This window comes from Eupeodes corollae, chromosome 1 (assembly GCF_945859685.1).
Source record: "Eupeodes corollae chromosome 1, idEupCoro1.1, whole genome shotgun sequence".
Taxonomy (NCBI): domain Eukaryota; kingdom Metazoa; phylum Arthropoda; class Insecta; order Diptera; family Syrphidae; genus Eupeodes; species Eupeodes corollae.
This window is the reverse complement of record NC_079147.1, coordinates 45451507-45595685: the sequence shown is the minus strand read 5'-3', so window position 1 is coordinate 45595685 and position 144179 is coordinate 45451507. Positions and strand designations below refer to the sequence as shown.

Here is a 144179-nt window from a genome sequence, read left to right as displayed (position 1 = left end):
CTCCTTATCAATGAATAACAATTTGAATAACATTTAAATTTGTTAATAAAAGTGTTTTGGCGGTGGCAATGCCGTCTGCCAGATTGACTATGTGTTTTCAAATTGTGTACAAAGAAAATGTTTACTATTTAACAAAATGGAAATGAACAATTGCAGAAATTATATAAATATGCAAATAGGGCTTTCAGTTTAGCTAAAACAAAAATAAATTACTTAATAGATAATACATAATTTGTTGGACATATGGATTAACAACTTTTAGTTTGGCACAAACAAAAATAAACATAAAATTGAGTAAAACTTGGTTTCAAGATTACAAAAAAAGAGCTTTTAGTTTGGCAAAAACAAAAATACGGGTTTTTGAACCCATTAATTTAAGCATTATATACAGACTTTTAGTTTAGTTAAAACAAAATTTTAGTTATTTAAAATAATAATAAAAAAAAATAGATAATATACAACAATAATATACTAGTAATTATAAAACATGATATATAATTGTACTGTTTTTAATTTACGTATTATGAAAATTCTGTTATAATCATTTCTCTGTAACAGATTGATTGATTTATTGATTTTCAAGATAAATGGTTAGGTTTTTCCAATTTTCACCGTTTAAAATTGTTAACGTTTGCTCCATAGTTAGAGTTGGTTTCCCGAAGTAGAGGACTCTAAGTTCTTTATAGACTGGGCAAATTGATAAAAAATGAAAAGTATCCTCTTTTGAATTCAAATTACAAAGGGTGCAATGTGTAGTGGGTGAACCCTTATAGGGTGAGCCATTTAAATTAAGTTGCTCACTTCTTGCTTTACAGATTAAAGAAATTTCCCTTGTACTGTATTCATCACTAAAATAGTTATTTAAAATATTATGATTTAAATCGGGGTAAATGACTCTGTTGATTGAAGATGACATTTTTTGTAAATTTTCATTACGCTGGTAGATGTCGACAGCCTGTAATAACCCGTAGAGTTGTTCTTTTAGCAAGATTATGTTAGTATATTGGAAATTTAGCTCAATTTCACACTTCGTTGCCCATTCTCTCCATTCTCCTATCCACTCCACTTTGTTATCGATGATGTACTTTGCTATTGACAATTGAATTCTATTTGGTGTATATGCCAGTACTTTCAAGATGTAGTCAAAGTGGAGTTTTAGAGTATGAATAAAAAGAGCAGGAAGGCCGGTTTCAAGTGTAAGAACATAGTTTGGAATATTGGATGGTAAGAAGAAAAGCCGTTTGAAAAAGTAACGTTGAAGTTTTTATACTTCTTCGTGTGACTGATATCCCCATGTTTGACATCCGTAGCACATAACGGAACACATTAGAACATAAAATACCTTGTACTTGGCTGAGGTTGGTACATCTTTGTGCTCATAACATCTTTTCATGACGCGTTAATCATAATTTTTGATGCAATCAGTTTTTTTTCGAGATGTGGGGTTAGCTTCATAATAGATTTTAAAAGTATTCCAAGGTATTTGTATTCTATCACTATTTCAATGGCTTCACCATTAAAGAACCACTTTTCATTCGATTTAAGTTTTGATTGTATATTTCTTATTATCATTACTTTGGATTTTGCAACTAGCTTATTTATCATAAGTTGTAAACTTTGAGGCGATTCTGCTAAAAGTACAATGTCATCTGCGTACATGAGAACCTTAACGTTTAGACCTGCAAAACTTATTCCAGCGGGCAGATACATTGATATATCATCAATGAATATAGCAAAGAGAACTGCACTTAAAAGACAACCTTGTTTGACACCAGATGTAGTCTCAAACCATTCAGACATATCTTTCCCATCCCAAACCGCTGAGCGAGTATTTTTGTACATATTTTTCAGGACCAAAAGAAGTTTCGTCGACAGTCCTTTTTGTGATAGCTTATAAAATAATGCTTGTCGGTCTATCGAATCGAAAGCAGCTTTAAAGTCCACGAAAAATATGTACAAACTTCTTTTTTGCCGAAGGAAATACTGCGAAATTGAGTTTAATGTAAAAATGTTATCAACTGTGGAGCAGCCTTTACGAAAACCTGATTGGTATTCACTAAGCACTTCATTATTTGCTAACCAAATGTTGATGCGACTAAGGAGTACAGATGCAAATAGCTTCGCAATAGAATTCATAAACGATATCCCTCTATAATTATTTGCTAGGTTAACATCGCCTTTTTTTAAAAATTGGATAGACCAGAGAATCTTGAAAAGCTTGTGGAACCTTTCCGGTATTGAAAATATTATTAAAAAGAAGAAGAATTTCATATACAAAATCAACAGGCGCATTTTTGTAAAACTCATTGCTTATTCTATCCGGACCTGGGGCTTTGTTGTTCGCTGCGTAATGGAATGCAGTTTGGATTTCAATTATTGAAATTTGACAATCGAGAGTTTGATCTAAAATTAAAGGTTCCGCAAAAGAAAAATGATTCGAGACTGGATCAGGATTGAGTAAATTTTTGAAATAATCGGCTAGACAACTTGCTCTCAAGTTTGTTCCGCAAATAAGCTTAGAACCTTTCAATTCTTTTATTCCAGAAACTTTTACTATCTTTGATCATTGAAAGTTCGCGTGCTACTAATGTATAATATTCCTGGCGTTTTGATCTGCACAAATCCTTGTAAGCTTTATTTGCTGAAATATACTGTTTGGTGGCTGTTTCATTTAAATTTTGTTTTCTTGATTTCTTTAAAAGTTCGAAGGAATTATTTCTTGCATTCAAACAGTGTTTATCAAACCATTTTTGTTTGAAGTTGACAATTTTTCTGTTGTTTCTTATATTGGTAGCAACTTTTATACATTTACAAAGAGAGTCTAGTCTTGAACTTGTATCGGAAACTAAAGAAGTATCAGTTAGTTTCTGAAGTTCATGCAAAATTTTTGTTTGGTAGTTTTCGTTTTTACTTTCTTTCCAAATAATTTTGGGTGGTAGGGTGATTTCTGAGTAATTTGAGTTTGGGATTTTATTTAGTGTAAATTGGACAACCAAGGGCATGTGATCAGAGAAAATCTGTGACTCAACTTTAAAAGACAAAATACGATTTCTCTATTCCGCTGATGCAGCACAAAAGTCAATCACTGATTTCCCCGCTCCCCCTATAAAAGTAAACTCCCCATTACTATCATGATTGGAGCATCCGTTAAGGATAAACAGATCATGTGTTTGGCATAAATCTAAAAATAGACGTCCGTTTTTGTTAATTGTTTTATCTTTAGAAGATCGGGTTTGAAGAAACTCGGAAGGTATTAAATTCGGATGGAAATTTGCTGGAATAATTTGGTTTGAACCTATTCGGGCGTTACCGTCTCCTATAAGCAAAACATTTTGGAAAAGCGAAGAATTTAATACGTCTTCTAACGCAAAAAAGTCATTTTCCCAATTATTACAATTAAGGTACGTGGGTAATACATAAAAAGTTAAGTTTGTGCATAGTATTTTAACACAAGGTATGTTGTTGACATCTACAAAAACAGCGTTAATTTTTTCTTTTTTAAAACCGTATAAAAGTCCACCACTAGCTCTTCCAAATTTAGTAGACTGTACTGCTGATACCCAACGCAATTCAAATCCCGAGAAATATTTAGAGTATTGTTCAAATTTTTCATTTGTTATAAATGTTTCGAACAGAAAAAATATATCATGTTTTTTTACAAAATTGAAAAAATCTACAAATAATAATAGGTCCTTATCAGTGGTGCTTCAGACCAGGAAAGTCCACTATCGACAAAATATTCACAAATCGATACTCATCATCTCTGTCAAACTTATCTGTTTGTGCAGAATGATGATTTAGAATGCACGCTACTCTGTCAATGTCGGAAAAGACATGCATTTGATGTCAAAAAAGGTTTAAGACAAGGCGATGCGCTGTCATGCGACTTCTTCAATATCCTTCTGGAAAGAATTGTGCAAAACTCAACCGTCAACACCAGAGGCACAAAGGTGCATCCAATTGCTCGGATACGCAGATTATAATTGGAAGATCAAAGCTTGATGTCAATGGAGCAATTTTGAGCATTGTCATCATAAAAGGACATTGAATGACAATGTCTTGGGCAATTCGTCACCATGGACAGCTATAACTTTGAGATAGTTAATACTTTATCTACCTAGGCACCGCTATTTACACAGACAACGACACCAGCGCTGAAATCAAACGAAGAATAACTATTGCAAATTGCTGCTTCTCTGGACTTAGAAAATGGAGAATAAAGGAGAAGATATAAAGACAAACTGTTCGAGCTGCGACACTGACCTGGTTAACAGAATTAAAGTCCAACGACTTAAATAGCTGGGTCATGTTAAGCCATCCTATTCCGAGGGACCGCGCGGTAGAGGAAGACCGCGACTCAGGTGGCACAGGCAATTTTGTGAAGACCTCAACCAACTTGGCGTGCGAAACTGGAGACAGCTAGCTAGGACCGAGCTGATAGGAGCGTCTCCTGATTTAGGCCAAGGTCTTTCGGACTGTATCTTGCGTATATACAAAACTCATTCCAAAAAAATTTCCGCCTTGAGTTATTATTTCAAGTTTAAGCATTTTTTTTAGCAAAATTGTATCTGGCTCACTCTATAGAATTTAAAATATCAATTAAGTTGATTGTTTTGCATTTTCAACTCTGAGGTCGAAATAATATAATTGTTCATGTCTTTTGAGTGTTCCAAATCTCAAAATCTTAAACACGTTAAATGCTTTAAATAATAAAATCAACTTTTAACTGTCAAGTTTTGGTATGACATGAATTCCTAAAATTGACTTTAAATTGTTTATGTATTATTTCGTAAAAGGGTTTATCTCTCTAAATCTGATTTGAAAGAAAGATTCGCAATCTCCTAAAGAAGTTAAAACGCAAAAGTAATCCTTTGAATACCTTACCTTTTGACCAAGCTATATCAAGTAGGTATGTTCCTTTATAGTACCTTCTTAAGTTTAAACAGAAAAACCCTAAAAAATTCAATATTTAGTCTTTAAGAAAATGAGTATGTTTTTACTTTTTTTTTGAGCTTGTTTACTTTGCTACAAACTTAATACACACTTATTTTATATTTTTTAGTTTTTTTTTGCGAAAACGAAAAGGGATACAAAATAGAAATCAACAACAACAACGACAAAAATAAAATAAAACGAATGTCCCACAAACTTCAACAACTGTCGACTCTATTCAAAAAGTCCCGCTTTTTGTTGGGCTCAAAAGAAAAGTATTTCGAATGAATTTCCCTTTGAATTTCCACAGCTCTGCGTGCGAATTTTTTATGAGACTTTCTATTTCCTGGTTAAGGTAGAACCTACGAGTAGAAAATGGGTAAAATAGCAAAATGGGGGAATAGGTAGTAGAGGGTGCTTCTAGAGTGTGGTATACCCTACCCACCTTCTTCTATAGTGCAAGAAATTATTATTATATTTTTTTTTAATTTGATTTCCCTTCCAGTCACTTTGAAGGATTTGCTTCTTCATGGAAGTGTTTTTCGTCGTCGTTGTCGTCCTCCAACGTGGAGCGATGTTGTCGTCGTCCTTTAGTTAATTAGAAGCATTAATCAAAATATGTTCTCGATTTGCATAAAACAGAAATACACTCTACACACGGATGAGGTCTGATTCCTGATGGCAGGTATACTGCGGGACTCCTTTCCATACCCTGAGTGTAGGTTCTATACGGAGATGGGGACCAGGTTTCTGCTGCTGTTGGCCGGGTTAGGTGCGGTTCCGATTTTTATATAAACTGGCATTCGTTAGGTACCTTACCTACATACCTTTAGATTCAGACATCATAGAGAAGAGTTGAATAATAATTTACAAAAATGTGAATTTTATTCATAGATGAAGTTGGCTCTGGTTGAACAACTTTTCAATTGTCGAAGTTCGGTTAAGTTCCATTCATTCATGCAGGAGGTTGCGCAAAAATAAATAAACAGAGGTACTAGGATATAGAATATATGATATCTATAGATGCTGGATGATGTGTTGTATGCATTTGGAGGATTAAGCATGCATAGAAAAGAGAGAAGATTAAATCGGGATATTCCATTTGACTGGAAGAAAGTGTAAAACTTTGTGAATGCGCGACGACGAACAAAGGTGAAAAACGGATCGCGAGACAAGATGTCACCGACCCGTATTCTGATATTTGTGTCAACAGCTTTTTTCATATGCACGAAGGATTTCACAGATAGATTTTTAAATCAAAACAAAATCATCACACCATTTGCAATGGAGCAAGAATTTATAAAGGATGTAGGGCTATAGGTATCATGTCAAACACATAAGGCTAAGTACTTTAGATGATATACATCTTTAATATAGAAGCAGCTCATTACCTTGAAAGATTTATGAAAGTTTATGTAAATGGAGTTTGTAACTGTCAGTATAGACTACTGCTTGAATTGGGTTCTTAAAAATGATTCTAAGGATTATGATGAAATTTCTAGAAAATGTTTCAACTCATATAATTTTTTGGGAAATGAGCATTCGTCTAGATAAATCAATCAGAAGGTTGATAACTCACGTGCTAATAAGCAGCAGAATAATCATCTCGAACCTATGACTTTACTGCTCGAAGATCTGTCAGTACACCCCAAGCAAAGTCCAAAGTCGTTGGACGTTTAGCCTTCTGGCTAAGTCTACGTCGCTGTACAGCCCGTACAGCTCGTCATTCTATCCACTCCAATTTGATGCATACGGGACCGCAGAGCACACGAAGAATTTTCCTTTCGAACTGACCAAAGGTGCTTTCATCCGCATTTGTCATAGTCTATGCTTCTGCTCCATATAGCAGCATGGGGATGATAAGGGTCTTATAGCGACACTTTGGTCCTTTAAGAGAGGACTTTACCACTCAATTGTTACCATGAGTTATTCTTCGTTTGACCTCAGCGCTGGTGCTCTTTTCTGCGTTTATAGTGGAGCCTAGGTAGACGAAGTCCTTGGCTACCTCAAAGTTACGTCTGTCGTAAGTGACGTTTTGACCAAGACGTCGGTGTTGTAAGTCCTTTCTTGACGACATCATGTACTTCGTTCTGCCCTCTGCTTCAATACTCACAAAAGCCCCATTGACATCACGCTGAGTTCTTCCGATTATGTCAATGTCATCAGTATATGTAGTAATTGGACAGAATTTTGAAATATTGAAATATACTGCCTCTAGTGCTCACCTGTAAGCACTGCACTTTTCTTTCCAGAACGATGTTAAGAAAATCACATGACAGCGCATCATCTTGTCAAAGTCTTTTTTTGACATCAAAAGGTTCTGTTAAGCTGTTTCCAACCTTTATTCTTTAACCTTTATTTATTTATCATCCCGCACAAACGGACGAGTTTGGCAGGGATGCCAAAACTAAACATGGCTCTATACAGCTCTCGATGAAAAGATGGTGGTTGTCGATTTGGTGTTCTTCATTTCTTTCCAGGATCTGCCGTAATGTGAATATTTGATCAACTGTGGACTTTCCTGGTCTAAAACCACACTTATAAAGGCCTATCAGGTTGTTGACGATGGGCCTTATATGTTCACATATTACGGCAGAGAAGATTTTATAGGCGATGTTAAGTATACTGATTCCTCTATAGTTCGTGCAGTTTAGAGGGTCTCCTTTTAAAACAATACTGAGGTTCCATTCATCGGGCATGCTTTTTTCCGACTATATCTTATAGATAAGTTGGTGCTAGCTCCTAATCAACTAATCTCCAGCTGCTTTAAAGAGCTTGGCATTCCAGCCATTCGCTCCAGCGGCTTTGTTAGACTTCAGCTTAGATATGGCAATCTTTTGTTCGTCTAAGTCGGGAGGACGGGATTGTTGGCTTTCGTCGTCTATGTTGAATGGATCATCCTGCCTGGCAGCGGAATTTTGTTCGTCGTTGCCGTTATACAGTCTGCAGAAGTGGTAATTCCATATCCTCAGCATTGACTGCGGTTCCACTATGATGTTTCCACTTTCGTCTTTGCAGCCTTCGGTCCTAGGTGTACCTGTGAATTTCGTTTCAAGTGTTCATAAAACTTTTGAACTTCATTCTTGCTTTTAAACCTCTCAACATCTTCGACCGCACGTTTCTCATGCCCTCTCTTTTTCCTTCTGACAAGTCGGTGTTCCGCTCACCTCTTCTGCTCAAAGAGCTCATGAGCAGCTCTTTTCCTTTTATGCAGCGCCGTTTTGCGTGCCTATTGTTTGGCTGCATATGCCTGCCGTATTTAATCATCAAATCAGTGGTTCCTTGTTGGTGGCTGTTTGGAACCCAGCACATCAGAGGCGGCTTCTCTGATTGCATCTTGGCCATGTTGCCACTGGTTTTCGATACATTGTGTTGGCGGCAGAGAGCTTCGAGAGAGGTTACTTGTAACTCGGTCGGAAAAACGAAGTAGTGGTCCGACTCGATGTTAGTTCTTCGGTAAGTTCAGACATCCATGATGCTTGAAGCTTGTCTGGCGTCGATCGCAATAAGGTCAATCTGGTTGACCTTATTGATTGACCTGGAGAACTCCAAGTTCCTTTGTGGATGTTGAGGTGTGGAAAACGCGTACTGGCTATACCATGACGTTTCGCCCCTCAACAAAATCTATAAGCCTAAATTCGTTGCCGGAAGTGTTTTCATGCAGGCTGTTTTTCCGATTATTCCACCAAAGATGTCTTCCCTTTCTAGCCTGGATTTAAAATCTCCGAGGACAATTTTACTACCGTAGCTAGGACACTGCTCATATGTTTTGTCTAAGAGCTCGAAGAACATATCCTTATGTTGGCATCCTTCTTTTCTGTGGGGGCAGGTGCGCATATTAGGCTTCTGAGGAGCTCGTGGATGCACATATTGCTCAATACTTCTTGTCTAAGTCTGGATCCAATGACAAAGCCGCATCCAAATAAGCGCTGTTGGTTTTCTCGGTAGCAGTCATCATATTAAATGTCGCAGTTTTTCATCTTCTTGCCCTTCAACCTTCAACCTGGAATGCCAGATCCTTAGTATAACTCCAAAAACGGCAAGCCGGATTAACCGCTTCTTATTGGCCTGTGCTCCGAATTAGTCTTAGAAGCACTATAAGGTGTTCACTTAGTAATTCAACCTTATACTAGAACTGTAGACGCCACTGTTGATTCCATCTTGAAAATTCCTCCGCTGCCGTCTGGATAAGGAGAGGTGCCTTAGTGGAAACGGCCAAAATCTATGTCTCTCATTTCGTCTTCCCAATCAAAATCCGAGCTGAAATGGACCTCGTTAATATAAATGATTTTCGTTGAAACTCCAGATTAATTTGTGTAAGGTTATCACAGAACTTTTAAGGCCTTAAAACCCAAGTATTTATGCGAAATGAGGTGAAACGCCTTATTTGAAAGACCGATAAGGAATTGACAAACCTAGATTTTCTGCAATACTACTGGTTATGGCGGCTATATTCTCAGTTGTTCTTGGGTGACACACAGTTTATATCCTTCACATCAATAAATTGTCAAATCACTTCCACCAGTTTTACTTTTGACTGCTGGGAAGGTGCTTCACCATGATGTCAGACTTCGTATCGTTAAAACCTACGTTTAAAAACGGACAACTTTAAAAATAAAAGTGAAAAGATTTAAAACTAAACCTCTTTCCGAAAACAATAACTTCTTTGACCTATCAAGCCATGGACCACTCAATATATGAATGAACTTTAATTATGTTAAGCATTTAAGCAAGACTATTATATACTCGTAAATGCTAACTTAAATTGTAATTTTGTAAGAATTAGTTCATAAGGTAATCAATCTATTCCTTAATTTGCCTTTTTACTGTTTGTTTTCAATTTCTAAAAGAGCTATATAGACTTTAAACTTTAAATGCCGAATAAATGGCTCTCTCGTCCAAATATTCAAGTTGGCTAATCACGTACACTCAAGCCCATGTATAGTTCAGGATAGTTAATTACGCTATCATACAAGCCTTAAATACCTCTCAATTGAACTTTAGTGCAAATTCAATAGAAAATTATCTACTTAACGCATGAAATCACAATATACCTCCCCATAATACACCCTAATGCGTTGCGTTCGTAAAGCCTGAAACCATCAAAGCACCCAAATTCCAGTGAAATCTCAAATGGTATACCAGGTTCGAGTAAAGTAATGTAGTAATGGCAGAATCAGCTATAGGTATTCGTTTTTGTTACCTTCTCTTGATGAGGTAAAACTTTTTAAACCCAATTTTACCTCGTGATGCATTTCAGGATAAAATAGCATTTCAGCATTTAAACTCATTTAATTTAATTCACAACGGACTTTCGCCAACGTTAATTCCTAATCATTCATTAAGTTGTTCTTCCGCCAAAAACTTTCTTTGACCACCTTTCTTGCCTGCCAAGAATAATCTGGGCAAAAACAATGAAAGTTTAGGTATATCCCTACCCTACCCTACCCTACCTTACCCTTACCCTACCCTATTCTATCAAACGCAGTATTAACACATCCTGTGCCAGAAATAACAAGAAGAAGAAAAAGAAAAAAAAAACAGAAGCCCTCCCGGAACAAGAAATTCTGGATTATTTCCTCTGATATATGTATAGGTACTTGGCGGGCAAACATTAGCGATGTTAAGTACTATACACCCAAACCCCGCCCTCTTCCGGCTCTTCTACAGCGTACTCTAATAATGTGTACTACATATACAACCGTTATACGAGCAACGAAGAACACAAAAATCAGATTTCTGCACTTGGAATTCCAAAATACTCATACCTCCTCCTGTTATAGCTAATAGTACCTACAATTGGAAAGGAAAGTCCTGATGCGCAACTCATGTGCCATTTTCCACGCGCTTTTTTGCTATTTCATTCTATTCCTCCATCAGCGGCAGCTGAGGCAGTAGTAGTCGAAAGCATAGCGCAGAGAGTTTGAGAGAAAAAAAATTGCTTAATGAAGTAAAAACGGGAATAAATCTCGTTTGTTGGGACTCCTTCAGGTCCTTTGAGCCGGAAGAATTCCCTCAAGCAAATTAATTCTATTTGAATTGCTATAAGACAAAAATGTCCAATAATGTTGCATGAACTTGTTCTAATGAATCAAATTAGGGATGTGATTATTTTTGTTAACTAAAATATTTGCATCCTTAAACTAGAGTCCTTATTTCCTCTATTACTTTATTTTTACCAAACCAATACTTGATTCCTAAGTGAGACCATAAGAAACGTTAGTATAAAAATAGTAGAAGTAGCAAATTCGGTAAAGAACTGCTGGGTGAAAAATGTAAAAAAAAAGAACAACGTTTTCTTCGGTTCAGAGAAAACAAGAAAGAAGAACATGAGGCATAAGCCATGAAATCTTAAGTAAGCTGATAGAAACAAGGGCGGAAAAAAGAAATTAAAAAACAATTCAAAGACTTGGAGCATTTCGATTAGCCTTTAAGAAGCTGCAAGTTAAAAGAAACGGCTAAAAGAAATATTATAAATTCGTAGTTGAACTTGATTTAGTTGCGTTTTTTTTTTCCTCCTCAAACAAATAAACCTATTTATAACCTTATTGTTGAGTTTTGGGTTCTTTAAAGTAAGTTTAAGGTCTCCCGACAAGAAGACAAGAAGTGAAATTGCGTTCATTTTCGTTTAAAAAGAACTTTGAATATTTTGACTGCACTTATAACGTTAAAACTTTCAGCCATTTTTATACTAAAGTATAACATAAAGCAGCTGGAGATAATTTGAGGAGCATGCACCAACTTATCTGTAAGATATGGTCAAAAGAGAGCATGCTGGATGAATGGAACCTCAGCATTGTTTGCCCGATCCTGAAAAAGGAGATCCTCTAAACTGCACCAATTATAGAGGAATCAGTCTACTTAATGGTGCATACAAAATCTTCTCTGTCGTAATATGTGAACGTCTAAAGCCCATCGTCAAAAACCTGATAGGTCCTTTTCAGTGTGGTTTTAGACCAGGAAAGTCCACAGTCGATCAAATATTTACATTACGGCAGATCCTGGAAAAAACCCAAGAACACCAAATCGACACCCACCATCTTTTCATCGGTTTCAAGGCCGCATATGACAGCATCTACATGGACGAGCTGTATCGTCCGTTTGTGAAGGATGACCGTGGAGAATTCACACTAATCCATGAAGGTTGGAAACAACTTAGCAGAAATTTTCGATGTAAAAAAGGTTTCTTTAACATCGTACTCGAAAGAATAGTGCAGAGCTCCCTCTTCAACACTAGAGGCACTTTCTTTTAAAAGTCTGTCCAATAACTAGTATATGCTGATGACATTGACATAATTGGAAGCACTCAGCATGATGTCAATGGGGCTTTTGTGAATATTGAGGCAGAAGTGGCAAAAATAAAGAACGTCACCATCGACACACATAATTTTGAGTTAGTTAAGAACTTCGTCTACCAAGGCGCTGTTATTATTAACACCAGCGCTGAGATCAAACGAAAAATAACTCTTGCTAACCGCTGTTTCTTTGGGCTAAGAAAGCAATTTAGTAGCCAAGCCCTCTTCGAGGGACCAAAGTGTCGCTGTATAAGACCCTCATCATCCCCGTCCTGCTTTACGGTGCAGAAGCATGGACTATGGCTTAAGCGGATGAAAGCATCTTGGGTCGTTTCGAGAGAAAAGTTCTCCGTGTGATCTTCGTTCCCGTATGCATCGAAGGGGAGTGCTCCGGCCCGGATAGTATCTAATCCACACCCACATGCACGGAGATAGATAGAGAAGTTTGTTGGGTGAGGCCCTAGATTACACAGGACTATAGCACCCCCATAAGTAAGTAAGTATAAGATAAAAAAAGGTTCTTATAACTGAGAGTTTATAGTTTTTCTTAGGGATATAAATCTTTGAAATGGTAAAGTGTGTCCCAAAATTAACGCAAGATTTGAATTAAATAGAAAACACCGTTTTTAGTCTTTTGATATTTATATTTTTATTGACTCGTAAAGTACATAGGATAGGGTTATATATGGAATAACACATCGGACAAATGGCCTCCACGGCTTTGCATGCACATGCGCACTCTTTTGTTGAAATTTTCCATGACCATTCTGCGTAAATGAGGCTGAATTTCGTTGATGCAGCGTTGAATCTCCTCCTTTAATGCACGGGTGGTTGTGGGCTTGTTGACATAGACTTTTGATTTCAAATAACCCCATAAAAAGAAGTCTAATGGTGTTAAATCACGCGATCTAGGAGGCCAATTTTGATCACCAAAACGAGAGAGTACACGACCTGGAAATGTCTCATGCAGTAATTGAATTGTTTCACGGGCTGTATGATATGTGGCACCGTTTTGTTGAAACCGCATATTGGACACATCAATATCATCCAATTTTGGCAGAAAGAACTGTGTAATCATGTAGCGATATCGAGCACCAGTAACAGTCACTGCTTGACCAACATCATTTTCAAATATGGCCCAATTATGCCTCCAGCCCAAAATCCACACCATACAGTCACGCGTTGTGGATGCATTTGTTTTTCGACAATCACATGTGGGTTCTCCGAACCCCAAATGCGGCAATTTTGGCGATTGACAAATCCATCAAGATGAAATTGTGCTTCATCGCTTAGGATGATTTTGCTCGAAAAATCAGGGTCCATTTGTTGATGTTCAATAATCCATTCAACGAACTCTCTTCTTGTGTTAATTGAATTTTGTAAGCATGAAGACACAGATCTTTGGTGAGTATACGCTGTAGAGAAGTTCTTGAAATTTGCAATTCTTGTCCACGACGTCGAATTGAGGTTCCTGGATTGTCAGCAACACTCTCACGCACTGCTTCGACGTTCACATTTGAACGGCTTGTTTTTTTTCGAATTTCGATTTCTTGAAATTGACATGTAATAAATCACAGCTTCGATAGGACTGAGGATCCATTGCAAATCTTCAGCAACATTATTTTTTTCGACTAAATAACACATTTGTACAGATATTATCTCTTCATGTGGCTTAAGTTAACTATACTATACTCGATCTGGTATTTTTCTCACAAACCATATGCTCTGAAGCAGCTGAGATTTCTGCTTTGAAAATTGTGGACGAAGATCCCATCATCCTGCATTAGATATAGCATTTAATTTAAACATGGCTTCACCTCATATGCTTTCTAGAAACAACAAACTAGAATTCAACTTAAGTAGGTGATATTTTGAAAACCTTTTTAACTTATTATGTACGATCAATTTTGATCTCTTATTTTGTAACTTAAATAAAGAGCTGTATGTTCATCGTTCATTGCTTTTTTCCAATCAGACATATGTTCGCTCTTCATTGCCTCAGCGACTGTCTTTGGATCTTTATCATTGTTGCTGGCCAGGTACAATAGATACCGTATCTTTCAGGTGGATTTCTTATTCTGGTAGATTGTCTTATTCCTCTCTCAGATATGATTCCTTCTGAAGATTCTTCAACAATGAAATCATCTTGGACATCCAAAAAACTGTTTTCACTTGCCGTTTCGTCACTTATTTCGATTGGTATTTCATTGCTTGAATTCACTGATGGAATTTCGTCTTCATTCCCGACTGAATCATATCAGAATAAGATCTATCGTTTGTCTCACCATCTTTTGAAAAAATTTGCTCATGGAAAACTGCGTTTCGACTTATTATGACTTCTTTTTTCTTAACGTCATAGAAGCGATATGATTTTGAGTATGTGCAGTATCCGATAAAAATTACTTCTTTACCTTTGGCATGGAGTTTCTTTTGCTATTCTTTTGGAATGTGAATAATTGCTTGACAACCGAAAACTTTAAGATGCTGCAGATTCACTCTTCTTCCACTCCAGATTTCTTCAGGTGTTTTTTCTTTTGTACCTTTGCAAGGTGTTCTGTTCGTTAAATAAACTGCCATATTTGCAGCCCAAAAACGTTTGTGTAAACCAGACTCGATAAGAAGACAACGCGTTTTTTCGATTATGGTTCTATTCATTCTTTCTGCCAACCCGTTTCGTTGTGGAGAATATGGAACCGTTGTTTGATGTTGAATGCCTGCATCTGCTAGAATCTTCTTCATCTTAAAATTGCATTATTACTTTCCATTGTCGCTTCTAATGGCCTTTATTTTGTTACCAGTCTGATTTTCTACAAAATTTTTGAACTGAAGGAACTTTCTCTGTACCTCATTCTTGCTTTTAATGAAAAACGCAGACTTTTCTTGAAAAATCATTAATGAATAGAAGCATGTACTTTGAACCTAGACCACTGTTCTAGTACCAATTGAGTTAAACGGCAGGCGTTCCATTTTACCTTTGATACATATGATGCACTTGATTTTTGAACTATCGCAATACATATTCTGCACCACTTTCGAAATCATAGCTTGTGTGGTTTCAATACTTGGATGTCCAACACGCTTGTGCCAGAGTTCAAAGTGTGAAGCTACATTTTTTGTAACATATGCACTTTGGTTGGGTGGTCTGTTGTGTCGGAACATGTTGTTCACCAAGCTTGCAGTTGCAACAACATTACCCCTTTAGTCTTTTTTTTATTAAGCATCCATTCTTGGAAAAAATCATTGAAAACAATTTTCGAGACAGTTAAAAGATTAATGCATAAGTCAGGAACCGTAGTACCCGTGGCATGATGGTTAGTGCGTTGGACTGTCATGCAAGGGGTCTTGGGTTCAATCCCTGCCTGTGCCACCTTAATTTTAAAAAATTAATTTTCGCGGGTACTGCCTCTTGCGAGGAATTGACAAATTCTCCAAGAGTAATTCTTGTCATGAAAAAGTGCTTTCTCAAACTAGCCGTTCGCATTCGGCCTTAAATTGTAGGTCCCTTCCATTCCTGACAACAGAAATCGCACAAAGGAATGGTTGAGAGTTGTAAGTCACTAGGCCCTGGTTAACAACGGAACGGACTGTTGCGCCACCCCATTTGATTTGATAAGTCAGGAACGTGAAGGACTTCTAAAAATTCAACCTCACTTTCTTTGAATTTTCCAATAGATACCTTCACATCGACTTTACCTATACCTTGGACTTGCATTTTGGAATTATTTGCAACAATTACCTAAGAGTTAAGATTTTTCATCTTACTTGAAAAGCATGCACTATTTGAGCACATGTGAGCTGACGCTCACCTGTAATAAGAATCCCAGAGCTTTGGATTCCCATTATCATTGGCTTGTATTCTTCGGGAAGACTAGCCAAAAGCATTGATCCTATCCATTCTTCATTTAGGTAAAGACCAACAGACCTGAGCTTGTACGATGTATTTAAAACATCGTTAACGTACGCATCTACGGTAGAGAAATTTTTCAATTTTGTAGAACAAAACTTTTGGATGAGCCCAACTCTCCTCGCAAGACCAGAATCTTGAAAAAATTTCTAAAGAGAATCCGAAATCTCCTTAGCGCTTTAGCATTGTCTTATATGAGCATAAAAGGATCTTTCGACAAGCAATATAAGCTCCGACTTTGCGTTTAAGAGCTTCATTGCATCCTTCTCCGTCTCACTACCATTAGAAACAGCCTTCCTAAGTCCTTTCATTTGGGAATAATCTTCAACGGAAAATGTCCAGTCTTCAAAGTTTTCGCTTTCCCGAAGCTTTTCAATACTGAATTTCGACATCTTTTCTCAATACAAATTTCCTTATTATTTTGTATTTAGACCGTGATAAGGCCCATAACCTGATGTTATAATATTTATTTTCAATTCATCAAACATATAAAAATTAGACAATTTGATAACGATAAAATAAACTAAGTATTTAAAAACAAAGTCTCAAATTTCAACTTTCAACACAACATATATATATGATCATTTTCCAAAAACAAAACTCGAAAAATTTATAAAATTCATTCAAATTTCTAGTTACACATTCTGAGGGCTCTTAAGTATTAAGCGTTTTAAAATAAAGAACTTCAAACAACATAACGAACTATTATGGTTTTCAAGCCATTTTGGAATTTTTTGTAATCATTTAACTTAAAATTACACTAGTTATGATATAAAAAGTGGTCTTATTTTGAATTCAATTGCTTTTGTATTCCAGAGGTTAAGGATTGCTAACAATACTAAAAACTTACATTTATTACACAGCTGTAGCCACTTTATGCATTGAAAAACTGTAAGGCTCATTTAAAAGGGTTGAAAAGGATCGTTAGGGTATACCTAGTGAAATAAAATTGAAATTAAATTTCGTCCATAGGTTTGGTATACCTTGATACTACCCAAAGAAACATTGAAAACCTTTTTAAAGTATTCATCTTGGGTTGTGCTTAAGAAAACAGTATCCGTTTCCGTTAACAAGTAACCAAAAATCTCTATGGCCCTATTTTAGTGTCCCCATAGAACTCAGCATGTTAATTAATAGAATAACAAATATATACAAGGACTATGACGACGAAAACGATGACAACAACAACAAAAACAACAACGACGACGATGATACAACCTTTGATTTGCATAGAACATGAAAACCAATCGTTATGCATATTCTATATCAAGCCATATACCTACCTACTTGTAGATCTATAAATATATACGAAGAGCTACAGGACACGTGTTCTTCTCTATAAAATGGTCTCGAAAGGTATATGGTTGACAAATATATTTATACCACAAACAATGTAACGTATATCTACGAGTATTTCCTTTATTGCTCCCAGAAAACAAGCAACCATGGTCTATGCGACTTAACATGAAAGGGAATAATAAATTGCATTACAAAATAATATTGACCATGCTGTTGAACTTGGGCTATTAAAGCTTAAATTATGTAGCCATATCTTCACTTGAGTAAAATAGCATCAGAGGTTTGGTTTCGTTTAATAAGCAAGGAGAGCAAAAGGAAGTTAGGAAATCTATATTAAGGTTATATTTATTTATGAACGTTTGCAAAATCTTGGATAAAATGCGAAATTCAAGTGGAAGAGTTGAGTTCGGAGGGAAAAGTATCTATCTTTCCGGTGCATAGAAAGTAGAAGATACTTACTGCATGGACCTTTTAAAGAATGATCCCGCTTGATGATTTATTAAGTTTTTATTATATAATATTCGACACTCACGCTTATTTTGGGATTCGTTTTCGATCGAAAGTTTTTCGAATTCGAGAAGATTTTATTTTGATCGATTCGAAAGTTTGCTGATTCAATCGGAAGTTCATACAAAAAAAAATAAGTAATCTTGACTTTGGAATGATTCCAATCAAATGTTATTTTGTGTCCTTCAGATATTTTCTGGTAAATAGCTAAAGAAACATGTAAGTTTCAACAATCGAAATTGGTTATATTGACGAGTTTTTGCTTATAATTTTATAAAGGGCACTTTTATTTGACCAATAGATAGCAAAATGAAGACCTGATAAGGTTGATGGAGGAGAATCCGAAAGTAGCAAAGGGTTTTTCTGTAAACCGTGTAGATGCTGACCGTGAAGCTCAATAGCCATGGGCGGTTTTTTAGCGGTTAAGAAAAGCATCTCTATGCTTGAAAATAACTTCGAAATTGAGCATAAGGTTAAACTGGTGAGCATAACGGCTGAATTATTTGAAGGGGAATGCAACTGCCTTATTCGACATAAGACTGTTTGTAAAAAATACCGGTAGAACAACGAAAGGCATTAAATATTGTGCCAGTTTTTGAGTGACGTAATTGTTTCAGTTTAAGTTCTATCGCCTATATCATTTTCAAAACTTTTTTTGGATCCTATCCAAAAGACTTTAACTTGTTTTAGGCGAACCTGCCCAAATATACGAGTTATGTTAAAGTTTTGGGCGAATGAAGGCTTTGTAAATTACAGCCAGATCAGAACGGGTGAAAAATTTCTTGCACCGTCGGGGATATCCTAAGCACCTAACAGCATTTTTGGCAATATAGAACATGTCGCTCACCGCCTGCAATAATGGCACAACTCAAAAAAATTGAAATTTGAACTGTGAACGCCATTATGGTTAAAATTTAACGCCTTACATTTCTGTAAAATCGGCACATTGATACTTCCTCTCAATTCCAAAAGATGGAGATAGTGCCATCAAACTTTCAAAGCTTTTGTGCTTTCTCTTTATATCAATACTGGCACTTCTCTCAGTATTCTCTTGATCGTGAGTGTGTTCGCGTCTCCTTCTTAAAGCAAATTTGGCACATTACAGTTGTGCCAGGATCGAGGTAAGTAAATTGTTTAGTTTTTAAAGCAATAATGGCATATATCGAGTTGTGCCACTATTACGCCGCTTATCGAGGTAAGTAAATTGTTTAGTTTTTAAAGCAATAATGGCATATATCGAGTTGTGCCACTATTACGCCGCTTATGGTAACGAATTTAATATTTACATCTGGAAAGAACGGCACATTTTGATTTGTGCCACTATTGCATCAAAGTGCTTTATGAAAACATTATGGTTATAATTATTTGTGCCATTACGTATTTTGAAAATACACTCAAAATTAATTTTAAGTTTATAAGAAAGAAATTTATTTAACTTTTTATTTTAAAGTATATATGAATAAGAAATGAATTTTGTATTGGCTGAATAAAAAACATTATTTGGAGAGCTAACGTGATTTAGTTTTTTTCGACTTTTTCAATTATTACATCAAGTTTTTGGTAAATAGTTGAGGAATTTTGTAATATGCCGTTATTCTTTGAAATGGCACTTGAAGACTTTCGATATACTCTGCTCAATGCAATAATGACACTTTCCCAAAATAGGGCGGTTGCCGCCCACTTTTTAATCTCGAATAAATGTTATTATGAAGGTAATGATTCTAACGTCAAAATAGCAAATCCGTATCAGGATAGCCTAATTTATAAGAACAGAAATCTTAATTGAAAAAAGGTATTATTTAAAATCTCTTATATTTCAAAAGTGAAAAAAATGAGTTGTGCCATTATTGCAGGCGGTGAGCGATGTGATCATAACCATAACAGAAGATGTGTGATACACATACCGAATGCTGAAAGTTGATAAGTTACCTGAATGCTAGTGCCTGCAATGGATTGTGGTATTGGGAGTCGGTTATACGCTTTAACGATAGGAGACATTCCGTATTTTACAATGCTGTCGAGATCGGAATGTAATGAGCTTATTATACGCTGCCGTTAAAGTTCCACACCAGAAGTACAAGGATGTGAATCAAGAAAATTCGGCCACAAATGCTGGAAAAGGTCACGGATTACACTAGGTTTGAGGTAGATTAGGAACTTATATGACAGAAATCACATTTAAATTATAATTTTAGAAGATTATCAATCGAGTAGAGTAAATTTCTTGTCAATTTATACAAATCATATAAATTTTATTTCTCAGTTTTCTTTCTATCAAAAAAACACCTTTTACAAAAATTAATTTTCTACTCCAATATCTGGAAAACAAATTAAGTTGTTGACTTGAATCTTATTTCATATAAAAATTTATTGTTATCTTTTGGTAAAGTCTCAAAACTGAACGATTTCAATTTTGCCTTATCTTTCGAAATTTTTGGATGATTTTCTTCACTTTCGAATATCTGCCTTTTGGAAAACAAAAAAATCCTGGTTTAGCCCTCAAAATAGTTGTATTTCAACGTTGTTAAAATAACAATATATAAGTTAATGTATTTGACCGCAAATGAAAGATCACCCTTTTTGATGTATTAAGTGGAGTTCCTCAAGGGTCCATTTTAGGGCCACTTCATTTCACAATTTTTATAAGTTATTTAATAAATGTCTCAGTAAGGTTAGGTTAGGTTAGGTAACGTGGCTGCGGATTTAGAATCCACACACTTAGGCCAAGAGAAAGGCCCGTTGTGATACCACATGAATCTAGAGAATTACTTCAAACTAAAGATATTTGATATCCTTTTTAGCTAGTTCGCTGGGGTTATCAAAAGAGTAGTCCCCCAGATGAAGTTTGCGTCTGAGTGAAAGAGCAGGGCAAATGCATAAGAGATGAGAGATTGTTTCCTCTTCTTCTTCGTCCATGCAGCTCCTACAAAAGTCATTTGAGGCTACGCCAAGTCGTATTGCGTGTCTGCCTATAAGACAGTGTCCTGTAAGGACACCTATAAGGGAGCTAATATGAAGTCTGCTTTGAGATAACAAGTCTTTAGAGCGCTTTAGGTCCAGTGAAGGCCATATGAGTTTTGCTGGCTGCGCATGTTGGTAAGCTGTGCCACCTAGAATTTGTTATCGCAAAAGCTGTTTCTTTTAGCATAAGTTTACATGTAGCTATCGGTATACCTATCTTCTCCCTTTCAGGTGAAATAGGTATGACGGTTCCATTTTTAGCGAGTTCATCGGCTCTACAATTACCTGTGATGTTGCTGTGAGCTGCGCCATCTCCATAGGAGACGATCGACAATCGAGGGCCGTTAAAGATTTGGTCGAGACACCGTCAAGGGATTTGATAGCAGCTTGACTGTCAGAGAAGATGCGGATATCAGAAGTTGATATCACGTTTTCTCTTAGCCAGGAGAGAACCTCTTTGATCGCTTAAATTTCCGCTTGAAAGACGCTGCAATGATTAGGGAGGCGGAATGAGATGCTTAGATTAAGCTTTTTTGAGTACACACCACTACCAACTCGAGGGGTGTCAGATGGAGGAGAGTGTCTAACGCTGCTGAGGGTGTGGTTCTCAATGCCCGCTTATGCAGAGACATGCAGTGCGCTGAACTCTGCTGAGTATGTCCAGTGCTGTCCACCATACTGCAACAACCCCGTACATAAGTATTGGTCGGATGACCGATGTGTATAGCCAGTAGGTTATGCGAGGTTGAAAACCCCATTTGCTTCCTATAGCTTTCTTGCAAACGAAAAGAGCTACTGTAGCTTTTTTAACTCTTTTCTGTATATTGGATTTCCAACTTAATTTTTTGTCCAATATCAGACCAAGATATTTGGCTTCATTGGTAAAAATTAGTGGTATATCTTTTATTGAAGGAGGTACAATTACTGGGATCTTGCATTTCCGTGTGAAAAGGACGAGGTCTGTTTTTTGAGGATTAATACTAAGTCCGCAATTATCAGCCCATCTAGTGAGCATATTGAGTGCATTTTGGAGAAGTCTCTCAGTGTATTAGGATGTTCCCCTGTGACAGCGATAGCAACATCATCGGCATACGCAACCACTCTGTAGCCATCCTCTCAAGGGATATTAGTAGTTGGTTAACCACTATGTTCCACAGGAGAGGGAACAGAACACCACCTTGCGGAGTGCCTAGAGTTGATGATCCTGCTTTTTAGCATTAGATTAATCAACTCACAGTTTGAGTATTCGACGTTTAAGGTCGTCATAGCAGAAGTTATAGCGGATGTGTCAACGTTGTTGAAAGCGCCCTCAATATCGAAGAAGGCCACCATAGTGTATTCCTTTTTCTCTCAGAGTGTGCAAGGCTGTTTCTACCGATTTCCCTCTGCAGTAAGCATGCTGAGACATTGATAGTCTCTTCTCAATGTTGTTACGTATATGGATATCAATCAATCGTTCCAGAGTTTTGAGAATGAAAGATGATAGGCTAATAGGGCGAGCATTTGCCCGCCTTGGGAATGAAAACTATCTTTACATCTCTCCATCGCTGAGGTATATAGACCTGATTTATACAACTTTTAAAGATCATCTCAATGATGGGCGAAGTTATATCAATGGTATATTGTAGCTCAGCTGGTATGATTTGATCTGGACCTGGAGATTTGTAAGGTTTGAAACTATTCAGAGCCCATGTCAATTTTTCTTTTGTACCCAGACCTTGAGGAAAATTAAGTTAATACCCGACCCAGGACTGTATGTTGTATTAACGGATTGGGAGCTATCTGGGAAGTGGGTGTCTAATAGCAGGTTTAGCGTTTCTTCGCAAGAGTTAGTCCATGTACCATCTGAGTTTTTAAGACAACTAGGCATGGTTGGATTTGTCGAGAGAATCTTCCTTATCCTTGATGCCTCCGCGGATTCTTCTATTGAGTTACAGAAGGATTTCCATGAGGATCTTTTGGCTATTCTCAATTCTAGTTTATACTTTTTGAGGGATTCTTTATAGGAATCCCAATCTTGGGGATGTCTAATCTTTTTTGCTCGATTGAAAAGCCTTCTACAACCTCTCCTGAGTATATCTAGTTCAGCAGCCCACCAATATGGTTTCTTCTTTCCCCGCACTGTGGTGAGGGGGCAGGCAGTTTCCATGTCTTTATTGAGGGCTGCTGTAAGTTCATCGACCTTTTGATCGAGTTCAAGAGCGCACAAGGGCGGATCCGAAAGTTTTTGTCAGGCGGAGAAGAAGGGAGGCCGAAGCCGTTTTAGAGTGTTGGAGGTTAATCTGTAGTATTTGCAGCATTTTGGCTACAAATAGGCAGATCAACCTCCACCACTGTTAAATCCAGATCAGACGAAGAGGAACCTAATAGTTCATCTTCGTCCTCACTAGGAAGAGCTTTGTCGATTGAGTCATCGGTCTCCATTAGGGATAAACCTTTGACGTTTTTGGGAGAAGACTGTGCTGCGACAGAAGAGGGGCCCGCCACATTCTTATCCACATCCAAGGATGGGAGGGTGATGATAGCACTGGGACCCCCTACGTCTTGCTGCACAGCTTCGGAAGAAGACTGTACTGCGACAGAAAAGGGCCCAGGTAGATCATCAACAACATCTAAGGATGGGAAGGTGATAGCAGCAATGGGACTCACTACGTCTTGCGACACAGCCTTCGAAGGAGGTTGTGGAGGCTCGCATGAAGCGTCTGCCTCTTCTTTTTTATATACGCGGAGCGTGACTGACTCGAAGCCGTATCTTATCACGCCCTTATCTCGCGCCAGAGAAGCCAGTAAAGAAAAAATGAATTATGTATGCAGGCGATGTGTTGTTCAACTGTATCTTTCCTGCAAACTTGAATTAATTGAATGTGGTGTTGCTAGGCTGAGCTGCGAGTTTCAAAATATAATGGATATAGGGTAGGAAAAGACGTCCGTACGTTCGCGACGTTTTTTTCGTCTTCCATAGCTCAAGAACCAGAAGAGATATCGACTTCAAATAAATTTTGTTATACAGATAATAAGGCAGAAAGATGCAGAAAGGGCTCTCAATAAAATTGATACTAGTACATATAGACAAACTTTTAAGCAAGACAAATCGACAGACGGGATGGGAAGTTATCAGTGTGGGTCGCATCCCAGCCTCTTTTTAAATATCAAATTAAATTTGTATACCCAAGGTTTTTTGAACCTACAACTGTGTGATTTATTTTTTCATTTTACCTTTTTTATTGTTAATAAATCAATTATTTAATTACAACTTTAAATTAATTTTGCAAATGATGTCCATTTGAAAAGAACAAGAGAGCGATCAATTCACTATGATATAGCCTTTGTAATTTTCTGTGGTATTACATTGAAACCCATTAAAATTCCTTCCATTTGAAATCCATTTTCAACAACTGGCCACAATTTTCATTTTTCCTTTTTCTCTGGTCGTCATTATTTTCGAAGGTATCTTAATTGAAGTAGCATAACTCTTCAACAAAGTAGTAGATTAACTATAAAGGTAGAAGGTATCTCCATCTAACAAACTTATTGTCCTTAGACCCATTTGTTCTTCTTATTATTACGCTCCTCAACATTAAATGACAAATTGCTGGACTAAGATAGGTATACTGATGACAGCATGATGCCACAGAATCCGTTCTGGCTGGTGCTGGGTAGCTGGCTGGACCTAGTTCCATAACAAAGGTTTTAGACGACCAATGCGATGAAGAAGAAGAAAACTTACGTAAACTTGACGACTAATTGTAGCAATTAGGATTCGACTTTGGATTAAACCGAAATTAAATTATTTAAATCTTCCACATTATGGGTTCAGAACAGAACGTTCGCTCCTTCGCTCTTTGTGTTAGATCCTGGATTCGTTAATTATGAAATAAGTGAAATGGAAACCTAATGCAACCACACCAATGGCAATGGTCATTAATTGCCAAGTACTCCGCATTCATTAACTTAATCATCTTGCTCTTCCTTGTTTTTGAGAAAAGGGAAAGTGATGAAACCAACAACGAACACAAAGTCGTCTTATTCTGTCATTTTAATAAAAATCAAGCTGATAGATTATGGGGATGAAGACGCAATAAGCCAAGATAGAATTAATTTTATTCTCACATTGATGCGATGGCATTGCCGCATCACATGCGGATTGCGGCAAAGGAAACTTCTTATTTCATATTCAAAGAGGATTAAAGGATAGACACCGCAACTTAAACGGTTCTTATGCGAATTACTAAAATTATTTATACATAGAGAAACCGAAGCAAGCTGAAAGCCTTTTCGGATTGATTGTGGCCGCAAACTAAAGGACTTTATGGCAATGATAATTGAGTTCTAAAATTCAGAGGAATTCAAAATTAATTCAAGACTGCGGTTGACTATATCGTAATATATCTGCTTTACAATATGGTTGAAGCTTTAATTAGGTTCAGGGAACATTTCAAAGGTACAAATCGGTTTTGAAACTGATGTGAAACTAGCAAAACTACTTACGAGTTGCAATTATTTAGTTGAAAACATGTTATGATAACGAACCACGTATTATCTCTTTCATTCCAAATTGAGTGATATCAGTCGTCCTCAAAATTTCGAAGATTTAGCGGTATTTACATACTTGTTAAGTGTTGAAGCAACAATTCATTTCTTTGAAGGTTCTTCCAATGGGAACGTCTAAATTAACACATTTAAAAAAGACCATACTGTTGAAGCTTCTTCTGTCCATTGTTAGTCAATTTATTTGTTTTGAAGGAGTTAATACGGTAGCCATTGCGGTCGTATCCATATAATACGATACATAACATCTGCAGTTATGATCCACTTGTCAATTTTGTACGTAAACCATTAACTCAACCATCAACTAAACAAGGAAAAAGATTTCAGCTTTTTTTGTCTTCCAACATAAAAACTAAGGAAAATTGGGAAAGGTTTAAGCACGCCAGGAACACCCTTATTGCGTCACCAAAAATTACGGCAATAATTTGTAGAAGGTAGTTCATTATAGATTTTGCCTTATTTGTAATTGCCATTGTTTCCCTAGTTCTTGAGTGAATTAATGGCTCTATGTGATCAATCTTTTTTCGTAATCTTATTGTGGTGAGAGTTTTAAAAGATCTCAACATCCAGATGGTGTTCCCAGCATTATACTGAAGAGGTGATTTTTCAGCCTAGCAAAACAACTTCGTAAGCTTTTTCATTGATCCTATTCTTCTGTGAAGGCAAATCTTGTTCTCCCTTCTTTTCAAGGTCATGGAAATGCTGATTAATAAACGGCTTAAGAAAATGCTTGAAGAACGAACGAAAAAGTTTAATTTATATTAGAAGTGGCAGACAAGAGATCGTTGTTTGAATATAAGAAAGAGAGGAGACAAAAAGTAGCCCTGAGGGACACCAGCATTTATTTAATGGATTTCAGACTTGAAACCATCCAATACAACTTGTATTGAACGGTTAGAAAGTTAATTTCTAATATAACGAAGAAGAGATTTATCAATACCAAAAGCACGCATCTTCGATAAGAGAGCCTGATGCCAAACCCTATAAAATGCCTTTGAAATATCAAGTGCAATAATCATACTTTCTCCAAAACGATGTGAAGATTTGTTCCACTGTTGAGTTAAATGAACCATGAGATCAGCAGTGGACCTTTTGTTTCGAAAGCCGTACTGCAGGTCATTAAGAAACTTCCGTTCTTTGAAAAATTTCTTATGCTGATGATAATGAAGAATACTCTTCAGAACAATAGGGTGAATACTATCCGGGCGAGCTGATTTGTGTATGTCAAAGTCTTTCAGTTCTCTTGCAAATGTACGTGAAAGAAGATTTGTCCCATAAAATCGTTACGCTCTCAAGAACAGGAGGACTAAATACACTCTCTGGTAGCGTCGAATTAACAGAAAACTGTGGTCCAAGCAAGTTGGCGTTATTAATGGAGCTAACATAGGGAATGCCATTATGGACGAGCGTTGGAACCGAAGATGACGTGGTGTTTCGTACGTTTTTTTAAAATGACCAGAAATGATATATATATACAGAAATCCAAGAAGTTTGATGGGATGGACCGGGCATATGCAAACTAAAAGACTGCGACATCTACTGCGGCGACTGCTACCGAGAACAAAGACAGCGTCTATTTGGGTGTGGATTTGTTGTTGCAACTACACTCAGGCAAAAATTCTTGAGTTTCAACAGTGTGAGGGAGCGCATCACGACAATCCGCATCAATGCTAAATTCGCCAACATAAGCCTAATTTGCGCGCATGCCCCAACAGAGGAGAAAGATGAAGACACCAAAGGCATATTCTCCGAGCTCTTGGACAAGACATATGAGCAGTGCCCTCGCTATGATATTAAAATTGTCTTAGGAGATTTTAAAGCCAAGCTAGGAAGAGAAGACATCTTTGGTGGCATAATCGGGAGATACAGCCTGCACGACACTACCTCCGATAACAGATTCTGGCTGGTCGATTTCGCTGCGGGGCGAGACGTTCTGGTAGCTATAGTACGCAGTTCACGCATCTTAATATCCACAAGGGGACATGGAAAGCTCCTGATCAATCAACCGCCAACCAGATTGACCACATTGCGATCGACGCACGACACTTCTCCAGTATCCAGGATATATCCGAACATTCCGAGAGGCCAACATTGACTCGGACCACTACCATGTGGTAGCCAAGGTACGGTTACGGATATCCCGATCCAAGCCAAAACAAGGAAGTACTGTGAGAAGATTCGACGTTAGACGGCTACAATCGCAAGAGTCTGCCATGTCCTTTTCCGATCGAGTCTCTAATAACCTCTTAAGGAGTCCTATGCTTCCTGCATTAAGCATTGAAAACCAGTGGCAAAATTGCCTTGCAGCCATCAGAGATGCCGCCTTTGAAGTGCTAGGTTTCACACGGCCACCACAGCGAAACCCCTGGTTTGACGACGAATGCCGGCAAGAGCACGCAGCGAAACAAAAGGCATACAAAACGGCGGCGCTGCACAAAAGGACTAGAGCTGCTCGCGAGCTCTACGAACCTCAGTCGATGCTGAGAATATGGAAAGATCACTTCTCCAAATTATATTACGGCGATGACGAACCGAATTCCGCTGTAAGGGAGATAGAACCACTCAACCTCGGCGACGCAGATCAACAATTCCGCCTACCCGACCTTGACGAAGTGAAGATAGCTATATCTAAACTTAAGTCAAACAAAGCTACTGGAGCTGACGGCATCGCTGCCATAATATTCAAAGCAGCAAGCGATGACTTGGTACGGAGCATGCATCAACTCATCTGCAAAATATGGTTGGAGGAAAGCATGCCCCATGAGTGGAATCTCAGCATATTGTGCCCGATACATAAGAAAGGAGATCCTCTAAACTGCGCCAACTACAGAGGCATCAGTCTCCTTAATATTGCGTATAAGATCCTGTCTCCCGTATTATGTGAACGTCTGAAGCCATTCGTCAACAACCTGATTGGTCCTTATCAATGTGGTTTTAGACCAGGAAAGTCCACTATCGACCAAATATTCACACTACGCCAGATCTTGGGAAAAACCCAGGAACTTCAGTATCTATAGGGAAGAGCTCTACCGAGCAATGTCTAGTTTTGGCATCAATGTCAAACTTATCCGTTTGTGCAAAATGACGATGGAGAATGCACGCTGCTCTATCAAGGTCAGAAAAGATCTTACCGATGCATTTGATGTCAAAAAAGGTTTTAGACAAGGCGATGCACTGTCATTCGACTTATTCAACATCTTTCTGGAAAGAATTGTGCAAAACTCAACCGTCAGCACTAGAGGCACAATCCTCCAAAGATTTGAGAGTTGTAAGTCACTAGGCCCTGGTTCACAACGGACTGTTGCGCCACCCCATTTGATTTTTTTTTTTTGATTGACATAATTGGAAGATCAAAGCGTGATGTCAGTGGAGCGGTTTTGAGCTTTGCGACGGAAGTGAAGAAGATGGGTATAGTGGTCAATGAGGGCAAGACCAAGTATATGCTGTCATCAAAAAAGGACACTGAACGACGACACCTTGGACAAAACGTCACCATGGACAGCTATAACTTTGAGGTAGTTAAGGACTTTGTCTACCTAGGCACCGCTATTAATACAGACAACGACACCAGCGCTGAAATCAAACGAAGAATAACTCTTGCAAATCGCTGCTTCTTTGGACTTAGAAGGCAATTGAGAAGTAAAGTCCTTCCTCGAGCATCTAAAATCACCATCTATAAGACACTCATCATCCCGGTTCTCATTTATGGCGCTGAGGCCTGGACCCTGTCAAAGAAAGATGAGAGCGTCTTAGGATGCTTCAAGAGAAAAATGCTTCGGGTGATTTTTGGTCCCGTACGCATAGATGGAGAATGGAGGAGAAGATATAACGACGAACTATACGGGCTGTACAGCGACACTGACCTAGTTAGCAGAATTAAAGTCCAACAGCTTAGATGGCTAGGTCAAGTAGAGCGGATGGACATCAACGCTCCAGCCCGGAATGTCTTCGAATCTAATCTCGAGGGACGGCGCAATAGAGGAAGAGCGCGACTCAGGTGGCGCACCCAGGTGGGAGTGGACCTCAACCAACTTGGCGTGCGAAACTGCAGACAGCTAGCTAGGGACCGAGCTGGCTGGAGACGCATGTTGGTTGAGGCCCAGGTCCGCCACGGACTGTAGTGCCACCTTAAGTAAGTAAGTAAGTATGAAATGTTTCTGATCCTCATTTCCTCTTTACAGCTCGAATCAAACGATAAAGTTTCTCATTCCGAAAATAATTAAATTTGTAACCATATCTGCGCTGAAGTCCACGTCACTATCAAGGAAGTATAGTGACCAGTTGAAGTTAATGAGGGATTCATTATAATCAGTCGTTCTTTGGCTTTCAAAGTGAAAACAAGTGTTAGATAATTTTTAATTTCATTTAAAAAGAAAGTGCATTTGTAGTGTTTGGCAATTAAGTAGACAGTTTGCCACTGTTTAAAACAACAAATCGATAGCCTAGTGGAGCTGGCGTCCGAAGATAGCTCCAAGGGTCGTGGGTTCGATTCCCAGGCGGAGTCGACAAGAAATATTGTCGCTTTTTTTCATAATAGAGAAATAGTCGATTTTATTAACTGGGAAGAAAGGAAAATGGAAAAGGGGAAGAAAGCAGGGGTATCGAAAGATACCTCTGCCAATTCATCAGGTGATGCCAATGTGGTGCCATCAGCGGTACACAAAATCACCGCAACATCATCAGGCCATCAGTCTGATAGTCAATTTACAACAACAAATGTTAAGAGGAAGCTCAAGCCTAACCTTGTGGAAAGGAACAATGCTGCTAAGCGCGGAGCGATGCGACAAGGCGTGCAGCAAAAAAAACAACAAGAGGTGACGTCACAAAGCGAGTCGTCAGACGGTGACATCGACTACGTCTCCGAAGGTGGAGAGGGGCACTATAGGTCACCTAAAAATAAAAATAAAAATAGGTTCTCAAGCCTAGCGCCGCCAGAGCAGCCTAAAGAAAGGGAGATGGAGGTGACTGAAGCCCCCAACGACAACGAAGCCGATGAAGCGGAGCTGGCACAAGTGCTGCAGGCAAAAAAGCAGCAAATAGATGCCTATGAGGACCAGCTAAAAAAACTGAAGGAAGAGATGGAGCCCCTTCTCAGTGCACTGAAAGCCAAAATCGAAGCGCGCCGACAAAAAGAGGCAGCTGAGAAGGAGGAAAAAGCAACACAACGGCTGCAACAACAACAACAGCAGCAACAGGCGAAACAAAAAAAGCCAGAAACAAAGCAACAAAAACAACAACCACAGCAGCAACAACAAAAGCCCGCTACCAAAATCACTGGGGCGGAGCAAAAAATGAAGGCTTTACCAGCAGGGACAGGCCCAATGCCTGAGGGCCCATCCACCTCGAGTAAGGCCAAGCAGCAGCAACAACAAGAGCTACAAGCAAGGCAGCAGCAGCAGCAGAAACAGCAACAGAAGCAGCAGCAACAGCAGCAGCAACACCAGAAACAACCACAGGCTGGAAAAGAAAAAATACCACCTATTAGGACCCATAAGGTTGACATACAGGACATTAAACAGGTATGTAAGTCGGCCACTAAGGGCAAATTTTTAATTAAAATTCTTAACGAAAAAGAAAAGAATTATTCGGTCCAGTGCTTCTCACTGGCCGAATACAAGCTAGTGAAAGAATTGTTAAAAGAGGCCACAGCTGAGTTCTTCAGTTACACGCCAAAATGTGAAAAGTTTAAGACAGTCCTTCTGAAGGGCATAAGTTCCTGCACGGAACCGGAGGAGCTCTTAGCTGAGCTCCGCCAAAAAGCCAGTGACGATCTCGATTTTATCGGGGTCAAGCCTTTCACTACGGTGAAGTCAAGACGAGGGGGTTATAGGCTGCCAATGTTCCTCGTAACATTATCGCCCCAAAGCAGTTTGAATAGTGTCGAGAGAATCGTATCTCTCGACAATCAAGCTGTACGCTGGGAGACATTAAAAAGGCACGACGACATTCTACAATGTACGAAGTGCCAGAGGTTTGGCCATGCCAATGCCAACTGCAATATGCAGTTGCGTTGTGTGAGGTGCGGAGAAACCCACAAAGAAGGAGAGTGCAAGCTGGGGAATGAGCGGGTTGAGGATTTGACCCTGCTCAAGTGTGTCCTTTGTGGAAACCAAGGGCACCCCGCTAACTATAGGGGTTGCCCTAAGGTCCAACAAATGAAACAGAAACAGGCCAGCCAAAAAGCCGAAAAAAGTCAAACAGTTAGTCGACAGGCTCCAACACAAAAATTCGTAGATCCCAAATTTTCCTACGCCCAAATGGTGTCAGGGAATGGGAACACGAGACAGACTCCACCAACGGTTGCCCCAAAGGCCCCTGTGCCTAAGGCACCAGAGGTGCAGCCTGACATTGTAGCCTTGTTGTTGAGCATTCAAGGTCAACTAACAGGACTGCAAAGTCAGATAAAGGAGCAAGGCAAAAGGGTAGATCATCTCTACTCTTTGTTGCCTGGCCTGGCGCAATTTAGATCATAATGGGCGCGCTGCCGGAGACGCGCCTTAAAGTCCTAGCTGTGAATGTAAATTCACTGATTAGGATTGAACGAAGAGCCAATATGTTCCAATTGTTGACAGACTACAGTCCCGATGTGTTTATGGCTAGCGAAACTAAGCTAAACCACAAACACAAATTGACTCATAAAAATTACAATATCGTAAGAAGAGACCGGCCCGACTCCACTCAAGGGGGCGGTGTCGCTCTCTTTATACGAAAAGGCATTAATTATAAAGTCATATACAACAATGAATTGCGAAAGCTCAAGACGCTAGAAGTTTGCGTTGTATGCATCTCTCTCACTCAAGGGAAGCGGATGTATATGATTGCGGCTTATGCGGCTGGAGCTCCGCAGGTTACTTACTTTGCTTCAGAGCTCGAGATTCTTTTTAGGGAACTGAAACTGAGCTTGGAAGAAAACTATTTCATCTTGGCCGGTGATTTGAACGCAAAACATGAAGATTGGGGAAATCAACATAGTAATCCCAGAGGTAATCATCTTTTTAATTTGATGAATCTTTACAGCGTTGAATATGGCGTCGACCTGCTGGCTACCGAAAAGCCATCGTATCCAAGAAGCGGCTCCTTTCTGGATCTTTTGCTGTACGACACTAGACTGACAGTAACAGACAAAGTGGGTAATCACCCTCGAAACTGCTTACAGACAGTCGAGTACGACAGTGATCACTGCGGACTGGCGGCTGTAATGCAGATTCCGAACGAACGCGTGGAGTTGGAGGAATACGTTGCAACGCACTCTTACAATTACAGTAAGATGCGTTGGCCTCGTTTCACCAACGCCTTAGCGAGAGAACTTCGTTCGAGTGACATAGCCCCACCAAACAACAGAAACATGACAAATACAGAAATTGACCAACATTTACAACAGATGGACGAAACAATAAAACGAACGATGGAACGGACAATCCCAAAGTACAGAGAACGGGACCAAATGGACGCTTACAGAAACGCGACAATCGACGCACTGCGAAAGCACAAGAGTGGCTTACTGACAAGACTCAAAAACTTGTACAGACGACTTACAGACCCACACGACTTGGAGGTTAGGACACTGAAGTCGTCAATAAAAAATGTCAATCTGTTGATTAAGGAGAACTACAGGCTATCAATTAACAAGTACTGGGACCGCAAGATCCGGTCAGTTAATTCGAGCGACCCTAGTATGTTCCCTAAAATCAACAAGATATTCAGAAAAAAGAACGACAATGACCTTCCGAGTCTGAAACTCCAACGAACCGAAGAGAACAGAGACGTACTCAGGACAGCTCAAATAGATCCAGAAGAAGCCATCTTTGACGATGACTTTTATATAATTGAAGATCCGAAGGAAAAAGTGGAGGCGGTGGGAGCTGCTTTCCAGCAAGTGTACAAGGTGAATGTAAGCATTCGCCCCAACCACGACCTGGAAAACAGAGCCCTACTTAATCACTTTTACCTTCGAAATGATATGACACAATGGCGATCTGAGAACCGCGGTTTCATGCGGTTCAATGACGATTCCTTGGCAAATGCCATAATCGCCGAGCAAACGGGACCAAGTCCCTTGTTAGTGACGAAGGTTGAGCTTCAGCTCATCTTCAATTCAATAAAAAACAAAAAGTCAGCAGGTGTCGATGGTATATCCAACGTTGTACTAAGACATTTACCGATGGAAGCAATTGACATATACACCACGCTCTTCAATAATGCACTGAATAATGCATATTATCCAGCGCATTGGAAGACCGCTGTGGTTCATCCTCTCCCGAAAAAGGGAAAGGACAACTCCAACCCGTCAAATCTTCGGTCGATAAGTCTTCTTCCGAGCATCAGCAAAGTTTTCGAAAAGATCATTAATAGGGCTCTGACTAAGTGGGCTGCGGACAACAAAATAATTCCGGATAAACAGTTCGGGTTCAAGGCGGGTCATGACACAATTCATGCTGCGTCTAAACTCGTTTCTGATATCCAATGGAATAAATCAAAACAACAATGCACAGGTGCTGTTCTGGTTGATTTGGAAAAGGCCTTTGACACCGTATGGTTGGAGGGTCTTTACCTAAAACTGAGCAGGCTTGGAATAAACAAGCCATTGTTGTATATACTTTATGATATGCTTAACGGTAGAAAGTTTGTTGTCAAGAGTGGCAATGTAACTTCTACCACAACATTCTCAATTAAAAATGGTCTTCAACAGGGAGCGGTGAATTCGCCGATTCTCTTCAGCATTTACACCAGCGATCTGATAGGTAGTCTTATAAAGGCAATTGCGTACGCCGACGATCTAATTGCGTACAGAACGGCCCGAAAGGTTGAGGTTATTAGAATTCTCTTGCAGCGTGATTTCGACAAGATTCAGCGATATTGCGACGACTGGAAACTGAAAATAAATGTCCAGAAGTCAGAGACAATTCTGTTCCGGACTCCGTTGGCTGGGGCCACGAGGGATACGTGTAAGAATTGGCGCAAGATGGTCATCGTTGATCTTCACGGGCAGCCATTGGCGAGCAGAAGTGTAGTGAAGTACCTCGGTATCTGGTTAGATCAGTATTTATATTTCGACAGACATATAAATGCTGCTCTGACCAGGGCCAGAGGAGCCTTCGCTCTGACGAAACGACTGTTTTTTAGCAGTCGGCTTGACCCCAGAGTGAAGGTAATTTGCTACATGGCCCTCATACGGCCAATGATCGTGTATGGTTGTCCTGTGTGGTTCAACGTTGCCCCTTCCCAGATGGAGAAGTTTCGGGTGTTCGAGCGGCAGTGTTTACGACGCTGTACCGGCTTATATCGAACAGCCGAGTCTTCTTATGTGCATTACTATTCCAACGAGGTCCTATACAACGGGGCTCGAATCAACAGAATTGACAATTTCGTGATAAAACTCGTTCGAGGTCACATTGCAAGAGCTATGTCTTCGACCAACAATTTAATTTTCGGGGCGTTCTATCCGAACGACGAGTATTTTGAAAGTGCACGCTTGAGCGGGTTCATTCCACCAGAGGCATTCCTCTTTTTAGACAAATGCGGTCTGATACAGGATAGATTGGCAGTTCCGTTAATCTACCACGTCAGACGAAGAACCGTGGATAGGCGACTCCTGTACAATCGGGACGTCATGGCACAAGGTGGAGCAGAGCTCCTTCGGTTCAGTAGGGCTGTGTCCGAACGGGACCGAACTGATAGGGTGAAGCAGGAGAACCAGTTTTGGTGGCTTCAATCGGCACTTGATAGTGGGTAGTCGGGATGGGGTTTTAAGCCTTGGCCGGCTTACATACTTGTTTAATAGTATTAGGGTTTAGTTTTAAGTAGAATAGGCATGGTGGCACGAAAAGAAATAGAAAAAAAAAATACAAAAAATACAAAAAAAAAAAAAAAAAAAAAATTAAAAAAGAACATTAAAAAAAAAAAAAAAACATGGATTAAAAAAAAAAAAAAAAAAATAAAAAAAATAGACAACAAAATATGAAAAACAAAAATGTTAGATAGTTAGATTTGCTGCTGTGGTTGTTCTAGTTTTAAGTAGTTTATAGGTAGAATAGGTAGTTTAAGTTAGTTTTTAAGTTTTATTTAAGGACCTTATTTTAAGTAGTTTGTAAGTAAAAATAAATAAAAAAAGGTTATTGATATTAGTTTTTTCAAAATTTTCTAATAAAAACAAAACAAATAAAATTTAAATTGAAGTAAAATAGATCTTAAGGCCGAAAGGCATTAGTCATTAGTGTTATAGTTTAGCTTAGAGTGTCCGTATGGGACCATTAAGTTAGTTGTAAGTTATGGATAATTAGGCTAGTTTTATGAATTTTTGTCTAGCTTTAAGATAGGTTTAAGATGGAATAAATAAAAATGAATTTAAAAAAAAAAAAAAAAAAAAAAAAGGGATTCATTAAGACCGTCCCTTTCTCATATATGCAAACGGTTCTCAAAGGAGTTTGTTCTTTAACTGGGTTTTTTACACATGAGAAATTTGCAGAAACGATACAATGGTATGATGTGCCTCGAGAAGGTATTACACCAATTGTGTATTTATTAGGATCAGAAGTAAGAAACAAGTTTAGGGTGTTGGATTCACCTGCTACGTCAGGGATTATTAAAATATCTTAACGTTCCTTTCAACCGTTCAATTCCAGTTGTTTAGGGTGGCTTCAAGTCTGAATCTCACAATATAATTTCCGGTGTCCGCCAGGGCTACGTCTTGTCTCCAATCCTTGTTATCGTTTATACAAATAATCTTCAGTGTAGCACTTCTAAATCAATTTATTGTTTCAATAAGGATATCACTCTTAGCTTTTCGAATTCGAGTGTGCATCAACCACCTCTTGAGTGCGATGTCGCCAAAAAAAAGCATTAAAAGTTTGGATTTTCCAAGATGACAAAACTTAAACACACCCAAACCATCATTTTGGAAAATCATCTGCACTGATGGTGCCCATTCCTGGAAGAATGAACCTAATGTTACCAAGTAAATATTTTGAATTTAAATCGACACCAACCCACAGAAAAGTCACGGTTAGGAATGGAATGCATTCTAACAACTACTTCGGTCCATATTTGCCTTGAACATCACCGGCATCACGGAAGCGCTATAGGCCATTGATTCCTCAATACTACGTTGACTAAGTTGAAATTCAATATGTCCAGAAGTTAAAGCATATTGAATAAGGGCCTACATTGCTTTACCTTACCTATGACGAAAAATCCGCTCAAAGTTTTGATAAAATAGTTCTAAAATCGTCCATTCAACACTTTAAACAGTTCTTGTTACTTGTTTTGCAGTAATACTTATTTCACTGCACTTAACAAAATGTCATCCAAAAACATGTTTTAAGAATGATATTTTAGACATTTAAAAGTAATAATTACAATTATATTACTGACACTTAAAAAAGGTCTGTTGGAATAGTTCTTAAAGAGTTTTGTTCTGTTACTTTTTGAATTATATGCTTTTAAAAGGCGTTCATTGAAGGGAAGAACTCATGAAAGAGCACCAAAAACAGGAAACATTACTTGACGCTGAACAAACAGGGTTCCGAACTCCAGGCTCCTGCATTAATCACATCAATACTTCAAAAATCATTATCAAATAGTACATGAAACTACTTCAATGATCTTGAGAAGGCTTTTGACAGCGTTAACAGTGGTTATATGTGTATTGATTTGAGGAGGAGTATCTTGTGATAGGTCCGAATGTCACGTTTACACGTAGCTAGAACTTCAGAAGCATCGGGCAGCCTTGACAGGAAAAGAAGGTATTAGTTACATTTTGAAAACTTATCTCGTACATCTAAACAACACAGGCGATGTATACTTGCTCTCTAATAGAATACATAAACAATACTTGACAAACTAAGATGTTCAGCCTCGAAACCTCAAAGTCATCATCTTTAGTAAATATTGCTTAACAATTAGTAGACAAAGAAAAAAGTTTTCAGTATCTTGGAAGTATTCTTCCTACTGAAGGCGGAATCAAAAAAGATATCGCCAACCGTATTAGAAAATCAATAGCTGCGTTTGGAATGTTGTCCAATACTTGGAGGAATAACTCTTTTAAGGCTGAGCTTAGATAGTTATACTTAATCGTCGAATCAGTACTTTTTTACGGATGCAGTACCTGGAAAAAAATGACAGCAATTAGTAAACTGAAAACCTTCTTTTAGAAAACGGGTCAGGAACTTAAAATAAAATTAGGTAGTGCAACAGTCTTTGAGAACTAGGGCCTAGTGACTACCAAACTCAACCATTCCTGTCTGAAGTTTCGCGCTCCAAGTTGGGTGAGGTCACTTTCCACTTGTGTGCTTTACATGATCCGCGGTCTTCCTCTACTGCGCTGTGCGCGACCTAGCCATCTTAGTCGTTGGACTTTTACCCTTCTGGCTAAGTCTACATCGCTCTACAGCCCGTTTAGCTCGTTGTTCCATCTTCTCCTCCACTCCCCTTCTATGCACACGGGACCGTAGATCACACGGAGAACTGTTCTCTCGAAACGATCCCAGGTGCTTTCATTAACTTTTGTCATAGTTCATGATTCTCCACCGTACAGTAGGACGGTGATGATGAAGGTCTTCTATTTCGACACTTTGGTCCTTCGAGAGAGGGCTTTGCCACTCAATTGCTTTCTTAGCCCAAAGAAACAGCGGTTAACAAGAGTTATTCTTCGTTTGATCTCATGGCTGGTTTTTTTTCCTTCGTTAATAACGGAGCCTAGGTAGACGAAGTTCTTAACTACCTCGAAATTACGTCTGTCGATGTCGATTACGAATTTAAATTTGTTGGTCCTTACGACGCTATTAATCTGTGCGCTAAATCTTAAGACAATACGAGGTCTAACGTTCATAGAAAAAGCGAAATTCTGTCTGCAAGAAAGTTGAATTTTCAGAGATAAAGTTAGACTTACAATGAGAAATAAAGACTCCATAAACTATGAAACAGATTTTTTTTCAAGAATTTCAAGATATAAACTTGGATTAAATTAAAATTGGTTCTATACAATACCTTTAAATAAAAAGCCACAACAATGTGCTACCGCCTTAATGTAATTTCTATAGAAAAGCTACATTTTAATCACTTAAGAAAAGTCAGTGCAAATTAAGTTATTTATGCATTTATATCCGAATCAAAATAAGAACGAAAAAAAAGAAACCAAATAGATAAATATAATTTTATCAACAAAAAGTTCAAGTCCATTAATTCGTATTGACAAAGTTAATCAGAATATACAGTCAACATCCCTGGAAACCACTTTCCAGCTCCAACTTGCATTGGATTCATAGCAAAGTTTTGTTCTTCTTCTAAATGGGAAAACATAATTTTATAAACAAAGTTGTTGCCATCGTCTTCGTCACCGTTTCCAACACTGCTACCGTCATCATCAATACCACCTCCAACGCTTACCCCAGAAAAAAGTTTCGATTCCACAATTTTCGCAACTTTTTCATCAACAAATGCAATATTACTGCGGGGCAAGTTTTTATTGACAGACATTGTTATACCACAGATCTCATCGATTTCCATTGGACTTAAGCAGCTATTAACTTTTGAAATTGGCAAAGGCCAAATAACTTCCAATTCCTTGTTTTTATTTTGTCTCAATTTAACCAAAGGATCTTGTGAGTCAATTATTTTATTGGTGTAGTCTTTGGGGTTGGATTGTAAGGAATTTCCATTTTTGGTTTCAGTCATTATGCGATAAATTTGATCGGCTTTAAGAATATTATTTGTCTCCATTATAATATTAATAATTCTTGTTTCCTGTAGGCAATTGTTTTGGAATTTTTTTGAATTTTTTCAATTTAAATTTAAGAAAAATACAAACAGATATATTTTTTGTCGAATCCGATTACGACGTTTCCTGGAAATTATTTATTTGCCTTCATAGTGGAGAGTGTGGGATCGAAGTACGTGCAGGTGGGTTTTTGAGTGATTTAAAGGCTTTTTCTCATCGTCACAAAAGTGTTTTAACGTCTTAAGATAATGCAATTTTATAAACATCTTAACTTGACTTGACATGGTTTGCTTTTGTAAATAAACCTTGCCATTTTAGAGCCATACAGTTACGTAGGTTTCATTCGTTTTGTTCTTTCTGACTTCTCTTCCATTTAATATTGATATTACCTTAAATTCTTTCAATGTACAGGGTGTCCTGTAAACGCTGGTCCAAACAACATATTAACACAGCTCAGGTTCAGGCTTGTAAAAGAATAGCAACTTTTGGGCATATTATCCTCCAATTGGCTCAAACAAAAAGATGTTAATAGGAATACTAACACGCTTTGGAGGAACATTAACAATTACACTTTAAGTCCAGAAGTTGAAAAACCGACGTTAATAGCTGTTCGGATACACTCTTGTAGAAAAACTCAGTTTTCAAGAAGATCTGTCCGCCTGTGATGGAGATGTCATTTGTTGGAATGTAAGAGGACACACAACAACGGATTGGGTTTCGATGACGAGGGCGAAAGTCAATGAACCACCGCCCATAGCTGGGGACATGCGACACGCTCTAACACATCACCGGTTTAAGCTTCACGACCTCGGGGACGACGCAGCAAAAGGGACATTTAAGGGTACGCCACAGAGATTCAACAACAATAATCTTATTGTTGTTGAATCTTTTAAGTTACAAGAAATCTTAAGTTTTGAAGCAACACAGAAATTATATAAATCAATTACTAACTACACAGTAATGTCTTCTTATACCAAGGGATAGAGAATTTGATAGTGGTATGGTACCCACCAAAAATGTTTAGAAGATGAAGAATTGAAATATGCTGTAGAACAATAATAGAGTAATGTCTCTTCGTTAGTTGTAATTATTAAGTGCAATAGCTTTAGACAACGAGTACCCGTGGCATGATGGTTAGTGCGTCGGACTGTCATGCAATAAGGGGTCTAGGGTTCAATCCCTGCCTGTGCCACCTTAATTAAAAAAAAATAATTTTCGCGGGTACTGCCTCTTGCGAGGAATTGACAAATCCTTCAAGAGTAATTCTTGTCATGAAAAAGTGCTTTCTCAAACTAGCCGTTCGGATTCGGCCTTAAATTGTAGGTCCCTTCCATTCCTGACAACAGTACTCGCACACAGGAATGGTTGAGAGTTGTAAGTCACTAGGCCCTGGTTCACAACGGACTGTTGCGCCACCCCATTTGAGCTTTAGACAACATTCTATATATGCTTCTTAGTTACAACCATGTTCTCTAAGGACATAAACGCCACGGCAAATATTGCTAATTGCAATTTTAAATTTTCTGTTTGCATTTGCAAAGCTGAAATGAATAATTTAGCAACAATCTTATATATATAAAAGAAAGTCGTGTTTGTTACAATACTTATAACTTATAACCATGGCTGGATTACCATGGTTTTTGATTTGTTGGATTTGTTCCGTCCCGAATAGCAGAATACATCTTAAAAACAATGAAAACTCGATATGTGTAGTGAAAACTTAATCATTTCAATAGATGCTGATTTGTTTATTACATGTCAAACATTTGTTGTCCAATCCTGTCAAATAGTGTAATAACTATTTTTTTTTTTTGGAGCTTATGGCCTGGTTGCTGACACCTTTAAGCCACAACTTTATTTTTTTCTGAAGACATCATGTGTGCGTTCATTTTTTTGTAAAATGTCTAAAAAGTTCAGGTACTGTTATATTTGTTTGTTTAAGACTTTAATTTCGAAAATTATTTATTAATTATTTAATTTTTAATTCCCGAAAATTGTCTCTTTATAGGTTGTCAATGCCGCGTCCTAGAAGATCTAATCTTTCTCAGCGAAGCCGTAATGCAATTAGGCAACGAAATAACGCGAATCAATTATCTAATGGAGATCGACAAGAACAGCGCCGCGTTGCAAAGAAGGGCATTAATTCGTGTTTCTCAAACACAAGAGCAAAGAGAGGTAGCCCGTGAAACGGCTAGGTTAGAAACGAAAAATCGTCGAGCTTATCGTACAGATGAACAGAGGAATAATCTTCGAAGTGCAAGAAGAAATGGTTCAAGTATTGATTTGAATCGAGCAGCGTTTCTGTATGATTCCACCATCGACTACAGCTTGCATCGTTTAATTTGCATTGGTCTAATGGGAGTTGTTTGCCAGCATTGTGGAGCATTGAAGTTTGCTGGTGAAATGCCTGGTTTGTGCTGCCTTAGTGGTTAAGTGAAATTGCAATTATTGGTCCCACCACCAGAGCCATCGTACTCCCTGCTTTATGGCGAAACACTAGAATCACGACATTTTCCAGCGAACGCACAAAAATACAATGTCTGTTTCCAAATAACATCATTTGGGGCGGAAATTATCGAAGAACACGGATATAATCCGACATTTTAGGTAATTTAGGTTAAAAACTTTATTTTCTATTATTGTAAGAAAATCTGGATTGTAGTTTGTTAGATTTCTGTATTTGTCTCTGAAATAAAAATGGCATGTTATTATTTGAAAAAAAAAAAACTGTTTGTACATCTAACTATAACTATGGTTTTGACTTTACAGATTCAAGGCCAGTTTTGCCATCGCATTGGATCATTGCAACCTATAGAAGATGCATAGCATAAATTCTTGAAAATGTACTTCATGGGCAATATGTAAGGACAACTTGACCGGCGCGGCGTCAAGGGATCAACACAGCTACGAAAAGAGCAATTCTCCAAGATCTGCAGCAAATGGTTCATGAACATCATGCATTGGTCAGGCTGTTCAAGACTGCTTTAGAGCGCATGCCAAGTCATGACTATAACGTTGTGATCAGAGCATATAAAAGACCAGCTGGAACACATGAACGCACATTTATTGCTCCAACAATCGATTAAGTGGCAATCCTGATTGTTGGTGAAAACTTGGAAACACGTTATATTGTACTTACACGACGCAATACTGGGCAACTACAAAGAATATATGAAACACACCGTTCATATCACGCGTTACAATACCCGCTGATATTTTGGCAAGGAGACGATGGATATCACTTTAAAATCAAAATGATTAATCCATTGAATGGAAAGATCAATATTGTTGTTTGCATTTTAACTTGATATACATTTTATACTGTTTACTTTTAGTACTCAAAAAAAGTTGTAATTTCATGAATATGCGCAAGATGCAATGACATATGTTCGTCATGATGGTCGGCCAGATCTATTCATTACATTTACATGCAATCCGAAATGGATAGAAATTATTCAATTGCTGCTTCCCGGACACCATTACAGGCAACGATGGTTATCCATTGTATCGGCATCGATAGCCCGATGATAATGGTAGAATTATCACAACTAAAGTGAAAGAAAACGATTTCGTAGTTGACAACAGTTGGATTGTTCCATATTCGCCACTTCTTTCCAAAACATTCAAAGCACATTGTAATGTTGAGTATTGTGCAATTCGGTCAAGTCAATTAAATACATTTGCAAGTATGACAAGAAAGGGAGCGACATGGCGGTTTTTGGTATCCAAACATCCAATACCAACGATGAAATCACGCGCTATCAAGTTGGTAGATATGTTAACTGCAATGTAGCAATTTGGCGTATGTTCATTCCCTATTCACGAAGGTCATCCCACTGTTTTACATTTTGGGGTGCATCTAGAGAACGGTCAGAGAGTATATTTTACAGCGTCGAATGCTGCTCAACGTGCCGAAACACCCCCAGCGATACACTGACCAGTTTCTTTGCGATTTGTCAAAGCGATCCGTTCGCATGAACTTTGCTTAAAAATTTCAAAGTCGGGAGCAAGGCGATGCAGTTCCTGGTCATCCAGATATGTGTTCTACTGATGCTCTTGGTCGTATTTACACAGTTAATCCGAAAAATGATGAATGTTTCTATTTGCGGTTGTTGCTGGTACATGTTCGAGGGCCAACATCATTTGAATCACTACGAACTGTTAATGGTATCGTGTGCCCCACATTTAATGCAGCATGTCAAGAGCTAAATTTGCTTGAGAACGATATTCATTGGGACACGGCAATCGCTTAAGCAATTATTTCTGAATCTCCAAGTCAGATACGCAATTTATTTGCTATCATCATTTCATGATGCTTCCCATCGAACCCATGTGACCTGTGGAACAAATACAAAGATAACATGTCAGAAGATATTTTACATCGAATTCGCGTCAGCTTAAAAAATTCCGATCTTAAGGTGGATGAGGAGATCCATAACCAGACTTTGCTCTTGATCGAAGATATGTGTTACGTCATGTGTGGCAGTTTGTTAGTTAGGTAAGGAATGCTAGCGCCAGATCGCGCAATGAATGACGCATTTAATAGAGAATTGGAACATGAACGTAAATATGATCCGCATGAACTAATCCAATCAGTTCAAACGAATGTACCTCTGTTGAATCCGAAGTAGAAGGAAGTCTATGATACACTGATTAATGCAATTGATGATGGAAATGGCGGCTTATTTTTTTTTGGATGCCCCCGGCCCCGTGGAACTGGGAAGACATTCCTCATTTCATTGATTTTGGCCACTGTACGTGCGAGATCCGAAATTGCGATAGCAATTGCTTGTTCTGGAATAGCGGCCACATTGTTAGACGGATGCCGTACGGCTCGCTCAGCGTTAAAATTAAACCTTCAAACTACTGAACAACCGACTTGTAACATTTCAAAACACTCCGCAATGGCCAAAGTTTTAGTACCATGAAAAATCATCATATGATGCACAATGACGCACAAACGCGCATTGGAAGCACTAGACCGAACATTAAAAGATCTCCAAAATTACTCGAGATGTTTTGGTGGTGCAATGATTTTATTAACTGGCGATTTCCGACAAACACTACCAGTCATTCAAAGATCTACTGCTGCCGACGAAATAAACGCTTGCCTCAAAGCATCAAATCTGTGGCGATATGTAAAGAAACTTTAATTGCCTGTAAATATGAGAGTTGCATTGTTGAACGATCTATCTGCTGATGATTTCTCGAAGCAATTGCTGACTATCGGTAGATAATGGCCGTGTTCCTGTTGACAAATCGAGCGGTTTGATTTCATTTCCTCCAACTGTTTGCAATTTCGTATCATCAAAAGACGAGATTATCAACAAAGTATTCCCGGATATCATTCTAACTAACTAAAATACTAAATTGCTAAGTGATTTCTCATGGTAAATTGTACGTGGCATGCTCACGTGTCGGCAAACCATCCAACTTATTTGTTCTTGCGCCTGACCAAAAAACAAAGAATGTCGTTTACCACAAAGTGCTTCAATGAAAATCCTATTAATGAATTAATCCCAGTTTTATTTTTTTTTCCCAATCTGCACAACATAGTTTGCAATCATTTTTTTCTGACATAAGTTTGAAGTACTATATATAATATAGTATGTATATACTATTTTTTTTTGTTTTTTTTTCTGTATGTATGTTTTGATCATTATTCATCATATTAAAATACTTTTTTGTTTCTATCTATATAAATAAATTATTTTGTATCATTGTTTTACGTTCATCAAAGCCTTAATTAGTTCAGCTAAAAAGTAACACGACATTCATTGAATGTTAGGCGGTACGAAGTTCGCCGGGTCAGCTAGTAGAAGCGTCATGTTAAACTAGATCCCTATGTTCATTGTTCTAAAGACTAGGAGCCTAAATCTAATTTATTGGTATAAACACCTTAACATTTTGATTTTGTTGGGTTTAACAGTAAACTATGCATTTCTTTCAGCTCATTCTACTATGCTTTGCAGATAAGAGTTAAGCCTAAAAGAAAAGCTGCACATTATCAGCATACATGTGCAAATTAGCTTTTTTAATACTTTGAGGTACATCATTTATAAATATTGTAAAAAGCAGTGGATCCCTGAGGAACTCCTCCCAATATATCGATCAGAATCTACATTCAAAAGCACTTATTGCTTTATCGTATACAACGATAGTACCAAACAACACGAACCTGCTGATAGACGTTCTTATATAATCTAATAGTGGTATCAACGAAGTTTTTGCATGATTTTTTAAATATATGCCAAAATTGAAATAGGTCATAGCGTACTTGACCCTGTCACCAATGATCAATTCGCGCTGACCACAACTGAGGAGTACTAATGAATGGAAATGGCCTTAATACTAGTCTGCATAGGTGGCGCAGATACAATTGGAATGATACCAAAATCCTTGTTGGCTTATCCTAGGTGTTGAATGTTAGTTTACCATCAATATTCCACCATCTCCTTGGCTTGAATTTTGTTCAAGCCTTAGACATAAGCAATACCATCACCAATACACAATACGAGGCCAGTTCTTTTCCAAATCGCCTTAGAGGTGAATTTCAAGATCCTTTCTTCCACGATGGAAGAGATCTCGGCGCTGTACACCTGTGGTGAACTGTGGTGCAGCTTTTGGAAGGCTGCCGGCTACAGAAGATGCCAAACGTCAACATGCGGATAACTTCAAATTTTTCGTAATTCAAAGATGGATGCTCAAAAAAAATCAACTTAAAAACGAAATTCTTTCTTTATTTCTTTTTTTTTTTCTTACAATTAAATAGTTAACTTTATATAAAAACATATAAATAAAATTATTTAATTCCAATTGATTGAAATGCATTTAACAAACAAACATAAAATAATAAGATAAAACCTTAAACTTAGAGTTATTTTTGACATTGATCTATTTTGTCGTCATTACTTATTTGTTCTACAATTTCTTGTGACACTTGGGGATTTTCACGTGATGCATAAAATTTGATCATTCGAATTCTTAGTGATTTCCGATGATGACCGATTTTTTGTTTTATATTCGCAAATGGAGACGTGTGTTCCGAAGGAGGTTTGACTGATTTTTTCCTATTTCGAGCCATTTCAAAAAGGGTGTCAATGTTAAGGCGTGAAATGTATTTCCAAACAACATTTCGATGTTTATGATCTCTAAATGGAGGATCTGGAATGTTTATCTGAAATAAAATAAAAATATTACATTTAGTCTATAGATTTTAATAAAATATAATTTAATTTATATACAAACCGGTTCATAAATATTTTCATCATCATAACAATGTCTAATGTAGTTATTGTCCTCCAATGCTTCATGAGGAAAGTCGAAAACCTTTAATTAAGAAAAAAATTGAAAAAAAGAATAAATAAATTCTCATTTGTATGTCAAAAAAGATACATGAAGTTGAAGTGCTCATTTTTCTTTAAAAACTTTTTTTATATTAACAAAAATATAAAAATACTTTATAAAAAATAAGATATAATTCAAATTAATTATATGTATGTATACGTTAATATATTAAACAAAAAATAATTATACTAGCTGACCGGCAGACGTTTCTTATTTAATTATTTGATTAATTTAATTATTCTGCTATGTTTTCAAAAAATATATGTTTAAATGTCAATAATTTAAGTTTTTTTTAATTCAAGAACAGCTTTAAACAAAACTGACTTTTATACCAAGTTCACTTCATTAAGGACCTTATAAATGTCCTTATCCTGAATCTGTGCAGAGTTACCTTTCAAAAACGTTTAAAAAGTAAGTATTATTTTAAACTTAAACAAATATTGTTTTTAAAATTAATCTACCAGAAACTACTTTGGCTATGGAGCTGAAATAAAGTGCATGTCATTGACTAGATACTAAGTATCTGGATTTCAGAAGTTAAAGAGGCATGTAAAACCCACTGGAGTTTGATTCTGTAACTACCGTGTCCTTTGATTTTTTATTAAATTTTTAACTTAAGTCAAATGTATTAATAGATCATAAGTTAAACATTTTTTTTACGATTTGCCGAATTAAACATTTTGACACTTTTCAACGATTCAGTTGCCTATACGGCTGAATCTGCAGTTGCCGACAAAAGTGTACGGAATCACTTTCAAACAGAAAAAAAATAATCAATTTTTTTAAGAACTTCAACTTCAAGGAAACTAAATTTTCGACTTATGCAGAAGTAATTTCTGTTATAGCCTTATTTTTAGTATAGGGGTACAACAAATATGACTTTTTCGAATCTTGCACTGTAAATTCTTCCATTCGTGTGCAATACCATTTAAGTGTGTAGACTAAGCTTGATATTGAAGATAACCAAAGATGGGCTTAATATGAGCCCTTTGCTTTGGATCCTTATTTTGCTGAAAAATCCAACTTTGAACAAGATTTTAAGCATCGATTGATGCTTTCAAATTTTGTTTCAAAACAGATTTATACTTAAATCGATTCAAAATACCTTTAATTTATTCTTTTAACATAGTTCCGGAAGAGTAAAAGTGTGGGGTGGTGACAGAACCTCTGTAATATATATCAAGAATGTTGATACCATCTAGAAGATATTTTTGTGGTCTTTTTATTTGGTACCAATATCATTTTAATTTGGTCTATTAATAGTAAGCTCATATATGTAGCAAAAACAGCGATTTTCTTGATTTTTACTGCTTAAACTTTAAGTTCAAGTATCTCGAAATATTCCAAACCGATTTTAAACATATTAATAAAATATAATAAAAAAATATAATTTGTTACCAATTTAATTGGCACAAAAATGGCCATTGTCTTTTATTTTATACTTTCTGAACTTTGATAATAACTCCAAAATAATTTCTTGGCTACAGAATTACGTTTTTGACATCTGAAAAAATGTTTAAAAACTACATCATCAAAATCTGTCCAAAGGGAGCCATGTTGAAAAATACTATCAAGGCAAGCACTTTGACGCTATTAGGCAACGTGTCCCAATAGCGTCAACTTGCCTCGTTTTTGGGAAGTTCGGTCATTGCAATTTGACCGATTTGTCAAATTCAAAATTTTGACATTTCCCGACGTTTCAAGGTTCCTAGAGTCGAAATAAAAGATTTTTAGAAAGATGTCTGTGCGTGCGTGTGTACGTACGTTCGTACGTCCGTACGTTCGCGACGTTTTTTTCGTCCTCCATAGCTCAAGAACCAGAAGAGATATCAACTTCAAATATATTTTCTTATACAGATAATAAGGCAGAAAGATGCAGAAAGGGCTCTCAAAAAAATTGCGTGGGTGGTTTTTTTACCATAGCAGTTTGAAAAAAAGGTGAACATTTTGGTTAACCCTAAATATCTTACGAACCAAAAACGCTAGAGACTTGAATTAAATTTTATATAATATATTGTAACGTGATATCAAAGAAGTATATTTTTTGAAAAAAAAAAATCAATATAACGGTTTTTTTTATAAATCAATAAAACTGAAAAAAAAAATTTGTCACGTCCAAAATTTTACGACTTAAATATGATTTCATCTCCAAAACAATTTTGTACAACGAAGAATAATGATTTTGAAATCTGATAAAATTTTGAGAAAAATCTCATTGACAGTTTTTTTACAAAAAATAAAAACCTAAAAGAAAATGTATAAAAGTTGGTAAACATTGATTTTCGACTCAAATATCTTTTCAAAACTTTAAGATATTGGCTTTAATTAATTTTTGTGTTTCAAAAAATCTTATTGTCAACATTCAGTTAAAGTTTGAAAAAAATCGAATTGACAGTTTTTTTACAAAAAATTAAAACCCGAAAAAAATTAACAAAAGTTGGTAAAAAATGATTTTCAACTCAAATATCTTTTAAAAAATTTTAAATATTGGCTTCGAACTAATTTTATCTTATAAGATATATTGTTTTCAACATTTGGTAAAATTTTTAAAAAATTCGAATTGACATTTTTTTACAAAAAATAAAACTAAAAAAAAACAATACTAAAACTTGGTAAAAATTTACTTTCGGCTTAAATAGCTTTTCAAAAATTAAAAATATTGGCTTCAAACTTATTTTATTTCACAGAAAATATTGTTTTGAGATATTCAGTAATTTTTATATAAAAATCCAACAGTCCGTTTTTTCATTAAAAAAATAGCAAATTTGGTAAAAATTAATACGAGTACATATAGACAAACTTTTAAGCAAGACTAATCAACAGACGGGATGGGAAGTTATCAGTGTGGGTCGCATCCCAGTCTCTTTTTCTTTTTTGTTGCCATTTCTATTAATGCAAAACACGCCACAAAAATTCAAAAACCCAGAAAATAAGAAAGAAGCTTATATTACGATTTTTTTGGCTTTTTTGACGTAGTGTTTTCTTACTCAATTTTCGGGAGTATATTATTACTATCGCTATCAGTCTGCTTACTCGAAGATTGGAGCTGATGCTAGAAAATATTTTGATCTTAAAGGAGTCAACGAAACTTAACAATTGTAGAGAGAAAAATGTTTGGTTCTTGAATTTAAGGAAATAGGTGCATTTAAGTACATAATTTCACTGATATAAAATAAAAACAAATTAAGGTAAACAAATAAGTTAGAAGGAAACTTTTGTGTTGCAGCCACAAACTACACGTTTCAGAATCTTTTATTTTACTTCAGGTCTAAAGAGATCTCAAAGCTTTTACATTACTAGATATGAAACGTATGTTGTGTTTTTCAATTAGCCCTTATTTTAACACAAGCGTTTTTTTATTTCCCAAAAAACCTAGATTAACTTAACTTTTTTTCGAAAATCATTAGAGTGGGTTTTTTAAATTAATTTTTATATACATAAATATATAATTTTTAAATTTTGTCTCTAAAATATTTTTGGTATGCAGTTATTAAGTGCTTATAAATATAAATTTTACATTTAAATTTCGTAAAAAAAGTTCATCCCTTTTTAAATTGAGAATATTATTGAAATTGGTTGATTAGTTCTTGAGAAAACTTAAAAAGAAAATAACAGTTTTATGGGGAGTACCCTTCTGGAGCAATTCTAGAAAAAAGCCGAATTAAGACAAACAAAAATTAGAGAAAGTATTAAAAAAATCTATCAGTTCATTTTTGAAAAAAAAAATCGTTTTTTAACCAAAACATTTGTATTGAGACTGCTTATATTTTTCGTATTAGAAAAAGGGAAAAAAACGCCTTAAAATAATCGTTTGAAAACCTTAATTACCATTTGAATTGTAGTTTAGGGTGTAGGGGCCAGGACAGAAAGAGAAACGGACGGAATTGGGGCCCCACTTTTTCGACTTTTCTATCATCGTATTGTAATGTTTGATTGGAAACTTTTTACGCATGCAATACTTGCCATAAAGTTCATATATGTCGCAGGTGAGAATCACTTCAATGTTTACTATTTATGTGCATCACAAAAATAAGATTTAATTTAAGGCTAGTTTCAGGAATTTAAAGGCAACTTTATATAAAATTGACGATCTCTTATTCAAGGTTTATTCTTATTATAATAAAAATTTGTATGAAAATAATTTAAAGTATAACTAAAGAACTTAAATTAAGAAAGACCCTGTATTGAAAAATGCATAAACCTTCAAATCAAGTGTTTGTCAAGTGGAGATGTTTTATTAAACAAAAATGAATGTTCAGTATTTTGTATTCAAATTAATATATTTGCGAAGAGGGTTGTCAAAGCTCGTTCAAAAAGACCGATGGCTTTTATTCAAATATTTCTACGAAAAAAAGTGCAGTAAAAAAAGACCAAACATCTCTATAAATTATGATCACAAATAACTTATCACCTCGCACATCTTAAAAATACCTAAGTAGTAAGAATATTACAAAATAATCGTTTTTATTTCAATTCCATTTAATTTCATAAATTATTATTAAACTAGGTCAAAAATAATGGTTCGTTTGTAAAAATATATTAAAACTAGGTCACAAACTGCCACGTCTAACCCATTCCATCAATTGAGTACTTTTTGATTTAATATTTTTTTTATATAATTATCGTATCGACATTTAATGACCATGAACAACTTTTTTTTTCAAAATATTATCTACAAAAAGTCTTACCTCTTCATAATCAGTTGTGACCTCATCCAAGTCATTCATTTGCCCTAAACGACTTTTTCGTTTTTCTTCCATTTCGTGTCGTTGGCGTATCCTCGCTCGATGTTCGTATTTATTTTTTAGGTCAACTACAGCATAAATAGGTTCATTCTTCTTAGCAATATCCTCACTTATTTCACTTCCATTATTATCTTTATCATTGTGATGCGATAATGATTCGATTGTCCTTCCCGACGACGAGGACGATGACAATGTTGATGATGAACATCCAGAACCAGAACCAGAGCCAGATCCAGCTGACGATGATGAGCATCCGGCTTCAGGCCTTTTCCCATGGTGGCGATGATGATGCCTTGAAAATGGACTTCTTCTTTCTTCTTCTTCTTTTTCTTCTCTTTGTTTTTCTTGTTCTTCTTCTTCCTTTCGTATTGTCGAACTCAAACGAAGGCAATTAACTTCCTCATCCATGGATATATTCTTTTTGTCATCAATTTTAAATGCACTTGACCCTTGTAAACTCAACCGTTGAACTTGATCCTCAATCCGTGTGTTCCTGTTAAAAGATTATACAAGAAAAAAAGACCAAAATAAGAACTCATTAAGGAACTCTATTTATAAAGCTTCCTATCTAAATATGTTCATATAAGACGGATGGTATTATATACAATTATTTGATAAATCCTTGTTAACTGTGTGTACTTATATTTTTTTTTTAATAATTATTTACTTAAACACGTGATTAGTCCTGTGGACGTAGAGAAGTAACAAAAAGTCCTTTCTATGTAATTCCATGATTGTTGCAAGTACACCAAAAACATCTAGAAAAATATTTCCCAGAAACTCAAGACTAAAAAGACTTAGAACAAAGTACCCCAACAAGTGAAGTGGACTATGCAATACTGAAGAATCTAGAAATGGAGTCTACACGCTGCTGCTGCTGCTGCCTCAGCCTCAGCCACCGCCTGCATTCTTTGCGTCATAAAAAAGTATCTTTCCTAAGTTTTATAACAAAAGGGAAACGTTTCGAAAATAGATTTAATTACTTCCAGCTTCTTCAATGGGAATGAGAATGGGAACTATGATGGGAGGAAGAAGCAGTCTGTTTTGTTAATGATTTGTTAGTATTTTATAGTGTTGGTGTTTCTCCGGGCTTAGGAAGGTATACTATTTATTTTCTATTTTTATATATCAAACACTGTGAGGGGATATAACAAAAGTCATCTGCTATGAGTTGAGTTCCTTCATCAAACCACATTAAAACTATAGAAACATACAAAAAACCAAAAACAACAACAACTGAATTAAAAAATAAAACCTTGGGTTTGTTCTGCTTCTGGAGAAGTGTGGCACCGAAGTTAGATAGCTATGAGTAGTCAGAGTCAGAGTCAGTGTGGATTTTGTATCAGTTTCAATTTCAACTCGAAGAATTTTTAAGGAGCACGAGCAAGGTATTTCGTCTGAGAATTTGTATCTGATTTATACGTGATGTACACAGATACACGTCCTTTTAGAAATTGTAGATAGATAGGTATAGTGATGTATTTATGGTCATAAGAGGTATTGTACTGCTGCTGTGTTGTGAATTGAAACTATTTTTAGAATAAAATAAATTCAATTGACTGGTGATGAGGATGACAATGACAATAATACGTGGAAAAGAGCACGTGGCGCTCGAGTTTTGAAAGGTATACCTTACCTATACACGAGATAAGAGAAAAATATATCATTCTTATTGTTGATTGAGACCTATAAATATTTTAGTTTATTTTTTACCTGATTTTTGTTTGTTTTTCTTTTTTTTACGAATAGAGCCATAGCTACATTGTATTAGTCTTTTACAAATCTCCTTAGATTTATGTAAATGGCTTGACTATTCATCCTTAAAGTTGGTACATACTAAAAAAAAAACTGTCAATTCGATTTGTCTCACAATTTGAAATAATGTTGACAACAATATTTTTAACAGATAAAAGTAGTTAAAAACCAATATCTTAAGTTTTTGAAAAGAAATTTAATTTTTACCAACTTTGAATAATGTTGTCTAGGTTTTTATTTCTTATAAAAAAAACTTTCAATTCATTTGTTCACAAAATTTTACCAGATCTTAAAAACGTTATTATTCGTTGCAGAAAATTGTTTGGTGATGAAATCATTTTTTATTCCTAAGATTTTCAAGGTGACAAATTTTGTTTCCAGTTTTTTTTTATTTAAAAGAAAAAACCGTTAGTTGGATTTTTTTTTCGAAATATTTGATTTGGTATCACGTTACAACTGCTATGGTAAAAAAAACCAACGCAATTTTCTTGAAAGCCCTTTCTGCATCTTTCTGCATTATTATCTGTTTAAAAAATGTTGCGAACGTACGAACGTACGTACACATCCACGCAGAGACATCTTTCTAAAAATCTTTTTATTCCGGCTCTAGGGACCTTAAACTCCGAGAAATGTCAAAATTTTCAACTCGACAAGGAAAGTTAAAAAAAATTAAAACAAATATCTGTCACCCCTGATGTTTTAAGAAGAAAAAATGATTATTTCTCCAAAATAATTTCATGCAACGAAGAATACGTTTTTGGCATACAAAGAAATGTTGAGAAAAACGTAGTGATAGTTTTTTTTATTACAAAAACATCCTTAAAGTTGGTACATACTAATTTTCGGCTCAAATATATTAAAAATATCTCAAATAACTTCTCTAAAATCTTCACAAAATTCTAGTCAATATTGGTAAAAATTGATTCTCAATTCCCACTTCTCAATATCTCGTAAATAAATGAATATATTGACTTCAAATGATTTCATTTTGTGTTAAATATTGTTATTAATAAGATAATGTTAATAGAAGAATCCAATCTGTGTTTTTTTAAACAAAATGAAAATTGTTGAAAAATGTTATTAAAATTGGTAAAAACGTTTTTTATTATATACAAAACATTTTTGCAAACTTTTAGTTATTTTTTTAGAAAAATTCAATTGACAACTCTTTTTACAAAACTTAAAAATCTACAAGAACAACAAGAATCCGATAAAAAGGGTATTCGAGTCAAGTATAAGGAGAAAAAATTATTGTTTTCAAATACTTTTCAATTTGCAACAATTAAAACTTTCCAATTATTTCGTATTTGGAAAAGTTGCAAAGCAAATCTTATATTGGGTTTACTGAGATATGTTAAATATTTTTTTAAGGTTATATCTAAAAAATTGTTTGTGGCCAGCAAATGGTGAGAAATTCATCATCGATTAACTACATTGCAGAAGGTTTCTTTGCTTATTCCGCGAATGCAACACCATGATATATCACCCCATTACCAGATCAATGTTTTGTACAAAAAAGTTCTTGAATAGGATTTAAACACGTATTCGTTTGGCTATTGAATTGTAGTTTATTTCCAATATTAAAAAACACAATTTCAAAGGTACTTTTCGTTCATTGAAAACTCCCTTTTGTCGAAAAAGCATTTCCGATATCGTTGTTGATTCTTAGTTTCTATTCTATTTCTTTTAAATATTCTTCTATTTTTTTTAAATATTCTTCAGAACCATTCGTTTTTTATAAAATAATTTAGGACAGCTTTTCAAAAGAAACGTTTTTGTTGCTATACACTGTCAAATTACATCGAAGGATGCCTACGGTGAAGATGAATTAAAACATCCTGCAAAATCAAACATTTCACAAATTAAGAGGAATCAAAATTCATGTTCTTTAGTAAATTCTTCAATATTGAAAAATTAGCCTATATATGTCCATTGTCTAGATAACTATTTTTGTCGTCTTAATTTTCAAAACGGTTTTTTTTTTTTTATAAAACTTTTTTGCATATTTTTCAAAAGTTTTTCAAAATTCAAATGACGAAACTTTTCACTTTTCAGAAAAGACATTGCATTTTGCATATTTGAGTTTGATGAAACGTATTTTACTTTTTCAATTTAATATTTTTCTCTTTCCTGGTTAAATGGGCCCTATAGTACTTAATCGTTACTTGGCTTTCATCGAGACACTTCTGTTATTCTGCAACCTAGATATCGGGTATAAGTTTGGCTTCTTTTTGTCATATTGAAGGTTTTTTTGTACTTTCCTTCAATTATTCATACAACTATACAGTTCCTAATTTTAATAATATAAATAATTATTTATTAGAAAGATGTAATGAATTTATCATATATTAAATCTCTGTAACTTTGCGATAGCTTATCAAATGTAATTCAAATTCACATACGAAAATAAAAATCTATCCGTCTCTAAGTTGGCAGGCCATTCAATAACTTTAAGTTTGTTATCCATACACATTAATTGGCTAGTGTTTTTGCATGCTTCGGGTCATTTTACTGTTGGAAGACCCACATCAACCGGCATCACTAAAGTTGCATAAGGCAACATCTCTACCTCCAATATCTTAACAGTAAGATGTCCTACACCGTTATATGAAAAATGTCCTTAAATTATTAAACTATGTCTTATATCTTTAAATGTGTATTGAGCACGAAATTTTGTCGCATTCTAGTTTTGCTTTCATCGTTAACCAAAACATTTATTACAGACAAAATTGACTCGTTAAAAATATTTTAGATTACATTTCAGTGCCACAAAATTGATCTTGTACCTATCGCTTGAATACCTTTACTTAGATAATAAGTAATTTTTAATTTATAAATAAATAAATGTATCTGCCCTTAAGTTGTTATTTTAAAACATTACAAAACCCTATCATAATGACGCTTTTAAGTTTATGCGGTGTTTTCTAAATATATTCAATGGAAATTCAGGTTTCCTGACATTTATTTAATTTTTTTGATGAAATCAAAACAATAATAATTTTTCATTGGCTTAACATTTTTCTGAATATTACTACAGAAAATTGTGCAAGATTGGTGAACTTCGGGGTGAAAACGTAGCAGCATCTCGCGAAATGACAAATTTAAAAGTATTCGCTTTTAGTGCAACATTCGATTTGCTATTCACAGTGACGCCTAAACTTAAGTTGTTGATTTTATTGTTTTCGAATTATAAAAAAATTGTTACAAATTTTAAAAATTCTAATACAAATCTAGATCCTATCCTTTTACTAACTTCCCATAGGAAGTTATTCTAATGGGTGCGATTTGTCAAAATGAAAGTTTTGACATTTCTCGACGTTTCAAGGTCAAGGTGCGTGCGTGTGTACGTACGTTCGCGACGTTTTTTTCGTCGTTCACAGCTCAAGAACCAGAAGAGATATCGACTTCAAATAAATTTTATTATACAGATAATAAGGCAGAAAGATGCAGAAAGGGCTCTCAAGACAATTGCGTGGCTGGTTTTTTTTACCATAGCAGTTTAAAAAAAGGTGAAAATTTTGGTTAACCCCAAATATCTTACGAACCAAAAACTCTAGAGACTTCAATTAAATTTAATATAGTAAAATATAACGTGATTCAAAAAAACTGAAAAAAAAAAATGTGTCGCCTCCAAAATTTTACGATTCAAATATGATTTCATCTAAAAAACAATTTTGTGCAACGAAGAATAATGTTTTTGATATCTGATAAAATTTAGAGAAAAATCAAATTGACACTTTTTTATAAAAAAAAAAAATATCGAAAAAAACATTACTCAAAGTTTGTAAAGATTCAAATATCTTTTTAAAAACTTATTTTATCTTATATCTTTCACAAAATATTGTTGTCGGCATTCAGTAAAATTTTGAAATAAAAGTGAATTTGCAATTTTTTACAAAAAATTAAAAACCGAAAAAAAATGAACAAAAGTTGGTAAAAAATGATTTTCGACTTAAATATCTTTTCAAAAATTTGAGATATAGGTTTTAATTTACTTTTATCTTTCAAAAAAATATTGTTGTTCAAATTCAGTAAAATTTTTAAATAGTCTAATTGACAGTTTTTGTAAGAAAAAATTAAAAACCAAAAAAATTAAACAAAACTTGCTAAAAATTTACTTTCGACTCAAATAGCTTTTCAAAAATTTAAAATATTGGATTCAAACTTATTTTATTTTACAGAAAATATTGTTTTCGATATTCAGTAATTTTTATATAAAAATCCAATAGCCCGTTTTTTCATAAAAAATAAAATCTACAAAAAATAGTACGGAAATTTGGTAAAAATTGATACGAGTACTTATAGACAAACTTTTAAGCAAGACAAATCCACAGACGGGATTTGAAGTTATCAGTGTGGGTCTCATCCCAGCCTCTTTTTAATTATTTCTTGCTGTTCCTCTATCCTAGGAATTGATTTCGAAATGTTAAAACTTCCTTGAATGGGGATGTATTTCATTTTTTGATTGGCAATGGAGAGCTGTAACCGGGAGCATATAAGAAAGAACACAAGGAAACATTCCGCAATCTCAAAACTTCTCAGTAAAGCGAAATGTATTTCTAATTAAATTAAATGCTCTAGAGATGCATTTAAGAAAAAGAGTTCACCGTGGTAAATAACAAGATCTTGGTGGCCAATTGTGGATCTTCGAAAAAATAACTGCTACTTTTTGTATATTTTCATTTTTAGTAATAACATAGTGTTTACTTGTCAACTATCAAAAGTACACAACCTCTTATTGAAAAACCATATTATGTTATTAAATAAAATTACAGTTTTTCAAAAGCTGTTATATGTTTTTAATAAATACAAAAATAAAATAATGGAAATATTTGTGTTTTTTAAACATGTTTTTAAAATCTTCTACAAAGAGTTAAAAAAAAATATCTAGTATTCACCATTATTGGTCTCAAAAGTCAAGAATATAAGGAATTTATCTACCTTCGAGAAAATGTTTTTTAGGAAAGAAAAAATTGAAAAGTTACCTTTATATATCCAAAACTTAAAATGGTTGCTGAACAAAACGTTATTTTTTTACCTAAATATTTTATTTAGACATAATAAAAATTACGCATTCAAAAACTAAACAATTCTTGATTATTTCAGTTTTGGAAATTAAAAAAGAAACAATCTATTATTGCATTAAAATTTTGTTAATATTTCTTTTAAAATGAGCAAAATTTTGTATAAACAACAATCACTTTAAAAAAAAAAGAAAACAAAAAGTTTCTGGAAAAATCATAAATTTTTTTAATTTGCAAGGAATTATTGTTTTTATTAATAAATTTTAAAATGATTTTTACAATATTAGAAAACTGAATACGAATTTCATATTTCCTAAATTCGAAGAGTGTCAAAAATCTTTGTGCATATAGTAACTCTTCAACGTTTTAAGGCCTTATTTAACTGTTAAACAAAGATACAACAATTATTTTGGATAGATTTAAAAATCGTACAACATTTATTGTAAGGTTTTTGTTAAAATTTGTTTTCAAAACAAAACTAAATTGTTGCATTTAAAATGCAAAAAGGGTAAAATATAAACATTTAGGTGTTCAATCACAATTTCTAAACTGAATTGCCTAAGCATTTTTTTCAATGGCAATAAGCTTCTCTATGAGGAGTTGAAAAGTTCTCTAAAAAAATACCATTTGACATAAGCACTGCATCTCATTTTATTGTTTCAACCAAACTTGTATATTATTAATAGTTTTAAAAACTTCTAGCACAGTATTTAAAAATAAATATTTTGTAAACAAAACTTCTCAAAAATACTCACCTTCGACCATTGATAGCTGCTGCTATAGCAGTATTGTCACTGTGATTCTTTTTCTTCCTTTCATTATCCATTAATACCCTTTTCAAATCACATCGTCTATTTGCATTGATGTCACTGGCAAAGTCACTTTCACTTAATTTATCCTCAATCATTGTAAAATTATCCGTTTTAATATAATTTAACAAATCATGTATTTTTCTATTGATAACACTTTTCTGATTCACTTCACCACTTTCACTCTCAAACTGCCGATGGTTTCCTTTTAAGCCCGACAACTTTGCCTTCATTGTTGTAGATTTTTTTAACGGCTGATGTGTCAGCGATTGTTGAGCAAATCCTTTATCACTACTTCCGGCGATGGCGGGGTATATTGTTAAACTTGTATCCACCTCAGATGATGCACTGCCACAAAACATTCGATTTATCCGAGATACTTCATTGGACTGGTTCTGGAGAAGGAATTGAGTCTCATGTAAACAGAAGTGATTCGACGACGACGACGACGTAGTCGACCTATAAAAATAGAAATAATGGAAAAAATGTTAAGGGAACGGTCGGTAATTAGATGTCTGCATTCATTGTGGTTTTATTTTTTAAATCTACAATATTGTTCATGTGTTTCTAAATGTTTACTTCATTCGTAATGGAAAAGGTATGTTTTGATTCTAAAAATAGAATCATCTATAGACGGAATGCAATCGTTTTAGTGTTCAAGGCTATCCTATAAGGGAACTCTTGTTGTGTTGTTGTTGTGACGCAGACAGTATTTTTTTCTTTTATTGAAATATCTTTATTTGAAAGTCAAATAAGTGCATTTTGAAATATCAATTCAATTAATCCAAGGCACAATAACAGAAAACAAAATTGAATTTTGTATCAATGAGGCTAGGATCAGTAGTTGCAAAATATTTGGTAATGTTTCTTCTTTAAAATCAGAAAGCTTTAAAAATTGGCAACACAGTTCTGTGACAGTTTATTTGATAGCTGTCAGAAGGGGATTGTTTTTCACAATTCCTCATTAACAGAAATATGAAGAGTGATATTAAGAAACGTACTTTATGAGTTAAACATAGAAAGCACTACTGAGTCACACGAACTTGCCCCTGTTTCCAAAGAGTCCGGTGGAAAATTGATATATATAAGGTACTACCTTTATACTTAATAACACATACAACTTTTGTTCTGCTTCTACCCATCGCTGGAATAAATTGAATGAATGTTTAGGATCACATAGATTTCTTTAAAGCCTTTCTGAAACAAGATGGTCTGCACGAGCTGGTGCAATTAACGCGATCTATCATGGTTAAAAACAAACTACTGAAGCCTTGACATCTATCTCTAGAGATCCAGAGCAATATCCAGACACAGCCAGTCTAAGAAAATGTCAAAACTGGAGTTCCTCATTAATTAATAATAATTAATAGACATTTGGAGCACAATATTAGAAAGAATTCATAAAACCAGCAAGAGCCTTCAAAGAGAAAAAATAACGATTGATGTTGATGCCAATTTGCTTTGTTCACTATGTTCTTTCATAAATGATCTAAGGGAGAAATTTGATAAATTTGAAGCGTGTGCCAAAATTCAGAATCCAGATGCATATTATCAAGACTTAATGCAACCACAAATAGTACGAAGTTAGCGTGCCACATATTTTGATCGTCCTGCATCATCCGTCCACCTGATCGGAGAAAGAAAAGTTTAAAATTATTAGTACTATTACTTTGCTTTACTGCAGTAGAAAGCGTTCATTTTCGAAATTGAACCGGATAAAAAATTAACTTCGAACACATGCTACAACTAAACAGCTTGTCAATCACTGCAGGAAATTGAATTTGATGACTCCCAAAAGTCTAAAGACGCCCCTGCACTGTAGGAAACTGCACCGCAATATATATATATATACAAAAAAAAAATCTTAAAACAATTAATACCCAATTGAATAACTTAGCAACCCTACCCATAAGAATAAATAAAAAGTAACTAACATAATAATACCTTAATATAATAATCTCTAATAATATTTAAAATATTAATAATAATAATAATAATAATAATAATAATAATAATAATAATAATAATAATAATAATAATAATAATAATAATAATAATAATAATAATAATAATAATAATAATAATAATAATAATAATAATAATAATAATAATAATAATAATAATAATAATAATAATAATAATAATAATAATAATAATAATAATAATAATACACACATAACAAAATAATGAACTTTATAGCCCAGACTATAATAATAGATAGCAAATATAATAACGCAATGATAATATTGCACACCTAAACTCATTATATAACTAAGTCTATTTTTTGTCTCTATACCAAACCTCCGTTTAACTGAGAAAATACATTATGAATACGATACATATTAGCTAGTACATAACTCAGTCTAACTGTTAGAATTGATGTTAGAATTGATGGCATGATTTATATACCACGACCTCGAACTGTAGGAATTGACCGCTACGTAGGTGGGATGATTATCCCGCAAGAGTGAGAGTGAAGAAAATTAGAACCTGCAGTTACTATAATTAGTTAAGAGTCAGACAGTTGATCTTGAAATATAAAGCAGTGCGGTTCGGTCTCTGGGTGATCCTTTTCTTATAAGAGGATTACGTGATTCTTGTTGGTAATAAAAGTAGAACAAAAAAAAAAGAAATAAAGACAAACTAGTGAACAAATTTTAAAGAACAAAAAAAAAAAGAGAAAATAAAATTAGTTCTAGTTTTAGTACCCAACCTAGTGAATAATATATAAATACCTACCCGAAACGAAAATTAAGTATAGAAAAAATAAAAGTACAAAATTATAAACCAGTGTACTTACCTGCAAAAAAATTTAATACTTACCTGCTGAAAAAATATGAATACTTCCCTGTTGAAAAAAATTGATACTTACCTGCCTAAAGAAAATTTAAAGTAAAAAAAATATATAGAGAAAAAAAAAACCCAGTGATATTCCCCTGCCGAAAGAAAAATTAAACCCTTGTACTTACCTGCAAAAAAAAATTAATAAAAAACATAGAAAAAAACCCAGTGTACTTACCTGCTAAAAAAATTAATAAAAAACATAAAAAAAAACCCAGTGTACTTACCTGCTGAAAAATTGAATACTTACCTGTTAAAAAAATTATTACTTACCTGCCTAAAGAAAATTTAAACCCTTTTACCTACCTGCTGAAAAATTAAAAAAAAACATAGAAAAATTAAACAGTGTGCTTACCTGCTGAAAATTTAATTACAAATATAAAAAGAAACCAGTGATACTTACCTGCTGAAAACCATTTAAAATAAATAAAAGGATACTTACCTACAAAAAAAAGATAATCGGAAATTACCAATTAGGAAATAACTACCAATACCTACCTACCTACTTACCTGTGATCATCGTACTCCCCTGGAGGATCATCAACCGGAACAACCCCGTGAAATTTCTCCCTTGTGATACTCACCTCCCTACCTTTCGATTTTCTGCGTACCTTCCCCCCCTTTTCCCTAATTGTATTATGTATCTTGCTTGTACGACGTGGTGTATATGTGTAAATTATAGAATTTGTATATATAATAATTAATCAAACAAAAAAAATTTAATCTGAAAAAAAAATGGGAGAAAAAATATGCATAGCTATAAACTGTACTTACCTGAAAGAATTTTAAAATTAATCGAAAAAAAAAAGAATTTAATAATAGAGTAAACAAAAAAAAGTGTCATCAAAACATATTAAAATATTTCTTTGCTTTTGTTGAATTAGTTTCTTTCCCAGTGAAAAATAAAAGGAGGAAACCAAGGTGGTGCACTACATTGGCGGCAACAAATCCAAGTAAGTCAATTAAGTACATATATGTATATATCATCAGAATATTTTAAATTGTTTTGTTGGAACACTTGCATATATAGAAAAAAATATAATTAAATAAATAGTAGCTAAATACAAAAAAGTAAATCTCATTTAAATAACAACATTTAAAAAGAGATGCTTTAAGAAGAAAAGAAACAAATTTCAATACACCAACGACGACAAAATATTAAAAGTTTTTTTTAAATTCTTTCATGGTTGCCAACGATTGTTCGAATATTACAAGTTTTTTTAGGAAAGTTAATAAAAATAGAATAAAATCAAAAGACTTTTAATATAGAATACATCACATGGTTGCCAACTGACTAAAATAAATATTATTAATATTTTTTTATAAAGTTAATAGTTTTTTTTTTATTGTTTTCCATCGACATTTAAATATCTAGTTTAACATTACCATTTTTTTTTTTGAATTTCATTGTTATTTTTTTCGCCCATAATAAAAAAAGTATCTTAAATTGATCTTCCCTCTTTTTATCGTCCATTGAGCGGTATGGATTGAGTGAAATCGAGTTATGTCCTTGGGAAGTGGATTTCTTTTTTTATTTGCTTTTGTTTTCATTTAGGATAGCATGGAGCACTAAACCCGAAGTCAGAGGTGGAGTGACACGTTGAAGGATGACGATGGTGAAGATTAGAATCTGGTAAGCTGGAAACTCTATCCGGTTAGGGGCTACTGCATAATACGGAGGAAGCAGTAGCCAAGGTATGGTGTCCTAGGTCACATAGGGTGGGATAAAACCTCCAAAAAGGGGTTATTAACAACTTTAACCCTCCCCCTATCTGAATCACACACCCCTGGTTCCCACATTGAAGAATTCGGGCTCAACGATTTTTTTTTATTGTTGAACCACCGATACTACGTTTATACTCTCTCCGGCATGAAGTTGCGTAACAACGGTTCAGTGTTACGGTAGCAAGAACCCCGACCACCGACGAGCTAGATCGTGCTAAAGCAAGCATGCCAAGCTACCGTAGCCTGAACACCCTCTCCTTCCTGCTGCCCGGATCAGCCTCTTGCATCTGTAGGCCTGGGGTTGTAACGGTGGTATAGGACGGAGAGGTCGGATTCTCTTGGGAATCCAACCGATTTCACCAGCGGTTCGTTACAGATGGCGCCCAACGTGGGGCCCGAATTCTTCAAAAATTTTAACACCTTGTGGGAACTTTGGTTTGGAATTCATAAGCGTTGACTATGCTGCAGATACATGTTGTATTTCGGACTTGTGTTTGTTTAGTGTTAGACTTTTTTTTTACAATCCAAGATTTTTTTTTTTCTCTTGTAGATTATTAATTTGTTTTTGCGGACGTCCGCTTAATGGGTTTACCCACCCGCATTAAGGCTGTAGCGTTCCGTGATAATGAATTAAAACAGAATACCTGTTTTCAGTATACATTAAAGCCTTAGTTTGGAGGGATATTTCATTCTGCTACAGTTGTTTAATTTCATGTTGTAAACAGTTAATTATTTTAAAAAGAACTATCTGCACAGTGTTTCAGATGCTTGACTGTCAGCTTGGCAGATAAGCTAGTTGAACATAGCAAGCGCAGCCTGTCGTAGCGTAACAAATCAAGTCTGGGATACAATGTTGTGGATGTAGTATGGTTGAGCTTTCCGAATCAAACTTTTGTGGTTCTATAGGGGGTTCTAGAACTGGTCTTCATACGTCGTCAGTATTTGCCTCTCAGTAAGTCACTTCACCTCGACTATATGAAATATTTGGATTACCTTTTTATAAAATTTAATTTTTCTCTGGCAAACAATTTTGTTCTTCTATTGATAATTTTTGGTTTTAGTTTATAAACAAATTTTATTTTAATTATATACATATATAACAAAGAAATATTTTTGAATTTTAATTTGAATTTTTACTTATTTTGTTTAGGCTTCTTTAAAGATATTTCTCTTTTTATTTCTCTACGTTTTGGATTCCATTCTTTCATATAATACGGTTAATTTAGTTCTCTTTTCTCGTACTATATTCCTAATTTTAAAATCTTTCTTTTAAATACCTAACGGGTAACGTCTGTTTTAACTTTTTCTTTTCTTCTCCGCCTAACTTCAATTGAGTTGCATTTTTTTTTATTCTTCATTTAACTTTTAATTTCAACCCATTGAACATGCCAAGTCGTATAACTCGAGGAAGAGGTAAGGGTATAATGAAAAGCCGAGATTTACGTTCGCGGCTCCTCACAGATTCCTTTGCGGATCTTGCTCCTCCTATTGGACCACCAATTCCACATCCACGATCTTCACTGGATGGAGCTAAAAACGACCAAGGGGCTGTGGGCGGATGTCTTTCACCGGACGGAGCTAAGAGTAACGAAGGAGCTGTGGGCGGAGTCTCTCCGAATAGGCTTCCGCAACCTACTCCTAGAAATCGCGATTCCTTAAGAGGGAATGAAGAATACCTTACTGGCTACATACATGAGGTAGTCACAGCAGCTGTTGGAGCGAGTAGAGCTGAGGATTTGCGTTTCTTCGCTGGAGAGATGGAGCGGACGAGAGCGGCCCTCCGGGATGAAGTTGCCAACGTGATGCGTGATACACTTGCGGCCCCAACGCCAGTTGTTCAACGAACGGCCCCAGAGAGGAGATCGAGCCTGCATGAAGCGTTTTTACGGGGCCGTACTACTACTACACATGCCCGATCATCACCAGTCCAATCACCACTAAGGAACGTAACTCCTTCGCGAACTCGATCACCTCCACGTCGTGGTGCTGCTGTTGATACCTCCAATGTGGAAGAATTTCTGCGACGGTTAAACGATCTGACTTTGAGTGATCCCGTCAATAACACTCAATCGGTCCCGCGTCCATCAAGCCATACAAGGAGGTACCAGAACTTCCACAAATGGGGGCTGAAGTTCGACAACCGAGATAAATCCGTGGATGACTTCCTGTTCCAGCTGGACCATATCAGGGAAAGCCATAAGGCCTCGTGGGAAGAAGTCGTCATCAACTTCCACCATTTTGTCACAGACCGAGTAGCGGAATGGTATTGGACCTACTTGAAGGCGAATCCAAATGTAACCTGGCCAGTATTGAAGAACGCTCTGATTGAACAGTTCAGGAGTCTGGAGTCGGATTCGGAACTGTCGAGAAGGTTGTACGATAGACATCAAGGCCCGAACGAAACCTTTGATGACTTCTACGCAGCAATCCAGAAGTTGAATGGAAGGTTGAGGATTCGAAAACCAGATGTTGAAATCATCGATATACTGAAAAACAACGTCCGAAGGCAGATGGGATTGTTGCTTATCACTTTCGATACCAGCACCCTGGCGCAGATGGTCCATGTCTGTCGGAAGGTTGAAAAATACATCCTCGACCGTGAAGCCGCCGTACAAAAATCAAGATTTGGACCAACACCACCTCCTCGTAGAAGTGCTGTCTCCGAGCTTGTTGCTGAGAAAGGGGAGGGAGAGGATTTCGTGCCCGAGTTAGAGGCATTCCACCCAAAAAAAGAACGGGACACTCGCAACTTTACTTGTTGGAATTGCAAGGGTAAGGGTCATTCGTTTTTCGAATGCCCTGACCCTCAGAGGTCCCTGTTCTGTTTTAAGTGTGGCTGGGACAATATCACCACTCCGCAATGTCCTCGATGCTCGGGAAACGATCCGAAGAGCAGTTTAAAGCCCCGGGGGAATTGCTCTCTGGAGAAGAACCCGGAGTCACAATAAGATCAACTGACCTTTCCCTTATCAGTAATTCTGAATCCGTTTCCAGCTCGAACTCAAACTACAACAACACTTCTCCCACAGACCCGCCAATACCCGCCATCAGAATGCTGAAACGACCTTGCGTTACTAGTCACGCCGATGTTCATTCACCCCCTGTTCCACCAAGACTTAGACCCCTCATACCATTGCACGAAAGACTACAAAACTACCTTGATGTGAGAAAACGAATTTTCGGAAACCAGAACACCATTGTGTCCGAAAAGGTCGCTAAGCTAAGGGAGAAATTCAGAGAGAAGAAGAAAGCGTACAAAGCCATTGAATCAACAACATTATGCAGCGCAGATGATCCACGCCCCTATACAACGGTCCATATCTTCGGAGAACCTCTTCTAGGTCTTCTAGATAGTGGGGCCAGCATTAGTTGCTTGGGAGCAGATGGTTTTGATTTTCTAAGAAAACACGACCAACATTTCTTGAAAATCTCTTCCAACGTCAAGACCGCAGATGGGAAACACCAAGCCATAGTGGGAAAGATCTATGTGGAGATCACCTATAAAGGGAAGACGAAAACCATCCCCCTTTACCTGGTTCCGTCTTTGAAGCAGAGACTGTACCTGGGTATTGACTTCTGGAGGGAGTTTGATATCGCTCCTCAGCTGATCTCCGAGATCTCTTTAGGACCTAGTCCAAATGATATTAAACACAATGAAACAGACCCGAATGCTCATCCACTTAACGAGGAACAGTCCAAGCGGTTAAAAGATGCCATTAGCTTGTTTCCATCCTCTGCTGTACAAGGCTTAGGAAAAACTACGCTAGAGGTACATACCATCGACACAGGAGATGCTGAGCCCATTAAGCAGCGTCATTACCCGATTTCTCCAGCGGTACAGAAACTGCTATATGAGGAATTGGAACGTATGCTTAAACTCGGAGTGATCGAGGAAAGCACCAGTGCGTGGAGCTCTCCTGTAGTCTTAGTGCGAAAGCCCGGCAAAAATCGCTTATGCCTAGACTACAGGAAAGTTAATGCCAAAACTAAGAAAGATGCGTATCCACTTTCTCATATAGAAGGATTGCTATCGCGTCTTCCTGATACACATTTCATTTCGAGTGTAGATCTGAAAGATGCGTTTTGGCAGATTCCGCTTGAGAAATCGTCACGGGAAAAAACTGCGTTTACTGTGCCTGGCATGCCCCTGTTGCAGTTTACGGTTATGCCCTTTGGCCTCTGCAATGCGCCTCAACGCATGGTAAGGTTAATGGACAAAGTGGTACCTCATCAACTGCGAGAGAAAATCTTCCCGTATCTGGATGACCTGTTGGTGGTGTCGAGTACGTTCGATGAGCATATTGAACTATTAGAGATTTTGGCCGGTCGACTGAAGGAAGCGGGATTAACGATGAATGTGCAGAAGTCAAAATTCTGCTTCAAAGAATTAAAATATCTTGGATACATTGTCGGAGATGGCTGTTTAAAGACGGATCCAGACAAGGTGATCGCCATATCTGAATTTCCCACTCCCACTACACCCAAACAAGTTCGACGCTTCTTGGGACTAGCGGGGTGGTACCGTCGGTTCGTGAAAGACTTCTCATCACTAGCAGCTCCAATAACGGACACCTTGAGAAAAGGGAAGAAGTTTATGTTTACGGATGAAGCAAACGAAGCCTTCAAAGAGCTGAAGAAAGCCTTGACCTCCGCACCTCTGCTTGTGAACCCTGATTTCACAAAGGAATTTATCATACAATGCGATGCGTCTAACACCGGCATCGGATGCGTATTGAGCCAGGTGGGCGAAAGTGGAAGTGAACGTCCGATATGCTACCACTCTCAAAAACTCAACTCGGCCCAGCGCAATTACAATGTGACCGAACGTGAATGCCTGGCTGCTGTCATGGGAGTTCAGAAGTTTCGCGCCTATGTCGAGGGACATGCATTTAAAATAGTGACAGATCATGCGAGTTTAAGGTGGTTGATGAACCAGAAGGATCTCAGCGGTCGATTGGCGAGATGGAGCTTAAAGCTTCAGGGATTTGATTTCACCATCGAACATCGCAAAGGCACACAGAACGTTGTACCTGATGCACTTTCACGAGTGTATGGAGTCGACGCTCTGCATTGCGATGTTTCGATTTTGAATGATCCCTCCGATGTGTTGCATATTGATCTTGCGGATCCTAGTTTCAAATCTATGGACTACTGCAAGCTCATAGACAGCATCGAAGAACAAAAAGATAAGCTACCTGACCTTCAAGTGTCGAACAATTTCGTCTATAAGAAGGTCAAACATTGCACAGGGAATCCCATAGAGGATGACCTAGTATGGAAGCTTTGGGTCCCGGAACCGCTAACCGAACGTCTGATTGCTTTGGCTCATCAGCCGCCTCGAGCTTCGCATGGAGGAATTGCAAAAACATTGTACCGGCTCCAGCGTCAATTCTTCTGGCCTCACATGGCAGCCCAGGTCAAAACGTTTATTGGAAGGTGTGACATCTGTAAGGCGTCTAAAGCCTCAAATGCAACCCTGAGACCTCCAATGGGTAAAGCATTTTTGGCTGAAAGACCCTTTCAGATGTTATACATCGACTTTCTAGGTCCATACCCTAGATCAAGAGATGGGAATACTCATATTGTGATTGCGCTGGACCAGTTGACAAAGTTTGTAGTGGTAAAGGCACTCCGGAAGGCAACAACGGACGCTGTGGTGAAGTTCCTGCAGGAGCAAGTCTTCTGTATCTTTGGAGTACCAGAGACGATCCTCTCCGATAATGGCAAACAATTTACCAGTCGAGAATTCGAAAAATATTTAAAGTCTTTTGGTGTAACCCACGTCAAAACCGCATTTTACTCTCCGCAAGCGAATGCTAGCGAGAGGGTAAATCGATCCATACTCGCTGCGATACGCTCCTACATCGAACCTGACCAGAGGAACTGGGATACCCACTTGCAGTCCATAGCCAGTGCTCTTCGCACCACCGTACACTCGGCGATAAACGTATCACCTTACGAAGCGCTCTTTGGGCAAAGTTGTGTGGAACATGGATCCGATTACCAACTGCTTCGTAAGCTTGATGGTCTTAACAACGCGAACGTGGACATTGTGTCTAAGGCGGCACAAATGAATGTTATGCATTCTTACATAAAAAATTCCCTGGCAAAAGCACATACTCAGTATGAAAATACATATAACCTGCGTAGCAAGGCAATAAAGTTTGAAGTTGGTGACATAGTCTTTCGAAGAAATTTTGCCCTCAGTGATGCTTCGAAGAGGTTCTGTGCGAAACTTAGTCCAAAGTTCGTACAAATGAAAGTATGCAAAGTTATTGGAAATAACCTATATGAGCTTGAAGACTTAAATGGCAGGAAAGCGGGAGTTTACCATTGCAAAGATTTGAAAAAGTAAAATCACACGATACCCGGCTTTCAGTGTGTGCATGAGAACTCGGCTCAGGGAGAATAAATAGTTAAGTATCGGTTCGATCTCATTCTGTAATCTAATGTCACCTAATATTGTCAGTGGTTTGTTTCTTTCCTTCTCCTTTTCACTTGAACAAATTCTCTTGAAAAGGACAAGTTTTGTAGGAAACTGCACCGCAATATATATATATATACAAAAAAAAAATCTTAAAACAATTAATACCCAATTGAATAACTTAGCAACCCTACCCATAAGAATAAATAAAAAGTAACTAACATAATAATACCTTAATATAATAATCTCTAATAATATTTAAAATATTAATAATAATAATAATAATAATAATAATAATAATAATAATAATAATAATAATAATAATAATAATAATAATAATAATAATAATAATAATAGTAATAATAATAATAATAATAATAATAATAATAATAATAATAATAATAATAATAATAATAATAATAATAATAATAATAATAATAATAATAATAATAATAATAATAATAATAATAATAATAATAATAATAATAATAATAATAATAATAATAATAATAATAATAATAATAATAATAATAATAATAATAATAATAATAATAATACACACATAACAAAATAATGAACTTTATAGCCCAGACTATAATAATAGATAGCAAATATAATAACGCAATGATAATATTGCACACCTAAACTCATTATATAACTAAGTCTATTTTTTGTCTCTATACCAAACCTCCGTTTAACTGAGAAAATACATTATGAATACGATACATATTAGCTAGTACATAACTCAGTCTAACTGTTAGAATTGATGTTAGAATTGATGGCATGATTTATATACCACGACCTCGAACTGTAGGAATTGACCGCTACGTAGGTGGGATGATTATCCCGCAAGAGTGAGAGTGAAGAAAATTAGAACCTGCAGTTACTATAATTAGTTAAGAGTCAGACAGTTGATCTTGAAATATAAAGCAGTGCGGTTCGGTCTCTGGGTGATCCTTTTCTTATAAGAGGATTACGTGATTCTTGTTGGTAATAAAAGTAGAACAAAAAAAAAAGAAATAAAGACAAACTAGTGAACAAATTTTAAAGAACAAAAAAAAAAAGAGAAAATAAAATTAGTTCTAGTTTTAGTACCCAACCTAGTGAATAATATATAAATACCTACCCGAAACGAAAATTAAGTATAGAAAAAATAAAAGTACAAAATTATAAACCAGTGTACTTACCTGCAAAAAAATTTAATACTTACCTGCTGAAAAAATATGAATACTTCCCTGTTGAAAAAAATTGATACTTACCTGCCTAAAGAAAATTTAAAGTAAAAAAAATATATAGAGAAAAAAAAAACCCAGTGATATTCCCCTGCCGAAAGAAAAATTAAACCCTTGTACTTACCTGCAAAAAAAAATTAATAAAAAACATAGAAAAAAACCCAGTGTACTTACCTGCTAAAAAAATTAATAAAAAACATAAAAAAAAACCCAGTGTACTTACCTGCTGAAAAATTGAATACTTACCTGTTAAAAAAATTATTACTTACCTGCCTAAAGAAAATTTAATCCCTTTTACCTACCTGCTGAAAAATTAAAAAAAAACATAGAAAAATTAAACAGTGTGCTTACCTGCTGAAAATTTAATTACAAATATAAAAAGAAACCAGTGATACTTACCTGCTGAAAACCATTTAAAATAAATAAAAGGATACTTACCTACAAAAAAAAGATAATCGGAAATTACCAATTAGGAAATAACTACCAATACCTACCTACCTACTTACCTGTGATCATCGTACTCCCCTGGAGGATCATCAACCGGAACAACCCCGTGAAATTTCTCCCTTGTGATACTCACCTCCCTACCTTTCGATTTTCTGCGTACCTTCCCCCCCTTTTCCCTAATTGTATTATGTATCTTGCTTGTACGACGTGGTGTATATGTGTAAATTATAGAATTTGTATATATAATAATTAATCAAACAAAAAAAATTTAATCTGAAAAAAAAATGGGAGAAAAAATATGCATAGCTATAAACTGTACTTACCTGAAAGAATTTTAAAATTAATCGAAAAAAAAAAGAATTTAATAATAGAGTAAACAAAAAAAAGTGTCATCAAAACATATTAAAATATTTCTTTGCTTTTGTTGAATTAGTTTCTTTCCCAGTGAAAAATAAAAGGAGGAAACCAAGGTGGTGCACTACATTGGCGGCAACAAATCCAAGTAAGTCAATTAAGTACATATATGTATATATCATCAGAATATTTTAAATTGTTTTGTTGGAACACTTGCATATATAGAAAAAAATATAATTAAATAAATAGTAGCTAAATACAAAAAAGTAAATCTCATTTAAATAACAACATTTAAAAAGAGATGCTTTAAGAAGAAAAGAAACAAATTTCAATACACCAACGACGACAAAATATTAAAAGTTTTTTTTAAATTCTTTCATGGTTGCCAACGATTGTTCGAATATTACAAGTTTTTTTAGGAAAGTTAATAAAAATAGAATAAAATCAAAAGACTTTTAATATAGAATACATCACATGGTTGCCAACTGACTAAAATAAATATTATTAATATTTTTTTATAAAGTTAATAGTTTTTTTTTTATTGTTTTCCATCGACATTTAAATATCTAGTTTAACATTACCATTTTTTTTTTTGAATTTCATTGTTATTTTTTTCGCCCATAATAAAAAAAGTATCTTAAATTGATCTTCCCTCTTTTTATCGTCCATTGAGCGGTATGGATTGAGTGAAATCGAGTTATGTCCTTGGGAAGTGGATTTCTTTTTTTATTTGCTTTTGTTTTCATTTAGGATAGCATGGAGCACTAAACCCGAAGTCAGAGGTGGAGTGACACGTTGAAGGATGACGATGGTGAAGATTAGAATCTGGTAAGCTGGAAACTCTATCCGGTTAGGGGCTACTGCATAATACGGAGGAAGCAGTAGCCAAGGTATGGTGTCCTAGGTCACATAGGGTGGGATAAAACCTCCAAAAAGGGGTTATTAACAACTTTAACCCTCCCCCTATCTGAATCACACACCCCTGGTTCCCACATTGAAGAATTCGGGCTCAACGATTTTTTTTTATTGTTGAACCACCGATACTACGTTTATACTCTCTCCGGCATGAAGTTGCGTAACAACGGTTCAGTGTTACGGTAGCAAGAACCCCGACCACCGACGAGCTAGATCGTGCTAAAGCAAGCATGCCAAGCTACCGTAGCCTGAACACCCTCTCCTTCCTGCTGCCCGGATCAGCCTCTTGCATCTGTAGGCCTGGGGTTGTAACGGTGGTATAGGACGGAGAGGTCGGATTCTCTTGGGAATCCAACCGATTTCACCAGCGGTTCGTTACAGCACATAGGTCGATCGAAAGCGGACAAAGTGATATAGAAATTGAAGTATCATCATCTATAGGAACGTCTGAAGGTGGTGTACTTTCACCGTTCCCTAGTTCCTGAAATAAATCCTTCCCAACTTGAACACAGCAGAGTAAAACAAGTAGCATACGCAGATGATGTAGCGTTACTAGCAACAGCAAAATTCGTAACCACTATTAGCGAACAATTAAACCAAATCTTATCTAGCATTTGCAATGTAATATTTGCATTATAATTAAGAGGCACTCAAGGGGTTATTAGTACCCTTTATATGTTTATGTTTAACCACGAGTGTTAGGAAAATTGGGAACGATTTATGGGGAGATACCACATGGGTCTTAAAGTTGTGAACATCAAAATGGTAGGAAAAAACAGAGTTGGCCAAAGCAATCCACATTCTCTAAGTGCGATTTAATAAATAATCTCCATACTTGAAAGTAAGCCCGAAATTGAGCTCAAGAGTAAACTGATGAGCATTCCTGGAAGTGCGAGTATTACGGCTAAATCGTTTTAGGGGTGGAATACAACTGGCTAGTTGTAAAAATATCGATAAAATAACGAAAGGCATGAAACATTTCGGCAGTGTTCTTGTAATGTGAATGTTTCGATTATAGTTCTATAGCGTATCATTTTTAAAGCCCTTTTTTGTATTCTATCCAAGAGATTTAAACTTGTTTTAGTGGCACCTGTCCAGATATGTGAATTATATTCAAGCTTTGGACGGATGAAGGCTTTGTAAATTTCAGCCATATCAGAAGGGGTGACAAATTTCTTGCACTTTCGGAGAAATCCTAAGCACCAGGCAGCATTTTTGGCAATATCAAATATGTGATTATTCCCTAAAAGGTGATCTGTGATACACATACCAAGTATGGACAGCTGATTAGCTTCTTAGATGCAAGTGCCACTCATAGATAGCGGCATCTGAGATGTGTTACGCTTTAACGACAGGAGACAGCATTGAGTTTTCGGAGCATTAAATTCTACAGGTTTTTGATTCCCCATTGAACAATGATGTCACGATCAGAATTTAATGAGCTTATCATATCAATCAAATCAAATGGGGTGGCGCAACAGTCCGTTGTGAACCAGGGCCTAGTGACTTACAACTCTCAACCATTCCTGTGTGCGAGTACTGTTGTCAGGAATGGAAGGGACCTACAATTTTAGGCCGAATCCGAACGGCTAATTTGAGAAAGCACTTTTTCATGACAAGATTTACTCTTGAAGGATTTGTCAATTCCTCGCAAGAGGCAGTACCCGCGAAAATTATTTTTTTTTAAATTAAGGTGGCACAGGCAGGGATTGAACCCAAGACCCCTTGCATGACAGTCCAACGCACTAACCATCATGCCACGGGTACTACTCATATCAATATCAAGTTCAATAATCTAACATTCTCCAAAACAATGTAAAGATTTGTTCCTCTGTTTGGTGAGATAAATCATGAGATCAACAGTGGACCTATTGCAACGAAAGCCATACTGTCGGTCATTAAGAAGCTTCCGTTCTTCAAGATATTTCTTAAGCTGATAATAAATCAACGTTTTCATGAACTTTGAAAGTAGGGACGTGCTATTGGACGTAAGTTTAAGGAAGAGAAGGATTCTCCTTTTTTAGGGACAGGCTGGAGAAATGCTATTTTCCATCCGCTGGAAGGAGACCTGTAGAGTAGGAATGGTTTTGTCAGCGTTGAAGAACACCTTTTCAGAACAATCAGGGCCACAGCAGGAATAAAAGTAATACTCAATATTTTTATTCTGCAATTACATGTAAGGAAACTGCTGCAAATAGGGCTTTATGGCTGATCCAGAAACATAGGGCGCGGGCAGAATACATAAGGAACAATGTAAGCACAGACTACATAATATCCTATCTTGACTTCAACAGAATCTTTAACTCCATCTTTCCTGACAGCAAACGAATGGGTAGAAAATGTTCAATACATGACTGAGTCATCAATATCCATTTATACTGACGGCTTGAAAACGGATGATAAACTTTCTTTTCGCCTTGCTAACTTTCTTATATTTCACGATCTGAGCAGCGTCTTGCAAGTCAATGTGTTGTAAAAAAACATAAGCTGCAAAACAGGTCTCAGTGATGGCGCTATCACAAGCTGATATCACCATATTCATTGATAGTCAAGCAGCATTTAAATTGATTCTTTCCACAACAATTAAATCGAACCTTGTAAATTACTGTCGCCAAGAACTAACGGTTCTTAGCTCTAAGTATTACATTAGTCTCTGCTGGGTAGCAGGGATGGTAAAATACTGAAACAATCCAGTATAGACTCTTTTGGAAGTTCAATATATCAGGTTCTATGTATATTGATCAAAGTGTAGCAATAACGTGATCAGTCGCCAGGCCATCAACCCAACCCAACCTAAGATAACGAGTTTGAAAAGAAAAAAAGTTGAGTTTTCAAAATCGAAACAAAAAATAGAAATGTTTGATTATCAAATATTTAAAAGATGCTTCTGGAGCAGTTCAAATATATATTTTTAATATTAAATGACGAAAAGTTGAGAAAAAAGTTTTAGAGGAAATTTCTTAAAATCTATACAGCTATTGATGACCAAACAAATTGTCTCGTTGTGTTTGATCTTATATTAATTAAAACGCCTGCTTGAAACCTTAATTTCAAAGTCCGAAACAATCGACCCAGTATTTGAAGATGTAGCAACGAGGACAACAGGACTTCCCTTAAATTACTAGAAAAGATATCGTACATTCGGTTGCGGTACGTTGCAGATACTTTTTTTCGTTCGACTTATCTCAATAATGAACTGACACATCGATTTTAAATATTTTATGCAATGACATTTATTGTAATTTTTACCAAAATGAAATTGGAATTGGTAACAATATTTTATGCAAGAGTTTGTTTTGTGCAGTTTTGATTACAGAATTTTCATTACAGGACTATTTAAAAAAATATTCTAAACTTTTTAGGGAAATAGACACAAACAAAAAGGGTAGTAATAATAGGAAACCCTAAAACCCTACATTTAGACATTACTTTTTTTTAAGCAATTTCTTAAAATTATAAAGGAATGTGGCCTGCGGTTGAAATGCAGTTCCAATTGTTTTAAATAAATTGTTTTTAAAATTAAAATTGTTTTTTTTTAAACTTCAGAAAATCAAATATTTTGTCTAAACATTTAATAGGTAAAGAAAATGAAACAATTAAATCCCCCAACTTTCCCTACAAGATTAAATAACGCCCTGAGGTCATTTTAAATAATTTCTTCATTGTTCCTTACTTTCCTTACAATACCAAGAACCTTAACCTCTCTATACCTATCTATCCACAAAAGTTTCTTACCTTTCATTAGTATCACGAAGAGAAAATGCTCGAAGGTCATTTTCAGAAAGTCCAGTCCTGTTGAGAATCCTTGCTGTTCCATGAACAATAGGAATATGAACTGCTTTATTCTTTTTAGAACGGACAAGTGAGCTGCAGCTATGACTACCCTGCAGCGGCCTTTTAACCATTCCCCCTGCCCCATACCCATCCTTGTTTTGCTGTTTTACAGCTTTTGAACCTATGGACAAACTATCCACTAGAGCTGTGATCCATTCCATGTATGTTTTATTATCATCACATCGCTAAGAAAGAACATAAAAAAAACACCTTAGGTCCATCATATAAAGGCTTAGATTCACATTATATCCTTACAAATATAAAAACACTTTCTGATGTTGTTTGTATTGCAAAACGATATCCTCCTAATGGACGTACAACAGTTCCTGGAACTAAATTCAAAACATCTTTGAATGAAACCAATTTCTTGTCGTAATCCTCTTTAGATGGATATGAAAGTAAAAGTTGGTTTTGTAGAACAAACCACATTTTACGCCAGCCTCCTACTTTCTATATGAAAAATATGAGTAGAAAAAAGTTAGTTTATATATTTTCTTTTTACCTTAAGGTAAAATTTAAAAAAGAAAAACTTACAGTTCTCTTTTTCTTCAAGTATCCAACTAATTTTACTTTACTTGCATGTAGACTCGTACTACTTGTTTGTTCTTCTTCAACATTATTTGGTTCGTGGTTATTCAGCTTAATGAATTTCTGCATGTTGATCCAATTTCGGGTTTTTTAACTTTAAGGATAAGATGAAAATGATAAAGTTTTTTAAAGTTAATAATAATTTAGGTTAAAAGTAGTTAATCTTCATCTAATGAATATAAAACATAACAAAATACTTTTCAGTTGCCCTAAAAATTAATTTTTAAAATTTGTTCAAATATTTTTAAGATCTTTTTATTTTCAACGAACTCTTATTTCTGATTCAAATATTTTTAAATGCATAAAAGCATTCGGAATAAAATTATTTCTTAGAACAACTTCACTTATAAAAATTGATTTCAAATAAATCTCCATCCTTCACAAATTTCAGACGAAATAGGTTCTTTTCAAAAAATCAAACTTCTGAACTGTGGCGTTCACTTAAAACTTAAAAAAAAAACAACTTTGATTTATTTACGAACCCTATTAAACTTCTGATCACAACACGGGTGCTCTAAAACCCCAGGTTTTTTTATTTCAAATGTTATCTTGATTTGTCTTAACAAATGTCTGCCGTTCTATGTATTTATCGTTTAATATCTCACATCTTTGAATACGAGGGCAAAAGGTATGTATTGGGGTTGTATATCACCCCATGTTGTGTTCCATGTATATGAACTTTTTTAGGAATATTTTCTCTCTATTATTTAGGTAAATAAATGACATCAATAAAAGGAGACCCTTTAAACTGCACCAAATACTTAAAACAGTCTAGTTAACATGCATCGGTTACAAAATATTCTCTGCCGTAATATTAGAACGCCTATCAGTATGGTTTTAGACCAGGAAAGTCACAGTCGATCAAAAACCCAAGAACAACAAATCGACACCCACCATCTTTTCATCGATTTCAAGTCCGCACATGACAGCACATACAGGGATGAGCTGTATAGAGCCATTAGTTTTGGCATCCCTGCCAAACTCGTCCGTTTGTGAGGATGACCATCATAAATTCATGCTCCTCCATAAAGGTTAGAAAGAACTTAACAACTTTCGATGTTAAAAAAGGCTTTAGAAAAGGTGATGCGCAGTCATGCGATTTTTTTAACACCGTACAGAGTGCAGAGTTCGCACGTCAACACTGGAGGCATTATTTTTCAAAAGTCTACCCAAATACTAGACATTGACATAACGGGAAGAACTCAGCGTGATATTTTTGGAATATCTGTCAATAATTTTGTACTAATGCAGTTGTACTCTTAAAAGTATAGCCCGGCAAAAATACTCCTTTCAAACCCTCCTAGTGGGTGCCGGGAGGTAATGATCACCACAGTTGTCTTGCACGTTGTCAAGGTAGGGGTCAGCTAAGGTCAGGTGGAATTGCTGAAGTTTCCTACTCCTTAATAGTAGCAAGCCTTAGCAATGCAATTTGACCATAGATACGGAGTCCCTAATTTCAGTGGTGGTGTGGGCGTCTTACATAATCCGTGCCGAAGAATGAAAGGCTGGGGGGCAAACCAGTCGCTAACGAGCTCACTCGGATGCCGTGGCAGGGTCCGCCTTATTTTCTGCCTTACCCCGGTATATCGTCTCTGCTGGGGCTGACCTCTTTTTTCTGACCTACTCGTGGGAACCAAAAAAACTATCGGAGGGCGCTCTTCTCAGGAACCGCTTCAAAACGGCCTCTCACATTCTTGCCAAGATTGCCAAAAATGAAGAAACCGGAGTGATTCATGAGTCGGACGTCAAAGATAAAATAAAGTACCAGAAGGTTATTGATGAGTACAACAACCTTCTGGCCAGCCGAGAAAAGGCCGTTAAGCGTAACAGATCTCAGGTAGAGATCTGCCCGTCTCAGAAAAAGAGCAAGCTTGACTACCGGACAAAGCCAGTGAAAGCACCATCTTCTGGAGCAGCGCAACTGCGTACTCTTAGTGAGGTTGTCAGGGATGACCTCCACGTAGCAGTTGTAGATGAGCTCTCCACAAACAGCAAATGTCGTGTGGAACTCTATCGAGGGCAAGCTCTTTGAGATGGTGTTTTCATACACTATATCAAAAAGTGAGGGCCCCTACCCTAGTTTTGACTCTAGCGAGATGCTCAAGGGGTATAGGGTAATCAAGTTTGCGGACAGGTTTTCTAGGGATTTCCTTAGTGAAAGCATTGCTAAGGTTAGCAATGACTGGGAGGGGTTGAAGCTCAAGCTTATCCCAGCAAAGGATATCCCAAGACAACCGAAGGCTTGCATTTGGTTGCCGCTCATGAACATAAAGCCAAGCGGACAGGATCTGATCCGCGGTCTTCAGGGGCAAAATCTGCTGGACCCCATGAACGATTGGGCTGTAGTTAAGGCAAAAGAACAGCAGAAGACTAGCGTCTCTTACCTTCTGAGGAGGAGAGTCTAGGGGATCTCGAAAAGGCCGAGTACCAACTCAGTTTTGGCATAAGGAATGCCAAAATTCAAATTCTGCAGAGTCGGGTAACAGACACCGACTAAGCTAATGACAACGTCGAGGTTGACGATGTTACAAGCGGAGTCGGAGTCCCCAGCGAGTTGCCGGGCCCCAGCTCTGCAGCTAAAAATAATTAAAAAACGAAGGTCATCCAGATTAATCTGAAGCACTCTAAGTGTGCTTCAGACAATCTGAGAGAGGAAAACTTCGACATTAGCGTTATCCAAGAACCGTGGATAAACGGCCTCAAGATGCGATCAAGACCAAGGTAATCCCAGAACTTGTATTTTAGCTAAGAAACATTTAAAAGGTTTTTTATGTCCAAATTTTAGCATCTCGATCCGACACTTGTCAGATTTTAATATAAGAATACACATGGTTTGCTGTTGGCCTCTGTTTACTCTGCCCATAATGCACCATCACGTCCGGAGGAGGTGTGCAAAATCATAACCGAATCTAAAATCAAAAAGGGAAACCTTCGGATCGGAGGCGACGCAAATGCTCGGCATACCCTTTGGGTATACTCCCACTTTCGTCTTTCCGAGCTCGGAAAATTATGATGGATGTGCTTGATGTTACTTTAGTAAACAACCGTAATTTATTAGTGGAGAATTGAAGACTTTTACCTTTGAATTCGTTTTCGGATCACAAGTGGATTCTTTTTCAAATTAATTTCGAGTCGAAAAACCCTCTGCCTTATAGAAATCCCAAAAGAACTGATTGGACGAAATTCAGTCAAATTGCTAATTCCAAACTAAACAACTTACCGAATCTCACTGAATCGATAGGAGACCTTGAATCAAAGGTGAAAACATTTTAAACTTCTATGAGTAAAGCTTTTAGAGTCTCTTGCCCAGTTAAATATAGGCGTAAAACCGTTCCTTCTTGGTAAAATGCAGAACTGTCCAGTCTTAGGAAAATGACGAGGACAATTTTCAATATCTGCCACAAACATAAGTTTTACCAACCGTATAAGAACTCTCTTAAAATTTACAAGCAAGCCCTGTCATCAGCCAAAAGACAGGGCTAGAGAGAATACTGTCAATCAATCGAAGACATAAAGGACTCCGCAAGGCTCAGCAAAGTTTTATCGAAGGAACATTGTAATCCTTCATTTCTATATACCAATAAGCCTAACATCTTTTGTGCTTAAAACCTTGGAGCGCATTCTTGATTACCATATTAAAGAAATCCTAGTTGGAAGACCTCTCGAAAGCACTCAGCATGCTTATCTTAAGGGCAAATCTACGAAGACTGCCGTCCATGAGGTAGTGCGTACTGTAGAACAAACAATCCATTATAAAGAATTTACTCTTGCCACCTTTCTAGACATAGAAGGTGCTTTTAACAACGTCCTTACCGAGTCCATAGAAGAATCGCTCGTTAAGTTCGGTGTAGAAGACTTCATTCGAGAATGGATTATTTCCATGCTCAGTGGTAGGAAGGTTCGAGCCACTCTAGGCAATACAATCGCAACAAAACACGTAAGTAGGGGAACACCCCAGGGTGGTGTCCTTTCGGCTCTTCTATGGCTTCTGGTCATGGATACAATTCTCGTTAAATTAGAGAGATGTGGAGTGAAGGCGGTAGCCTACGCGGATGATTTGGTGCTATTGGTGTCAGGAAAGAACACCTCTGTGATTAGTGAAATCACGGAGTCAGCTTTGAAGAAAGTTAGCAGCTGGGCCTCGAGTTGTGGACTAGGAGTTAACCAAAGTAAAACTGAACTGTTGCTCTTTACCACCAAAACTAAAGTACCGCCCTTCACGCTACCTCGACTCAAGGGTCAAATCCTTTCATTGTCTTCCAGTGCAAAGTATTTGCGAGTTATACTCGCAAATAAACTAAACTGGAAACTAAATATTGAAGTACGGGTTCAGAAGGCATGTGTTGCCTTCTACACCTGCAGCAAAACTTTCGGAAAAAAGTGGGGACTTCAGTCGAAGATGATTTTATGGACGAAATATTTTGGAGAAGCATTCTTTTACGAACTTTATGAGCTATCTGAGACAAAGATTAGAAACCTATTCTTTTTTCTCAATGCGACAAAATGGCTCTAACATAATCGCTATGAAGCTTCTCTATAAATCTGTCCCTTTCAATCACAGTTCAAACGAGTTTTTGGTATCAAAACGGTGCACTACAGCGCTAATTGGATCTCAGGCTAGGTTGCCTTGAGATCGCCATTTCTACCTACCTATAGTGGTTAAGATTGAACACACACCTGTTGGCTTCTGATAGACCATCATTCCCAAGGAGTGGTGTCTATCTATATCTTTTGCTAATGGACTCAAGGCTGACAATAACTGACACTGTGGGTCAAAGGCCAAGAAACTGTTCACGGATGATCGAGTACGACAGTAATCTCTGCGGACCCGCCGCCGTTAAACGGCTCCCAACGATCTTGTGGAGTCAGAGGAGTGTATACCAGTGTACATTTACAATTATATTAGACATACGATCCATGCATTAACGGGCCGTTAATTCTAGTGACCAAAGTTTGTTTTCTCAAATTAACCACAAACCCCTAGGAGGAATTATCAGGAAGATCGAAGACAGAGACCGGAGACATACTTCAACAACAGAGAAAAGAGCATTGTAGAACTACTTCTACCTGCGTAACGACATAACGCAGTGATGATCAATCTGTTGGAAGACAGTTATGGTACATACTTTCCCGAAAAAAGGAAAGGACAACTCCAATCCGGTGAATCTCCGGTCGATAAGTTTTTTGCCGAGTATCAGTAAGGTATTCGAGAAGTCGAAGTGAGCTGAGAACAACAAATTAATTCCGGGAAATCAGTTTGCCTTTAAAGCGGGACATGACACTATTCATGCTGCGTCTAAGCTTCTTTTTGATATCCAGCAGAACAAATCTAAAAGGCAATGTACGGGTGCTTGTGCTGCTCTGGCCAAAACTCGGGAAGCCTTTGCCCTGATTGTTTTTTAGCAGCCGCCTTGACAGCAGGGTGAAATTTCCTTTTTTCGGCCGGTGATTGCCTATGGGTGAACGGTATGGTTCAACATTGCCCCATCTCAAATGGAAAAGATTCGGATGTTTGAGAAACAATGTTTGCGTCGTTGCCTTGGACTACACAGAACACCAGAGTCGGAGTACAAACAAAGTAGGGGTGGCGTTGCGAGAGCGATGTCATCGACTAACAGTTTATTTTTGCACTTTTAAGCGGGTTCATTTCACTCGAAGCTTTCCTCTATTTAGACAATCTAGGGCTCATACAGGATAGCGAGGCGGTTTCGCTGATCCAGAGAGCCTTCGATTCAGTAGGACGGTTTAAATTAAAATGTTTTTTTTTGTAATTTTTAATTTTCTCAAGAACTAGAAGACATAAAATCATCTAGTTTTCAGTTCTTGATCAAAAACAAATAAGAGCAATAAATTCTAAAATAAAAAAAATAATAACTAATCTTGAAGTATTGAAAAATTACACTTTAAACCTTTTTTATTCAAGTTTTTAGTTTGAAATTATTTTTTTTTTTTTTCAAAAACTACACATTGTTTTGACTTGATTTAAAAACTGGCTAATAGAACAAAATGTTGGCTTAAAAAAAATGTATATAACTTAATAGTAGGTATAACCGTTATTTTTTAACTATTTTTTTCCATTTTTTTTTAAATTGCCCTCCCGACTAAACGGGGAAATGAACCACCGTCCCTCCTATAGTAAAATTGTTTGTTTTTAACTGTTCTTAAAAAATCCGTTATAATATCTTGTCCCTTATTACTCTTTTTTTAATAATAAGTTTCTTTAAAATAGTTTGAAGATTTTGATACAATAACTGATAACTTCCCTTCCCGTCTGTCGATTTGTCTTGCTTAAAAGTTTGTCTATATGTACTCGTATCAATTTTTACCAAATTTGCGTACTATTTTTTGTAGATTTTATTTTTTATGAAAAAACGGAATGTTGGATTTTTATATAAAAATTACTGAATATCGAAAACAATATTTTCTGTGAAATAAAATAAGTTTGAAGCCAATATTTTTAATTTTTGAAAAGCTATTTGAGTCGAAAATCAATTTATAATTTTTTTGTACAAAAACTGTCAATTAGATTTTTTTCAAACTTTGTCCTAGTGCTGAAAACAATATTTCTTATAAGTAAAAATTAATAAGAAGCTATTATCTCAAATTTTTGAGAAGATATTTGAGTCGAAAATCATATTTGAGATGAAATCATACTTTAATCTTAAAATTTTTGAAGGTGACAAATTTTTTTTTCAGTTTTTTTGATTTATAAAAAAACCGTTAAATGGAATTTTTCAAAAAAATATACTTGTTTGGAATCACGTTACAGTTTATTATATAAAGTTTAATTCAAGTCTCTAGCGTTTTTGGTTCGTAAGATATTTAGGGTTAACCAAAATTTGCACTTTTTTTTTAAACTGCTATGGTAAAAAAAACACCCACGCAATATTCTTGAGAGCCCTTTCTGCATCTTTCTGCCTTATTATCTGTATAACAAAATTTCTTTTTCTTGAGCTATGGACAACGAAAAAAAAGCTGATCAGACTTGGCAAAAGTAAACCACTGTTGTATATGCTTTAAGACATGCTTAATTAAAGACGGTTTATTGTCAAATTTTGGAATGCAACATCTACCAAAATCTTTATTATTAAAAATGGTCTTCAACACGGAGCGGTTAAGACGCCGATCTTGTTCAGTATTTACACCAGTGATCTGAGAGCAAGTCTGACTCAGGCATAAGCCTACGCCTACGACCTAATTGCGTACAGAACGGCCACTAAAATTTAGGTTATCAAGCACTTTTGCAGGGTGACTTCGTCAAGATTCGGCAATATTGCAATGACTGGAAGTTGAAAATCAATATTCAGAAATGCGACCCTGCTGTATGGAGCCTCAAGGGATCCGAAAAAGAACTGGGAAAGTGTAGTAAAGTACCTTGGCATCTGGTTGGTTCAGTACTTGTATTTCGACAGACATATGAGTGCTGCTCTGGACAGAGCTGGGGGAGCCTTTGACCTGACGTAATGGTTGTTTTTTAGCAGCCGTATTGACATCAGGGTGAAGGTGATTAGCCACATGGCCCTTATCCGGCCGATGCATCGCGATGATGGCCTTTTTGTGGCCGGTATGGTTCAACGATGCCCCATCTCGAATGGAAAAGATTCGGGTGTCTTTCAAGACAATGTTTTGCAACGTTGCTTTGGACTACACAGAACACCAAAGTCGGAGTACAAACATTACCATTCCAACCAGGATACAACAGAGCCAACATAAACAAAATAGATAATTTTTTGCGGAAGCTTGGTAGGGGTCGCATTGCGAGAGCGATGTGGTTGACTTACAGCTCAATTTTTGGGGCTTACTACCCCAACAATAAGTACTACGAAAGAGCACGTTTAAGCGGCAACATTCCACCCAAAGGTTTCCTCTATTTATACTATCCAGGGCTAATACATGATAGAGAGGCGGTTCCGCTAATCTATAACTTCAGCCCTAAGACCGTAGTTAGGCGACTCCTTTACAGTCGAGACGTCCTCGCACTGGGCTCAGTCCAGAAAAAACTATGATAAAGATACCAAGTTTTTTTTTAATTTTTTGGTTTAGTAATTGATATTAACTTCCCGTAGGAAGTTATTGTAATGGGTCAGAATTGAAAATTGAAAATTTTTACATTTCTCGACGTTTAAAGGTCCCTAGAGTCGAAATAAAAGATTTTTTAGAAAGATGTCTGTGCGTGTGTGTGTACATACATTCGTACATCCGTACGTCCGAATGTTCGCACGTTCGCGACGTTTTTTTCGTCGTCCATAGCTCAAGAAATAAATTAAGTTATACATATAATAAGGCAGAGAGATGCAGAAAAGGCTCTCAAGGTTTTTTAACCATAGCAGTTTAAAAAAAGGGAAAAATTTTGGTTAATCCTGAACTTAAATTAAATTATATATAATATATTGTATCGTGATACCAAACAAGTTTATTTTTGGAAAAAATCAAATTAACGGTATTTGTTATAAATCAAAAAACTGAAAAAATGGTGTCACCTTGAAAATTTGACGAGTACAAAATGATTTTATCTCCAAAACAATTCTGTACAACAAAAATAACGTTTTTAAGATCGGGTAAAATTTTGGGAAAAACCTAATTGATTTTTTTTTATAAGAAATAACAACCTAAGAAAAACATTACTTAAAGTTGGTAAAACTTGAATTTCGACTCAAATATCTTTTCAACAATTTTGAGCTTATGGCTTTGAACTCATTTTAACTTACAAGAAATATTATTTTCAAAATTCAGTAAATTTTTGAGAAAAATCGATGAACAGTTTAATATAAAAAATACAAACCTAAACAAAAAAATTAATAAAAGTTGTTAAAAATTGATTTTCGGCTCAAATTGAAAAAATGAAAATATTGTCTTCAAACTCTTTTTATTTTACAGAAAATATTTTTCTTCAATTCGTTTTTACATAAAAAAAATAAAATCTATAAGAAATAGTACGCAAAATTGGTAAGAACTGATGTTCGGTTATTGATATGTCTTAAATTAATTTTATTCATCCAATTTGTAAAAATTTTAGAAATGCTACTAAAATTGGTAAAAAAATTTGTTCGACTAAACCTATTAAACAAACCTATGAAACAAAACTTGATTTTCTAACCTAAACTATTTCTTTATATGTAAAATATTTTTGGTAATTTAAATTTTTTTAAGAATAATTTAACTATCAACTTTTAAAATAAAACACGAAGACCTACAACTTGTAAGTAAGACAAATCGACAGACGGGATGGGAAGTTATCAGTGTGGGTCATAGCCAGCCTCTTTTTTAGTATTAAAATTGTTTTCTTAACATTATTCTTTCCAAAGAATCCTCAGACCACCAATAAAGAAGTTCAAAGTACTCTGAATACTTTTTTTCCGTTTTTATATTCAGTTGTCCATTTCCCACCGCCTAATTGGCTTTGAAATTGTTGTATTCATTTAACAATTTTGTTAACTTTTCTAACTGAAAAACTAAGTATACTAACTACAAACTATCTATTTCTTTTTTTAGATTGTCACCAACAAAGACATCAATTATTTAAAATGCAAGTAAAAGTACATGGACTAATTAAAGAAACATTTCTCTTTAATTCCCAGTTTCCGATTCCATGAGAAACTATACGAATATAGTATAATTAATTTTTTTCTCCATTTCGACCAAAATTTAATTTATCTAACAATACAAAAATATAATAATAAACAAGTACATTTTGTTTTTGATTATCCATATAATAGGTAGGTACCAGAGGTATGAAAATTCTCAAAATTAAAAGACAAAAGAGTCACCACAATATAAATTCACAACTCGAGATAAAAATCATCATTTAATTAGGTACTCGTATAAATGTATATATGTATGTACCTACCTACTTTAAAATAGGTTTGGTGTCAGAAAATGTTCACACGTATCCGAAATTTTAAATAAACTTGATTATAAAACTAGCAAACAGCCGGCAGCAGCGGCAACGGCGGTAACGATGCCGCGGCGGCAATGATGGCAAATGGCAACTGGAAACTGTCAACGACGACGGACGGAAAACGGTCGCGCGCGGGAAAATAATAATAATTATTATGATTGTGTTTATATTTTTATTTGAAGATATTATAATTCCCGTCACTATGACAGCTTTTTAATGTTTAAATGCGCACTAGTTGAAGTATAGGTACCACAATGCTTGTGAGTGATGATGCTTTGTTATGTTGGTGAAACCCAAACCAACATTTCGCTGCCGCACGTTTCGCATGAGTCGTTTTGGTTCGTTTTGTAAAGGCTTTTTTGTAGGCTGTATCTATATAGTATAGTAGATACACTACACAAAACAACTAAATAAATATAAATACAATACCTTAAAAAATTTAAAAAACAGTGACGCTATTTCAATTTAAAACCACTGCAACGATCCACAGCACAAGTGTGATGGTTCGCGACGCGACGCGATGCGGTGGCGGTGGAGTACGGTGCGGTATACAAAATTTAATAAATCTACCTACGAAATTAGCATGGAAAGTGAATTTGATATGCAATAAGCGAACAGGAAAAACTTCAACATTACACAAAACACTTTCTTTCGAAACTGGAATTTCATAAATTTTTAAGAGAGTTTTTTTTTTATTGTTGGGTTTCCGGGATTTAGGCGCCCGCGGCCCGACAGTTGTTACACAAGGGCAATTAAAAATTTAATTATACCCTTTCACAGAGGTTATAATCACCATAGACAAAAGAAATCTTGAATCTTCTAAACGAAACCATAAGTTTTGAACTACCAATTCACTGGGATTCAAATTCTTCAACACTCTATTTAATAGATCACAATTTCACCAAACATTACCGTTAATTTGTTCAATCGATTGAATTTTCAAAAAATAATATCGAATCGGAAAAGGAAGTCCGCACGTACGATCATTGAAATTATGTTCCTATACGGATCGCCAAACGACTCAGACCGACCGAACGACCGAATAGAGCTACTTTGTGTGTTCACCTGTTGGATCTTGGATGTGAGGCTTGCGAATGGCGTCAACAAGAGCCGAGGGCACATCTGAAAGTATCTAAAGAGGTAGGTACTTGAAACTCTTGTAACCGTATCCGTATCATCATAACAAAATACAAAAATGCATGAGGAACGATGACGACACGTAACGAGCGGTGGTGGTGGTGGATGTTGGTTGATGGTGGCCTGAAAGTTTGCTAGCTGTCGGTTGTCGTCTTTTTCCCATGTTTATGTATTCTTTAATCGTACAAAGCATTAGGGGGAAGTATTTGTTTTAAGATATGATTTTTATTTTAAGCCGTGTGAAAGTTTATGGTCTAGAGACGAATGTTGGAGAAACAAATTTCGAGAGAGCTAAAAATGAATTTCGTTCGGAACCAGAGCAATAAGTATCGGTACCGGTAAAAGTACCAGATATGACAGTTGTTATTTTAAATAACAATTGTTCTCTTACTTAGATATTTGCTACTCTTGAATACCGCCGCAAGGTCTCTCATGGTGCATTGGTATTTTAAACTTCCCTTAAAAAGTTTTTGTAAACGGTCCGATTTGTCGAATTGAGAATGTTGACATTTCTCGACGATTCAAGGTCCCTAGAGTCGAAATAGATTTTTAGAAAGATGTCTGTGCGTGCGTGTGTACGTACGTTTGTACGTCCGAATTTTGGGAAAAATCGAATTGACAGTTTAATTTTACAAACAATCAAAACCTAAAAAAAAAAAGAGGCTGGGATGCGACCCACACTGATAACTTCCCATCCCGTCTGTCGATTTGTCTTGCTTAAAAGTTTGTCTATATGTACTCGTATCAATTTTTACCAAATTTGCGTACTATTTTTTGTAGATTTTATTTTTTATGAAAAAACGGACTGTTGGATTTTTATATAAAAATTACTGAATATCGAAAACAATATTTTCTGTGAAATAAAATAAGTTTCAAGCCAATATTTTTAAGTTTTGAAAAGCTATTTGAGTCGAAAGTAAATTTTTACCAACTTTTATACATTTTTTTTTAGGTTTTTATTTTTTGTAAAAAAACTGTCAATTCGATTTTTTTCAAACTTTAACTGAATGTTGACAACAAGATTTTTTGAAAGATAAAAGTAAATTAAAGCCAATATCTCAAAGTTTTGAAAAGATATTCGAGTCGAAAATCAATTTTTACCAACTTTTATAAATTTTTTTTTAGGTTTTTATTTTTTGTAAAAAAACTGTCAATTCGATTTTATTCAAACTTTAACTGAATGTTGACAACAAGATGTTTTAAAAGATAAAAGTAAATTAAAGCCAATATCTCAAAGTTTTGAAAAGATATTTGAGTCGAAAATCAATTTTTACCAACTTTTATAATTTTTTTTTTTAGGTTTTTTTTTTGGAAAAAACTGTCAATTCGATTTTTCTCAACATTCTTCAAAATGTTGAAAACAATATTTCTTATAAGATAAAATAAAATTGAAGCCTAAATTTCAAGTGTTTGATAAGATATTTGAATCGATATTCAATTTTTACCAACTTTGAGTAATGTTTTTTTTTAGATTTTTATTTTTTATAAAAAAAACTGTCAATTAGATTTTTCTCAAAATTTTATCAGATGCCAAAAACATTATTCTTCGTTGCACAAAATTGTTTTAGAGATGAAATCATATTTCAGTCGTAAAATTTTGGAGGTGACAAATTTTTTTTTCAGTTTTATTGATTTAAAAAAAAAAACCGTTATATTGATTTTTTTCAAAAAATATACCTGTTTGGTATCACGTTATAATCTATTATATAAAATTTAATTCAAGTCTCTAGCGTTTTTCGTTCGTAAGATATTTAGGGTTAACCAAAATTTCCACCTTTTTTCAAACTGTTATGGTAAAAAAAACCACCCACGCAATTTTATTGAGAGCCCTTTATGCATCTTTCTGCCTTATTATCTGTATAACAAAATTTGTTTGAAGTCGCTATCTCTTCTGGTTCTTGAGCTATGGACGACGAAAAAAACGTCGCGAACGTACGGACGTACGGACGTACAAACGTACGTACACACGCACGCACAGACATCTTTCTAAAAATCTTTTATTTCGACTCTAGGAACTCTTGAAACGTCGAGAAATGTCAAAATTTTCAATTTGACAAATCGGACCCATTACAATAACTTCCTATGGGAAGTTAATAATAAAAGTTGTTTAAATGCATTTTTGACTCAAATGTCTTTTCAAGACCTTAAAATATTGGCTTTCAATTAATTTTATCTTTTAAAAAATATTGTTATTTAGTTTCATTTTGAGAAAAACGAATTGTCAGTTTTTTTTTACAAAAAATAAAAACTTAAGAGAAAATTTAACAAAAATTGGTAAAAATTGATTTTCGACACAAATATCTTTTCAAAACTTGGAGATAATGGCTTCCAACTAATTTTTATTTATAAGAAATATTGTTTTCAACATTTTGAAAAATTTTGAAAATAATCGAATTGACAGTTTTTTTACAAAAAATGAAAACCTTAATTATTAAAAGCTTTTAAAAATTGATTTTCGACTCAAATATCTTATCAAAAAATTGAGATATAGGCTTCAAACTATTTGTTTACTTATAAGAAATATTGTTTTAAACATTCGGGCAAATTTTTTGAGAAAAATCGAATTGATAATTTTCGTAAAAAAACTTGGTAAAAATTTACTTTCTACTCAAATATCTTTTCAAAAATTAAAAATATTGGCTTCATTTTATCTCACATTAAAAATTGTTTTCGACATTCTGTAAATTTTGATAAAAATCCAACTGCTACTAAAATGGGTAAATAAAAATAGATTCTGAAAGTATTTCATCGTATGCAAAATATTATTGGTAGTTTTGAAAATTTCAAGAATAATTCAACTGACAAATTTTTTAACAAAACAAAAACACCAACAAACTTTTAAGGAAGAAAAATCGACAGACGGGATATGAAGTTATCAGCTTGGGTCGCATACCAAGGCATCCCACCTTTTTGTATAAGCAATGATCTAGTGAAACAGCCTTTTGAATCCATCCTATCAAAGAATTGAACCGTGATGCCCGTATTTTAAAGTTTAAGATTTAACGGCCCATAAACGTCAAATTTTTGTGTGCATTCCATTTGACATATCTCATTGTAAGACTAATTCAATTTTAACCATGGAAAGAAAAGCAATCGACCAAGTTAAAGTTATTCAGGTTAATTACGAAAATGGGTGTTCAAATCAAAATGCATGAATCAAAATGTATGAGATTTTGCACTACGAACGGATTTCATGATACAGTTTTTCGGGATTCGTTAAAATTTCCGATTACGATGGAATTCATGAAACGCAAAAATTTGAGCAAACTGGGTCTGATTGAAAACACTAGTGCATGCTCGTACTCCAGAAAATATTGCTGCTGTTCGCGAAAGGTGGCTGGAAGCTGAAATAATTTAAGCGTTGTCAATGGTCAGAATAGTTGAAAGAAATGGCAGTAGTGAATGATCAAATTTCGAAAAAAATCATCATCGTCAAAAAGCATAATTGCTAAATCTGGGCGAATGCTTATTGGGGAACCGTGAGATTAAGAACATTTTATGGCTCGACTTCGAACATATGGATGTGGACGATATGTGGTTTCAACAGGGCGGTGCCACTTGTCACCCAGCTAGCGAAACAATGGCTCTTTTGAGCGACAGGTTCAATGGTCGTGTTCTCCCACGTGTTGGCAATGTCAATTGGCCAGCAAAAATTCAAGAGCTAAAGCATGAAATAATTCAGCCCATTAATGGTCATCGCTGCCTAGGTTACGGTGGCCATTTGGCCGATATTTTGTTCCATAAATAATTAAACCTTACCAAAATAATTATAATTTCCTAAATAGTTTGTGTTGTATTTAAAATCAACATCTTACCTTGAAATTTAACCAGCCTTTATAAACATTTGCGGTAATTTTACTTAAAAAACATTTTTGACGCTTATTTAATTCAAATTCGACAGCACTGCCCTTAAAAAATGAATTCTTCTTAGTTTTGATATTTTGTCAAGAAAGGTTGGAAGTTCAATACGAACTAAAAGGTGATTTTTTAGCTATTATATCTATTTGGCAACATTGGTTTAAACAGCTGCACTGTCAAATATCTTCAGTTTGGTCTATAATTTAACCATAAATCGTCTTACAAACGAACAACGCTTGAAAATTATTATCAAAATTTAATCAACCCACTGAAGCTGCTATTTGAACTATTTTGACTAAATATCGCACCAAATTTACATTGTTGGACATTACGTTCTCGTAGATTGCGAACTGAAAAAAATATCGCTTCGTCTCCGTTCAAAGCAATTGGGCCTCTGTTACTCAACAACGTGGACAATTTTGCGGAAGGATTTAGGTGTGATGCTTTTCAAAATACAGATGGTGCAAAAATTAAAGCCGAACGACCTACTGCAACGTAAAATTTTTGGTGAATGGGCTCTTGGATAGTTGGCCGAAGATCCACTTTTTACCGACAAATTGTGTTTAGCGACGAAGCTCATTTTTATCTCAATGGCTACGTAAATAAGCAGAATTGTCGATTTTGGACTAAATATCAGCCAGAAGCATTCAAGAGCTACTAATGCATCCAGAACAAGTCACAATTTGTTGCGGTTTATGGGCTGGTGGCATCATCGGACCGTACTTCTTCAATAATCTTCAAGATGATGCGAATCGTAACGTAACTGTGAAGAGCTACCGTGAAATGATATCCAACTTTTTTTTGCCCAATATGCAAGAGCTCTACTTGAATGACATGTGGTTTCAACAAAGCGGTGCAACATGCCACAAAGCACGCGCAGCAATGGAGTTGAGAGGCGAGTTCGGTGAACATTTTATTTCAAGTTCGCGACCGGTCAATTGGCCGCCTAGATCGTGCGATTTAACGCCTATTTTTTGTGGGGCTATATTAAAGCTCATGTCTATACAGACAATACCGTTTCAATTGACGCATTGAAAGACAACATTGAAGAATTTATTCGTGAGATACCGGCCGAAATGTTGAAAAGAGTATGCGAAAATTTGACTAAGCGGATAGACCATTTGAGGCGACCTCAAGGTCAACATTTACATGAAATAATCTTCAAACATTTAGACATATTTTTTTTTAAACTTTTGTAAATCACCCTTTGTGTGCATATTTTACTGGTAAAATTAAGTTTAAAAAATTTAAATTCAAAAACTTGTTTTAAGTGCTTAAAGAGGGCTGTAAGTACTACAATTTTCTTTACAACACGTTGTTTGGCTGTGGTTGCACTTTCTTAACTTTCTTATTTGATTCCGAATTTTTCAATCCAGAGCTTTAAAGAAAAGGCTGTGGATTTAAGACCACGTGTCTGTTCTTCGAGCCCAAAATAAATCGTTTTTTGAGATTTCATTAAGTGTAAATAAATACTTTGAAATTCAAATTTATTTATTTATTTATTTATTTCGATATGGCTATACACATTAGGATATAATATCTTATAAACTAGTGATAACCTATTAAGTTTAACAATGAAAGCAGTGAAATAAAAAAAGAAGAGAAAAGAAAGATAAAGTTGTAGGCAAAAATTATACAATATTTATAGTAAAATTTAATGATTGTTTAGATATAAAATAATACAAAATTGGCGCTCAGATGTTAGGGAGGCATATCGGGGTTGAATCAACTGGTCAGACCTAACTGAAGAAGCCCTTCTTATTCTCTCAAAAAGGTACGGTGGTTGGTGTGTAAGCAGGACATCGGAAAACAATGATAAGGTACGAAACTGAAAATAGTTCTCTAGTGGCATGTGAAGTAAACTATTTGTAAAATGAGATACTCTGTCGTATCTACGAAGCCCATAAATGTATCTGATGATGCTGTTGAAAATGACGTTAAGCTTACTTTTGCATGCAAAGTTACAACTCGAAAAAATTTCGCAGCCATAGGCCAAAATGGGAAGAATTAAACTTTTTGCAAGCATTGCACGTGTCTTCATAGGTGTATAGGCCTGGGAGACCCCAAGCATGCGTAATACTCCGTATGATTTCCCAATTATAGCGTTAATATGCTTATCCCATGTCAAATTACGAGTAAAAATGACTCCAAGATTCCGAGCAGAGTCCACATATTCAATAGTTGCATTTTTTAAAATAATTTGTGGAAAGTATAACAAATCCAGAACTCTTTTAGATATAACTAAACACTTAGATTTAGATGGATTTAATGTCAATCCGTTAAACTGTGCCCAACCTGATAGTTTTTCAAGGTCCTCGTTTAAGCGGTAAGCACCATCTTCAATAAGACGAAGATCGCAGCCGAGATACATCTGTACATTGTCAGCATACATATGTACTGTGCAGTTATGAATTACGGAGGGAATGTCGTTTACATATAAAGAAAAAAGTAATGGTCCGAGAAGTGATCCCTGTGGAACTCCACTAGTGGTTGGAAGAAAGTCAGACAATCTGTTACCTACTTCAAATGCTTGCATTCTTCCGGATAAATAGGAATAAATAAGTTTAACTGCATCAGAGGAGAAGTTATAATGGTGGCGAAGTTTATTTGCGAGTTTGCTGTGAACCGCAGTATCAAATGCCTTCGAAAAATCAAGAAGGACTAAAAAATTAACTTTATCGCAATCCAATGCTTAACGGAAGTAATCTATGACATCAAGCAGAGCCGTAACACAGCTATGTTTCTGTCGAAAGCCACTCTGTTTTGGAGTTAAAAGATTGTTCTCCTTAAGGAACTCACCTATTTGATTTTTCAGGATCCTTTCAAAAACTTTTGAAAGAAAAGCTAAAATAGAAATTGGCCTATATTCGCTACACTTAGCATTTTTGGGTATAGGTATAACTTTTGCCAATTTCCAGTCAGAAGGAAACTCTCCTGTAGAAAGGATAGTATTGAAGATATGAGTGATATACGGTAAAAAAAACGGGAAGTATAATTTTTAAAAAGGAAGAGTGCATTTCATCGAGGCCTATGGCATTTGACTTTACTGAAAGTAGGCTTTCAACAACTTCAATACTGCTAACACCTGTGAAGCCAAAGTTGGAGGAAGTATTTTGCGCTGATAAAATTTGAACTGGAAGCACAGAGTTAGATGAAATGAACGAATTTCCATCACAACTCTATTGCGAAGTGACTTATATATTTGTCTAAGTTCAGGTAAACGATAAATTTTCCACGAGTTGTACGCTCGATCACGTTGCTGCATTAAGATACGTATTTCACTGGTGAACCAGTTGGGATCTTTTGATTTGTTTTGTAAAGTTTTTAAGGCAACGTGTCTATTAAAAAGTTGAGCAACATTATTATTAAAAAACTGCACCTGCGCAGTGAACGAAGACAAGTTAGAAATATTGTGCCAGTCTATATTTCGGGTATCTGCTTCGAGTTGGGAGTAATCAATGTTTTTGAAATCTCGATATTTGTATGTGATTACTACTGGGTTGAAGATAAAACTATTGGTAAGAAAAATTAGATCATGTTTGGAGAAACCAGGTGCAGAAAGCTGATCATATAGCAAAACTTTATTCTCATCATCCACCAGAAATAAATTAAGAAGAGTTGGTTCTCCGCCAAAAAAGTGAGTGGTGATGTTTGTATTAACTGATGTAAGATCAAGTCTACTCATCTGCTCCAAAAAAACATTTTCGCACAACAAATTGCAATTAAAGTCACCACACAAAATAATGTTGGGACAATCCAAAGTAATTTCCTCCAATAGTTCATATAGAGGCGATAGATCTATTATTATTAGGCCTCTAAATTTCACCTAAGAGTAATTTATCATTGTTCCCAATAACATCAACGATTATTGTTTGAATCTTTGTCTTTTGATATTTTGTATTTTAAAATCTTGCAGCTTAGACTGAAAAATATACCTTTAGCTTAGCTAGAAAAATATACCTTTACTTCAATTCATAATAGCCTGGATATCCTCCTTAAGGTTATTTATAGAGCAAAACAAAGGTTACTTCCATAATAAAAGAAACCATAGAAACCAACCATCGATTAAATCATTATTTTTTAATTTTGTCTAAGCCAAATAAGGACTAAAACCTTATATCCTTCAAAAGTTCTCCATTTCGTCCTGGTTTAAGAATTATACCAACAACTTTGAAAAGCAAAGGAGGCGACGGGTACTGACACTAAATTATTCAAATAACTCGTTCACCTAACTGCGCCTATCTTCTCATCATGTATCGGTTTTATTTAAAAAAAATTTAAGCAGCTTCATGCGACAAGTGGGTTATTTATAATTCAAAATTGACGAATTATGGGACACAAACAAAAAAAGAACAATGCCCAACTAAAGCATCAAGCACAGAAGCGATCACTCTCCAGGGAATCACGGTCTACTACTTTCGTTTGTGGCACTTTGAATTGCTCACCCAAGCGTAGGTTGTGGCTTTCGATGGTAAGTAGCAGTAAAGCTAAGGTATAGACGAAACTATAGTCTTTGCGGTATTTTTAAAAAACCTTCTTTTATTTTTTTTGGCTCAATATCATGATGAGTAAATCACCAGAAGCAGGTATTCCTCTAAATTTAGTCTATTTATAAAAAAACAAAATAATGATGTCTCTTGTGACTTTGATATTGAAGGCCTATTCGAAAACTTATTTTTTATTAACTTGCGGTAAGCGTAATCGTCGGGCAATAAAAATCATAAGAAGATTTTTAGCTTAAAGTGAAATTATTTATATTCGAAAAAAATGTATATCAATCTTTTGTGCTCATGGCGCGTATGCATAGATAATGGCATGCAATAGGAACACGACGATGCGTATCCAATATTTAATGTTATAGTACCTATACGAGTAGCCGTAAGTCGGACCAAAAAAAGATGTGAATGTGAAATAAATACCAATTAAAGAAAATAAATTTCTATAAACAGTTTCTATGAATGATAGAGCTCAATGATTTCAAATATCAAAATGTTTTCTTTTGAAAAGCATGTTTTGGGATTCCCAACTTTATGTAGGAGGTAAGCAAGAAACAAGATGTTGGCATGCACGCCAACATTAGAAATCCTATTTAAGTCAATTTCTAATGTCGAATTTATCATGTTGAAAGATTGATGGATCTTTCGGCAATAAGCCAAGCTGCGCTTAATTTGTTTTTTAAATTTGATTTTTCTCTCAGAGCTTCATTATATTTTACAGTTTTGCTAAACTTGTTGTTCAAAAATTACTTCAATACATTTCATCTTTTTGTACACACCCTGTGATGTGCATTATCTACATCAATGAAATATCCACATCACGGAACTTATTTTTCTGAGATGCGATGGAAATAATCGGTTGAAAATTGCAATGAGTAATTAAAAGGAATTATTTTTATTGCGTGCCTAGCCTACGCTTCTTTATGGCCATGACCATACAGTACAAAATTTAAAACATTCAATTACTGTAGGTATTACATATTTACATCTTTATGAGAAGAAGAATTTAAATGCGGTAATTAACTTAAGATTTCATGGAAACAGTCTCGACTGGGTTGTACAATCTAGCTATAATCTGTGTTGCACTTGCAATTTGTCATCAGACCGATTTTTTCAACAGAAAATTGTAACAAATCTTGAGGTTTCAAGCACCTCAGAATTTTAATCTATCTTTTTTTTAGAATACCTTAGATGGGAAAAAAAAGTAAATATTTCAATTAGTCTCCCGTCTGTCGATTTGTCTTGCTTAAAAGTTTGTCTATATATACTCGTATCAATTTTTACCAAATTTGCGTACTATTTTTTGAAGATTTTATTTTTATGAAAAAACGGACACTTGGATTTTTATATAAAATCTACTGAATATAGAAAACAATATTTTCTGTGAAATAAAATAAGTTTGAAGCCAATGTTTTTAATTTGAGTCGAAAGTAAATTTTTACCAAGTTTTATTATTTTTTTTTCTTACAGTTTTATTTTATGTAAAAAAAACTGTCAATTCGGTTTTTTTTTTCAAAATGTGTCTTAATGTTGAAAACAATATTTTCAATAAGTAAAAATTAGTTAGAAGCTATTATCTCAAATTTTTGAAAAGATATTTGAGTCGGAAATCATTTTTTACCAACTTTTGTTAATTTTTATTCTGTTTTTAGTTTTTTGTAAAAAAACCGATACATGATGAGAAGATATAGGCGCAGTTAGGTGAACGAGTTATTTGAATAATTTAGTGTCAGTACTCATCGCCTCCTTTGCTTCTTACATAAATTCTTAAACCAGGACGAAATGGAGAACTTTTGAAGGATATAAGGTTTTAGTCCTTGTTTGTAATCTTTTTTTGCCCTATAAATAACTTTAAGGAGGATATCCAGCTATCTATTATGAATTGGATTAAAGGTATATTTTTCTTCAGTGTTTAAAAACTGTTGTTGTACTTGATTTATTAATTTCAGTCTAAGCTAGAAAAATTCTGCAGGGTTTTAAAATACAAAAGATCAAAAGACAAAGATTCAAACAATAAATTTGAATTTCAAAGTATTTATTTACACTTAATGCAAGCTATTGAAATCTCAAAAAACGATTTATTTTGGACACGTGGTCTTAAAACCACAGCCTTTGCTTTAATACTCTTGATTGACACATTTTAAATCAATTAAGAATGTTAAGAAAGTGCAACCACAGCCAAATCAAGTATTGTAAAGAAAATTGTAGTACTTACAGCCATGTTTAAGCTTTTGAAAATAAGTTTATGAATTTAATTTTTTTAAACTTAATTCTAAGACTAGTAAAATATGCATGTAAAGGGTGATTTTTTAAAAGCTATAGAAAAGTTTTTATAAAAAAACACATACAATTCGGAAAAATTCATGAAATCTTTTTTTGAATCGATAGCACGGTCTATGTAATTTAATGTTTGAAGATTATTTCATGTAAATGTTGACCTTGAGTTCGCCTCAAATGGTCTATCCGCTTAGTCAAATTTGGACATACTCTTTTCAACATTTCGGCCGGTATCTCACGAATAAATTCTTCAATGTTGTATTCCAATGCGTCAATTGAAACGGGCTTGTCTGTATAGACATGAGCTTTAATATAGCCCCACAAAAAATAGGCGTTAAATCGCACGATCTAGGCGGCCAATTGACCGGTCGCGAACTTGAAATAAAATGTTCACCGAACTCGCCTCTCAACTCCATTGTTGCGAGTGCTTTGTGGCATGTTGCACCGCCTTGTTGAAACCACATGTCATTCAAGTAGAGTTCTTGCATATTGGGCAAAAAAAAAGTTGAATATCATCTCACGTTAGCGCTTCACAATTACGTTACGATTCGCATCATCTTGAAGATCATTGAAGAAGTACGGTCCGATGATGCCATCAGCCCATAAACCGTACCAAATTGGGACTTGTTCTGGATGTACTAGTAACTCTGCAACGCTTCTGGCTGAGGAGTGAATACTCCAAATGTAGCCATTGAGACAAAAATGAGCTTCGTCGCTAAACACAATTTGTCGGTAAAAAGTGGATCTTCGGCCAACTATCCAAGAGCCCATTCACCAAAAATTTTGCGTTGCAGTAGGTCGTTCGGCTTCAATTCTTGCACCAGCTGTATTTTGAAAGGCATCACACTTAAATCCTTCCTCAAAATTGTCCACGTTGTTGAGTAACAGATTCCTAATTGCTGCGAACGGCGAATCGATAAATTGATGGTCATCATTAACACAAGCCGATACAGCTGCGATATTTTCTTCAGTTCGCAATCTAGTTAATGTCCAATAATGTAAATTTGGTGCGATATTAAGTCAAAAAAAGTAGTACCCGTGGCATGATGGTTAGTGCGTTGGACTGTCATGCAAGGGGTCTTGGGTTCAATCTCTGCCTGTGTCACCTTCATTTAAAAAAAAATAATTTTCACGGGTACTGCCTCTTGCGAGGAATTGACAAATCCTTCAAGAGTAATTCTTGTCATGAAAAAGTGCTTTCTCAAAAAATTAGCCGTTCGGATTCGGCCTAAAATTGTAGGTCCCTTCCATTCCTGATAACAGTACTCGCACACAGGAATGGTTGAGAGTTGTAAGTCACTAGACAATGGTTCAAAACGGACTGTCGCGCCACCCAATTTTATTTAAAAAGATACCTTGAAACGTCGAGAATTGTCAAAATTTTCAATTTAATTTCCTATGGGAAGTTAAAAATAAGGCCAACCAAAACGGTGTGAGATATTTATGCTTTCCCCAGCAACTACCCTACTTGGGCACAATTTATTCATAGTTGAAATTAAACCCTCAAAAATATTTAAAGGAGTTTGCTTGAGTTTCAATTTTTGACAGCATACTTTGTTCTTACTTTAATAATTGACAATAATTCAACTTATTATAAGGGATACGAAGAGAACGTTATCAGTTTGAGTCGAATTCTAGTATTTTTTTAAATTTGATCTGTTGGAAATGTTATAAGTTTGACTTCAATCGAATAGCATTCAGTTTTTTAATTCAATGATTTGTTTTGGTTAATTTTTTTTTTAAATCATTGTAAGTTTAAGAGTAGATTATTGCAATATTCGTGAGCTTATGTCAAATTTATTTCGACGAAAATCCATAGTGCTTTAAACTGGCCAGCTGTTTTTTTTTTCACTCAGTGAAACCCAAGTAGGTAAGGCTTCCGATCCTTTCAAATTTAATATTCATGGATATATCTTAGTGCTTTTATCAGCTTATACCTCAACAAAGTACAAGCTCTCGAGCAACCAAATCCAAAAGTCATCACCTGATCTACGGTCTCCTATGCATACAAATTGAATGAAGGAGAAGATGGAATAAAGAGCTCTACGGGATGTTCAGTAGCGTAGACATAGCCAGAAGGATAAGAATCCAACGACAAAAATGGCTAAATCACGTATAGAGCACATGAATACCAATGCTCCGGAGTCTTCAAATAAACTCCCACGTGACAGCGCAGTAAAGGAAAACCGCGGATCAGTTGAAAGTAATCTCACCCAACTTGGAGTGCGCAACTGGTAAAATTTATCTAGGGACCGAGCTAGATGGAGAAGTTTGTGGGTAAGACCCTAGTTCACACAGGACTTTAGCGCTTCCTTAAGAAAGTAGTAAGTACTTCAATATTGTTCCTGTTCTAATTCTTTTTTACATTTTCTTTGGTTTAAATTCACGATAAAAAAGAACATCATTCACATTTGCTTTTTGTACAGAAGTCCATATCTTGGTAGAGGATTAACTTCTTGTGAATTCGATACTCTGCCAGATTCGATCCAAATGAATTGTAACTTCATATCCTCATATTAAAAGCGATTCCTATTCTTCTTCTTCTTGACTTTTACATTCATGTCGGACAACACTGAGAACTTTCTCAGGTTAACTACCTTACTTGGCTGGCCAACACGCTAAGCACTCGAATATCGGACGCAATTGTTCGATCAGAAAACACTCTTGGCTTTTTTCTTACTTCTGATCCTGATAAGTTAACTATCAGTATTCTATTTGTCTTAGGCACATCTGATCATTGTGTTATATCTTTTTATTTCTCGTGCCAAGACACTCCTGTTAAACAAAGAGATCCTAAGAGATTCGTTTGGCAATTCCAGAAAGCCAACTAGGACGTCCTCAACAATCAGGATCTTTTACTGGTCACTATGCTTCCTCGATTTAGTGACGTTAACTCTAACAGATATGATTAAAATAAAAAAGCTTCAGTTCAGACTGCAAAGATGTTATTTTATGTTAAAGATGTAAATTTCCTTTCTTAGAAAGCTAACCCAACTGAGTTAATTCGGAAAAAGTTCAAGCAACCCTGATTATCTGCAGCCCCTGTAGACCTACAACTCCTTTGTTCGACGGATCAAATTTGTGAATAATCCAAAAGCAGAACAAATTTTTAATCATTCATAAAAAACATGAGGAATTCTTCCTCTTAATCGGTTCCTACACTCGTAGTCAATGATACTCCAATTGTTAGCTTTATTGAGAAAGCTAATCTCTTTGCTAGGTAGTTCACCTACAATTCAACGTTGCCTTGAGAGTGTTATTATTACACCTGTACTTGAGAGCTTAAATGATTCTATAGAACTTGTTCACCTGTTCAGATGTTCTGAATAGGTTTTAACGTTCGCAAAATTACTGCATAAGCTTCATTGAATTACCGATCGATCGCACTGACATCTCTTATTTCCAAGGTCAATTCAATGCTGATTATCTACCACCTCAAGAAATATTTTTAAAACGGATGGCTTCTTAATGACCAGCAGTATGATTTTCGAAGCCACAGCTCCACTGTTGAACTGATCTCACCGAATAGTGGAAGAAATTTTTACTTCGTTTGATTTCACTTGATAATTTTAAAGCATTTGATAGAATTTGGCATGAAAATAGTTTCTTCGTCGAATTAAAAATCACGTTTGAGCCGTTTGATAGAAGTATTATTGGATGGGTTAAAGCCTGAGAAACACAAAATGAATGGTGGTGTGCCCCAGGGCTCTGTTATGTATCCAACACTCTTTATCATTTTAATTAATGATCTCCTGTCTGAAACTTCTAATCCAAGTTCCTGCTTCGCTGTCGATGGCTCAGCTTGTGTTCTAGGAAAAAATCGGTTGCATTCATCTTCTTAAGCAGTTCAACCCTAATACTCGCTCCTCCAGGAATTTTCATCAGTATACCCTCGAGATCAACTTTGGTCTACCTGTGAAGTGCAGCGGTTCGCTCCTTAGCCGTACTGCGCTAATGTGGAATCCTTTACTGCACTCTGTCTTTCCGAGTAGTCAGTCGTTGCAATATGCATAGGAATTCAAAACCAATTTGCACTGACATCTCCTTTCAAATCCTCTCTGCGTTTTCTAATGCAAACACTATGTCTGGCATAATAAGAGTATCAAAAATCCCCCTGGGTGTTTGCTTTTATCAGTCGAAGCAATATTTATGTAAATTTTCGAACTGATCTTTCATACCGTTTTTTTATAATAAATGAGCAAAGTCTCCAAGAATTTAGCAAAGTAACAAATTTAGGTATGTTTTTATAAACATTCGCAAAAGTTAATTTTTAAAAAATGAAACATAGTTGTATCTCCCAATAACTTTGACTATTGATGTATAAAATCCCAGTTCAATTTTCTAAATTATAATCCTTTCATTCAACTATTGCGAATGTTAGAAATTATAACTCTATTTAAATGGATAAAATCTAGCATACATACAAACTCGTGTGTAGATAAATTTCCAGAAAACCGATTTTAATATCGCCGGCAATATTTCCGCCATAACTTTTAACCTTAAAACTATCATCCTGCGATTGTGCATCGTACAAAAATATAAAACAAACAAACATAAAACAGCAGCTCTTTTCAAATCAGCCAAACAAACTGCTAAAACGATTAAAGCAACAACTCAATATATATTTAGTATGTATGATGGTAGGTATGTAGGTATGTATGTTTGTGCAAACGACTAATCAATATCCAATCCATAAAAAAATATTGACCATCCCATAACGAATGCAATTAAAATATGCAGCTTAATGTTTGGAACAAAATTTCAGCTATACGGATGAAATCACTTTTTAGGGATTTGGAATTATTTTTTATCGCTCAACACAAAACCCTGATGTGACTCCAGCTCTGACTCTCCGACTCTCAGACTCTAACTCCTGCTCGTGATGCTTCGATTCGAAAACGCCAAAACGCTGCAGTTCTAACTCCAGCTAACCTTTGGTGGTGATTCTAAATGGTGAATGGTGACTGGCGAAGGTGATTTCTTTTTTAGTTTTGATGTGAGTTTGAGTTCAGTCATAGGTTGGCAATATCCGATTTTTTTTTCCTAACTCCCAACTAACCCTCCTCTCCTGAGTTTATGCAATTGAAAGTCGCAAAACTTGTTAAAAATAAAAACAAAAATTTCGCAAACAAATTTCCACTCGAAAAAACGATGAACAAAAAATATTTTCTAACGCTGAAAACTATGAATCTGCGAATACTAGTTAGGATTGGGATTGGGATCTAAAATGGTCGCTGGCAAAGACATGAATAAATGTTGACGGCGCGGTGACGCCCGGTGCGGGTCCCGACGACCGACGACGACGAAGGGATTAATATTTTGTTCATATCTTTCTTTTTTTTTGTTTTCAAAACTCTTGATTGTATTTTCTATTTGCAGTTCCTCGTGTATGGTAATCGATTTTTATGATTTTTTTCTTTCTGAAAAATTCGTTCATTTGAATATGTAAGGTGAAGGGGGTGAATGGATGGATGCGGAATTACGGATGGAGGAAGATAGGAGAGGCTGGTTTGACGCTGTAGCTGTAGCTGATGTACAGTGTACACGGAAGTGCAACCGATCATTGAAGCGGAATTTTTTGAATTTCTGCGTTTCCCCAATGAATGACGACGACGACGACGACGGACGACGCCAACGCTAACGCAGCACAACTCTAGCAGCGGTATTCGTATTGGCATTAAGCATGGTGTCATAGTGCGGCTATAACAATTGCTTAGGATTGAGGCATATTCCGCTTGGCATGTTGTACACTGGCATATTGAACTGAATGACAAGTAGCAGCACATATGCATTGACGTGGAGAACTTGAATTCGTAATCTCCTCTATTTGCAGAACTGCATATAGCTTCAATAAAGTGCATATACCATAGATGCTTCGAGTAGCTATATAACGTATAACCTACTATAAGGTATACCTTATGCCTATCCTATAGTGGTGGTATAGGAAAAGCATCAAAAGAAGAGTGGTGGGTATAATGTGCAGTGCTGAAGCTGAAGCTGATACTCGTATATATGTATGTTGTGCATCACGAAGCTATGGTACAGTGAGTTGGGTTCGATGCAATTAGATGATTCGCTGTGTGCATAGTGTATTAATTAGACTGGAACTGGCAAGTGAGTTCATTTATAGGAACCTCAACCGGGTAAATAGTTGAAAATTTGTACCTATCTGTACATAATGAGAGTGCTTTCGAAGTTTTACAAAGGGATTTTTACGATTTTTACAAAGTTTGCATGATGGCGAAGAATATGCTCATAGATACTTTATTCAGGTTATGTCATTTTAAAAACTGTTAATTTTCTTTTTCCTCATTTTCTTCTTGTCAACATATTGTTGTGATTATGTGGGTTTTAATTTAACAATAATTGCAATTCAATAGCGCTGCAATTGAACCTTTTGGATTTGCTATAACTAATGTTTGTCTTAACAAATTAGATGAGAGATCATGGGAGGGGGTGTAGGGTGTCTGGGGTTTCCACCCACCACTGACTTTTCATAATATTTTAATTTATTTTTGAATGTTGTTATAAAAATTCAGTTGGATTGTCTTATTGGGTCTACGTGTAACATCTTCAGATAACTTGAAGACAAATTGGTAGGGAAGTAACCTGTAAAACCTTTTAAAGTAAGAAAGGTAGATTTTTGTAAGACTTTTCGATTGAAAAGTTAAATCTTTTTAAGTCGAATTGTTACATAAATATTGTAACATATAGATTGTGCCTCTAGTGTTCACGGTTGCGTTTTGCACATTTCTTTTCAAAACTATATTGAAGAAGTCACATGACAGTGCATCGCCTTGTCTAAAACCTTTTTTGACATCAAATGCATCGGTGAGATCTTTTCCGACCTTGAGCAGCGTGCATTCTCCATCGTCATTCTGCAAAAACGGATAAGTTTGACATCAGGGATGCCAAAACTAGACATTGGTCAGTAGAGCTCTTTCCTATAGATGCTGCAATACGTAGATTTTCAGCCGATAACAGCGGTAGTCAATAGAATAATTTTCGGTTGTCAATTTTGGGATCCGAATCTTTTTTACAATATGGTAGTCCATACGACAACTGCGGTAGTCAATGTGTTTTTTTTCTGTGTGGTAGGTATCGATTTGAAGCTTCTGGGTTTTTCCAAGATCTGCCGTAGTGTGAATATTTGGTCGATAGTGGACTTTCCTGGTCTGACGTCACACCGATAAGGACGATCGGCTTGAGACGTTTACATAATACGGCAGAGAGGATCTTATATGTAATGTTGAGAAGACTGATGCCTCTTTAGTAGGCGTAATTTAGAGGGTTTCCTTTTTTATGTATCGAGCAAAATATGCTGAGATTCCACTCATCGGGTATGCTTTCTTCAGACTTTTTTTTTGCATATGATTTGTTGTATGCTCCCTACCAAGTCATCACCTGCTGCTTTCAATAGTTCGGCAGCATTAGGTCATGCGCGCATATTATGTTTATATTGGGGAATTTAGCCTTGATGCGTCTTGTCACACTTATTGAAACTCAAGACTTTTTGTCTGAGTCTAGTTCCAATAACAAATCCACACCCACTGTCTTTGTTCTACGTAGCAGTCGCCGTATTATACATCGCATTCTTTTAGTTTGCGTCTGCCCGGTCCCTCTCATCGCACTTCTTAAGTGGATGTAATATCTGCCTTGCAGACGTTTAGGGCTTCCACTAATTTTTTGTCTGCACATGGTCTATTAAGGGAAAGTTACCTGACATTCCACCTACAGATGCGAATTTCGATGTCCTTATTTAGTTTGCTAGGCTTGTCAACAGCAAATCCGTCCGTATCCGAGGCTTGTTGGTGCTTCGCAACTATGATGTTTTTACGTGGTCAGGAAGTCAACCCGAGGGCACAACCCCCAACCTGGAGGGCCAGATCCTTAGAATAACTCCAAGGACGCCAAAACCGCTCCTCATAGGCCTTTGCTCCGAATAAGTCGTAGAAGCTCTATAAGGTGTTCACTAAGTAGTTCAACCTTACTGGAACTTTAGACGCCACAGTTGATTTCATCTCGGTAATTTCTCTCCCCCCTCTCTCGTTTGCTGCCCTCAACAACTTTCCACTGGGGTTAGCACCCAATCTCCAGTTGAGGTACTAGGCACCCGATGTTCACCGCGGGGAGGTGAGAGTAGGAGTTGATAGACATTGGTGGGTTTTGAGAAAAACCTGTGGACGCTTGTGTCCTCTTAAATGCATATGTCTACCATTTGACCATCTATTGTTTTTAACATTCAGTCATTTTTTTTAAACTTTCTTTAAACTAATTTTATCTAACAGAAAATATTGATTTTTGACATTCAGTAAATTTTTTATGAAATTCCAATATTCTACTACGCAGAATTGGTACAATTTGATGTTCTGTTTTCGATATCTCGTGAATAATAAAGGATTTTAACTTCGATTTAATTTTAATGATCCAATTTGTATTTGTTTATAGAAGAAATAAAAACGTTTAAGAGATGCTACCAAAAATTGGTTTTCGACTGAAAATTCCTTTAAAAAAAATGGATTTTGAAATTAAACTATTTCATTGTATGCAAAATATTGTTAGTAGTTTTTAAATTTTTAAGAATAATTCAACTGACAGCTTTTTTAATACAATACGAAAACCTACAAACTTTTAAGCAAGACAAATCGACAAACTTTCAATTCCATTTTTCATAAAATTTTACCAGATATCAAAAACGTTATTCTTTGTTGCAAGAAATTATTTTGGAGATAAAATTATTTCGTAAAATTTTCAGCTTTCTGTTTTTTTGGGTCCGTAAAGCTGGAAACACCACAATCGAATTTCGAGATTCTCATGATGGGGTGATTTAGGGCTCTTTTTGTGCTAATTAAGTGCTCTAATCCCGACTTGCTTCAAAAATACCTTCCCCCTCAAACATGTGGTGTTCCCAGCTTGACGTCAAGCTGGAAACACCACACCTTTAGGTTCATAATTTCAAAAAACTGAAGATGATCGAATTTAGGGCTCTTCTTATGCTCCTAAATTAGCGAAACTCCAAATTAGTATCTATTTTTGCTATTTTTGGGCTTTTTAGTTCGCGGAACTCCAAATTGTTTTTTTAAGCCCATATCTCCAAACTTAAGTCTGAAAGCTTAAACTTTTAAAGACTTTCTTAACCAAACACAATTTTACAAATCTAGTGATGGGGTAATTTAGGGCTCTTTTTGTGCTAATTTAGTGCTCTTATCCCGAGTTGGTTCAAAAATTCCTTCACCCTAAAAATTAATTTCAAAAGTTCAAACATTTTTTTTTTTGCATTACCCTGACGAAATTTGAACAATTTTAAAATTTGAAACTCAAAATAAAATTTCTGTGGAGAAATTCTGTACCCAACGTTTTGAAAAACAAAATACAAAATAATACCATTCCATTAAAAAAATACCAGTTTCGAGATTTTATACCCACTGGTTTGTGTTATACATATGAAAAATCAATTTGTGATGACGTGACTCCCAGCAAACTGAACTCCACAGGCTTAACACATTTATATTTACTCTTATTTTATTTTGGAGATTTGTATATCAACCAATTGTATTTAAACAAAGCCTTTTAACCAATCAGATCAAGAATTTCTTTTTCGAAATCAAAGTAATTTATATTTAGAAAAGCATAAATTCTCAACATTCATAAATGGTAATGGAGTATATTTGCTCGATATTAGAGAACGTCATGTGCATATCCAAGATATTGTGTGAATTTTTGAAAGATAGTGCCACTTTTACTGTAGTTGGTGTTTCGCACCACTCTTTCAAGAACAATATTGATAGCGCATTGCCTTGTCGAGGTCCTCTGGTGGTTTCGAAGGTTTCGGTAGTATGTGTTCCAATTTTGCAACGCAGCAACGATCATTTTCCAACGTCATCCTGATAAGTCGTATCAGTTTGGCAGGGATACAAAACTCAATATGGCACGGTTCGTTCCTGTCTAGACTATAACATAAGCTGCTTTAAAATCGATGAAAAGATGTTCTGTTTCGATGTTATGTTCTTGTGTCTTTTCCAGGATTTGGCTTAGAGTGAATATTTGGTCGATGGTAGATTTTCCTGGCCTGAAGCCACCATCACCATTAAGCAGATGTTTGAAATGATCTCGCCAGATTTTTAGCATTGACTGCGTCTCGACTACGATATTATCCTCCTCATCTTTGCAGGCTCTAGGGCGGCTGGTGAATCCCGTAGTTTTCTTCGCATCTATTTCCTGGTAAAACATCCCTGGATCTCCTCGACTTCATGCTGCTCATGGGCTTTTTTCTTTCATCTGAGCAAGCGGTTTTCATCCCTTCTCTTGTCGACGTAGAGCTGACGGGAAGATCGTGTGGATGGCTTGTGAGGTCTGCGCATGGCTGAGATCGTTGGAGCTGGTTCTTCAGGGCGATATCTGGTCTTTTGCTCCTACTTCCTGTGGAGGTAACTCAGGTGTCACAGCTCTGGATCCGATGGTTCCAACGTTCATCGTTAGTTCAACTTTCGGCTATCTAGCGGGCAGCACCAGGAGGTGCTTCAAATATCAAAGCAAAAACTTATACTAGCCAACGAGGGTCTTAAGTAATTATAAACAATGAGTAAATACTCACTTGTTTGTAACTACCTTTGACAAATCTAAACACACGATAAAAATTATATTAAAACAATGGTTCTGAAGGTTCTGTATGATTAACAAAATATCCAGAAATGATTCTCATCCATGACGTGTGTTTAGATTTGTTAAGGGTAGCTTAAAACTTACAAGTAAGTATTTACTCATTGTCCAAAATCCAAAATATCTTAATTAATAGCATTAAGTTTAAATTTACCTAAAGCAACAGTTAAATGAAGAAAACGCCCAAAGGGGTTGGTATAATAAAAAAAAAAGGCTTTGAGGATGAGTGTTGTGGATGGCAATAAAAGAAGAATATTATTTTACATATGACTTAACCCATACAATTTAAAAGTGTGTAAATAAACATTATAATGTTACCTCAAGTCACGCATATATTGTACAGGGTGTTTTTTTTATAAAAAGTATAATTTGCTATAGATATTTAATATTGTTTTTCAAATGAAGTAAGGAATACAGAATACATTCAAAGATATCTTAACGACTTTTATGAAATTAAATAAACATATCTAAACACCCTGTAAGTATTTTATATTTTATAGGAACATTCATATTTTTAAAAACCTCTCTTTCATTAAAGGATACACCATGTATTCCATAGTAGACTTTAAGTTTGAAGTAAAAAAATAAACAGGGTAGCAACTAACGCAGTTTTTAACGCAATTAATTTAAACCCAACAAAAATTAACAGCCAATTAAGAGCTCGTATTTTGTTTGTATAGAACCACCTATACTGATTTGGATTCATTCCTACATTAATTAATTATGATCTGGGTATGGGAATTGGGGATATGGGGTTTGAATCCAGAAGAGTTCACCAAAGGGCAAACAAAATCAAATAGCTTGAAATTAAAATAAAACAAATTAAAATGTATAAAATACACACTTCAGTGAAACCTTGTTAAGTCGTAAACGTTAAAAGAATTTCCTACTCCACCATTTACCATCTAAAAATAATCTGATAAAGAGATTGAAATACTCTCACGTGACTTGCTCAATGGACATGTCAAATACAAAACCCTAAAATTAAAGGTTTTTTTATTAAGGGGGTCAGCAGGAGTGCGCGAGCAGCAGTCGGTGTTGACACGGACTTTGAGATATTATTTTAGAAAGTCCAATGCATTTGTAATTTGGCAAAGTATAATTTACACGAAACCCCGAGATTTTTGGTACGTTTTATTTTGTATAGATATTCATTCATAATTCATAATATAATAATTCCTGATTTATCGAGAACAGGTAAACAAATGTTTAAAGTCGTCATTAAATGCAAAGTATATGGAAAATTTCATGCAAGGGATATGGATCCGATATTTAGAAGGACAAACTTCTTTATAATGGAAGAGAACTAATTGACAGACAGTCCAAGTTATCCGCATTTCTAATTAGTCTAATGACGACTTTCAGCACGAAAGTTCTGGCATCAGTAAACCTTTTCAAGTAAACATTTATGTCAAGCACAATACCCGTGTTTTGTTGGAAGATCTATCCATAGTTATAGTAGGATTTAACACGGATAACAAACACAATATCCATAGTATGAATAACTCTTATAGAAGTTAGAGTAGAATCTTACTATGGATGGATTTTTGACATTTATACGAGTCTCAAATGGATTTCGTTTGCAAATGTTGGTACGATTGATATTACATTTGTATCTCGATGGCTGTGTTCGTTGAGTTATTGTGCAATTGGAATTATGTATGTGTTTTCCATTGGGGAAAAAATCAATCTGTTACTGTTTATATTATTTAGTTTTGTTAATGAAAATGGACTAACTAGGCTTATTTTGAAAGAGAAAACAATAGAAAAGATAATTAAGTTTTGCTATGTTTCTACCAAAGGTTTATCTCAGTTTAGATTTAATAAATCTTCATGGTGCTTCCACCGCACAAAAAAAAACAAAACTATATTTTTTTTACACAAACATGCAATTAAACAGTCCAGAATGCATTATGTGTCAAACCAACTCCTCCACACAGGTTTTTCTTCTTAAATTTTGACTCGACTCCGATCTCCGGATGGACATGTCAAATGCATAGCCCTAAAATTAAAGGGTTTAAACTTGGTGCTTCAGCTGTTCATTAAATTCAAAATAACAAATTTCGAAGCATGTTATGAGAATTATTAAAATTAAAGTCACTTCATCGAATGTTATTCACCCCATAAGTAGGTATGACAGAGATTAAAAGTAAATGAATAAATTAATAACAATCGCCTCAAGGCATTTAATGTGAATATTATTCAATTGCACCTATCCCAATCCATTTTTCGAGAGAAAAAACAATTAAAAGAATAAAACGTTTTCGCCTCGACTTGAATCCAACTTCCTAGCACGAACCTATCCTGGGTAGACATTTTTAAAAACAAACCTTTTAAAGATAATGATGAATTTTTGAAGTCCAGATTCAGTTGCCAGAGTTATGTTTCCGGAAGGCATCATCATAGACATGATAATTTCGTAGTATTCCAATTGTCGTTTCATCATCATAGCAAAAATCCAACTGAACGTTATCTTCCGACAATGATACCAATCAGCTTAAAAATAATGGACTTTAATGGAATGGAGGTATGTTGAAAGAACAACTGGAACATCTATAACGATATCAATTAAATAGTAATGCCTTCCTGGTATTCAAGAATTTACGAGTTTCACCACGGGCATTATAGTAAAATGCATTTGCAAGAACTTTGTATGAATCAACTGTTAAATTAGCCAAAAAATTATTTAGACAAAAGAAATTTGAATTAATTTTATGAATTTGTTGGCTGTTTAAGATTTAAGGAACATATAAAAAATATTTGTTTAGAACAAAAATGTATTTATTACTTTAATTAAACGTTAAGAAAACAAACCTATAGAATTTTTAAAGGGTGTTTTTTAAAAGCTTGAGCATTATAGTTAAGCTGACAAGAATAGATACTACACTTTGATCTTAGCCATAGGGCCGAGAAGTGGCCTCGTTTGAGTGACATAGCTCTACCAAACAACAGAAACCAGACAAATCCAGAAATTGACCAACATTTACAACAGATGGACGAAACAATAAAACGACCGATGGAACGGACAATACAGAAACGCGACTATTGACCCACTACTTAGGCACGAGAGTAGCTTACTGACAATACTCAAAAACTTGTACAGACGACTTACAGGCTCACATGACTTAGAGGTTAGGACACTGAAGTCGTCAATAAAAAATATCAATCTGTTGTTCAAGGAGAACTACAGGCTATCAATTAACAAGTACTTAGACCGCAAGATCCGATCACTTAATTCCAGTGACCCCAGTATGTTCTCTAAAATCAACAAAAGTGAAAAAGTGGAAGCGGTGGGAGCTGCTTTGCAGCAAGTGTACAAGGTGAATGTTAGCATTCGCCCCAACCACGACCTGGAAAACAGAGCCCTACGTAATCACTTTTACCTCCGTAACACTGGCGATCTGAGAACCGCGGTTTCATGCGGTTCTATGACGATTCCTTGGCAAATGCCATATTCGACGAGTAAACGGGACCAAGTCCCTTGTTAGTGACGAAGGTTGAGCGTCAGTTTATCGTCAACTCAATAAAAACAAAAAAGTCAGCAGGTGACGATGGTATATCCAACGTTGTACTGAGACATTTACCGATGGAGGAAATTGACATTTACACCACACTCTTCAACAATCCACTGAATAATGCATATTATTCAGGGCATTGGAAGACTTCTGTGGTTTATCCTCTCCCGAAAAAGGGAAAGGACAACTCCAACCCGTCAAATCTTCGGTCAATAAGTCTTCTTCCGAGTATCAGCAAAGTTTTCGAAAAGATCATCGATAGGGCTCTGACTAAGGGGACTGCGGACAACAAAATAATTCCGGATAAACAGTTCGGGTTCAAGGCGGGTCATGACACAATTCATGCTGCGTCTAAACTAGTTTCTGATATCCAATGAAATAAATCAAAACAACAATGCACAGGTGCTGTTCTGGTTGATTTGGAAAGGCCTTTGACACCGTATGGTTAGAGGGTCTTTACCTAAAACTGAGCAGCTTGGAATAAGCAAGCCATTGTACGCTTAACGTACAGAACGGCCCGAAAGGTTGAGGTTATTAGAATTCTCTTGCAGCGTGATTTCGACAATATTCAGCGATATTGCGACGACTGGAAACTGAAAATAAATGTCTAGAAGTCGGAGACAATTCTGTACGTGCAAGAATTGGAGCAAGATGGTCATCGTTGAACTTCACGGGCAGCCATTAGCGACCAAAAGTGTAGTAAGAACCTCGGTATCTGGTTCAATGAGTATTTATATTTCGACAGACATATAAATGCTGCTCTGACCAGGGCCAGAGGAGCTTTTGTTCTGACGAAACGTCTGTTTTTTAGCAGTCGGCTTGACCCCAGAGTGAAGGTAATTTGCAACATGGCCCTCATACGGCCGATGATCGCTTATGGTTCCCCTGTGTGGTTCAACGTTGCCCCTTCCCAGATGGAGAAGTTTCGGGTGTTCGAGTGGCAGTGTTTACGACGCTGTACCGGATTATATCGAACAGCCGAATCTTCTTACGTGCATTACTATTCCAACGAGGTCCTATACAACGGAGCTCGAATCAACAGAATTGACAATTTCGTGATAAGATTCGTTCGAGGTCACATTGCAAAGGCTATGTCTTCGACCAACAATTTAATTTTTAGAGGGTTCTATCCGAACAATGAGTATTTTGAAATTACACGCTTGGGCGGTTTTATTCTATTTCTGATAGATACGGTCTGATACAGGATAAATTGGCAGTTCCGCTAATCTACCACGTCAGACGACGAATCGTTGATAGGTGACTTCTGTACAATCGGGACGACGTCATGGCACAAGGCGGAGCAAAGCTCCATCGGTTCAGTAGGGCTGTGTCCAAATGGCACCAAAGTAATAGGGTGAAGCAGGAGAACCAGGTGGCTTCAATCGGCACTTGATAGTGGGTAGTCGGGATGAGGTTTTAAGCTTTGGCCGGCTTACATACTTGTTTTATAGTTTCTGGGTTAAGTTTTAAGTAGAATAGGCATGGTGGCATGAAAAAAATAAATTAAAAAGGAATTTAAAAAAATTATAAAAAAACAAAACAAAAACAAAAATTTAAAAAAGGTCAACCAAAAATGAAAAACAAAAAATGTTAGATAGTTAGATTTGCTGCTGAACAAAAAATGTTAGATAGTTAGATTTGCTGCTGTGGTTTTCTTGTTTTAAGTTGTTTATAGGTATAATAGGTAGCTTAATTTAGCTTTAAGTTTTATTTAAGGACCTAATTTAAAGTAGTTTTTAAGTAAAAATGAAAAAGGATATTGATATTATTTTTTTTTTTTTATTTTCTAATGAATAAAAGAAATAAATAAAACTGAATTGTAGTTCAATAGATCTTAGGGCCGAAAGGCATTAGAATTAAGTGTCATATTTTAACTTAGAGTATCCGTATTGGACCAGTAAGTTAGTTGTAAGCTATGGTAAATTAGGCTAGTTTTATGAATTGAAAAAAAAGTGCGTTGGTATGTTTTGCTAGAGGTCTTGGTTTCGATCGCTGCCTTTGCCATCTAAAGTTTTTTTTTAACGGCTTGCGATAATTTGACAAATTCTCCAAGAGTAATTCTTGTCATCAAAAGTGCTTTCTCAATATATTACTTGCACGCAGGTATGGTTTAGAGTCGTAAGTCACTAGGCCGTAGTTCTCAACGGATTGTTGCGCCACTTAATTTGTTTATTTTTTTAAGGACTGATAATAATAATACAATACAGAAATATTGCTCGAACAAATGTCTTATTATTATCATCTGGTAGATGCCTTCAATTATTAAATATGATTACCGAATTTCCGAATATCACGAATTCCATCGTAAACCAACTATTGCCAAATACGTTCATAATGGAAAGTTCCATACAATTTTATAATAACTGAGTTCTTGACACGGTTTTTCGGAATTCGTTGAAGTTTCCGATTACAATGGAGTTCCTGATAGGCCTGATTATCGTCAAATGCTGCAAGAAATGTAAGTATAGCCGTATAAGCCAATTATTTAACATAGCCCTAAAAAAAGTAATTCATAGGTATTAAGTTAGTGACGGGAATTGAAAAGGACCGTTTCTGAATATGAAGTTGTAGGAAAGCTTATTTTGCTATAAATTGATGTATGGATTCGCCGTAGCAAAACAACAATTTAGCATTTCCAACCTCGACGAAGTGAAGAATGCTATATCAAATCTGAAGTACAACAAAGCTGATAGAACTGACGGTATCGATGGAGATTATTCAAAGGAGTTGGTATACGCTGACTTATCAACAAGCTATGGTGGGAAGAAATCATGCCCGATGATTAAAATTTCAGGACAGTTTGCCAAATCTTAAAGAAAGGAAACCTTTGTGCCGTCTGAAGACGTCCGTCGATAACATAACCTATAAGAAAGTCCACCACTGACCAAATATTCCCAATGCAACAGATATTGGGAAAAACTCACGAACCTCTTAATCGATTTTACGGTCGCGTATGAAAGTATCGATAGAGAAGAACTTTACAGAGCATTGTTAAAATGTTTGCATCGATGTCAAACTTGTCCGTTTGTGCAGAATGACAATGGAGAATTCGCGCTGGTCTATTTAGGTCGGAAAAGACTTCTTTAAAATTTTTCTGGAAAGAATTGTGCAAAACTCTATCGTTAACACTAGAGGCACAATCTTTTAAAGGTCCGTCCTATTATTCGAATATGCCGATGATATTGACATAATTGGAAGAACAAAGCGTAATGTCAGTGATGCGCTTTTGATCATTATGACGAAAGCCGAGAAGATGGGTTTAAGAGGTCAACAACGGGAAGACTAAGCGTGATCTGTCATCAAGACATAACGTCACAGTTTACAACCATCAAGAACTTGAGAACTTTATCTCTCTGCGAAACACTTATTATTCTAAAAATCTCTGCTTCTTTGCTTTTAGAAGATAATTGAGTAGTAAAGTCCTCTCTCGTGCAACTAGAGTCACCCTCTTCAAGACACTCATCATACCGGTTTTCATTTATTGTGCTCGAGCTTGGCCCCTTTGAAGACAAGACGAAAACGTCCAACGAGAGAAAAATTCGCCGAGTGATTTTCTGTCAACACTTATCTTGTCAAAAGAATAAAAGTCCAATGACTTAGATAGCTGGGTCATGTAGAGTGAATTTGCATCAAAGCTCAAGTCCCGAAATTCGTGGAATCTAATCCCGAGATGACACAGTACAGGAAGACTATGGCTCAGGTGATGCACACAGATAGCATAGGTAGCTGAAGACAAAGCTCCATCCTGATTAATATTTCCAGCATCTCATTTTCCATTTTTAAAGAAAAAAGTCTTTTAATGAAGTTGCGAAACCATTTAGCCAAAAATATGTTTTTTTCGGACAAACATTTTTAAAGTAAATTTCTAAAATTTGGAAGCGTTGTTCTGGCGTTCAATGATCTACGAGGAATTGCGGAACCTTACGAATGTCAAAACATTTTGACATTGCCAACGTTAAACCTTATTAAAAACCCCCCAAAACTTCTTCAACAGCTAAAAAAAACACCCTTCACATAAGTATATGATACAAATTACACGTTCTGATTATCAAAAAAAAAAATCTTAAGGACTTTTTTTCAAAATATATTAGCAGCGTTATCGCTGTCGTTGTCATTGTTTATCTCCCACAAAAAACAACCCTAGTATTGGCCAATATCATAAAATCAAAATAGGTGAAAATAATGTTTGTTCGTTTATTTTATCTAAACGATTTTAACATAGAAAAAACGTTTCTTAAAGACACCGAAATAAACTTGACCATTAACGCGCGTTCCGGTGATGATGACAAGGGCAAGCAAAAATATTGCCCAAACCTACCTCCTCGTACCCATATATTAATTCCAAACATCGTGCTTACGACCAACGACGACGACGATGGGAAGGCCTATTCCTTAAAAACGTTATATTCTATTGCTAAAATATGAGCGCAGTCATCGTTAAAAAGGCATTTATGACGCCAAAAATTGTATCGCTCGTAAATTTAATCAAATAAGATAAACTCTCGAAACTCTTCAACAGATCAAATCGAAGACCTATCTAATGCTTCAAGACTTCCTTCCTTCCTAAAAAATACTTGAAATAGATATAGGCATAGGCATCCGAACCGCCTATATAGAAAGCAACAGCCAAAAATATATATCACCCCATCAGCAAGACCTTTTCCAGACAGCCAAATCGTTTTTTTGATGACCAAAGTAGGTCTGGTTACTGCCGTGGCTGCTGTCTTTATTACAATTTTATTATCGTCCTCGTCGTCATCGACCGACCCGACGGTTGGTCCGTCAGAAGGCTGAGCACAGAGCACTCTCTGGCCCTTGTTTACTACGAGTTCTTATCATAAAGTAGATTCATCCCCAATACCATCCCCTTAGACGAAAAAAAGCCACAGTCATGTTTCAAGAAGTGGGAGGTTGCAATTGCATCAATTGAACTCATGGCCGCACTTACTAAAAGCTTGTTAATAGAAATACTTATAATTTCAGTAACGAGAAAATACATACTGCAGAGTGTCACAAAACATTGGCTATAGTTGGTTATCTCCAGCCTGTTTTCCTTGAAATCTATAGTAAAACCAACGACTTCGAGAATACAGCATCGTATCGTTCAAAAATTGCGGTAAGCCCATGTTCACGAACTTCCTGTATAATTATCCTTTCTTTTCTTTGCAGCTATTAACACTTTAAAAGGTTAAATGGTAGATCCGCTCCTGTTAGATCCTAGCACCATGCTCTTTCCTGTACCGATATCATTATATATTCTCAGCAGAGCATCTTATAAATAGCTTCATTGATTCAGAAACATAACCCATAACTCAAGATGTTGCCAAGAAGTATTATTCATGTTTTTAAGTCTTCCTCTCCTTTGGGAAGGGAATATTTGAAGATATGTATGTATTTATTTACTACGTTACAGTGCCAATAATTTACTTTCTTAAACGGAATCAGCGAGGGAGGTAGGTGTAATAAATTTTGTGGAAAGGTGTAGTATGTTATATCATATCTAAGGGATAAGATAAGTCAATTTCGATTGTAAATTTTGATGTATAATTGATTGTCGGTTTTGAAATACATTAAATATATGTACCCAAATATGTATGTGTATGTATTTCTTGTATGGCAATTTAGTTAGGTTATGTCTTATGAACTTAGTTTATATTTAAGTCATTAGATCTTCTTGGAATTAAATTCCTAAGCTTGAAAGTTTTAAAAAAGTGAGACTAATGATAGCTAAATATAGATATTTTTGAAAGGTTGTTTTTTTTCGAAAACTAATTGATTGTCCTATGCGGCATTACCAAATTTTAAGTAACTTCCGATAATACCAAAATGTATACACTTAGATGACCATTCTTCACACGAGTCCGAAGGAACCGTATAATGCATATTTTTTCTTTTCTGATTCCGGATGTTAAAAGCATTAAAATACGGAAAATTTGTTTCTACAACAAATATAATATTGATAAAGCGATCCCCATTCACAGAAACGTGCCGTAATCATCACGGAAGAAGTACGGTCTAATGACCCCACCGGCCCATAAGCCAAACAAAACCATGATGCGGGATGCAATGATGACTCATGGAGTACGTGTGGATTGATTCCTGACCATTACAGTATATTTTGTTTATTGACGAAGCCATTCAGCCAGAAATGAGCCTCATCGCTGAAGATAATTTTTCGATCACGAACATACGACGCTTCTTGTTGTCAAGCACAAGCGGCTTCAAGATCCAACATTTTTTTCGCAAAATTCGCCACAATGACGGCACAGAGATGCCCAACGCTTGAGAACGACTTCTGAGAGATTCATTTGGGCCTTCTGCAACTGAAGACTCAGCGGCAGCAATATTCTCGACACTAAGGGAACTTCTGTGCCTTACTGACACAGGAACATTATGTATTGTGCCTGTGAATTCAAATTTTTTCACTGGACGCTCAATTGTTGATCTGCTAGCACGATTATGACGACCATACATTGGACTTAGCGCTCTTAACGTTGAGGCCACTGACTCCGAATTTCGGTAGTAAATTATAATAATTTTGACTCGTTGTTAGCTCGTACATACACATAATCTTTCCATCATTTACAAATTGAACAGAAATGTCAAAAGAGCAGCAGAAATATGGCGTCGTTTGCTATCAATGTCGCTCTACTTTTGTAGCTTACGTGTTAAGAAACTTTGTATCAGCAAAAGTGAACATATGATCCAAAAACAATTTACCATTTTAGTAGAATTATTGATTTAGCCAAAGGACATTTAAAACATCAAACGCCAAGCAAACTTCAAACAATTTGTGAAAAAAGCTTTGAACAGAATTGAATCATTGCAATGTCTGTTCATCCACCAAACCAATAACTCCCAAAATTCCTGACTATGAAAATATATATGGTTTAACTTCTTGCTGTTTAATTTTAATAATTTTGATGTTTATCAGCTAGGTTTTACATATCAGATACACTCAAAATTAAATTGAAATCGAATCAAAATACAAATCAATGTTCTGAAATTCACTTATACAGTTCTTCACCTCCTCTGTTTATCCCCTGCTCTTGCTCAAAAATCGCAGGACCTACCTTGAAAAATTCTTCTATAACGATCTCAATCTCAAAGACTAAAAACGGTTTGATTAAGTTAAGAAGAAATCCTCAAAATTCATGTGGTATAACATTAGGCCAAAAACTGGCCTAAACGTGTCCTACTTTAACCTAACCTCAGCCTTAATTTGTTTATGTAATGCATTTTAACTGATTTCGCAGCACACCCAATATATTCTCCATAAAATTTCGAGTAAAACATTGTCCTTTCACAAACTTGCAAGACACATTCAAAAACTATGCTTCGACACCAGGGGCACACATGTGGCAGGTGACAGTTTGTGGATTTACAACTTGAAAATTGTTAAAATCTGTTGAAATTTGACATTTTGGTAGAATTCTAGGAGAATACCGGACAGTTGCCACATTTACGGAAATGAGAAAAAACGTTACAATTAACATATTTTTCAGTCTTCCGCAAAGAACCACAAAAAAGAGTTCAACGGTATCAAATCGCCTGATCTCGGTGGCCATTTGTTATCGCCACGACCAGAAAATACGCGGCCAGGAAATCTCTTCAAATTTCTTCACAATTTTGCCTTAACAGCTGATCCAAAACAGCTGCGATGACAAAAAAGAATCCACAGGTATCCAAGAATTTCGGGTATATTTTGGTATCTAACATAAGAGCTGATTTAACACATGGTTACATTTAAAGGAACCCGAAAATTGATTTCAAATGTTTGTGTTTTTTGGTAGCAATCCAGTAAATTCTTATAATTTTCCATTGAAAGTTTTGTCTCAAAATAATGTAAGACCTCAAACTCATAATGTTTATCTGTTTTCTTGTGAACAGCGGGAAGTTGTTTTACTTGTTCAATGCGGTCTCTAAAAATCCATACATCCAGGATAGCTTATCGAACTAGAGATTGAACGCAGTTTGCTTTTAAACCCTGTTTTGTTTCTTAATTTAACAGATCTCATAAGAATTTGTTCAAGACTCGAAAAAAAACCAATCCGTAAATGGAAAAAGTAAAAGTATCAAGTACGTAGATACTATTTTTTTGCAATTCGAAAGTTTTTATGGTGTACCAGTTTAAAAGCAGATCAAAATCAAATACAAAGTAGGGCTTAATCTCTAGAATGCTGTCTCCAGATTTACTAAGCCGGATATATTGCCTCAATTTGGTCGTTTCACCGGGAATGATAACAATCAGAGGTAATTTTATTTCCTCTGACTTAACGTTATTAGCTGGAGCCATCTTAGCCGTTGAAGGTCGCTTTACAGATCGTACAGTTCATGAATGTACTCAGCCCTATCACGAAATTCAATCGTAATCAGAAAATGTACGAATACCGAAAAAACTATTGCGAAATATGTACGTTCGTAATGGAAAATTTAGTACAATTGTGTATTACAAATGGATTTCATGATACGGTTTTTCGGAATTCGTAGGTTTCCGATTAAGGTACAATTCGCGATAGGCCTGGCTGTCTACTACAGGTGGTATTTTGCCAATTCACCCAATCGGTCTTTAGTTGATAAGGAAAACCTTCCTCTCTAAGGTAGAGCAAAAGATGCCAAGGTAGCCGTCCTCTCGAAAATACCATGGTAGCCTTCCTCTCGAAGGTACCAAGGTAGCCTTGCTCTTGAAGATATCAAGGTAGCCTTCCTGCATTATTATAAAGAGTTTTTCAATTTGTGTGGGTGGATTTTGGCGCCCCTCGTTGTTTTGGTGACATCCGTCAAATCAATCTTTGGTTTATAATCAGTTGTTTATACCAAAGCAAGTTACACTATTGAACAGCACGTTCAAATGATAAAACTTTATTATCAAAATGAGTGTTCATTAACGCAAACTTTACGCGCATTGCACCCATTTTACAGTAATTCAACAACTCTTTAACGTTTGGTGGCCAAACTTGAGACGACCGGTTCAGTAAACAATCAGCCAACACCCGTTCGCTCAAGGAACGCAAGATCGGCAGAGAACATAACCGCGGTTGGAAAGTGTACAGCAGAATCCGAGGAACTCTACTCCTCGCCGAACTTGGCCTTTCACAAACTTCAACGACAACACCGTTAATGCACTGACTAATCTTCAAATCGTCTGGAATAGGACCCCAATTTTGGCTGAAAAATAATCTTTAGTGACGAGTCGCGTTTTTGGATGAATGGTTGTGTTAACAAGCAAAATTTTGTCGTATATGGGACAACACCAACTCACGCGACGTTCACCAGGTGATAATGCATCCTCAAAAAGTTAACGTTTGGTGTGGATTTTGGCAGGTGCGGCGTATTGGTCCGTAATTTTTTGAAAAAGACGTTAGTGAGGCGGTCACCGTCAACAGCGGTCGCTATATAACCATGATAACTAATTTCTTATGGTCCAAATTTAACCATATGGACCTTGAAGACATGTGGTTTTAGCAGGACGGCCCTACGTGCCACACAGCAAACGCCACGATTGACATTTTGCATGAACCATTTGATGGTAAGGTTGTCTTCCGCAGGGGTGATTTGAATTGGCCACTAAGGTCATATGATTTGACCGTGGTATACTTTTTCCTGTGGGGTTTCTTGAAGTCGCAGGTCTATGCAAATAAACCACACTCGACCCATGCCCTAAAGGTGAACATAACACATGCCATCGCTCAAAATCATCCAGATCTATGCGGAAGTCGTTGAAAAATGGACCACTCGGAACCGTGCCGTAAGAAGTGGTTTTCCTATCAAAGGGAAACTAAGGCAGAGTTTTAAGCTTTCAGGAAGTAAGCGAATGAGTGATGACAATCCACATTAAGGCCAAATTCTACCACCTGAGCCTTATCAGCGCGCATGCCCCCACGGAAGAGAAGGGTGGCAATACTAAAGATACATTTTACAAGCTCGTCGCCAAAACATATGAGCAATGTCCCAAAAACGACGTTAAAATGCTCCTGGGTGATTTTAACGCCAAAATTGGTAAATTAGGCATCTTTGGTAGGTCAATCGGAAGACCTACCCTACACGACATCACATTCAGGCTTATCAACTTCCTAGCAGAGAAAAATATGGTATTGCGCGAACCAATATCCCTGAAAGCTCTTAGGCTAAAAACAACCACGAGGAGTAGATTCAACGTTGGAAGACTGCAGCAGGAGGATTATACCAATGCCTTTGCCGATCGAGTATCTCTAGAGCTAGCGAGTAACCCTACCACTGGCCGAGATGTGTCCAGAGACCCACTGACGGCTTTGCAAACAAAACAATCCATCAGGAATGCTGCAGAATAGGTGCTAGGTTACTCACAACCGCCACCAAGGAATCCCTGGTTTGACTCTGAATGTGCTCAGAGCAAACGAAGCCAAAACGGAGGCATGCAGATTGTTGCAGCAAAGGGGGACACGATCTTCCCGCCAGGGGGGTTATTATGAAACACGATAATGGTTTTTAATACGGAGTATTTGTGAAATTGCGGTAACGAAAAACGATTGCAGAAGCACGTATTTGTAAAATTGCAATTACGAGAAATGAGAATCGTTAAAAAACCATACTCGTATTTTTATATACCAGTGCCTTCCAACACTCGTATATAAAAAGCCCGACGAGTCGAACTTAAGCACCATCCTCCCAACCCTTAAAAAGTTGACCGGCTTCTCTGTGCCAACTACAGAGGCATTCGCCTTTTAAACAGGGGCCCTACTATGTAACTCGATTCTACAATGAAATTGCTCGAATTCGAAAAATTGCTACTTTGTATCTATTTGACTACTTTCGAACAAACAAGAATCGAATAGTTCTAGTAGTGCCAACTATATTCATATAAACTTTCGAATAAACGAGGAACTACGTAACTCGAAAGTAGAATTCAAAACAGGGCAAAATCGAAAATAATCACTCTACATCAAATGTGTTTGCGAGCGGAATTTTTTTTTGTTAAAGTGTAACTAAAATGTTATAAATTATTAATATGCAATTTGAATTTGAAAGTTTTTCATTCAAGTTTTTGTGTTTTATTATTTACACCGGGAATTCGTGATTTTTGCCAAAAATAGCGTTTGGACTTTCGTTTCTCTTCCTCATTCATTTCAAAATTCATCATCAGCAGGCACATGACACTTTCGATTGAAGTCAAAACTTCGGCAAGTATTTTTGTTATGGTTTGCTATGCACGTCCAGCGTTCTTATCATCACTGTTGTGGTTTTGGTAACTTTTTATTGCCAAAAACTTCAATGATAACTTCATGATAATTGGAAAAGCATTTTGTCTTCTGCGAGAAGTCATGTCGGATAATATGGTCTTAAGTAAGAACATAAACCCGTCTTTAGTTTAGTCTTTAGACGATAGTTCTAAAAAAAACTAAAACAAAAGCATTTTTGATTAGGAATGCGTTCAAATATTCTACCGTATATACATATAAATGGTCCGTTAAATATCTTCTTTTTTTTTTAAATGCTATAAAATCATCGAGTGTAGCTTCGACGGGTGGCACGTAGCGCCGCCGTCCTGTGGAAACCAAATTTTGCCAATATACTCCTCATCCGTCTGTGAACTTTTCGTTCACATGGCCCGATAACGATCGCCATTGACTGTAGCGGACACTCCTTGCTTATTTTCGAAGAAAATTAATCCAATTATGCCTCTAAACCAGAATCCGCACCAAACAGTGACTTGTTTTGGATGTATCGCCTATTCAATGTATGCGTACGGGTTTTCTGTGAACCAAATGCGACAATTTTGCTTGTTTACATACCCGCAAAGATCAAAATGAGCTCCATCTGAAAAGGTGATGAACCATATTCGTTTAGCTGAACGATAATCTAATTAACTGTGAAATCAGACATGAGCTAAGTGTAACCATTCACTAAAAAAGCACTTGTCGAAAAAAAACATTCTATGGCGGACCCTATATGTGCAAACATTTTCTCACTCAGCTCCATTATTTTGGAACTATCACTTATTCTTCTGCGTTTAATTCGCTCGTACCGTTCTTCATTTCCTTGCAAATTGAACCAAATTCTAACGGTGTCCATTTTTTTAATAATTATTTTTGTCCAAAAATTTGATGTTTTATTATTGTTTTTTATTATTTTGTTTTTAAAACTGTCAAACAACTCGATACTCGTTCGAAAGTAGAAAATTTTTTGAAAATAAGTTGGTATAATTGGCATTCGATTCTACTTTCATACGTGGTACTATTTGAAAGTAGAATCGGAAATGAGTTTCGAATAGAATCAAAAGTAGAATCGAGTTACATAGTAGGGCCCCAGCGCATACAAGATCCTGTCAAGCGTATTATGTGAACGTCTTAAGCCTTTTACTGGTGAACTGGAGCATCTACCATCGACAAAATGTTCACTCTACGCCAAATATTGGAAAAGACCCAAGAACATAACATCGAAACACACCATCTTTTTATCGATTTTAAATTAGCTTATGATGTACAGGTGTACACAGGAACGAACTATACCTTGCCATGTTGAGTTTGGTATCTTTACCAAACTTATACGCCTATCATGGAAAATGCTCGTTGCTGCTTTAAAATTGGAAGAGACTCAACCGAAACCACCAGAGGACTTCTACAAGGCGATGCGCTGTCATGTATCTGCTTCAATATTATTCTTGAAAGAGTGGTGCGCAACACCAACGCCAATACAAGTGACACCATCTTTCAAAAATCCACACAACCTTGAACGTGCATATGACATCGACATTATGGGAAGAACCAAGCGAGCACTGACAGGCACCTTCTTTAATATCGAGTCTGAGGCGAAGAAAATGGATCTTGACATTAACGAGGACAAAACGAAGTATTAACTGTATTTTCACACCGTAGACTTGGTCAAAAAGTGACAACTGACAGGTATAACTTCGAGGTGGTAAAGGAATTTGTCTATCTGTGCACTGCTGTTAATTCTGCAAATGACATCAGCGCGGATATCAAACCTTAATTAACCTTGCTGTTTCCTTAGCGAAGTACCACCGTAAAAACCTTAAATCATCTGAGTCTTACTGTATAATGCAGAAGCATGGACTCTCTTCCAGGCGGATGAAGGATCTCTTCGAGAGGAAGGTTATGCGTACGATCTATCCGGTTTGTGTCGACAGGGGCCCTACTATGTATGTAACTCGATTCTACTTTTGATTCTATTCGAAACTCATTTCCGATTCTACTTTCAAATCGTACCACGTATGAAAGTAGAATCGAATGCCAGTTATACCAAATTTTTTTCAAAAAATGTTCTACTTTCGAACGAGTATCGAGTTTTTTGACAGTTTCATAAAACAACATCAAAAAGGTTGAGGGCGACGCACGTCAACTTGGTATTCGAAACTGGAGGCAGCAAGATAGTGATCGAGTAAGCTGTAGCGCCAACTAAAGTAAAGTAAGTCCTAAAAATATTTGCCAATAAAACAAACGACACCCAAAATCCATAAGCTTACCTGAAAATTATTTTCCAAAAAAATATATAAAACTCGTTTCCTTTCTTCTGTGTTTTGAATTCACATGTTCAAAAAGTTGTTATTTTATTTGTATGATCCAAACAATTTTGTTTTTAAATTTAATCTTCTTTATATTTTTGACAATAATTTTATATCTTAATATTTAAGTTGTACCAAAAAAGAAAATAATTGAGTACGCCTCGTTATTAATTTATCAAAGATTCTCCACACTTAATTAGCCTCGGTTCTTTTTTTCTTTTCTAAAAAATCTCTTACATCTTTTTATGTTTTATTCTTAATGAATGATTGATATTTAAAGAGTTAAGTTGATAATTTATTAGTTTAAATGAGCCAGGTTGGGGAGAGAGTCAGAGAGTATGTATTTAGGAGGCGAACAATATAAATATATATTTTTTACCTTCGATAGACACAAATTTATCTATTAGATCATCAAAAATAGAAAGAAAATATTCTTTTTTTAAATTTTCATTTTAAGTGTCAATGAAAATTACACGAATGAAGAGATAATAAATTAATTAAATATTCATCATCATCCGCAAAACAGCCGGCTTTTTCTTCTCATTACTTTTCCTTCTCCCGTTGACGCAATTTTTGATCTCGATCAAACACACACACGATTGATAGAATTTGAATTAAATTTGCGTTTCATTTGACAGTATTGTTGACAAGCAGCAATAAAATTGCTTAAGTTGGTCTTGTTTTTGTTTTTTTTTTGTTTGATCTTATGTGTTTTTCTTTAAACTAAAAAGACTCGGAATGTCTTCTTTTACAAAAATTGTATGTATTTCTTAAATTTATTATTATTATTCTTTAAAAAAAAATATTGAATGATTGTTTCTGTGTCATTTTATAATCTTAGAGGTTGGTAGGACTCGGAAACACAAACTTATTTATTCTAGATTGATATTAATCTAATAAAACTTAAGATAATTAAATAAAATTAATCCAAAATTCATTATACTTTAAAACAGGTATGTATCTCTCTATCTAATCGAATCGCGTGTGTCTGCCGTTGCTGTTGCCGCCGCCGCCACTACCACCTCCGTTCTCTCGGCCGAAACCGTTATCTCGGTTTCCACCTCCGAAACCACCACTGTTTCCTCCATAGCCACCTCCACGGCCACCGCCGCCGCCGAATTTACTACCTCCTCCAAGTGTACCCTTTCTGAAGGTACCACCATTGTTGCCGAATCGGGAACCGCCACCACCGCCATAACGACGATTGCTATCGAAGCCTCCACGGTTGTTACGCATCAATTGTTCAAGTGCGGGTGAGATTTCCTATAAAAATATTAACAACATACAAATAAGCTCAAGTGTCACTCATTAGAAGACCAATTTAGAACAAGTTTGGTGGTTGGTTTAAGAACTAACCTGATTTGCTTCACGGAGAACGTCGACAAGAGCCTTTGACTGGCGGGCGTTGTTCTTTGTGAAGAATGCATACGATGTACCCTTGGTTTCTGATCGACCTGTCCTGCCGATACGATGAATGTAATCCTCCGACGATTGTGGGTAGTCAAAGTTTATCACGTACTTAATACCGTCAACATCTAAATTTAGTCAACAACAACAAAACAAAAACATATTTCACATATTAGTTAAGCTGATTTGTGGGGAAGAGGGTGAGGAGCGATCAACTACCATTGATTTAAAAAACAAAATACTAAAACTAGATGTTAAAAAATGAGCACTTTTTCTTTTGTTGTTTTGGGTTTGATATTCTTTTTTTTTTTTATTTTTTTTTGATATAAAGTGAGAACTTAATTTAAATTGTAATTTTTTCTGTTTGTACATAAAAATGTTTATACATAAAAATTTACATATAATATGTAGTATATAATAAAACGTGATTAGCAGCTAAGTAAGTAGTTTAGATTAACTTAAAGAGCAAGAAAAAAAAATTGTTTAATTCACATTACTTTACCTTGAACACAAAAAGAAGAAGAGTTGTGTGTAGTATGGTTTTGATTGATTTGCTTTGAAGCAGAGGGCAGAGGTAGAAAAGCAAGCAGCAGGCATTTCCTTTACATACATCTATGCATATCCGTCGCGCACCCTTATGTGTCCTTTGTTTTATGATTTTAGGTATTTTTTTTTTACTTTTATAGTTACTACTACTACTGTTGTCAATTTGTTGCTTTTTAAAGAATGTCTAACAACAAACGGACCTTGAAAACGGACAGCAGCGGTACATAATTCTATATGGCTCTAAGGACCACACACTTCCATATCGAGTACATGTTGTGCGCAACCCTTAATCCAATCTCGCGTAAGGTCGAGCGGTCCATCAATTTTTTTTTTAATTTTTTGAAAAATGTAAACACACGTTTTTTTAAATTTCTGATACAATCCAACTTCCAAACGAATTACAGAGGCGGACTGTTTCAGCATGCATGTTTTTTTATTGTTGTTGTTTTTGTAGGTATAAAAGTTTATGCCAAAGAACACATTTTGGTTTGATAGAGATGCATTTATTGTGGATTTTGCCTGCAGCGCCAGCGGTTGATTGATATTACATATTTTTGTTTATATTTAATTGAAGAGAGGAGTTTTCCCTAAAACACAACTCAAGCAAAAATTAATCGTTTCAAGCGTCATTTTGTTTACATTATTTCGTGTGTTGTAACGAGACTTGGAGCGGCATATTTTTCGTGACCTTTGCCGCCGCCCTGCCGCTTGTGCTGTGACAACGACAGACAATCACATATGTCTTTCAATAATTGTCATAGGTACACGATCTTTATTGTTACATTTGACGCCCGAAGTATACGATTTAGTGTTTTTGTTTTTGCTTATTTCTTTTTCTCATTCTTAATTTATGTTCATTTTTCTATTACACGTTTTTTTAGTTTTATTTTTTGAAAACCCAACCAGAGGCCATACTCTTGTGATGATAGGGATAGTTAAGTAGCTCGTCCGTTACTGTAGAACACAAATCCGTTTGTAATTGTTGTGAGGTATACTGCTTATCGGCTTGTCCTAAGTTTGAGCGCCATCGCGCATCTCATCAAGGTTTTATTATTTTGTGTCTGTCCATTTTTTTTTTTTTTTTTTTTTGAAGAGATACAAAGACCATACTCATGGCGTAGCGCAAACTATGGAGCAGTTTGATGTTGAATATACCTCCTCGTGTATGCTTATGTACGTTTCTTTTTGTATTTTTATAAAATCTCTGACTATACTAAGAGATTCTACATCATCATCATCGTCGTCAACATCATTATCAACGACGATATCATCATCATCATCACGATGGCTGAGTTTCGAATACAAACAAATTGTTAATTGTTGTTCGAAACATTGCCATGCGCGTTTTGAAGCATTTTTTCAGTTTTTTTTTTTTAATTTTTCAATTTAGTACACATACAAAATTACATCCTTCATTGTGTCATGTTATCCCCACCATACCATCATAATCGGCCTCTGTAAAATAAAAAATTGGAAGAAAAAAGAAAAACAGGAAAATTGATTTCCAAAACTCATTAAAATTGAAATGTGTTATTTTTTTTGATTTTTTTTTTTTGGGTAATGGGAGTTTTTATTACGTATTATTTTTGTTCTTTTTTTTTCTTTTCTTAAATGGCTCTTAAGTTTGAATTTGTTGGAAAACGATACGTAGTTGCATTGTAGGAAGGGATACCGTTTATTAGTCTTATAGGATCTCTAAGTTAAGTTGTTAAAAATTTGTATGAAAATGATGGAAAATGAAACTTAATGGAAATTGTTACTCTAGATATTGCTGAAGTGATCATTCTCTTTTGTTTTTCAAGATCTTTTGTTTTTAGCACTAAATTATATTTACAAACAAACCAACAATTGAAACCGACAAACTAAGATCTGTAAATCAATTTAAATAAATCGTGAATTTTCATTAAAATTTTGTTTCCAAGGCAATTTTTTCCTTAATCGTCGATCTCTCTAGAAATATGTATTTTACTGCATTTTTTATTTGCGAACAAAAATTGTTACGAGCATCATTTTTGTTTCCAAAGTTCGCGAGAGGAAAAGACTCCGAGATAAATTTTTACTCACATTATCATCCATTATGTATGTTGGTAATTTAAGAACAATGCAAGGATGTGCATTTTTCTTGGAATTCTTTGCTGTTTGGTTCGGTTTAAACGCTCACGGAAGTACTTGTCCTTATTTCTTTTTTAAATGAAGAAATGGCGAGCAATATTAAGTCGTTCTAACCGCAATGCACATTTGCAGGAAATCGTCCCGTAATGTTATCTCCCATAACCTTACTGTTTTGTATTATTCGATACTAGGTATTTAAAGTAATAATCTTAAATACTTCGTCGCAAGTGCAAACTACTTGAGCAGTGGTATGAAGTATTCTCGAATTCCATCATGGTCGAAAACCTTTATTTATGTCGAAAAATGTATCTTCAAATACGATCGTACAATTGTGTTTTACGTGCGGTGCTATAGAATCCGTGGTAGAAGTTCAGAACTTTTGGGTTTGAACAGTAATTGGGCCGGCTTAAAATCTTGACAGTCAGTCAACATTCGCTTAACTTTGAACAATCTTGAAAACTCGGTGCATTTTTTTAAAAATAATTTTCTGGCCGACATGAAACACCCCATTCCAGAGCCTGCGTACGCAAGTTTGTTCAAAAATCAATGAGACTGAATATCGGGTATTCAACTCGACACAAAGATCTAGTTCATTTTCGCTTTGATAATTTTAACCTTAGGAGCAATTAATGGCTGGAATCACAAAGACACTTCAGCTTCGGCTTCACCTGACGTTTACGAGTCAGCCATAAGAATTCAATGCATGCTATCAGAATGGAGCTTCGACCGCACTTTTCTTTTGACAATCGTAACGAAAAGAACGTAATGTAACGTAATATGACTTCAAACGAAAGCTCTAGTTCAATTATCTGAACATTTGCTTTGTCTGACAGCTTAACACAAAGAATGTCAACAAACAAAATATTTGCTCTTTGGAGGGATGACAATAGAAATGTCATTCATAGCAACCTCAAAGCAGGCCCCCGTAACGCAGACGAAGCCGAAGCGTGTTTGTGATTCAGCCATAAGAGTTTGGCAACGATTTTAGGCGAAAATTATTATTTCTGAAGAGAGGCATTTTCATTTCAGTTAGAATTTGGTTAGCATTTAGGATTCGGATATTTTCGAATAGCTAATGCATCTATAGAAAGTGTTAGTCGCAAAGATCGCAGTGAGGAAATATTAATGCACGTTTCTTTTAAAATAAACTTGTGATAATTCTTCGACCAAAAGTGGGCGTTACAGCGATATACCACAATTGAACTTCAGCGCAACAAATTACAGATATGTACTATCACCCATCCATCAGCCGTAGTACCAGTCGCGTGATGGTTCGTACACAGAACTGTTCAGCCTTAGGTCTCAGATTCAATTCTAGCCTGTGGTTCCACTTATAAGTTTTATTTCACGAAAACTGCATCTTGAGAGAAATTGAAAAATCCCCCAAGAGGTGTAAATAAAAATAACTCAATCAGGTTCGACATAAAAATATAGGTTTGTTCTATCCCTGAAATGACTCTGAATTGAGCCTGCATTCGACATTCGTGTAGTGCTGCTAAAGAAAGAATCTCTATACTTAACGGTACGTGCGAATTGGGACTGATGGATATTTCTAGCAGTACGGGTATTATGGTTGAATCGTTTAAGGGAAGTAATGCACTGAGCATTGTTTTTAAAAATAAAGATAAAACAATGATAGGTATGAGATCTTGCTGCGATGTTCAAGAAAAGCACAAGACTCGGTAAGAGAACGATCTTTTATCATTATTAGAGCTATTGTTTTAATTGTATCCAGAAGAATTAAGTACGTAATTGTGGCAACAGTGCAAATATGAGAATTATACTTGAGTTAAAAGCTTTTTTAAATTATTCTCAGATCAGGAGTAAAATTTTCTTGCATTGTCTGAGAAAACCTAAATCGTAGCATGTATTTTTGACAATGTATAATATGTGAGGACTCCACAAAAAGTGGTTTGTGATGCGCATACCAAAGGATGATATTACTGATATTTGGTCAACCTCCTCAATGCAAGTACAACCCATGGATAGTGGCATTTGAGGAGGGTTACGCTTTTGAGACAGCTTTGAATTTTCGAAGCATGAAATTATAGGACGATGCTGTTAAAATCATAAGTCCATCATAAGCTGCCGTTCATAGACCACATCCGAAGAACAAGAATGAAAAGCGTAACAATTGAGTAGGTTAGAAGTTTCAGACAAAAGGATCGTTTATAAAAATAAGGAAGAGTGTCTGAGACAAAACGGAGCCTTTGGATTTGAACCTATCCTATTTGAATTGAATGGTCCGAAAGGTAATTTCTAAGCCAACAAATAAAAGATTCATCAATACCAAAAGTACGCATTTTCTATAAAGGAGCTTGTTGCTAAACTCTTCTTCTTCTCTTACTGCTTTTGAACTGTGACGCGACCCATTTTCGAGCTTTTTACAAGACCATTAAGAATTGAAAAATCCGGAAAGAAGTCAAGCACTATAAGCAATATCAACCAAGCATTCAGGGAGCTACTAACCGAAACCATCAACTAACATTGGAGAGACATAATTGGAAAAATTTATTAAAAAAAAAACTCATTTAAATCATCCTCAAGCATGAGTGACTTTTAATGGGGTTAAGCTGATGCCCATAAAACTTATATTACAACTCCTGTGAATCAGTGAATTATCACTTTAGACAGTTGATGTGCCTTACTTCAGTCGTTTGAACAAATCGGCTTACGCAATCAGACCTGAGATAAGTGATATTATATAAATTACACACGTGAACTTGGCATTAAAAATAAATGGATAGAAGCAGTTGTGAACTTTAATAAAAATGTTTACATTTAGCTCATGGAATTTTTGTTCTAGGAAACCAGAAAGCTGCTTAATGCTCATGCTCTGAGTTCTAATTGGTTAAAAAAAATGTCTGTCTACATATTAACTTGTGATAAGAAATAATAAAAATATATATAACAAGTCATATCACATGTATCTACCTACTTAGTAGTACTGCGCACTAGAAATAAGTTTTTATCTAGTCATCAAAAAATAAAACTTCTTATCTTAACAAAAAGTATAATAACGCTGAATTTCTATTCGTCGCTTTCAAATAACATTTTTATATCTTCCGGTGGAATTATGTACATAAATTAAAGAAACTTGTTTTCATCTCAATATAAAATACTATTTAAAGTTCAAGTTATTCAAACTTCAATCTATTCGCAAACTACAAATAGAAAACACAATCAAGTCAACAAAATATGAATAAATGTACACCTACTAAACTCATGGATACCTACATAACACGTGTTTTGTTTTCGCTATAATGCCATCACAAATAATATTTTTGCGTCGTCAGCCGTCGTCGCCGGTCACCGTCACCGCCGTGTTTCATCAAAAAGTCAATGGATACACACACAAAAATCTACACAAGTGTTCCGAACCGGAATTTGCTTTCAAAATAAATAATAAATACACAAACAAAATGATAGATTGCTAATCTAAAAACACAGCCAGACGACATAACCAAAAAGCGTGTTATAGAAACAAAACACAGATATACAAAAATCTGCGCAATACAATAATCGACACATGTCTGTCTACCTATCTACCCAAAGCTTCTACAATTTTGCTGGTGGAAATGTCTCTAGAAATACAAACAAAAATCAATAACCCCCACCACCCCAACACATCTACATCCACTTCCTACAATGCAACACACTTCAATAGTAAATTCCAAGTCATAGAATTTTGAATCTTTCTTTTCAAGGAAAAAAAAAATACTTCTTTTTCAAAGTCAACAGTTGTCCGAAAAAAATTAAAAACCTTTTCTTAACTCTTTTTGTTTTGTTTCATAATTTTGTTGCCCACGCAATTTAAAAAATAAAACTTTTACATAAAAACCTAAATAAAAGTAAAGGAATAAGAAAATGTGGGTACTCACCTAAACCACGAGCAGCAACATCTGTGGCAACCAAAATATTTGATTTGCCCGAACGGAACTCGCGCAAAACGAAATCTCGCTCTGATTGTGACTTGTCTCCGTGAATGGCGCCGCAACGGACACCGAAGCTACGAATGAAACGCACCAAATGGTCGACACGTTTCTTGGTCTCGACGAAAATGATAATTTTGCCGGGATTCTCGCTGGTGTCGTAGATATCAGAGAGTAGTGTTTTTAGTCTAGAAAAGAAAAGATAACAATTCATTAGTTTCTTGAAAATGATTTGTGGAACTTCTGAAAGGAGAAAAGTTAAAAAAAAAAAACTTACTTTTCTTCCTTGTCATGCTCATCGCAAACCTCAACAACTTGTTTGATATTGTGATTGGCAGAGAGTTCCAATGAACCGATATTGATTTGAACATAGCTGCCGAGGAAATCCTCAGCTAATTGCTTCACCTCACGTGGCCAAGTCGCACTCCACATAAGAGTGTGTCTGTCGGGGCGAATTTGTGTGAGAATCTTGCGAATCTGGGGCTCGAAACCCATGTCCAACATACGATCCGCCTCGTCGAGCACCAAGTATGTGCATCTCTGTAGGTTTGTGGTTCCCGAAGCGAGGAAATCAATAAGACGACCGGGAGTGGCGATGACAATTTCACAGCCACGCTGCAAGTCTCTGGCTTGACCGCCCTTTGGAGCTCCTCCAAAGACGCATGTGTTGCGAACGTACGAGGACGAACCGAATTCTGTTGCTACTTGTTGGATTTGTTGGGCTAATTCACGAGTTGGAGCCAAGACGAGGGCGATGGGCCCATCGCCACGTTGCAATGGCTTCTGGTTGTTGATGTGGACAATTGCGGGTAGAATGTAACCCAGAGTCTTGCCTGATCCGGTCTTGGCAATACCGACAAGATTGTCGCCACTCATGGCAATGGGCCAGCCTTGGGCTTGGATTGCTGTTGGTGCCTTGTATCCCTGGCGTTTGATCTCCTTGGCCACATAATCGGGTAGATTTACCTCGGAGAAGTCCTCAATTGGGTTGGGAGCCTTACCACGGATGGTAATCTCATGCTGATCACGATAGCGTTGGACATCTTGTGGGTTGCGATTTGCTACTTTGGGATGCTCTTGATAGAAGTTCTTCTTGAATGGTTCCAAGTTGGACCAGTCAACGTCGTAGAGCTCCAAGTCGCCACCGTTATTACGATTTCCTCCACCCATTCCTCCTCCACCACCTCCACGACGGTCAGTTCGCTTGTCTATGCGTCCATTGCGTACACCACCACCTCCGGATGCACCACCGCGGCTTCCACGGTCATCGCGACCACCACGTCCACCACTGCCACGGCCATTGAAGTTTCTATCATGAGGAGACCTAAATAATTTTTTTTTTGAGAAATTAAGAAGAAACAAAGGTTTTTTTCATGTTAGCAAAAAGTCTTGAAGAATTTAGGTATCTATAAAATGCTTTCTCTTTAGCTATACATATGTAGATGTAGATGTCGCATTTATTGCGACGTAAAAATTGATAATCAAGTTTTTTTCTTTTTCACACGGATAGCAAAATGATGCCGTGGCTGACATCAATTATTTATCAAGGTTTGCAAAACGTGTGCCGCTGATGACTCAGCCTTAGAGCACATTTTTATTCGAGTTAAAATGTTAATTAAAAATGAGAATTTGCTGGTATAGGAAAAAAGAAAGCAACGAATAAAAATGTCTACCCATGTGCAAAAATGAAAACAAAATGGCGGCCCACCAGACGCTTGGGATTGGGGGAATTTTTCTTTTTTTTATAATTTTTAAATATAATTTTGTATACTTACATATTTTCAAATTCTTCTTCTTCTTGGTCAATATATAAAGATGAATTTTTTATTAATTTTGCTGATGTCTGGAAACTACAGCTGTGCCTTGATTTTATTGGACTGGTGACTGGGAGCAATGTGCTGTGAAAATAATGGCGAACTAAATTAGTTGAGGCTGCTGATGATGAAATTACACGAGATTTCGCAGCACTAATGCGGCACGAGTTTGCAAAGGAATTAATTAATACTTTTAACATATTTTATCACTGTTTTAACTTTCTTTTATAATACTTAGGGTATTGAGAAAATAAGATTGATTTAAAATAAATAAAAAAATTAAACTATTGATTATTTTTCATGGGAAAATTTTAGAAGAAAGAAAATTTAAACTCGGCCGTCGAAGAGTTAGAAAAACTAAGAAACTTACCTAACCTCGTCCAAAAGTGGAATAAAACATGACGCAAGTGCGGGATTGGTCGATACCTCTTGTGTGTATATCGAAATCGATTTTACACAACGTGAAGATGAGTGATTGTAGTAGATTGTTTGGATGATAGATACTGATGTAGACTCTATGTTATTGTGACGGGATTTTAATACACATTTTGAGCCTTAAGGCGGGCTTACACATTCAAGTAAGTTTTAATGGAAGATAGGTTTCAAGTTAATTGAAATGTTTACATTTTTTAATGCAAACCAAAAAGTTTATATGATTTACAAATTTTTGACCACTAATTTAATTTAAAATAAGATACGAGGTTCAAAACTCGTTTCGAATTCAAAATGACTTTCTATAAAAAACTAAAATAAATGCAGTAGATAGAACTACTTTCATAATTTTTGTATATTTTATTTCGAGGAGAAATAACAACTTCAAAGTGGACAGACATGTTTCTGGGGGAGAATAGACCAGTGATTACTCTTTTTCTTCTTATGAAATACTATTGCTTTTTGACACTAACGAAAGTGTTATGAAATACATTTTTTAAAAATCTAACACAACCTACAAAAGTTAAAGAAAATGTAAGAATATTTTCAAACCACTAAAAAAATATTGCCATAAAAGAAAACAAGGTGACGTTATTTAGGTACACAATGAGGGTTAAAGTGTTGCTACTTAAATTTCTTTATAAAGTATAAACCCATCTGAGAAAAAAATTTCAATTAGTCGCATTATACTCTCCATTAAAATGAAATTTGAATACAACTTTAAAAAAAAAAGTAATATAGTTACAAAAGTTAAAACAAAGAAGGAAAGTAAAGATATTGTTACACTAGCACAATTATGGAAACACTGATGCAAACGTAGATGCTAGAATATAGAACACGTTCGTCTTCACTTTAATCTTCATCCGATTGCCTACAATCTGAAGACGTCAGCATTTTAGATCTCCTCTCTCTATCCGACCAATGTGATTTCATTATATCGCATCCTATTTGTCAGCAGACTTCGTACATATAAATCCTACATAAGCCTACTCTTAGCAGAATTGAATTAGTAAACTATCGGTTGTGCAATTTTCGATTCGAAATTTAAACTCGTTTTTTTTCTAAATTGTAACCAATTAAGGAAAATCATGACGCATTTTCTTCAAACGTTTGCACAAAGAGAAGCAGCATAAGTTGCATATAAGCCACGTTTTATTATTGACAATGATCAAAATAAAATTATGTGGATTCTTTGTTGGGTTTTGTCTTTCAACTACAGTTCACGCTAACTTTTACATTTGAAACAAAATATACCCACCATAATGAAATTTGTTTTAAAGGTTTCTGAAACTGAACATGACACTGAGCAAGATCACAAATGGTTGGTGTATTATGTGTCAAAGGATGATCCATTTGTGTTCTTTCTTATTGTTTTAATTATCGTCAGGAAAAAATGCGTATGAATTAAAAAATTAGAAATTTTAGCAGCATTTTATGATATGAGACCGAATAGTTTACCAAAACGGATCGAGGCCCTCCTGCCCTATTTAATTATTAAAGAAATATAAATAAATTAGGTGGTGCACGGACTCGTTGAGAACAAGGGACTAGTGACCAACACTCCAGCTTTCAAACATTCCTGTGTGCGAGTAATATTGTTAGGGCTGGAGGGGAGCTACAGTTTTAAGTCGATTCCGAACGGCTTTTTTGAGAAAGAACTTTTAATGGCAAGAATAACTTTTGAAGGATTTGCCAATTCTTCAGAAGAGGCAGTACCCGTGAAAAAACTTTAGATGGCGCAGTGAGGGTTTGAACTTTTAAGAAATATATTTGTTTCAACGTGTATTTATTCCTACCGATGCTTAAATCAAGTGTATTCTGTTACCTTTGCGATTAGTTTTTGACTCTCAATAAATGTTTCACTTCTGGTCAAACCGTCTTCGTTGTTTGTTTCTTGCGCTGTTTACTGATTTCGATTCCATTCAAATAAATTATATTACAAATTCAATAATCTAACTAAATAATTAAGAATTTAGCTTTTAGCTTAAGGTTGAATTTGACAATTCAGTTTTGAATATTTTTAAGGCTTTATCTTAAAATTTTATCTTAAAAAGTTCTTGACATGATGTTTGAAACTCCAATTCAACCAATGGTAAAGATTGTAGTAGCTGTACCACATAAAGTTTTTTCACGGGTACTGCCTCTTACGAGGAATAGGCAAATTCTCTAAAAGTAAGTTTTGTCATGAAATGTTCTTTCTTAAATTAGTCGTTCAGAATCGGCATAAGAAACTAATGGTCAAGTTTATCCCTGAAATACCTCGCACACATGAATGGTTGATTTTCTCTTAAATAAATTTTATAAAGTGTTAAAAATTTATTTAACACACGTGTTAAGGTTAAAAGATATGTAATATTTAACTTTATTTAATTAAATAAAAACGTTTCATTTTAAACACGAAAGAAATATTCTGATGCAACTATACTTGTGGCGTTACAAATACGAAAATATACGCACAAAATTTTTTCTACATTTTGCTCTGCAGCAGCTGTCATTCTTTTAGGAATGTGAATTTGTCAGAAGTATATCTTCTGTAAACTTCTGACACTTATATAAGTATTCTCTTTTATTTTATATTTACTAGATAAAGTCAAAAATAAAATTTCGTAACATTATTTCTTTTTTACATAAAATCTTGAATACTTAAAGTGTTGTTGAGGCCTAAGAACAATAATCCATAGGTGTGATCACATCATTAGTAGATCTATTACATTTTTTTTGGCGATCAATATCGATTTTCGATAAATCTTGCTTAAATTTATCGCGCGGAAAAACATAGGAACGAAATGAAACAAGCGAAACAACATTTTATTATAGCTTCCAGCTCCAGAGCTACCGGCTAATGCTAGTGCTAATGCTAGGTGCTGGATTAAGCGTTGCCAGATTTACAGTATAGATTGCTATTAATAATAAATAACAAAACAGTAAGATACTAATCAAACAATATAGATACAATTAAATGTTATGTAAAAGTAGTTTTGTTTAAAGGACCATTTAAAGCTTTTATTATTGAAACCAATCATTAGAATTTTGTTTGGAATGTCGTTTAGACCTGGCATTAAAAACGTCGCTGATATAATCATTATTTTCTGAATTAAATTGAATAGAATTCAAAGAATTGTTTTCTTGGAGAATTTTAAACTATACAATTCTCCGAACGTGAGACCATGGACGAAATGTTGTATTGTTGTATTTTTAATAATATCATGTTGAAGAACCGAAGATTTATTCGGTTAGTAGATGAAAGTAGGCCATTTGCTTCTGTTCCACCAAATATAATAATATATTTTTATTTTAACCATTACATTGCTGCCATTTAGCGCATTGAAAGAGCTGGGAGTGTCGGGTAAATGGGATTTTAAATCTTGGGATATGAAATGACTATTATAAGATACTCCAGTATAGGGACAACGTGGGCCCCTCTTGACATTGCATGGGAAAGACTTTTTGCTTGATCTCTTTTAACGTTGGCTTCATGTAGGATCTGTTTTCTGGGAGCTTCATTAAGCTTATAGGATTTGCATCCTCTGAAGTTGGCTTGGTTAGTTCACTGGCGCTCGAACCCGGACAGTTACGGACTAAAAAAAGGTTGTATTTAATTGTTTCTTGTTTGGATCTCAAAGTTTCGAAAAGCGAAACATCGGAAATATTAGCAAATTTAGTTTTAAGTTCATTTAAAATTTCTGAAGGAGGCTAATCAGATGTATGTCCTCTAATAACGAAGACGTTAGTTGTCTTTGTCTTCTTTTAAAGTAAAAGAATATGCTTCAGCATTTTTGGTATTCCTCAGAGTGTTCATCAGATCCCTATGTACTTGACTATTGTCTACATACAGTCTACTACTAATACCTTTGTTCACAATTTTGTATACAAATTGCACAGGACTATTTTTAAGATCTATGATAAGTTGTCTAATGTCAATGTTTCTCAATATTAAAGGTGGACAGAACTTACCCGAATACAGTTTTCCTTCTTTGTTTGAAACTTCTGTTGTGCTGGCTGGAGATTCATTATTGTTTTCCTCGGCGAGTGGCAGGATCGTCTTCATTAAATGTTGATTGATGACTTTGGTTGGCAATACTACTGTTATGTCTGGAGCTTTTCAGCATAAGTTTATCGTTCAGTGGAGCGAAAGAATTTTTATTTGGCGTAACATCCATTTCTAGGTTAGGTCTTAGGTGATGCAGACCTCGCGGTATGTTTTTTCGGCGGTAATTGCCAGCCGGTCGTCAGGTTGGAGACTTCAGCGTCGGTTGGATGAATTGATGCTGGAGACGTGTTTGATTCCACGTGGGAGGCGGAGTTTTCAGGCGTTAGAAATGTCTGTGCCATGTTTGAGCAGCTGGGATCATCGCTTGGCTGTAAGAGTAGCTGGGCGGCAGCGAGCTTTCAAGTTTTTTTTTATCTATGTATTTGCTGGATTTTTTTTTTGATTTTGATATCTCCAATTTATTTTTCATGGTGAGATGAATCACAGTACAGAAGGATGAGTCCGTACTCAGCAAAACTCTTAATTACTGCCGACTAAGGCTGTAATCCGGTTAAGTCCAACCATCCGACTTTTGCGATAAAATATATATATAAAGTGGCTGTTGGTTGGGAAGTCCAAAACACTTAGACCAAAGTATGGTCCGTTGTGATACCACATGGATCAATTGATCAGCTTAACTCGTCGAACCAATTGGATCTCCGAATGAAGCGTAGTAGACAAATAATGTCAGAATTTTTTAGATCGCTGGTATCGTTGAAGCAGTAGTCTCCCACTTCAATGTGGATTCTACGTCTTTGTGATAAGGCAGGGCATGTGCACAGAAGGTGAGAGATTGTCTCCTCCTCCTCTTCGTCCATGCAACTTCTACAAAAATCATTTGCAGGGGCTCCAAGTCGAATAGCATGCCTTCCTATTAAGCAGTGCCCAGTCAGAACACCTATAACGTAGCTAATGTGCAATCTACTCAGAGAGATTAATTGTTTTGAGCGCCTGGCGCTAAGATTAGACCAAATTAGTTTTGTCGCTAAACAGGTGGTCGTGTTATTCCACCTGAAGTTTGTTTTCTCTATGGTATCTTGCTTTACCATGAGTTTACATGTAGCTAAGGGGATACCTATGCTAGCATTGTGAGCCAGCAGAGCTAAGGTTGTTCCGATTTTTGTCAGTTCGTCAGCTTTGCGATTTTCTGGAATGTCTCTATGGCCCGGCGCCCAGAAAAGGTGAATGTTGAACTGTGTAGCCATCTCCGTAAGAGATGATCGACAATTTAGGGCTGTTAGTGAGTTAGTGGAAACAGAGTCTAGGGACTTTAACGCAGCTTGGCTATCCGAGAGGATGCGTATATCATTAGTTCATATAACATTTTCTCTAAGCCATGATAGGACTTCTTTTATAGCCAGGATTTCAGCTTGGAACATGGTACAATGATCGGGTAGACGAAAGGAGAGGGTGTAATGCGGAGCTGTAGGCCCCAATTGCCTTTTTACAGGAGAACAGCGCTACTGTGGCCTTGTTTATTCTTTCTTGAATATTAGGTTTCCAACTTAATTTCTTATCCAAAATGAGACCCACGTCTTTTGCTTGTTCAGAGAATTGAAGTGGTACACCGTTTATGAGGGGAGGGTCAATGAGTGGGACTATGTATTTCCTTGTAAAGAGGACAAGGTCGGTTTTTGTGGGTTAACGCCTAGTCCACACCGATCTATTGAGCTTATTTAAAGCGTTTTGTAAGAGTTCTTTTAGTATATTGGAATGTTTACCTGTTACTGTAATAGCAACATAGTCCGCATAAGCAAACACTCTCTTTCTAGAGTAATTAAATAAATAAATTGGGTGGCGCAACAGTCCGTTGTGAACCAGGGCCTAGTGACTTACAACTCGCAACCATTCCTGTGTGCGAGTACTGTTATCAGGAATGGAAGGGACCTACAATTTTAGGCCGAATCCAAACGGCTAATTTGAGAAAGCACTTTTTCATGACAAGAATTACTCTTGAAGGAATTGTCAATTCCTCGCAAGAGGCAGTACCACGAAAATTATTTTTTTTTAAATTAAGGTGGCACAGGCAGGGATTGAACCCAAGACCCATTGCATGACAGTCCAACGCACTAACCATCATACCACGGGTACTAGAGTAATTAGTAATTCATTTATTACTAAGTTCCAGAGGAGAGGGGATAGGACACCACCTTGTGGCGTACCTCTGCTTTCACCCCTTTGTGCAGTAAAATCGCCCAGTTTTGAATTGATAATCCTGCTTATCAGCATCTGATTAATCAATTTGCTGATCGACTTATCTACCTTCAGAGATGTCAATACACGTGCAATTGCAGATGTGTCGACATTGTTAAATGCACCTTCTATATCTAAGAAGGCAACTAAGGTGTACTCTTTATGATGGAGGGAACCCAGCCATCTAAGTCGGTGGACTTTTAACCTTCTAGTCTACGTCGCTGTACAGCCCGTACAGCTCGTCCTTCCATCTTCTCCTCCACTCCCCTCCGATTCATACGGGACCGTAGATGAAGAACTTTTCTCTCGAAACGACCCAAGGTGCTTTCATCCGCTTTTGCCACAATCCATGCTTCTGCACCGTATAGCAGGAGGGGGATGAAGAGGGTCTTATATAGCGACACATTAGTCCTTTGAGAGGGCCTTGCCACTCACTTGCTTTCTTAGCCCAATGAAACAGCGGTTAGCAAGAGCGCTGGTGTTGTTTACTGCGTTCATAACGGAGCCTTGGTAGACGAAGTCCTTAACTACCTCAAACTAAGGTCTGTCGATGGTGACGTTTTGACCAAGACGTCGTCGTTCATTGTCCTTTTTTGACGACAACATATACTTTGCCTTGCTCTCATTAACCGTTAAACCCATTTTTTCCGTCTCTGCCCCAATACTCACAAAAGCCCAATTGACATCACGCTGAGTTCTTCTAATTATGATAATTTCATCAGCATAAGCTAGAAATTGGACAGACTTTTGAAAGATAGTGCCTCTAGTGTTGACGTGTGAGCTCTGCACTGTTCTTTCAAGTACGATGTCAAAAAAATCGCATGACAGCGCATCACCTTGACTAAAACCTTTTTTGACATAGAAAGGTTCTGTTATGTTGATTCCAACCTTTATGGAGCAGCGTGAATTCTCCAAGGTCATCCTGCACAAACGCACAAGTTTGGCAGGGATGCCAAAACTAGACATGGCTCTATACAGCTTGTCCCTGTAGATGCTGTCAATTGCAGAATTGAAATCGATGACAAGATGGTGGGTGTCGACTTGGTGTTCTTGGGTTTTTTCCAGAATCTGCCGCAATGTGAATATTTGATCGACTGTGGACTTTCCTGGTCTAAGAGAACACTGACAAGGACCTATCAGGTTGTTGACAATCGGAAAAGATTACGTAAGCG

The 144179-nt window shown here is 35.9% G+C and overlaps 3 protein-coding genes, 1 long non-coding RNA gene and 1 pseudogene across 7 annotated transcripts; 1 reads left to right on the top strand and 4 right to left on the bottom strand.

Moving 5' to 3' along the window:
• Positions 1-30020: 30020 nt before the first annotated feature.
• LOC129938501 (putative uncharacterized protein DDB_G0287113) lies at positions 30021-37025 on the top strand. The gene is made up of 3 exons (XM_056046114.1): positions 30021-30602; positions 30690-30853; positions 36905-37025. The coding sequence occupies exons 1-3, from the start codon at positions 30021-30023 to the stop codon at positions 37023-37025; spliced, it is 867 nt and encodes a 288-aa protein (XP_055902089.1).
• An 8887-nt stretch (positions 37026-45912) lies between these two features.
• Positions 45913-88225, bottom strand: LOC129941031 (uncharacterized). Of its 3 annotated transcripts, none has more exons than XM_056049573.1 (8): positions 87528-88225; positions 77147-77294; positions 76868-77062; positions 76514-76797; positions 58787-59299; positions 51196-51745; positions 46409-46489; positions 45913-46337 (listed from the first exon to the last, which is right to left on the bottom strand). In XM_056049573.1, the coding sequence occupies exons 2-8, from the start codon at positions 77267-77269 to the stop codon at positions 46038-46040; spliced, it is 2046 nt and encodes a 681-aa protein (XP_055905548.1). In that variant the 5' UTR covers positions 77270-77294; positions 87528-88225; the 3' UTR covers positions 45913-46037. The 3 variants fall into 3 exon arrangements, with proteins under 3 accessions (XP_055905548.1, XP_055905545.1, XP_055905546.1); XM_056049570.1 differs by lacking the exon at positions 87528-88225 and adding an exon at positions 87048-87521; XM_056049571.1 differs by lacking the exon at positions 87528-88225 and adding an exon at positions 87052-87521.
• Positions 88226-112320: 24095 nt separating this feature from the next.
• LOC129943598 (U2 spliceosomal RNA) lies at positions 112321-112443 on the bottom strand (annotated as a pseudogene).
• Positions 112444-124096: 11653 nt separating this feature from the next.
• On the bottom strand, positions 124097-125322 carry LOC129942002 (uncharacterized). The gene is made up of 2 exons (XR_008780958.1): positions 124551-125322; positions 124097-124494 (listed from the first exon to the last, which is right to left on the bottom strand). It is a non-coding gene; the product is annotated as an uncharacterized LOC129942002 (long non-coding RNA).
• A 1923-nt stretch (positions 125323-127245) lies between these two features.
• LOC129941947 (ATP-dependent RNA helicase p62) lies at positions 127246-136823 on the bottom strand. Of its 2 annotated transcripts, XM_056050726.1 has the most exons (6): positions 136723-136823; positions 136314-136436; positions 134816-135862; positions 134488-134726; positions 127898-128076; positions 127246-127804 (listed from the first exon to the last, which is right to left on the bottom strand). In XM_056050726.1, coding segments are annotated over exons 2-6 (1761 nt in total). In that variant the 5' UTR covers positions 136316-136436; positions 136723-136823; the 3' UTR covers positions 127246-127510. The 2 variants fall into 2 exon arrangements, with proteins under 2 accessions (XP_055906701.1, XP_055906702.1); XM_056050727.1 differs by lacking the exons at positions 127246-127804; positions 127898-128076 and adding an exon at positions 128863-129949.
• Positions 136824-144179: the final 7356 nt, after the last annotated feature.

Excerpts from the sequence above, each read along its gene's own strand:
- LOC129938501 (XM_056046114.1), top strand. The coding sequence starts at position 30,021 with ATGGAAAAGGGGAAGAAAGCAGGGGTATCGAAAGATACCTCTGCCAAT. Across the intron at positions 30,603-30,689 it reads CAGCTGAGAAGGAGGAAAAA|CAGCAACAACAAAAGCCCGC; the intron begins GCAACACAACGG and ends CAACAACCACAG. Across the intron at positions 30,854-36,904 it reads CAGCAGCAGCAGCAGAAACA|GGAAGAACTCATGAAAGAGC; the intron begins GCAACAGAAGCA and ends CGTTCATTGAAG.
- LOC129941031 (XM_056049573.1), bottom strand. The coding sequence starts at position 77,269 with ATGCAGAAATTCATTAAGCTGAATAACCACGAACCAAATAATGTTGAA. Across the intron at positions 46,490-51,195 it reads TCACAACTGATTATGAAGAG|GTTTTCGACTTTCCTCATGA; the intron begins GTAAGACTTTTT and ends TCTTAATTAAAG. Across the intron at positions 46,338-46,408 it reads ATGAAAATATTTATGAACCG|ATAAACATTCCAGATCCTCC; the intron begins GTTTGTATATAA and ends ATTTTATTTCAG.
- LOC129941947 (XM_056050726.1), bottom strand. Across the intron at positions 134,727-134,815 it reads GAGCATGACAAGGAAGAAAA|ACTAAAAACACTACTCTCTG; the intron begins GTAAGTTTTTTT and ends TTTCTTTTCTAG. Across the intron at positions 127,805-127,897 it reads TTCTCCGTGAAGCAAATCAG|GAAATCTCACCCGCACTTGA; the intron begins GTTAGTTCTTAA and ends ATATTTTTATAG.